General features: G+C 46.7%; 1 protein-coding gene and 1 long non-coding RNA gene across 3 annotated transcripts; both read left to right on the forward strand.

Moving 5' to 3' along the window:
- The first annotated feature begins 2,134 nt into the window (after positions 1 to 2,134).
- ZZEF1 (zinc finger ZZ-type and EF-hand domain containing 1) lies at positions 2,135 to 75,105 on the forward strand. 2 transcript variants are annotated; one of them, XM_081890097.1, is made up of 55 exons: positions 2,135 to 2,783; positions 9,845 to 9,989; positions 11,758 to 11,952; positions 12,851 to 13,022; positions 14,604 to 14,803; positions 17,963 to 18,173; positions 19,232 to 19,348; positions 20,367 to 20,545; positions 21,566 to 21,664; positions 22,618 to 22,709; positions 22,792 to 22,940; positions 23,498 to 23,609; positions 23,901 to 24,116; positions 24,622 to 24,722; positions 26,962 to 27,131; positions 27,352 to 27,482; positions 27,982 to 28,052; positions 29,226 to 29,340; positions 30,944 to 31,103; positions 31,263 to 31,384; positions 31,490 to 31,612; positions 32,440 to 32,606; positions 32,900 to 32,981; positions 34,048 to 34,249; positions 34,890 to 35,038; positions 37,109 to 37,349; positions 38,222 to 38,301; positions 38,554 to 38,647; positions 39,349 to 39,850; positions 40,839 to 41,003; positions 41,406 to 41,525; positions 42,264 to 42,425; positions 44,179 to 44,308; positions 45,940 to 46,078; positions 47,315 to 47,480; positions 48,399 to 48,664; positions 49,342 to 49,493; positions 50,423 to 50,597; positions 52,260 to 52,396; positions 53,293 to 53,567; positions 54,580 to 54,754; positions 54,948 to 55,080; positions 56,085 to 56,281; positions 56,999 to 57,118; positions 58,565 to 58,753; positions 59,580 to 59,680; positions 60,924 to 61,059; positions 61,552 to 61,929; positions 62,410 to 62,553; positions 64,066 to 64,234; positions 65,926 to 66,024; positions 67,520 to 67,685; positions 69,385 to 69,535; positions 70,182 to 70,253; positions 72,148 to 75,105. In XM_081890097.1, the coding sequence occupies exons 1-55, from the start codon at positions 2,226 to 2,228 to the stop codon at positions 72,220 to 72,222; spliced, it is 9,147 nt and encodes a 3,048-aa protein (XP_081746223.1). In that variant the 5' UTR covers positions 2,135 to 2,225; the 3' UTR covers positions 72,223 to 75,105. The 2 variants fall into 2 exon arrangements, with proteins under 2 accessions (XP_081746223.1, XP_081746224.1); XM_081890098.1 differs by having other exon boundaries at positions 2,137 to 2,783; positions 61,570 to 61,929.
- A 7,554-nt stretch (positions 75,106 to 82,659) lies between these two features.
- Positions 82,660 to 90,044, forward strand: LOC309358054. Its single transcript, XR_014163314.1, has 3 exons — positions 82,660 to 83,309; positions 84,916 to 85,063; positions 89,894 to 90,044. It is a non-coding gene; the product is annotated as an uncharacterized lncRNA (long non-coding RNA).
- The last annotated feature ends 13,929 nt before the right edge of the window (positions 90,045 to 103,973 follow it).

Consider the following 103,973-nt stretch of genomic DNA (forward strand, 5'->3'; position numbering starts at 1 on the left):
GTAGTACCAGCGCAGTCGCCACCAGGGGCGCTGTTCGCTAATGCTCATTGGTTGAAGCGGCTGTCGAGTGATCCAGAGTTCAGTCGCCCGGTCTACCCACGTTAAGAATAGGACGATGCGGAGCGCTAGAGTGGAAAGCCGTCAGGCTAGCGCTTCCTTATTTACGGAAGGCTTTTGGGAAGGTGACCCTCTAAAGGGACATCTCCAGGGCCGGGGGGGAGATGCGTGTACGTGTGAGTGTGGTGCTTGTGTAATACACGTGACAAATGTGTGTGGGGGGGTGATTTCCGGTGACAGGGTCGCACCACAGCCTCAGCAAGAATTGTGTGCCCCCCCCCCCGGACTTGGCTACCAGTCCCTGGCGGTCTGACAGAGTTTCCAAGCGCCCAACTTATTTAAAGGACTATGTTGTTGGACATGTATCACTGTTAGTCTAAGTATGTGAAATGTAACCGATATGCTTTTGTGCCTAATTGAACCATTACGTGTAGTGCTGTATATAAGGAAACCATTACGATTGTAACTAATGCCTTATCTCAGTGGGGAGGGATGTTATGTACTGAAGTTCTCACCCTGGGCCAGCAGGAGGATACTGTAGATAGTTATGCAAATGAAGGATCGAAAAGGGACGTTCAGTGATTGGATAGTTTTGTATGCAAATGTAGGATCAAAAAGTGATGTTCAGTGATTGGATAGTTTTAGAAAATGGCAACAGTTGCATTGTTCTGGAGCTCTATATAAGCAGGCTGACTGAGCTCCTCAGCCTAGTTCTGTTCTGGCATCTGAATAAAGAAGAGCTGTTTAAAGAATCGCTGTGTCGTCTGACATGTTCGCTCACAACTTAACACCTGCCACCTAGGATTCTGCTTGAGCAGCAAGGCCTAAGGGAGCTCTAGTGCTGGAGCAACGGGAGGCAGAGGTCATGCCATAAGCTCTGCCAAAAGACCACGTCCCCCAGGCACTTCTGGGGGTCAAGTTTGATTTCCACCCTATTATTCTATCCCTGTTTTTCTTGTGCTCTTCTTGTTTTATATTGTAAGCCTGTCTGACAGGGGTTGTGTGGTTTTCAACGGACTGTACTAAGCCACTCTGGGAGTCTTTTTGGATGGGCAGCGGCGTTACCAGATGCTCCATATAAGTAACATTTGTGGTCTTGCTCTTTGGTCCTGCTTGTTCTCTGACTCTGGCAGTCTTTGGGTTGTGCTTTGCACCCTTCTTGAGTCCTTTTGCCTGTCTGGAATGAGTCCTTGAAATGTGACACGGAATCATTTGCCTGGCTGGATAGAGGATTTCAGAACCCTTGTGTAACAGTTAAGAGGGGCAGGATAGAACCTGGGAGAGACCAGGATTCAAATCCACTACTTGGCCATAAGCTGGCTGGTGACCTTGGGGACCCCTCAGCCTGACCTACCTCGCAGGGTTGTTGTGGGGACTAAAATGGGGTGGACAACTATGTATGTTAACTTGACCTTGGAGAAAAAGGTGGGCTATAAATGCGATTAATAATAATAATCAAAGAGGCAAGTGTGTAGAAACTAGCCTATTGTACAAATGCAAAATTTGCATATGCTTCTCCCACTTTTGCTTTTGGTTCCGCTCTGAATGCATAGCTGTCAACGTTTCCCTTTTTTAAAGGGAAATTCCCTTATTCCGAATAAGATTCCTCGCAAGAAAAGGGAAAAGTTGACAGCTATGCCTGAATGGAATGTGGCCCTCTTAACGGAATGTGGCCTCCAGGCCCAAAATGGCTGGCCACTCCTGGTGCAGACAATACTGAGCTAGATAGACTAATTCTCTGACTTGGTACGTATAAGGTTGCTTCCTATGTTTTTAGTAAATATGCCTATTACAGCATAGAGGCTGGGTTTACGACACTGCCGTAAAGCGACACGGGGCCGTTCCCATTCTGTATTTACTGTAATTTTTGGCGGCGGCGCCACAACATTCCGAACCATAGAGGCAACGGTTCCTTCCCCTCCCTAGAAGGGCTGCGTACGCGACGCTGCCGCAAAGCTCCTTATTGGGCGACGCTGCCGCAAATCGAGCCCTTCGGAACGCGCGCTAGTGTCCTCGGCGCTGCTTTGCGGCCGGGTGACGCAAAACGGCCGCTAGGCGAGCCTGCGTTTGCGACGCCGCCTTGGCGGAAGTTCGGCGGCCTGAGGGAAGCCGCAGGGACGAGCTGAAGGAGGAGCGGTCGGCAGAAGGAAGCCGGGCTCGGGCGCTCCATGGGGAACGTGGGCAGCCACAGCGAGGCCGAGGAAGAGGAGGAGGAAACGGCGCCCTGCGCCGCCGCCACCGCAGGAGGCGCCCGGAATAGCGGCGCCGCCGCCAGGGAGGCCTCCTCGCCGGGCGCCATGGAGACGGCGGCGGCCTCCTCGTCCTCTTCCTCGCCGGCCGCCGCCCGGCCCTCGGCGCCTCCGTCGGCGGCCTCCCTGCCGTCCCCGTCCCCGCTGCTGCCGGCGGCGTCGGTGCTGCTCGGCCAGGCCCGCCTGAGGGAAGAGGCCGCGGCCCGCTTGCGCGAGGCTCCCTCGGCGGAACCGCTGCTGTCCCGCCACCACGCCGCCCTGGTGCGCTGGCTGGAGGAGCGCCTGGGCCGCGGGGAGCACGCCGTCAGCCTCGAGCAGCTCTGCGAGGCCCTCGAGGCCCGCGCCGGGCCGACGCCAGGAGGTGGAGGCGGAGGAGCAGCGGGAGCAGCCGCCGCCGGGGCAGCCGCCACAGGAGGAGGCGGGAGTGGAGGGGAAGCCGCTGCCGCCGCCGCCGAGGAGCGAGCCAGGAGCGAGGAGGTGAGCGGGAGACACCTCCCCACACACCATGGGGAAGGGGGTGGCAGCTCAGTCCGTGGAGCAGGTGCTTCGGAGGCCCCACTTTTCGCCCTTGGCATCTCCAGGCAGGGCTGGGGGGGGAAGACCTCCTCCAGGTGGACCCCGGAGGTCTACCTTGGTATAAGACAGCTTCTTAGGTTCCTGTTTGAAGCATCCTATGTTGAAATCACGAGGACTAGAGTCTTGCTTTATTTTTAGGGCAAAGTGCACAGAGCAGTGGTGGAGCATTATACTTGTGTGCAGGAGGTCCCACGTTCGGTCTCTTGCATATCCCGGCAGGGCTGGGGAAAGGCTCCCTGCCTGAGACCCTGGAGAGCCGCTACAAATAGTTGTAAAGGTACCCCTGACGGTTAGGTCCAGTCGCGGATGACTCTGGGGTTGAGAGAATACAAAGCTAGATGAACCTCTATGGGCTCAGTATAAGGCAGCTTGTTATGTTATTATTTAAACTAGACCTTTATTTAGAATAATGAGGACTAGAATCCCTAAAAATGGTAGAGCAACCTGTTAGTGCTATACAGATGTCATGTTTATCATCACCACTCACAAGTAAGGCATTTCCTTCTTGACATGTCACACATCCCCTCCAGCTGTTTAAGGAGAAAACTTTTCTGAATCTAGCTATCTCAGATCCTGGTCCAAACAGCACTTAAACCTGAAGCACTGTTACTGCTTTGCATGCAGAAGCTCCAAGATTCAATCCCTGGCATCTCTTGATACAGCTGGAGAAAGACTTCTGCCTGAAACACTGGAGAGCAGCTGCTAGTTAGTGTGCAGAATACTCAGCTGGATGGACCAACTGTCAGTATAAGGCAGCTTCGTACATTCCTCTTTAAATCAGCTCTTTTTTCAGAAAAATGAGGACTAGAATCTTGTTTTGCTTTTAAGCAAAGGATCACCTTTCCGTGGCAGAGCACCTGCTCCTAAATTCAATCCCCAATGTTGTCTCCAGATAGGGCTGGGAAAGAGACCCCCCCCAATCTGAAATCCAGGAGAGCCATTGCTCCTCATTGTAGAAAATATTGAGCCAAATGGGCCAGTGGTTTGATTCAACATGGCAGCTTCCTCTGTTGGAGGGGATTGCATCTACATAGTTTGAGCAGCATAGCCTATGCACCCAAACGGAAGGGTGAAGGGCCAATCTCTGCTCAGTAGGGTTTGCTGCCCTAGGCAAAGGTGCCCAAGGGCAGCAGCTTTGCAGTGCACACTTATGTAATACTTGCTCTGTTTGGTTCTGGTGCTTCCTCTTATGCAAAGTAGAGAGGGCAGCCTTGCAATGCACTCTTCTGTGGTGTTTACTCCCAAGTAAGTGTTTATTCTTAGGAAGCATGCAAAGTAGGATGGCAGGCTTGCTGTGCAGGCCTCTCTGTGCTGTTAGAGTTTATATCTTTGCCATCTTTCTGTCAAAAAAAGGTCTCCAAAGCAGCTCAGAGAAGTTCACAAACAAATTTAAGTTTTAAAAAACTTTGCAACTTTGAAAAATTGAAGATACAAACTTTTTTTTAAAAAAACCCTCTATCACTTATCCCCCTTCTCGTGTGTTCTACATCTTAATATATTGTGACTGGGTTCCATTTGTTTATTTGCATGTATACTTGGAACTGAACTACTCCCTACTCCATGTTTCTGGAGCCTTAACTCCCCAGGGAAGAGATGGCAGCTGCGGCCTTGCAGTCACTCCTGTGTCAAGTATTTACTCACTTGTAAACTCCAATGTGTTCAGTTTAGGGTTTCTCCTTTAGGAAATGCACTAGGCAGGACAGCAACCACCTCCTGCAGAGTGGGGCTCTACAGCAAACACTATTGTGTTCACTTCAGGGCTTCCTTTTAGGAAACGTACAGCATTGTAGGATTGTGCCTTGCGATTCAGCTCTGTGGAAACTTGGGAGTGAGATCCTGTGTGTTTATTGACAGTTTTGTATAGTTCTGTGGCTTGGTGAAATGCTTTATATTACTTTATCTGTGTTGTCTACTCAACAACCATCTTCTGTGGTGAGCTGCTGAATTTTCAGATATGCATCTTAGGGTAAGAGTATGACTTGTAAGCCCTGAACTGAGGGTGGAGAGGTGTGAACCTGGGTCTCCTTCCCGCAGCAGTGGCTCTGTGTGCCTATAGAAGCAGATTTAATATGCTGTTGTTGGCAGGGGCCACAGAGAATTTGGCCCCGAGTTCTGAGGCTCCCCAGCGATGGTTAAGAACAGGCATAGGCAAACTTGGCCCTCCAGATGTTTTGAGACTGAAACTCCCATCATCCCTGACCACTGGTCCTGTTAGATGGGGATGATGGGAGTTGTAGTCCCAAAACATCTGTAGGGCCGAGTTTGCCTATGCCTGGTTTAGAAGTTACCAAGATGAGAATCAGAATTTACAAATGCTTCAAATTATTGAAGTAGCATAATGGAATCTGTGGTAGGTTAGCATAAATATGGGGTTGAGAGGAGGGAATAAAATGATAAGGCTAGTGCACTGGTTGAATGTGTTTTGGAGACTTGCAATATTGACGTTACACGTTTTGGTCCAGTACTAAGTTTTGTTTCCAAGCAACCTTTTCCCCATATGACCCATGGCCATAAATAACCTGCAGTTCTGTTGAAAGCATGACCCAGAGGATATATTTTCCCATGCTGTTAAATGTAGTGCCCTCTTCCAATCCAAAGGAGTGTCTGTGGTTTTGAAGCATATATGCTGGAGCTTTTAACTCCTTAAAAGTCACCTTGCAATCTCTCACAGAAGCTGCTGCTCATGAAAGGAAGTTAGAAGTTACAGTATGTTATACTGGTAATTAGGGGAGTTTTTAAACTGAGGTTATTATTGCATAAGAACCCAGATTGAATTTTGTGTTTCTCCTCTGCTGTTTAGGACTTCACAAGCGTGTGATTGTCAAATGGGGTAATGCCTGTAGAATGGGACATTGGTTTCACAAACAGTTAATTATGGGAAGTATTAAATAAACCTTCTCCTTTCATTTTAACAGGGTTCATGACAATGTTTGCCTAAAAGGGAGAACATACGCTGGTTGTTTTTCATAAGTGATGCTAGGAGTTATGAGTTATTTTAGTTTGGAATATCTGTTTCCTCAGTGTGTTTAATATGAGGCAGAAAATGGAAGAGAATTGATTTAAAATTAATACACATCCAAGCAGTTGTTGTGGAAAATGCAAAAAGCAGTTTAAGTGCTGTTTGAAAAATGCCTGCTTTCAGCCTGCAAACGCCTGCATTGCCTTTAGAGTGGGTGTGGACAGTTTCACCTTTATGTAACATGTAATCCTGGTTGTATGAAGAGAAAGAGAACACTTCAGGGCAAAGGTTCAGGGGACAACACCCTGTTAAGAAACATGACCTGATGCTCAAGCAGGGAAGCTGTTTGATTTTGCTGGCCCTTAGGCTTTAGCAATGCACACAGCTCTCTGCCTTTTTGCAACACTTCCTTGTTCACTTGCAAATATGCTCCTGAGGACCACAAACAGCCTTCCAGGCCTCTCTGTTCAACCCTCAGAACTCTCTGCGGGTCAAGCCTCATACCCAGGCCACACTCCTCACTGCCCCTGCTCTGCACCCTCCTGAAGTGCTTTTGCCTGGCTGGGCCCTTGAACTGTGATTCCTCCTGCTTAAGTGAATGGAAAAAGGGGGGGTGTTGGCTCTGAAGCTTTGCCACTTGTAAGCCTGGGTCAAAGCTCCACTTGTTGTTGTTTTTGTCCCAGATGATTTGCTTGTGCATTTCAGATATATATTTAAAATTTTGAGCACAAGTAATATATGCGGAGATTTATTTTTTAAAGAAGAAAAAGCTTCACTTCTCAGGAGCCCAAGTTACTTTAGCAGAGTCTATAAACCTGTATGTGGTTGATGAGCACCACTTCAGAGTTGACCCTCAGCTCTGAAGAATTCTCCGTACAGCATTCTGTATACTTTGAGTCTCTGGCACTTGTTCATTGCCATGAATTGGAGTGTGTCATTTGACAATCTGGGTGGGGTGATTGGGGTTGGCTTGACTAGCCAACTCCAAGGATCAATGGAGAAGTTTCGGGGTGTTCCCACATGGCATCACAGATCCACCATCCCAGACACTGTGGAGAAAACATCTCTCTTCCTTTTCCCTCAGACCTTTCGTTCCGCGCACCTCTCCTGAGCCCATCTTCTTCCTCTTCCAACTCTTGTTTGTTTATTGTCTACTAAAAAATTATTTGGAACTTTTCTGCCACGTAAGAGCTCCAAATATGGTCCACACAGTATTAAGATGAATATAGTATTGACAGCGGGCATCAACCTTTTTCAGGCCTGTGAGCACATTTAGATTTTTTTATCAAATGCCATGGCTGCCAGCTCCTCTGCTCACCTCTTGCCTCTCTCCCCCTGGATCAACCCACACCCCACAGAGACAGTTGCTTTTTCAAGGGATTTGTGTAAACAGACATTTACAAGAGTACTCAAAAAGATTTGTACATATAATCAGAAATAATTTGGTGTCAGGTTTATTCAGGGGGCATTTCCCCCTTTGTTATTGGTGTTGTCAGGCAATAGACACACTGAGGAGCTCCGAGGCGAGTGAGGCTGGGCAGCCAGACTTTGCTCAGCCCATAATGCTGCCAAGGTGGCATGATGTAAGCTCCTAACCAACATGAAAGCATAAGGTTTGCACAGCCTTGCTTTCTATCCATTCAAACAACCAGTGGAAGCCTTCCCGACCTCGTACAGCACCTTTACCAATCAACCACTCATGCCCATAACAATTTTGCCTGACTTCTGATTGTGCTGTATAGGGGCACAATCTGAGACCGACGGTGAGAATTCAGATACTACAGTCTAACCTACTTTTATCATTTATCATTTTATTACATAAAATTCAGAATTAAAAACAGTTAAAACAGACTACATTCACTTGAATAGGGTGAGTCCTGCAACTCATATCTCAGGTATCAAAGGTCAGGGGGGAAAGCTGCATATTCAGCATTTACCAAAATGTGTATACTGAATAAACTGGACACAGTTCTGTGCAGAAGGAATTGCACAGTTTAGGGCCTTCCAGCAGAGAATGGCCTCTCCTGGGCCACCACTCCCCTCAAAAAACCTTCTGAGGGTGGTGGAACTTCCAAGGGGACCCTTCTAGTGAGCTTGACAGGTCTGTAGGAAGGATGCGGTCTTTCAGAAATTTGGGACCTAAATTGTTTAGGGTTTAGAACAGTTAATGTGAGCACCTTGAATCGGGCATGGAAACGAACTGTCAACCAATGTAGGACAGTAATTGGAAGATGCCTTCACCATGTTAAAATAAAACACCTGTCACTTCTGAGGTCTTTGGCACCCCAGAAATCAGCCAGCAAATCCACCCACACATGGCTTCAGCTCAGCAAATTTATATCAAGAGAGATTGTGGCTGAATTGAAGGGACAGGTGAACACACTTCCCCTAGCAACTGTTCCCTGCCTTTCACCCAGAGAGTGCATGTTCAGATAAGGCTATAGCCCAACTGCAGAGCAGGTAATATACATGCTTCCAGAGCTAAATGGCACTGACTTCCCTGTCTCTGCAGTTACAGCTAGCTACAAATCACAATAATTTTTCATGCAAACTAGGATTGGATGTACTTGTTGACAGTAGTACACTGCAAACAAATCACCTGGCCAGCTTTGTTTAAATGGTGCTACTTGGGAGGTCACTTAGCCAAACACCACTCTGGTTGCCAACACATAGTCTGTCCTCCCATGCTGTGGTTAAGCATGTGACAAGCATTTTCACTGCTGACCTTTGAAATGAGGATAATCCATATCCATTTACAAGCAGCATGTTCAGCAATGATGCACACGCAACAGTGTGTAGAACAAGTTACAGTCAGTTGTACAAAATGGGCTGGCATGGAAAGAAAGTATTTTGCCCTTTTTTCAAATGGCTGTTTTAGCTCAAACAAGTAGGCCTTGAGCCCTTATGCTGATGCCATGTGTATATCTAACCTTTGGCCATCACGGATTAGTTAAAGGAGCAGAAGGGAGACTAGCTTTAGTTGGTGAAAGCAAACAACCTTGTTGCTTACATAAGACACTTCAGGTATGTTTACAGACTGCCCTATCCTGTGTTTCATTACAACAATTTCAGTTGTGTCGATCACACTCCCTAAAAGGGGCTCGCAATCTAGTCCCTTCTGGGTTACATCTTGAGGGAAACTTAAAGTAGAACAAGCTAAAATTGATACCTTAAAAAAGTATGTCCTTTCTAAGGACATAAAAATAGCCTGCTGGATCAGTGGCTCATTCAGTCCAGCATCCGGTTCTTAGAGCGGCCAACCAGATGCCTGTAGTAAACCCCAAAGCAGGACCTTAGTGCAGTAGCAGCTTGGGAGAAAACTGGCTTATTACTACTTTTAATAGGTTTGCAGGAGTGTACTGACAATCCATCTGACTCAAGAAAACAGAACATCATGTCCAGTCTAAGATTTTGTTAAAGCAATAACTGTAATAAACAACCAGTGAGATTCTCTTACTAGTTTTGGGAATCATTTCAAATCTCTGCTGAAACCATGGTCTCGGAGGGCATCTCTGAACTACTTGCTGTTTCTGTGACTCAGCTACAGCTCCTATAGCCAATGGTCAAAAAGGCAACGCAAGTTAAAACAAGTTGTGTGCATGTGCGTGCGTTCACCCCCTTCAAAAGCCGATTATATATATAAACAGTTGAATACTGTATTCATAAAATCAATCCCACAGATACCAACAGAGCTAAAGGTCTCTGTTTAGATGCCAAAAAGACAATAACGAAAGTGCCTGAGATATAACGGAAGGGAGTTCAAAGGGTAAAGTTTCGCTACACTAAAGGTTAGCTGCATCTAGAGAGTATCAGATGAGTATTCACTGCAAGTGATTGATTACCTTCTAAATCAAGTTATACCCAGCACGCTATAACTTTGTGCCAATGGAGAAAATTGCTTTTTTCCATTTGAGATAGTTAAAGACCGTTGACAGTGGGCACAATAAAAGGGGTATCTCCCCTCTCTGCTCATCTAACCGCTGATCTTTTTCTTCCCCTTCAGGCTTTTGCTCAGTTTGATCCTGAGGGTGATGGCACAGTGGATGTGGAGAACATGCTGGAGGCTCTCAAGAACTCCAGCGGAGCCAATCTTCAAGGGGAGCTTAGTCACGTGATCAGGCAGCTGCAGGCTTGTTCACTTGTCCCAGGTAAGAAATGGGAAGGAAGAAGGGAGATGGCTTCTGTGGATTTATCTTAATGCAATGGGCCATGGACTTAAGATAGCATGACAGTAACCCCCTGGGAAGGAGCCTGGTGTTAGAGCAAATGGAGAAGGGGCATAGCTTGTTGGTAGAGCAAGCAGAAGGTCCCAAGTTCAACCTCTGGCATCTCCAGGTAGTGTTGGGAGAGACTTTGCAGTGGGACTTTCTCCCTAGGATGATTCTTCTGCCACTGTAAGGCAGCTTGACATTCTCCAGTTGATTTATAGCTATGTGAGTTGAAGTCCAAAACATCTGGATAAGACCAGGTTGGTGAAAACTAGCGTATCCAATAGCAGAATGAATCTTTGATTGGGCATCTCTCTTAGCTCAAGTGTGCAATTCTATTACCATTGCTAGCTTCACCCTGAACCATTCAAGGGGTTCATTTTTAATCACTTGTTTACTCAGGAGCTGTCATGTTGACTTGCTCGTGTTTTCCTGAGAAGTGCATGGTCATGACTCATGAGGCAGTGCCAAACCTTTGCAAGGTTTCTCATAGCTTTGTTTGGGCACACCCAAAACAAACAGTCAGGGTATAAAAGTACTCATAGCTAATAATAATGCTTGTTTTTCAAATATTCATAGTGCTTTCACAGTCTTGCTAAGGTAAGGCCAGTATTGACCCCATATTACAGATGGACGATCAATGTAGATAGAGGGAGATTGATGTTTACTGAAGGTCCACACTGAATTTCTATAAGAGGCAAGATTCAGAGTAGCAACTTTCTGCTTCGTGGCTCAAGCTTCTTAGCCACTGCACCACACCAATATCTAAAATATATGAAAATTGTTAAATCTGGAAAAAAAACCTCAGACACCCTGCAAAAGGGCTGTGAGTTCTGTGCTAGGAAAAGGTCTAAGAAGAGAACAGTATCTGCGGGTCTCCTCCCCACCCCCCATTGTGTTTCACTAGTTTGTTTGCATTATTTGAGCCCCATAGTTGAGTTGACGCAGGTCTTAGCAGTCTTTCACAGCTAGAAGAGATTAAGGATATGGTTCAAGGTACCAAGTAAGGAACAGATAGTCATATAGAGTGTGGCTACTCCCAGTTTCTGAACACTGGAGATTTTGGGAGATTCTGCACCCATGTTCATAAATATATCCCCCAAACCTAGGAATGGACTAGGATTTTTAAACAAGTGCCATGTCATATTTCCAGAAACTTCTAGGATCATACAACATGGAAAAACACGGCTACTAGCTCATACCACTCTGTAGGGATTATATCAAAACAGTTTCAGTGGTTTAGGATACAATGATTACTTGGTTCACACACAGTTGAGCCACCAGCCTGTTCCTTGGGGCCAAATGTACTTGCTCACACTGATTGAATATGCTTCTCCTCACACTCTGGTTTTAATTATCAGTAGCTTCATATGGTTTCTTTCTTAGGGGCACTGCTGCTTCTTTTCCCCCTTCCACTAGCGTAGTTTGGAAGCACCTAAGTGGTGACTTGAGTGGGGTTTATTTAACTAATCTCATGTTTAGCCCAGGGATTGGGAGTCAGTGGCCCTCTAGATGTTGTTGGACTACAATTCCCATCATGATGGGAGTTGTAGACCAACATCTGGAGAGGTGACAGATTCCTCTATTCCTGTTCTAGCCAGTCGAGTGATAGAATTAAGTGCCACTTAATTAACTGAAGCAGGAAATGTTCTGTCTCTACCAAAATATGTATACACCTTATTAAGTGCCTTTCCCTTTCATGCTCAAGGTTTTGTAGACATATTTTCAGAGTTGAATGAGCGCCTTAGTCTCCATGCTTTCATGATCCTGAGGTTCCTGCACCGGCACCGTATCGCCAGCACAGTCATCCCATATCCAGTCTTGGAGTACTTCAACAATATTTGCACCATGCGATCTTCCGTACTGAAGGATTCTTTAGACCGGCTCCTCCTAAAAGAAAAAGGTATTGGAAGTTGATTTGTCCTCTTCTCACCTAAAATGTTTATAATCAGGGCCAGCCACTGAGGTGCAATTATAATCTTAATTGTGTTTCCTCTCAATCTTCTGAATATCCATGTCAGGATAATTTCTTGAGCAGTTCAGTATCAAGACATCCTTGGAGGCAAAGCTCCTCTGCAGGTGGAGATGCCAATCTATGCCTCTCTTATTTGAACCATGTTTAAATTCTGATTTCACTAACGTGTGGTATTTTTGTCACTATGGGTGCGGTTCCCCCCCTTTTTTGTCTTCTCCAGATCACCCTTCACTAGGCACCTGTAATTGTTCTGCATAGGTTGTGATGTGGGTCATTCAGTCACTCAGAATACAGAGGCGTAGCAGAATTATCTACCTTCAGAGGAAGCTGCCTGTTGCATAGCTGTATGAGTGTCTGCTCTGGGCATCCCCCCATCCAATCATTCAGGTGTGCCCAGATTAGCAATTCATGCGGGAACACAGAGTGGGCTTTCCTAAGGGTTGGCAGCTCTATAAGTCCTTTAATAGTGAACCTGGGCAACTGAGCTCCTGACAAGAAAGGGTAAAGGACCTAAAGAAACCATAAGCCAGATCCACACAGTCTGCTTAACAGTTAAGTCTGTGGATGATACTTGTACTATTTGGATGACAGTTCAATACCTGCCCTTAAAAAAAAGAGAGAAAAGGCAAGAGAGGTTACTTGCCTTTCCTCTAGGCAAATTCTCAATGAATGTGTTGCAAGGAAATGAAAGAGAATCACTTCCTCAGAGGTCTCGTAGATTGCCATGAAGGTAGGGGGATAGAGGATGAGGAAAGCAGAAGTCAGTATGCTGGTATGAATGTTTTTACTTAACCTGTCTTTGCTGCTTCTTCCAATCTCTCTACAGAATGTCCGAGTGATTTAAATGGAAACCAGGAATTAGACAAGCTCAAATCAGTTTCAAAGTGCTACACTCACATAGAAACTTCCTCCAATTCAGCAGACATTGACAAAATGACAAATGGAGAGACCTCCTCCTTCTGGCAGTCTGATGGCAGTGCTCGGTCACACTGGATACGGTGAGCGACATGCTGAATTTCATTATTAACAAGGCTTCTGGGATTTCCAGAGCAGAACGTTCCTCTTCTTTGTTTGACTTGGATGGAAACTGCTTAACATAAGACTCTCAAGCTTGTAGAAGAGAGGTATTGTGGTTCTGTCCAGATGTTGGACTCCAACCACTATCCCTGGCTTGGACTTAATTCTGAGCCCAGGAACTGTGTTTTGTTTCATTTACTCATAAAATTCCTTAGCTGCCCTTCACCATAAGGTCCCCAGGATGGGTTACAGCTATATAAACATGTGGTTATAAAACCAAGTAAAACCATTTCAACCAAAACAAGCTTCTCTTGAACAGAAGGGGTGGGTCCCATAAAATGAAATACCTTAACTGTCAAAAGCTTGTATTGCTCCCACTAGGCTCACGGCATGGATAAACAACAGTAATGTGAAAGACTTTGTGCAGGAGGTTTTTCTACCACAATGTTTTCCTATTAGTCTTCTCCCTGTTTACCTATTTATAACAATATTTCTGTACCACTAATACATAAAGAAAATATCAGAGTGTTTCACAACAAGTACATATGACACCATACAATAAAAACCATATTAAAAAGTTAAAATCAGATAACTATTGTGGAAAGATGTATTCTTAACTGCCTTCATAAGCTTGAAGGAATAAAAAAGTTTTCAGCAGGCATTTAAAAGTTGAAACAGATGGTGTCTGCTGTATCTTTAGTGACAGAGGGTTCCACACAGCTGGGCAGATTACACAAAAGGCTTGGTTCCTTGTTGTCTCAAATGAACCTTGCCAACTTGGGGAATGACCAGCGACATTCATGCAGATGATCTCAGTGACCAACCTGGGATATTAAGCTTCTGGCAGTTCCTGAAGTACCCTGGGCTGAAGTTGTTCAGGGCTTTATAAATTAAGACGTGATCCTGGCCTGATAATAGATGGACAGCCAGTGTCAACTTGCTTGTGATTTTAACTGTTGATAAAGTTTTTAATGTGCTGCTTGTTTTATTACTAGGTTTAGGGTGATTTGGGTGAAGTTCTGCCGAGAAGACCTAATAGGCATGACTAATGCTGGATGCAAGCCTTTGGAGAGCCAGTGTGGTGTAGTGGTTAAGAGCGGTAGTCTGGTAATCTGGGGAACCGGGTTCTCGTCTCCGCTTCTCCACATGCAGCTGCTGGGTGACCTTGGGCTAGTCACACTTCTTTGAAGTCTCTCAGCCCCACTCACCCCACAGAGTGTTTGTTGTGGGGGAGGAAGGGAAAGGAGAATGTTAGCCGCTTTGAGACTCCTTAAAGGGAGTGAAAGGCGGGATATCAAATCCAAACTCTTCTTCTTCTTCTTCTGCCTTTAATTCTCTCATGATTTCTTTTTTAATTGTAAGCTGCCTTGAGTTTGATCTTTATCATGGACTGGCACAATATGTATGGCCCAGTAGATACATAAGCATGGCATCCTTTTATAAATGTGTTCTTTACCGAATAAGCGCAAGTCGGGCAATCTCAGTTGGCATAAGGCACCACAAGATCTTCTGTTCTCAACCCCCCCCCCCCGCATTCCCAATGAAATCTCTTTGCCTTCCAGTTTAAAGATGAAACCGGACGTCATTCTGAGGCACCTCTCGATTGCAGTTGCAGCCAACGACCAGAGTTACATGCCGCAGCAGGTTACGGTAGCTGTTGGAAGGACGGCCAGCAATCTCCAGGAGGTCCGCGATGTTCACATTCCCAGCAATGTTACCGGATATGTGACATTGTTGGAAAACGCTAACATTAGTCAGATGTGTGAGTCAATAACAATACAATTGGTGTTTCTTCTCTCTCTCTCTCTTTTTAATAAAACAAAATATATTTTAACTGACTGGCTTGAAAGGTAAAAGGGGGGGGGGAGCAGTTCCTTAGGGATGGGAAGTTTGGGTTACCCAGGTCAGCCCAAAGTCGCTTTATCTCGTCCAGGTTAACCCAAAGCGACTCACAATCAGTCCACCCAAACAGACAAGAAACCCCACATAGACACTTTTGCCTGCATCCCTAGACATTGAGCTCTCAATACTTGTGGATGACCATGCTCAGAGACAGTTTTCATGTGTTCTGGGGCCAAGCCTTTGAATCTGAGTGCAGGTTCTGGTGTTCAGCTAGAAAACTTATTTAAAAGAGTGCTGGAGTTCAGATTGGCAAGTTTTAATGCCCCAGATGTGTATAACTTTATAACTGTGCCACTAGAAATGTGAAGCTTAATACTTGGAAACCACTGAAATCGGATGTCTTGTGAATATCACTCTTCAGGCAAGATTCGGTGTCTGTATTATCCTCATTTCAATGCAAACCCATGAATGTCATGGTTGGCTTAAAATGCACAATGCTCCTCAGCAAGACACTTGGACATTTGACAGCCCCCCCCCCCAATTATTGTAATTTGCAGGATTGCAGGATTCTAGAATTGAATCTGGAATTCTGACTTGCTCAGGGAACTGGAGCATTGTTGTTTTTAAAGCTCATTAATTTCTGTTGAAGTAATCTTGGGGGCCTATAACCTGTACAAAAAGACCAGCATTAAGAGAAATGTTGCAGTTCTCAGAGAAGTCTTGTCTGCCTGGGACTGTGGCTTACTCTGTTGCCAGAACTACCCTCATATATAATACAGATCACACACTTAAGCTAGTTGGGTGTCAATCAGTTTTAATTATTGATTTATTACATTTATATCCCACCTCCCCCATTTTATCCTCACAATGACCCTGTGAGGTAGGCTCGGCAAAGAGGCAGTGACTGGCCCGAGATTGCCCAGTGAGCTTCATGCCAGGTGGCAATTTGAAGCCTTGTCTCTCCCAGGCCCTGGTCCAGCACTCAAAACCACTACACCACACTGGCTAGCATTTTGGAAGAGAGATGGGGCCACCTAAAAATAGGAGTGGCTTCTGGATATTTGTGGGACTCCCTAATACAGAAGTTTGTGTCTTTTTGTGGGGTGAGGGGAGAAATAAACAGAAAAGAAACGTGGCCTGATCCACAGACTTTTGAAGTTCCAGGATAAACAACATGCAGATAATTACATGCCAGCATTGTGCAATAGGGACGCGGGTGGCGCTGTGAGTTAAACCACAGAGCCTAGGACTTGCTGATCAGAAGGTCGGCAGTTCAAATCCCTGCGATGGGGTGAGCTCCTGTTGCTTGGTCGCTGCTCCTGCCAACCTAGCAGTTTGAAAGCACGTCAAAGTGCAAGTAGATAAATAGGTACCGCTCCGGCGGGAAGGTAAACGGCGTTTTCGTGCACTGCTCTGGTTCGCCAGAAGTGGCTTAGTCATGCTGGCCACATGACCCGGAAGCTGTACGCCAGCTCCCTCGGCCAATAAAGCGAGATGAGCGCCGCAACCCCAGAGTAGGCCATGACGACCTAATGGCCAGGGGTCCCTTTACCTTTACTGTTGTGCAATATGGCAGGGGGCGGGAAGGAAAATGGAGAGAGAAGTGCCCTAGCAACTTTGCAGTTAAGTTTCCTCGGTGAAAGCACCCCCACCAGGCATTATAAAGGGATATTTCAGGAAGAAAGGAAACCTTGGTTCTCGAACGCAATCAATTCCGGAAGACCACTTGAGTTCCGAAACGTTCGAAAACCAAGGCGCAAAGGGTTGGCTGCAAATGCAATTGAGAAAATTAAAAACATGCAGCGGAGGCTGTTAGACTTTGAAAATGGAAGCATTTACTTTTAGGTTCTGAAACATTTGACAACGGAGACGTTCTAGAACCGAGGTACTGTAGTTAATAGATACACTGGTTTGATGCATCAGATGAAGACTAGGGTAAAATAAAAAACATTACCTCTGTGGGGAGATTTGGACATAAGGATTCCCCACATGTCTGTCTTTTTTTTTGGTAAATAATTTTTATTTCATTTTATAATGTATATAAAACCAAGACAACAACAGATAGGGTGGGGGGAAATATCCAGATAGGCACATAGAGTAAGTACAGATACATACGGGTTAAGTAACAAAGTCAGGAAAGAAAAAATGAGAATAAAAATTGCCTTCATGTAGAAGAAATAATAATTGTGTTAACTGATCTTCACATATAGTTCCAGATTTGCCAGGCACGTGATGAGGGTTGTTTTGAAAATAATGTTTCTGCTGTATATGTAATAAAGGGATAACCAAATCATATTTAAAATATCTGGAAGTGCTAGACCTTGTTGAAATCTCAAATTATGCATAACTACATGTCTCTTTTGACTCTGAGTCTGGCATATGATTCCCAGCCAATAATTTAAGCTTGCCTGCCACTAGGTCTGCCTTCATTTTTGTGGCTTGGCAGTTGGCTATGCTTGGTTTACAGCTGCCCTGCTCTGGAGAACCCAAAAGAAGGTGCAGGATTTTTTCAGGCCTGGCATAGGAAGCTCGTTTGTTTCGTTCTCCACTCCCCAGTAAATAAACTTGGTTTGGCGGCAACATCCTCCATGATGAGCCTTCTTCCCCTCACTTGATATTTTCCTTTAATAGCTTGTAGAATCTACCGATTACCTAGACCTAGGAGTTTATTGTTTCATGGTATTGTACTCTGAATAAGCAGTCATGTTCTAGGCTGCAGGAGAGAATGCTTTTGGAATATAACTCAAAGGGGTTCGGGTGGTAATGTACAGCGAAGGATGTTCCGCTACACCAGGCATAGGCAAACTCTGCCCTCCAGATGTTTTGGGACTACAGTTCCCATCATCTCTGACCACTGGTCCTGTTAGCTAGGGATCATGGGAGTTGTTGTCCCAAAACATCTGGAGGGCCATGTTTGCCTATGCCTGCTATACACGTATAGCATGTTTTGTGATGTTAGCTGTTCTTAAACGTTATTGGACAATCAGCAGCTTCACTTTGAGCTATAGAACCTGATTAAAAACAAAAAACAAAATTGGCCCATGGCTGGAAGAAATTATTTGTTTGATGCTTTTGACAGATGTACAGATAAATATCAAGCGCTGCCTTAGTGATGGGTGCGACACCAGAATCCACGGGCTCAGAGCTATCGGCTACCAAAGAGTGAAGAAGGGAGGTGTCTCAGTCTGCGATGCTTCGGCGATCTGGTACTGGTCCCTTTTGACCTCTCTGATCACAGTGTCCATGGACACCAACCCTGCGATTGTTCATGCCATCCTGCAAAATACTCAGTGAGTTGTAGTTCTCCTTCCTTTTTCTGCTTAGCTACATTACCATCTGCATTTTTCCTTCTTATGAGTGTACACCAGTGCTTATATCTGGCCAGGGTGGGTTACTAAAATTTTAAAATTCAGAATTAAAAACAGCTAAACTACTGCATTCACAAGAACAAGGGTGGGGGGAGAGGACACACCAAATCAACCTTTCACGTTACAGGGTTGTATCCAACTGTGTTTAACTCAGAGTAGACTTAATTTGAATGGATGGACCCAAGTTAGTAATGTTCATTATTTTCAGTGGGTCTCCTCTGAGTTGGACTAGCATTGGATACAACTGATAATTTGTGTTTCTGCCTTGGAGGGGGATGAGTTTTGTTACTTTTTTTAAAAAAAAGAAACCTCCATTTTGTTGTATTTTTGTGTGTAAGAGTCTCTTATGCACAGCTTTAGAAACAGCAGCTTAAAAGTTGTTGTAAAACTAGGTAAATATCCTCCCTGTCCCCACTCCCATTTCCTTTTAGTCTCAGGAGCAAAGGGTGCGATTTCCCACTGTTCTCCCTTGGAGTAGGGTAAAAGGCTGCTGGCTACCTTAGGATGAGACCAGAATACTTCACACAAACATATACACACAGAGAGCACACACTTACGTGTGGATTTTAATTGTATGCTGCTTTGGGAGCTATTCTTCGCTGCAAAGCGCAATGTAAAAGTTTTTCCCTGTCCCTTCCATTTTTCTGTCTCTGAGAGAGGAGGGAGGGAGCCTTCTGGATTTTCCACAGGCAAAGCTCTGACAAGGGCAGGACTATTAAGGCATAGTCATTGATTTTATTTATATGTTTAGAATTCTGCATTGCTTTTCCTCTATTCAAGAGCCCATAACAGCAGTGGGCCATTGCTTTAAAAGTGTAACATGTAACTGAACCATGTAGAGGTGTAGCTGGGCTGCTCACGTTGGCCTCTTGTTCTCCGTGATGTGCTGTGTCACAACCTTGTCCACACTGGACTTCCAGCAGCACTTCCTGCTTGCCATTGTTTCTGATGGGATGCTCTCTTCCTTTTTCTTCCTCCAGGAAGGCCCTGCAACACATGCCCCCACTTTCTTTGTCACCAGGCTCCATAGACTTCTCAAGCTTCCTATCTCCCAACGTTTTGGAAGAAGTGGACAGTTTTCTTCTGGGAATTACCAGGTACAGCCATAATAGAGCATTGCAGTGGTACCTCTGGTTAAAAGCTTAATTCGTTCTGGAGGTCTGTTCTTAACCTGAAACTGTTCTTAACCTGAGGTACCACTTTAGCTAATAGTGCCTCCTGCTGCCACCGTGCGATTTCTTTTCTCATCCTGAAGCAAAGTTCTTAACCCGAGGTACTATTTCTGGGTTAGCGGAGTCTGTAATCTGAAGCGTCTGTAACCCGAGGTACCACTGTAATACAGCAAATAAGTGTTACACCAGGAGCAAATATCCATTCTTCAGCCTCATTCCTTCTGGAAGCTTGCATGCTAGTGGTGGGTGGGGTTAGAGGCAAAAGTGGGCGGAGCAACCCATGCAAATTTCACTTGTCTGCATGGCAGCCCCTTGTTACGTATGGTTGCCAAGCCCATGCTTCAACAAAAATCAAGTCTGTGTTAAATCCCTGGACTAGAGCATGGATGAGGAACTTTGGCCAGCCTGAGGGCCACATTGCCTTCTGGGGGCCACATCCCCGTGGTGGGCAGGACTAGAGGCAAAAGAGTGCAAAGCAACAAATGTAAATTTTACTTCTGTAGGCTGGTTTCTACACACACCGACAGACCTCTCTCCATCCTTCATCCTTACAAGCAAGAGGCATTGTCACAATTCAAACACACTTTCTAGCCAGGCAAAATCACTGGGTTGGTGGGAGGTGCGGTGGGCATGACCTGGAGAGAGCCCCAAGGGCCAGATGGCGAGGCTTGAAGGGCCATATTAACCCCCATGGCCTAGTTTCCCCCATTGTATTGTGATGCAGTGGAAACTGCAGCTTTTTAGTTCAGACCAGAAAGCACAGGACTAAGGGGAAAGGTTTTAGAAGCTGATACAATTCTGAGTAGTCTGGGAATTTTTCCTCCAGTCTCCTTATGTAGCTTGTGCTTCCTTCATATCCTGCATTACAGCATGTCGTGGTGGTTAGAGAACAATAGCCCAAGGCTACTTGTCTAATCCCTGTTTTCCTTCCATTTCTTCCCAGTCGTTGTGCCTCCCCAGAAGTAGAGCTTACCCTGCTGGCATTTTCCCTGGCCAGGGGCAGCATTGGCAAAGTGCTGAGTTCGCTTTGCACGATCGCCGACCACCTGGAAACGCCTTACAAGGCTGCCTCACTCATCGTCTCCATGGCCACGGTCAGGCAAAACTTGCTGTACAAATATGGTAAATAATGGCTGGGGAATGTGGGGAATAATGGCTGGAATGTTCATATAGTTGTTTCTAAACCTATGCACAGCATTGAAAAAGTGGTTACAGAAAGCTTAGAAACTCAAGACAGGTAAAAGAAGGTACTTCTTCACACTCCCACAAGAGGCAGGGATGGCCACCAACTTGGATGGCTTTCAAAGAGAACTGGACAAATTCATGAAGAATAAGCCTGTCTATAACCACTAGCTATGTCAGCTATTTTCCGCCTCGTATTTCGGAGGCAGTAATGCTTCTGAATATTGACTGCTGGCAGCCCCAAGAGGGGAGAGGGCTCTTGTGTTCTGGTCCAGCTTGTAGGTTTCCTATAGGTAGCTGGGTGGCCACTGTGAGAACAGGATGCTGGATGACCCTCGGGGCCCCTTCCAACTCTACAATTCTATGATTCCATGAACCTCTCTGCGCCATGGCATCAAGTCCCCAGAATGTCCCTGCCAACCTGTGCTAAGCCAGTAATCAGCGCCATCCTGCCAAAAGAAGTGGCTCAGATAATTCAGTCACCCAAGGCTCCCAATTCCTTCCATTATGGCTGGGGGCAGTGATGCTTCTGAACACCAGCCACAGAAGGGAAGAGGGCTCTTTCACGCAGATCCTGATTATCCAGTTGGCCACTTTGAGGATAGGATGCTAGACTAGATGGGCTATTGACCCGATCCAGCAGGCTCTTCTTAGGTTCTTAGGCTTGATAACAGGTTTGGTAACTGTTTCAAACTTCTAGCAGTTGTCCTCTGCTTTTCTTTGAAGCTAAGAAAACCAGAAACTGGGAATGTTTGCTTTCTTCAACTGAAACACGTTGAAGATTTTGTGTTTTAAAAGAATCACCTTTGTGGGGTTATTAGTGTGTTCCTTCTTTAAACTGTATATTCACAGCGGAGCACTATGTTTCCTAATCCCATCCTCAAATTGAAAAGTATAGGGGATGCCATGAGTGGGCTGCTTCTCTGTGTTGTTGACAGACTTGTCTGTTGCCGTCTCCAGGAACTCCCCTGAGGCTGACGCTGCAGGCCTGTGATGTCAAAGGAAAGGAAGACAAATCAGGTCCTGAAAATCTCCTTATAGAGCCATGGACAGGGGATGGTAAGAGCTCATGTTGATTCCAATCACGTATTTCTTACATTTTATCTTGCCTTTTGTACCTTCCATTTCTTCCTCAAATGGAGGTATGGAAGGTAGCTTACATAAGAAACTAGACAGTAACAATTTAAAACAAACTAACTTATGCATAGCAGGAGATAACAGATAGTATAAAGCAGCCTGGCAGCATGGAATTGGGCAGAAAAGCAGATGCACAGCATCTGAAGGGGGAGCAGGGCAAAATGTTTTACACTCTAGGTGCAAGAATATAGAAAACTCTAATAGCAAGTCATTTGCCAGTTGAATTCCTGATGGTGACAGGATTTACAACAGGGCGTCTCACAAGAACAGACAGGCTTGTGGTAGGACCTGTTCCTTTTTAGGCATCCCATGCCATTTGGGGCATTAATTGAGCCTGGAAATAAGCCGGAGGTCATTGCAGCAAGTAGAAAAGAGAAATCACCTGCTGCAAATCCCTGGGCCCAGTAAGCAATCTCACCATGGAGTTCTGAATGAGTGGAAGTAATCCAGTCTCAGTGTAATTGGGGCATGTGTAATCATGACCAGATGTGGCCCCTCCTGAAATGTGTACAACTGACACACTGGGCAAAGGCATGGCTACTACCTGGGCATTGAGGGATAAAACCGGGAGCTCACTTAAAATCCTCAGTTGGATAGTGTAGCAGGTACATGCAGGTTCTGTGAGCCTGTTTGAAAACCTTCATCCAGTGTGTGACATGATGAATTGGTAGAGACAGGTATCAACAGGGATAGACCACCACTACTTCAGGCAGGGGGATGGTTGGGCAGAAAGGTGCTTCCAGACACATCCCTTGTTGTAACCAAACAGTGCACCAGTGTTAGGCCGCCTCCCCTGGTTGGCCCAATCCAGAGCCCAAACATGCATCGTCCTGAACATTCTCCATAAATTTCAAGTCTTGCTGTTTTGTTCAAAGGTTTCCTTACTGAGACTGGAAAGAGACAGGCCAGTGTCATTCTTTCGACCGGAACTGAATCAGCCTTTCAGGTCACACAAATCAGAATAAAGGTAAGGGTGCTTCTGTTCAGCTTTCCGGGCATGAATGAAATTGCTTTCTCTATACATGGTTAGAGCTTCATTATTCTCCTAGGTGCGGAGGGGAGCGATTGGGGCCCGGTGTGGGTTGGTGTTTGCTTACAACTCCGCTTCAGAGAAATTTCACGCAGAGGAGCACTTCAAGAGATTTGAGAGCTATGACAGATGGAAGCTAGAAGATTTCCGGCACTTCTTAAAAGCCAGGTAAATACAACCTATCAGCTGCCACCTGATTCTTTTAACTGACGGTGCAAATGGTTGAACCTGAATTTTTCTGTGTATACTCCGATATTGGTCTATTACCCAACCTTGAAACTCAAACCGCAACAGCTTTCTTTGGCTTGATAATGCTCAGGATCCGAACCCACAACCCCAGTGGCCTGTTTCTTTTAAAATTCTTATTATAATTTTTCCAAATTATTACAAATTAATTTATTACAATTTTGTCACACACACACACACACACACACACACACACACACAGTGGTACCTCGGTTTCCGAATGTCTCTGTTGATGAAAGTTTCGGAACTCAATTGCCAAAAACCAGGAAGTTGATGCTTCCGTTTTCAAATGCGCCTTGGAAGTTGAACTTCCGAGTTGGCTTCCTGTTTGAGTTTTCTGTATGTTTTGAGGCTTTCGTATTGAGTTTTCAGTTTTCGAACGTTTCGGAAGTCGAACGGTCTTCTGGAACGGATGACATTTGAAAACCAAGGTACCACTGTATATATGTATGTAAAAAAATCAAATTAAACACTTGTAGGAGCAGCACTCCACGAGACGAACTGGGAGAGGAGGATCCCGTTGGCTGGTTTGAAATGGAAGAGGAATGGGATGAAATGGAAGTCAAAATGCAGCAGTGCAGAATTTCCAAGGTAAAACTTCAGCCCAGTTCCTCCAGTCATGACCATATAGCAGGGATGTGTGAGGGGGAACCTTTTCCAGCCCTCACAGGCCGCACTCCCTCATGGCTAGTCTTCTGGTGGGCAGGGGGTGAAGTGAGCACATGACAGTATGTCTGCATAATGGCAGCTGTCTACATTCATCTTGCAGTCCCAACTTTTGTATCTTTTAACTTCGGACACAAGGTGCATAGTCACCAGGGTTGGCACTTTTTAATTTTAAAAAAGAATGATTTGGTCATGATGTCCCTTCCCCGTTTTCAGTATCTGATGGTGAAGTTCTTGTGCACAAGGCAAGACAAAGCTGAGAGGCTCGGGGTGCAAGGCTTGAGCGTCTTCGGCTACCTCCGGTCCACGTCTTCAGAACCCAACAGAAGCAAGTGCTGCCTGGAGTGCGGCAAGCCCAGCGGTGACGTCGTTTGTGGGATGACACTCCTGCTGAAGACTCTGTGCTTCATCCAGCAGCTTGCACAGGATTTGGTAGGTTTTACGCTGCCTGCTGCTGCCTCTTCTCTCCATAGGCTGGACCGTATTCTAAAGGCTAAATTAGGTTATTCTCTAGGGCAAGCGTGGCCAGCAGTGCTCATATAGATGTCTGCCATGATGCCTGCAAGCAGTCTCCTTCCCCCATCAGATATGTGAAAAGCTAGGAAAACATGGAGAACATTTGGGAATCTCCTCTGAAAGCATTGCCAATTTCCCCCCAGACCTTCAAATTTCTATTCCCTCCCTCTGAAATTAGGCTTGAGATGCTGGCCGCAGCAGTCGCTCCAAGTTGCACTTGTGCTTGTTTGCCTCCCAAAAATGGGGATCTTTAAGGCATTAGAAAGATATCTGATGCAAACTGAAAATTATCCTGCTCCCCCCCCCCCGAAAGCTTTCCAGTACAGATTTTTTTGGGAGGAAATTCACATCGTTGTTCCTTATCCTCCATGAATTTATTTCTGTTTCCAGCTTAAAAAAAATATAATTATTTTTTTTCTAGGTTCAGAAGAAGGCAAGCGGTTTGCGCTACAGGTCATACCTCGACTTTGCGGGCCTGGATTTAAAGCTTTTCTGGAATTTCTATAGTAAACTTCACCAAAAGTAAGTCCCTCTCCCATCATTTACAACTAGTTGAAAGTACCGTATTTTTTGCTCTATAAGACTCACTTTTTCCCTCCTAAAAAGTAAGGGGAAATGTGTGAGCGAATGCAGGCTGCGCAGCTATCCCAGAAGCCAGAACAGCAAGTGGGATTGTTGCTTTTGCTGCACAGCGATCCCTCTTGCTGTTTTGGCTTCTGAGATTCAGAATATTTTTTTTTCTTGTTTTCCTCCTCCAAAAACTAGGTGCGTCTTATGGTCTGGTGCGTCTTATAGGGCGAAAAATACGGTAAATGAAGCTGGTTGAATGCTGAGTCTTTGATGCTGTGGCGTGTATTGGTGATGGGCAGAAGCTTCGGTCATTGTCTGCCTGTGTGGCTTGTACAACCAAACTCATTATTCCAGGCCCTGGTGCTTAGCATTAGGTCTCACCAGATGCATCCATATAGAAACTAGCAGGCATAGTGCTAGTTATGGTGAAGGAACAGAGTAATAGAGAGTAATAAGTTACCAACAGACTCAATGCTGCTTTTGAATAGAAGCCTGGTATGTACTGTAGTTTACACTGTACACACGTACTGATATGAGTCTTACGGAAACTGGCCAGTTCTGGGCACCGCAGCTGGAGTGTGTGCAGAGGCAGAAAGACCAAGATGATAAAGGGTCTGAAAATTTGGCCTTATGTGGAACAGTTGAGGGGGTTGTTTAGCCTGGAGAATTGGGGACTCGATAGAGGATGTGAGAGCCATCTTTAAATACCTGAGAGGCTTTCACATGGAAGATGGAGCAAGCTTGTTTTCTGCTGCTCCAGAGGAGAAGACCCGAACCAATGGATTCGAATGACAAGGAAGGGGATTCCAACTAAACATTTGGAGGAACTTTCATAGAATCGTAGAATTGTGGAGCTGGAAGGAACTTCCTTGACAGTAAGAGCTGCTCGACAGAAGGTGGAGCACTCTCTGTCCTTGGAGGTTTTTAAATAAATAAATAAAAATAAATAAACCTCCCCGGCTGAGACTGGATTCGGGGCGGCTAACATCAAATATATAGCATTGGTATGAAATCAGACAATAATTACCGTATTTTTTGCTCCATAACACTCACTTTTTTCCTCCTAGAAAGTAAGGGGAAATGTCTGTGCATGTTATGGAGCGAATGCCTACGGATGGCGGGGGATCTGCTGCAGTCGTGAGCAGAGGATCCATGGTTCCCCTTCCTTCCCTCCCCCGTGGCTCGCTTTGGTTGCTTTGAAACAGCAAAGCGGGAGAAGAGCCACTGAGTGGGGAGAAGAGAGGGACAGAGAGCCTGGTTACAAATCACGGATCCACATGGATCCTCAGGATTTTTGCACTGGGTCACCCCAAATTCACCATCAGATCACATAGCATGTCCATGGCTACAGCTTGCACCAAAAAAATCACGCACCCACTGTTGCCTGGGGCCGCAGTGGTGCAACAACGTGGTTACAAAGCATGGATCCACATGGATCCTCAGGATTTTTGCATTGGGCTACCCCAAACTCACCGTCAGATCACATGTCTGTGGCCACAGCATGAACCACAAAAATCATACATCCACTGTTTCGTTTAGAATATTTTTTTTTCTTGTTTTCCTCCTCTAAAAACTATGTGCGTGTTATGGTCGGGTGCGTGTTATAAAGCGGAAAATACGGTAAATTACCTCCTAAAAACAAGTCAGGATCAAGCAGAGGTTGGGTGGCCACCTGTTAGGTGTGGCTCCTGCATAGCAGAGGCTTGGACTAGATGGCCCTTGGGGTCCCTTCCAACTTTGCAGTTCTCTATGTATGGAGTGCAGGTGGGGAGCCTTTTGGTAGTCTTCTTCCGTCAATGGATTTAGTGATAGCACCTTCTGGAGGCATTTGACTCTCTTAGCAATGCAATATGGAGGCATTTGTTCAGCTTTAAACATCTTGATAGGCTCCTGGGGGAAGCTGTCCACAGACATCTGGAGGGCTAGGGAGAGTGCAAGCCGTAACTTTGCTGTCTAGGGGCTGATGGGAGTTGTTCAAAACATCTGAGACACGCCCACCCCAGCCCGGTTGGCGAAGTTTAGTGTAGAGCTTGCTTCTACCTATCTTGCTCCTGCATTGAAACCCACTCAGGATGGGATGAGAATCACATTATTTTGCTTGCCTCCAATTGGTCGTTCATGACAGTGTTGCACACGGGGTTATGAATGGATTTTTACTGCATCAGGGTTGTGACCTTTCCTCCCACCCTAGCTCAAGAGAAGAGTGCATTGATGCCCAAGCCATGTTGCTGCGGCTTCTCCAGAGCTGCTTTTCAGTGCTCACATCGGATAACAAAGCTGCGAAGACTCAGGAAGCTGCTCAGAGCAAAACGTCTGACAGCGCAGAAGCAGCAGAGGAACTCTACAAGCATCTGTGTGAAGGTGATCTCCTCACTTCAACCCACCACCCCGTTGCCTTAAAACCCATCTTTTCCATTAATAAAGGGGGGGGGTAGCATAGCCTGGTGGTAGAGCCCAGCCACTGTAAATTGCCGGGTGGCATTGGAATTTCATGCAAAAACTTAGGAATGCAGGTAAGGAAATGAGATTCAGGTTGCTCTCAGTTAAACAGAAATCTCTCTTTGCATTTTTTTACGAGCAGTTGTAGACAGCGACAGCGAGTCCCCATCACTGAAGACCTTGAAGCAGGAAGTGAATAACACATTGCTGAACGGAGCAGCCATCTTTTTCCCCCACAGACACACCCGGCGGGAGCAGCTTTTTGCAATGTTGGTATGTTGTGGACATAGAAATCTTAGTATCTTAGTACAGAGCCTTAGCTTTTGCTTTCTCTCTGCAAAACCCCTGTGGGCCACCTCTAGCAAGCTGACTACATTTTTATCCTCCCCACCCTGCAAGGATCTTAGTACATCACCTCCCCATTACTTTATATCCACACAACAATCTTGTGAGGTGGGTTAGGCCCAGAGTGCAGCACTGTCATTCAGAACTCTTGACATCTGCATAATCTGCTAAGAAGTAAGTCCTGCAGAGTTTAGTGGCACTTGTTTCAATGTTGTGGATATAGAAATGCAGCCTTGGAGAGCATCGTGGCTGGTTAGCATTTGAACTCATGTCTTCTCAGTTTACGTCGAACTCTCCGATCACTTTCTGATACAGGCTATCAAAATGTCATGCTGCCACAAACCTTACCCCACCCTTAACATATTTTACATGAGGGGGAAATGTGTGAGCTTTTTTTTTTTTGAATCAAGCTTTTTCTTTTTTCCAGAAAAACATAACAGAGCAGGAACACAAGGCATCTGTCCATCTTACTTTCAAATCCCTCTGTGCATATTTCAGGTAAGCAACTTTGGCTGCAATCTGATACACGCTTACCTGGGAGTAAGTCCCACTGAGGTCTTTAGAATCAATCCCTGCTTCAGAGATGATTGTAAAGTAATAGACAAAAAAAGGCCTTAGAATTGAGAACAAATGGCATGGGAGAAATTGAAAATTTTGCCAATACAGTGGTACCTTGGTTCCCGAATGCCATAGTGGTTGAACAATTCGGCTCCCGAACACTGCAAACCCGGAAGTAAGTGTTCTGGTTTGTGAACACTTTTTGGAAGCTGAACATCTGACACGCCTTCTGCTTGAGTGCAGGAAGCTCCTGCAGCCAATCAGAAGCTGTGCCTTGGTTTTTGAACAGTTTCGGACTCCCGGAATGGATTAAGTTCAAGAACCAAGGTAGCACTGTACTCATATTAGACAACAGTTATTTGATTTTAAGAAAACCATCTTAATAGTTGCAGGATAGGGAAAAAAGAGACTGGGTGATATCCAGTATCATACTCAGAGGAGGCTAACTGAAATCAGCGGTTAAGTAACTGAAGTGAATTTACTTATTTTAGTACATCAACTCTGAATACCCCCGCCCCCAATAGTTGTATTTTATTTTGAAATTTCAAATTCCACTGGTTAGGGTGTCAGATTATATGACCTGAGAGACCCAGGTTCAAGTCCCCCACCTGGCCATGAAGCTCTCTGGGTGTGACCTTGGAGGACATTCCCTGCCTCTCAGCCTAGCCTACCTCACAGGGTTGTTGTTGGGATTAAATGAGTTGAAGAACCATGTACACCCCCTTGAGCTTCTTTGAAAAAAGGTGGGATACTAATTTAACAAATGAATAATCAAACAATGTAAGCGGTGTCCATTTTAAAGATCTGTTTCCTTGAGTAGTTTCTGGAGAAACAAGTTAGTTTTACTAATAATGTAATGTTCCAGTTTTCTTTCTAAAGGAGGAGAGTGGAAGCAGTTAAATTAAGGGGCGCTAATTGCTGTGGATCTGTAGTGAGGAGAAGTTAGCTGGGTACGACCCCGATATCTTCAACCATAAGGAGTGTGGGTTAGGGAGATGACATTTGCTCTGCTTGAAGGTTGGGATATTGAAGCGGATGGATTCTGCAGTCTGGAATGGTTGCATCTGGGGTTCCTTTAAGAGCCATGCTGTGAAAATGTCTGTTCTTTGACAGTGACCAGGATCCAGGTGGGCTCCTCTTGTTGCCAGACAAAGGACCTTCTGCAGATGTTGATGTGGATAAAGTACTTGCGGTGACAGAAACGCTCCTGGCAGTGACATCGAGAGAGGTAGTGCTTCCAGTTGGTCTTTGGGGTAGTTCTTGCATGTGGAACGGCTAACCTTTTATTTATCAGCAAAGTCCTCAGGACTGGATAAATTACAGGCAAGGGTCGTAGCTGAGCGGTAGAGCACCTGCTTTGCATGCAGAATGTCACTGATTCATTCCCCAGCATCTCCAGGCAGAGTAGGGAATCTTCCTTGCTAGTCATTGTTGACAGTACTGAGTGAGATGGATCAATTTAGTATTGAATTGAAATACTTTATTGTCACTTGTACAACTTGTATACGGTGAGATTACATGAGCACCCCCCACTCAGCTCTCCTAGTCTTAATTCCCCTCATTTACTGACGCACACCCACCACCAAACCCGAAAGTCAGTTGCCCTGTTGTTACCTTTTCATTCAGCAGCCTAACAGCCCACAGATAGAAGCTGTTCTTTACCCTGTTGGTGCAACTAATCATGCTTCTATATATTCTGTCTGAGGGCAGGAGATCAAGAAAGTGCCGGCCAGGGTGTGAATCATCCCTGAGAATTTTCCTCACTCTCCTGAGGCAACATTCTTTCTCTATTTCATCTATTTACTATTTCATCTATTTCAACTATTTACCCAAGTTATTGGGTAACTTCTTAAGTCTGTAAGAACATTAGCTGCACCTTGACACTTACAGCCTAAACAGCTGTTAATGTTTTATTAAGATCATTCCTCACCTGTTAATTTATTATTTTTCTTATCTCCCCACCCCCACTCCGCCATATCCAGTGTCTTCCTTTTGGTTTCTACCTATTATGGCAATACAGTGGTAACTCGAGTTACATACACTTCAGGTTACATACGCTTGAGGTTACAGACTCCGCTAACCCAGAAATAGTGCTTCAGGTTAAGAACTTTGCTTCAGGATGAGAACAGAAATCATGCTCCGGCGGCGCGGCGGCAGCAGGAGGCCCCATTAGCTAAAGTGGAGCTTCAGGTTAAGAACAGACCTCCGGAACAAATTAAGTACTTAACCCGAGGTACCACTGTACATCACTGCTGTTCTTTTTCTTTATAAACTGCCTTTCCCCAGCCATAACAGCTACCAGGGCAGTTTGCTGAACACCCTCGTCCCCAGTTTACAACAGTTTGGGCAAGCCCAAGTCTTAAAAGAAAAGAAATCCAAAAACCAACAGGCAAACACCTAAACAAATAATAGAAAAGCAGGGTAATTAAAACAGTGTGTTAGGGAAGTGGGAAACCTTGGACACGGGGACCAAAATGCACCCATCTTCTCTCCCATCCCTGGTCATCAAGCCTCCCTATCTAGCCTTTGGGACACTTCCCAAGGCCCGCCACCCGCCTTGAGTGTTTGTGCCTGGCTGAAATATGTCTTTGAACTCTAAGAATGCCTCTTGTTTGCCTGAATGGAGGATAGAGAGCATCGAGGAAAGAGAGAGGTGTGTGTATGTGTAAACCAGCCTACTGTGCAAAGGTAAAAATGGTGTGGGTTGCTCTTACCCACCACTGACGTATGGCCCCCCAAAAGGCTGCCCAGTCTGCAAAAGCTTAACCACCCTGTTTTAAGTCACTTAAGGCCAGCATTTCTGACAACGTGAAACTTTTTGCATTCTGCAGTGCGAAATGTTGATGATGGGCGTTGCCCAGCAAGACACGGGTCCTGTGCTCTCGTCCTTATTCTGGTCTGTCCAGGGCAGCCTCCTTTCCTGGTGCTACTTGCAACTTAAGGGCAGTGATGCAGCACCCAAGAGCCTTGCCGTAGAAATCCTTACAAAATGTAAGTATCTGACCAGGAGCGGTCTCTTAATTTACCTTTTCTATAAAAAGCCCCAAACGTGCTGATGGGAATTGTGCTTCAAAACACCTGGAGAGCAACACGTTGGGGAAGGCTACTCCGCATCGTTTAGTAAGCCATCTTTTGCTCTTTCCTGTCTAGATGTGCAGCAGTTCCTGCGGAGCATCAGGACAATTTTGGAGTCGCTCCTGTCCCAACACAGTGGGAGAACAATAGTGGAAAAACTGAGCAACTCTGTCTTTTCCATGGTAGCCCGCCAGCTGGTGAGTGAACTTACGGGATGCTTACGACAGCTGTGGGTGGGTTTTCTTGATATATTTTAAAAAACAACCTGTAATTCTAACAGGGCACCTTTTGTTCTTCCCCAGATGACCTTCCTGCAGGACTTCTGCACTTTAGACATTCCACATCGTACCCTCCTGCAGGATGTCAGCATTTTGACAAAGCTACTGAATGACCTGTCTGCAGAGCCAGGAGATGGCCCGAATAAGGTAGCCTCGGGAAAGGTGCTAATGCTTTCAGTGCACAATATGAACTCTGCTGTTAACCACGTCGAGTGCGTTTTCTGTTTAAAGTAGGATAAGAATGAAATGAAAATGGACTCTTGCTCTGTTAAGTCATGCAAAAGATGGGTGTTGACAAAGGGGCCCAAGTCTGAGTAATGCTAACACTGCTGTAGAATCTGAGGCCTTCAAGTCCTGGCGCATGCAGATACCATGCTGAGAAATATCTAGATAGGCCTGCCTAGTGCTCCCAAGGGACCCAGTCATTCAGTCTTTTTCTTTTCTTAATTGACATTATTAACAGCCCCAAACTGCAGTAGGTAGGGTATTAGATCATGCCGTATACAAAGCAAACAAGCAGTGAACAGTGAGAAAGGGAAGTGGTAACACACCAGTACAAACCAAGACATCCATATTTCCCAAGCTGGTGTGGGTAGTGAATCTTGAGAAGTTAAACCCCACAAGATGGCATAGTAATATTTTGGATTCTCCTTCTCCCAGGAAACTCTCCAGTTTATGTGCGTAATTTTCCTCTGCAATAGCCAAAGTCCATAGTTTCTTACACCCCACAGGCAAATGCAGATTATTTTCAGTGTTCTTCCTTTCTAGGTTATTGAAATCCTAGCCAACAACCATGTCAAAAATGCTTTAGAGTTTTCATGTTGTCCGTTTACCTCTGGATTAAGCTTCCAGATGTGCACCAGACACCTGGTTATTTCAGGACTTCCTTTTCCTGGATTGGCATCTGGGGAGCCGAACCACCCTTGGCTCCTTTTATAATGGTTTATTATTATCATTATTATCATTTGTGCCAGGTGGGCATGGAGAGTTGGCAGCAGGAGCAGCCGGTGGTGCTGCGGACATGGGCTGCAGAATCCCCACATAACTACGAAAACAACTGCCACGATGTCACTGTCTTCCTTTGTCCGGGGGCAACTTACTTCGAGGTGGAGTTTGACGAAAGATGTGAAACGGAGAGGAGGTAACCTTGCAGCAGTTTTCATCTTGGGTGTGACTTCCATGTTAGCACCTCTCTTTTGGCCCCGTTGCTGAAGGCTCACTCATACATCTGTTAGCCCAGCCCCTTACATTCCTGGGAAGGTCTAGCTAGGCAGGGGCGCCCCCTCAATCTTACACCTTCAGGATTGTTCTGCACGTCTTTTCAGTGCCTAGCTGTGCATCTGAGCTGTCCCAGTCAGGCCCCCCAAAGGTTGCCAGAACTCACCGGTTAGAGAAATTCTGTTCTTTTAATGCTGCACAAACACATCTTCATAGGTACGATTACCTGGAATTTACTGACGCCAAAGGTGGAAAAACTCGCTACGATACCAAAGTTGGCACAGACAAGTGGCCCAAGGTGAGTGGCTTCCAAATACTGAGAGTGAGCAAGACTTCTGTGTGACGCAAAAACCCACCACGGTGGCACCACATCCAGTTTTTTTCTGGCTTTTCTCGCACCTGCACTGGAAGGTTTTTTATGGAGAACCACATACCTTGTTATTTAAGAACATTGCCTTTTGGGGACTCAGCATTGAATCTTGCTTCACAACATACCCCTAAAGTAGGGGTGGCCAATGTGTGGCCCACTAGATCAGCAATTGCCAAATTACTTCTTTGCCAACCCCCCACTTGGTTCCATAAACTCATCCCTTGTGCCCCCCCCAAAAAGAATAGCGGTTTGCATGACACACTAAGGAAGATAATAACACGGTCATTGCTCATTTATTCAAACTACTGTATTTAGTTTAATTAAGTCAACCAAATGGATGAACCTGATCCAGAGAAACCAGCTTTTCAAAGACTGATAGTCATTTGCACCTGCGCCACCACCCTGCCACCTTCTTGCCTCTTAGCGCCCCCTCCCCAAGCTATGATACCACCACTCCTCTAAATGTTGCTGGACTGCAACTCCCATCAGCTCCCACCAGCATTGTCAGTGAATGATAGGAATCGTAGTCCTCCAATGTCAGGAGAGCCACAAGTTGGTCATCCCTGTGCTGAAGACTTGTATGAATTCACAAATGCAAGAAAGTATTTCCTATCGCTTGAAGGGGGTTAAAGCTTTCATTCTGGCTGGGCAGTGTCATTTTCCTGACAGGCAGGGCTACGCAGGTTTCTGAACTGAAGTTTCACTATCCGATGGTATTTGCTTTATCCATTCCTTAGCATCAAACACACTGCCAGGCTTTTTGCAAAACTCTTGAAATAGGAAGTTTTGCATTGCATCCTTCCGTCAAAACTTCCCAAGGTTTCTTTCACCTAATAAAAAGACGATGAATTTCATTTGGCTGCGGAGATGTGTGTGTGTGTGTGTAAGAGCTGTAAGCACGATGGAGGAATGTTGGGTTATCATTCATAGCCCTGCTGTGACTTCCTGTCATGTGACACTTGGCAAAAACCTCACCTGTTTTGTTGCTCTGTAGAAAGTGACCTTTAAGGCTGGCCCTCGGCTGCAGTTTCTCTTTCACTCCGACAGCAGTAATAACGAGTGGGGCTACAAATTCTCTGTCACTGCATATGGCTTGCCAGATGTGGAAGTTTCGTGGGGCCTGGACCTGCACCTTCTCGTGGCCAGGCTCATGGGGCGCCTGGCTTCTCAGAGCATGGTGCTGAAATCCCAACGAGGTGCGTTGAGTTCAAGCATTACTTGAAATGTGTTCAGGGTGTGGAGCTGTGGCGAGGATCCTTTATGAGTTGTAAGGAAGGGGACGGTGGGGTTTGTTTTGCTATAAACTGAGGCAGCGTAGTTGTCTTCAGATTCCAATGCTTTCCTGGTGATTTATTTGTTCATTAGGTTTGTGTACGTACCATTCTTAACTTCAAAAAGCTCAGAGCAATTCACAGTTGTTCTTCCTCTAGCATGTGAAACTTTGATATTGGAACCCCAGGTTTAGATGACTTTTGACTGAATCCCTTTAGCCAATTTTACTTTCCTTCGTCTGGCTACCTACACAGTAAAATAAATTAAGTGTGTACCCTGTTTCTCCCCTTCCCTGTAGTTGAAGGTGACTTTTGAAAACGTGTGATCTAAAACAACCAAAAGCAATAACGTTATATGCATATTTTGAGCCCTAGAAAGAGCACCCACATCCAAGGTGCCTACATCATATTGTAAAATCCACAAGGCTGGCTTCTGTATTTTATTTCCTTTTCACTTTCCATTGATTTAAAGGCTACGGGGCTAGAAATTTAAGATGCATAATATAACAGATATATAGCCTTTACTTTTCTAATATCACTGCCTCTTTTTTTCCCCCTTCCCCAGAGGCAGGAAATGAAATAGAATTGCCTCCTGCAAAAGTGGTGTCTGTTCTTAACTCTCCTCTGTGGAAGCCGGTCTTCAGGCATCAGATGCGTTCTGAGCAAAAGCTGGGAGCTAGAGAGCGTAGCCAAATGCCGCAGGAAGATAAAGAGGTATTTCAGCCAACGCCCAAAATGTAGTCGCACTAATGCATGGAGCACTTCAGCCCTTCTGCTTCTCTTCAATGCTTCCTCAGCTGATATTGTACAGTAGTCAGATGACCACTTCCAGGTGCTAGCCCAACACAGGTAGCTATGGCCAGAGATCACAGTGGAAGGGTGACCAGGGCTAAGGATGGGATGGGGCAGAAACATGATGAGGATATATTTCACTTGATCTCTGGTCACCAAGCAGGTTTATTGCTGGCACAAGGTTTGTTGGGCTGCTGTGTGGTAACTGCAGGAGATTTTAGTGGAGCTGTAGAGGAGGGCATCCTGAGTAGCCTACCCCTTTTTTATCTTATTCTATTTATTTAACAATTTATTTCCTGTTTGCTTATAATAAAACCTCTAAGCGGTATGCACAAAATATTAAAATTAACAATAAAGGCAAATCAAACATTCTGAAATAATTATAATTAACAGGGTTGTGTTTTTTTAAAATATATATATATATATTAAAACATATCAACAATCTACATATCTGGGTACGCTTGCCTAAACTAAAATGTTTTCAGCAGGTACCAAAAAGAGTACAGTGAAGGCACCTGCCTGATGTCCATAGGCAGAGAGTTCCGAAATGTGGGTGTTGCCACAATAAAAGATTGATTTCTCACCACTGTGGCATGAGTATTATTTGGCACCTTTAACAGTGCCACTTCCACAGATCAAAGTGATTGGTTAAGCATACATGGTGTGAGTAAAGTGGTCCCAAGCTGTTCATGGCTTTATATACCAATAATAACACCTCGAACGTGGCTCAATAAGAAATCAGGAACCAATACAGACCTCTGAGCTGAGGAGTTGCATGCTGACGGGGTCTTGCTCCTATAAACAACTGTGCTGCAGCATTCTACATCAACTGCAGTTTCCAGGTCATATAAGGGAAGCCGCACAACAGAGTACTTTGCAGGAATCCAGTCTTGAAGCTACCAGTGCCTGAACTACCATGGTCAAGCCCTCCTGGCGCAGGAATGGTAAAAGCTGTTGTACCGAGTGCAGCTAGTAAAAGGTGCTTCAAGCCACTGAGACTCCCTGGGCCTCCAGTGACAAAGCTGGATCCAGAAGCACCTGATTGCACATCTGCTCCTTTAGGGATCTGTTTCTTTCGATTAAAGCGGAAAGCTAAACGATAGTTTGGCATTACTGAGAGCAGCCCTAGCTTTTCTCCAGGCTCACATCTTATCTTGCTTCTCCTCTAGTGCAACTGTGAGGACTTTAGTGTGGGGGAAGTCAGGACGTTCCTTTACTGTGGGTCAGTAATAGCAAGATGAAGAATTCAATAACGTTTATTGATTGCACGTGCAAGGTAGAACCTCCTATGTGGAAGTCTCTACCAAGGAATTAAACACAGTGTACACATAGGTGTAGAAGTGCAACATAGTCAAACCCTTCCCTTCATTACGTTAGTTTATTCGGTCATAAAGCATCATTAAAGCAACACTATTTGACATGTGCAATTAGACACTTTTGTTGTCGCCTTATTTCACACCATCATCTTTGCTGCACAAGTGCTTCATCTGCTTTTCTCTTTGAAGCTTCTACAGCATGATTTGTTGCATTTTCCAAGTTTCTCGATGTCTCCAAATGTTTTCTTACCTGTAACATAGCTTGCTTACTCCCTTCCAGTCACATCAAATACGGCCTTCCTTTCTTTCCACTTAGCAGTTTCTCTTCAATACAACTTAACTGAACGATTTAACTACATCTGGAAGCTTCTGATTAACCATGACTTGTTTTGTTGTCAGTCCCAGACAAAATGTGGTTAAGCTTAACTATGGTTAGTGGAAGCAAAGCCACCTCCAAACAATTTAATCGAAGCTGGCTTGTTCTCACTAATCACAGTTTAGGGGTCAGATGACACACTAAACTATGGTTAATATAAATTGGAAGTGGAAAATTCTTGTCTCTTTGTGACTGCCAGAGGGGGAAGGGAGTGTGTATGAGCCCAGACAAGACTCATTCTTGTAACACTAAACCACAGTGTATTGTTACCAACTAAATCTCTTCTAATCTTCTTTTCAGGCCACAAACTCTCATGCCAGCAACTGTCATAATTTTCTCCTTGACTTCGCAAAGTCAGACTCTGCCCAGGAGTTCTGTGGGCCAAATTCTGAGCTTTTCAAAGGACTCGTACAGGCATGTAAAAAACAGGCCCCAAAGACTGATATAGTTGCTGGTTCCACTATTGATCAAGCTGTCCAGTCTACATTTGCTGCTCTGGTCTATCTCTCTCCAGATTTGTATGGGAAGCTTCAGAAATATGGTAACTCCTACCTTAGTGAACATACATTCACAGTGAAGACGACTGCTCATATTTAGATGATTCAGTTGTAAAAGTGTGGCTTGTCCATTCTTTCTAAATAATATTTACAACTTTGTTTGCATCAATTTTATGTACATGTGAAAAACCTACAGCCCCTTAGTTTGAATAACACACGTGGAAAAAATCAGGGCGAGTTGAGTTTCCCTTTGTGTGTTCCAGAGGCCCGATTGGCCTCTGATGAAAGTTGGGCATTTAGTGTCACTGGCCCCGTGATGTGGAGCAGAGTTGGGGTAGGCACCCTTGCTTTTGACCTTCAGGCGTCTCTCAGAGACCTCTTTATGCTGCCAGGCCTTTGCAGCTGTTTAAATTGATTAGCCAGTCAATTGAATAATCATTTGTATTGCCCTAAATGGTGTTTTAGTTGTACACCACCCTGATATTTTATGACATTGTCTCTACGGAAGTATTTTTATACAAAAGTGAGCCTAGGGTGCCATTCTATACAGGCAGCAGAAACAAGTGGCAAGCCACTCCATTCTGTATGGGAGGTGGGGACCAATGTCCCCTGTGTATAGAAAAATGTTTCAGAGAGCTATTCTCTTTGTCAAAGTTTCTGTGAGCTGGGCAGATTGTTTCCCACTCCACCCCTACCCTCTGCAGCTATGCAGTCATCAGCAGTGATCTTCCACCTGCAGGCTGAAGTTGATCCAGTCCAGGGAGATTTTTGGCCCTCAGTTCCATTGTTCATATAAACTGGCCCTAAGACAACCACATTTCTTTTATTGATTTGAGCTGGTGGCAGAGGTCCACAGTTCTTTCGTTACACCTCCAAGTTGGCTTAGAAGTCTCTTCTTTTCTTCCTTTCCCCACAGTCAACAGTGGAGGCAAAACGCCTTTGGGCGAAGAGTTTGCACAAGTATATTCCCTGGCCGACGGGATCAGAATATGGATGGTAAGATTTCCTCTCTTTACCCTGGGGCCCAGGAAATGGCTACCATACAATTTCCCCCATTTGTTCCTTATTTCCTGAGTTGGTCTCAGCATTGCTGGGCAAAGGAATCCCTCTAAAAGATTATTTTAAGCATCTGAGTTCATTTAAGTAGCATCAAATGTGCTGTCCCCCTACCCCCTCCATCCACCAGGGACAACTTGTCAAATTTTGAAAGTACTTTAAACTCTTTTTAAAATATGTGTATTTCTACAGCTAGAAATGAAACAGAAGTTCCTCGTGAACCAGGGAAATGATGGGGAGGAGAAGCAGGCTGCTGAGGTGAGCGAGGTGAACCCGGAGAGCCTTGGTAAGTGTCATTGTGCTTCTGCCTCTCTTTGCTCCTCTTGCTTTTCCCATGGGTGGCAGACAGCCACATCGATCAATATCACCCCCTGGCATCCCAGGCAGGAAGTGATCACACTACATTGGCTCCCAGTACATTTCTGAGCACAATTCAAAGTGTTGGTGTTGACCTTTAAAGCCCTAAACACTCTCGGCCCAGTATACCTGAAGGAGCGTCTCCACCCCCATCGTTCAGCCCTGACACTGAGATCCAGCACCGAGGGCCTTCTGGCGGTTCCCTCATTGCAAGAAGCAAAGCTACAGGGAACCAGGCAGAGGGCCTTCTCGGTAGTGGCGCCTGCCCTGTGGAATGCCCTCCCACCAGATGTCAAAGAGATAAACAACTACCTGACATTCAGAAGACATCTTAAGGCAGCCTTGTTCAGGGAAGTTTTTAATGTGGGATATCTTAGTGTATTTTTGGTCTTTGTGGAAGCCGCCCAGAGTGGCTGGGGAAACCCAGCCAGATGGGCGGGGTACAAATAAATTATTATTATTATTATTATTATTATTATTATTATTATTATTATTATTACAGCGAGAGCTGTAAGGTAGGCCGTGCACTTATGAAATACTTAACATTTCATCTGTTGATACGAGATGCACAGAGCAGGAGGAGCCCAGTTGCACCGCTCTCATGATGCGCTTGTTGCCTTCCTATTGCAGCGCAACAGTGCATCCAGAAAAGTCACCTCTTGCTCAGTTTTCTGCCTGCACGGACCAAGGCAGAAGGCCATGACACGGATCACGCAGAGGACTTTGGGCGATGCCACAGAGACAGACGTCGGAGGACGAGCTCTGTCGTCGAAGCGGATTTCCAAGCATCAGATTCTTCCCCCGTCTCTGGAGTGACTGGTTTTGTTTTCCCGGAGGCAGGTCAGGCCACAGCCTCCAGCTCAAAGAGGAAGCAGGTGCCAGACTCGCCGCAGACAGAAGTGTCTCCTGCGTCCCAAAGCAAATCCCTTGACAGTAACTTGTCAGAGCAAGAAGATGCCTTGTCCCCTCCCTCCACTCCCACTCGGAAGCCTCCATTCAGCCGCGGGAGGCTCCGGCTCCTCTCCTTCCGCTCCATGGAGGAGTCCAAGCCTGTGCCCAGCATTAAGGAGAAATACCCCATCCTGAAACACACCTTGGACTTCATTAAGGACCAATCTCTTTCTCATGAAAGGTGAGCCAGATCCAATTTTGTGCCGGTAAGAAAAACCGGACATCTCATTAAATAGAGGCTCCAGAAAAACCTCAAGGGGCGTTTGAGATTTGCTTGTTCGGCTCCTTCCTCTTGGCTTGTGGTGCTAATTGCTGAACAATAGGATACAGTGAGAGCATAAGAAGAGCCCTGCTAGATCAGTCCAATGGCCAATCTAGTTGAGCATCCTGTTCTCACAGTGGCCAGTCAGATACGAGGAACCGCAGTATGGCACAAGGTGTGTTTTGCCCCAGAATATGTGCTCAACAGTGAATGTTTTGTGAGAAGTATTTGTTTTTGGTTCTAACACATTACATAAACTGCCTAGGGGTTACGTATATTAAACAGTGCATAAAAATATAGAAATGTATTCTTGAGTTGAGAATTCCATCCCGGTGGGCGAGTGTACGTGACAGCCTTTCTTGCTTTTGTGTATATATCAGGAAACCCTGTTATACGATTTATACGATATACGATATACCATATCTTTATTGTCTTTGTCCCATGCAGAACAATGAAATTGTAAAACTACATAAAACTACTACAAAACTACATAAAACTACTACAAAACTACATAAAACATTCAAAAACCCCTAAAAACTCTGAAACCCCATTTTAAAATACACTATACTATAGAGACCCCTTATGCCTCGTTTAGAACCAGATTTGCATTTGCGTAGAAACTGTTTCTCAGGCGGCTAGTCCTGGCCCTATACCTTCTTCCAGAAGGCAGAAGCTGAAAGAGATCATTTGTTATAACAAACCATAAAGCCATGTAGCGTGTTGTCATCCCGTTGCTGCCAAATTTTGTCCTGCTCAATAAATACCCACCACTTGCCACTTTGTTAGGCTTCTTGACATCACCAGTTCTCTGTTGACGGAGAAGCTCATCGGTGTGGGTTAATGCACCATCCCCTTGTGCCAATGCAGGAAAAGGTTTAATAGGAAAGTGTGTGTGTGTTTCTCCTAGCGTTCTGAAAGTCCTTGCTTTGAGGAAAGCTCAAGCCAAAAGCATCTTGGAAGTGCTGAAGATGATCCTCCAGTGCCTAGAATCCCTCAGCCAGCCTCACTGCTTCACCCCACCTTGCATCATCTTCCTGCTGGAACTCCTGGCTTGCCAAAAAGACTTCACAAAGTAAGACATGTGGGAAGCTGCACTTCAGGCATAGGCAGTTGTTCATTTTTAGCTCAGGTTAGCAGAGAGTGAAATGCGTCCAACCATTGGTCTATCATTCTTAGTATGGCCTACACCTTTGATGGGGGTACCCGAGGCCAGCATATTTAATAAAAAATATTTTTTAATACGGTTAACCTGTCATACACTTAGCACTGTCATATTTTAATGGATGATCTTGGGAGTAGCTCAAGTTATGTATTCCCCCACCCACATTCAATCCTTCGTTTTGGTTCTTCTCATTGCCCCTCTGCTCTGGTGTCAGTGCAATGGTAGATTGAAGTAGCTATGGTTGTTGGGGCATATTACACAATGGCAGGCTTATAAAATGCAATTCAGCAGCCTATATATCTTCTTTTCCAGCTATTTTGCACACTTGGAAGGCTGTGGGTCTGAGCTGCACCGGGAAATACGGGAATCTTACTACCAGCTTCTTCTCTTTTTGGTCAACGCTCTGAAAGGATTTAACGACCTCGATGAGAAGTATGGACCTCTTTCTTTCTTTCTTTCTTTCTTTCTTTCTTTCTCTTAAAGTATACAAGATCATTTATTTATTTTTGTAAGACTCCTTTACTCCAACCACCATGATAATTGTCCCTGGTGTTGTGTGAAGAGTACATCCTATTGTCCCATAACTTACTATCAATCAATTTTATTGCATCACTCTGAGTATCATTTATTACTTATTAAGGTATTTATATCCTGCCTTTCTCCCAAGTTGGGACTCAAGGCAGCTCAAAGCTGTTAAAAACTTTATAAAACACAAAGTTACAAAAGCAAACTAATAAAACACATTTAAAACCAGCAATTTAAATGCAGTTTGCCCTGACAGCAGCCCAGTGGTCAGTCTTCGTCTGCACCTTAGTATTCAAAGGCCTGTCTGAAGAGGAAGGTCTTGCTTAGCCTGCTGGCAGAAGGATAACAAGGGGAAGGAGGAGTCAGTCTGATCTCTCTTGGGAAGGAATTCCGCAGTAGGGCAGCTGCCACAGAAAAGGCTCTGTATTATGAACAAGGGAGAAAAATCAGGTTGTTTCCAATGTTGCTTCCCTCCACACTATGTGCAAATTCCATCATGTTGTCTCCTTTGGTCATAGCCCCCTTTACCCCCCCAAATGAAATTAAGGTCGTTTGTCCCTTCTCCTTCGCTTTTGCCACCTGCAACCTTGCAGCTCCTCTGTGTTTTAATTGCGCTGCCCTGGTTTGTCTTCCCTGTTCGTTTAGATCGTTGCTCCCTGCCTTGTCCTGCGTGCAGACGTCTCTCCTTCACCTCTTGGACATGGGTTGGGAGCCAAGTGACCTTTCCTTCTTTGTTGATATACAGCTGCCACACCTCCTTATCAACATGTCACGAGAGAACATAAGTACACATGACAGCATAGTTTGGTAAGTTGGGACAAGTACCTGGGTTTGTTTTGCTTTGACACTCCTATCGGTGCTGCAACAAAATGACTAGCACATTTGCAAAGCTAAGCAGGGTCTGGTATGGTTTCAAATTGGATGGGGGACCACCTGTTGAGAGTCCTGCAATGCAGGGGGTTGGACTACGTCACCCTTGGGATCCCTTCCAACTCTGATTCTTTGAAAGCCTGTGAGATAATTTTGGCTGGGAAGTCGCGTGTGCATTTGTAGGAATTGCCCAGAACTGCCTCGAGGGGATTTTGGCTGAAAGGTGGGATAGAAATCTGACGAGTGAATAAATAATGCAAAATAAAGATATTTCTCAAAGCAGTTACTGTTTCTTACAAGAGCTGGCTTTCTCTAAAAAAAAAAAAATACAGTTGCCTTGTTTTTCTTTTTTCCCTAAGTGGGAGAGCCTCGTGTTTGAAGTGTTTTGAGACTGAGATGTTTGTTGTTTGGATTAATATATCAACTGCCTGCATTGCAGGATTCCACATTTGTTCCTATGGCTCGTAGGGGTTGTGAGTTTCTGGTAGGGCTAGGCATTTGAGTAGCCCACTTTTTAAAACTTCGTTTATTAATGGCATTTGTATGCTGTTCCAGTACAGCATAAAGTTCTCTTTGTGGTTTAACAGGAAATAATTCTAAACTCATTGGAAATGCAAATTAGGTCATAAAACCATGAAATCAAAACCTGCATCCTTGCTCCTCCAAAGTTAGAACACAGATTTAAAAACATAGAAGGTCATACAGCACCAGCTATTTAAAAGACCTGGGTATTTCTGGAAATATCACAAAGCTGGCATTGGGTAAACCCTGGGGAGGCTGTTCCATAAGTATGGTGCTAGCACTGAAAAAACCCCTTACTGGCCTCAGATAATTCAGTGGGGGACACTTAGAGCAGGCACTCCAAGGAGATTATTTGGAAGAAGACCAAATTATTTTTAAAGCATTAATTTTAATAGGCAACCTAAAGAGGGTTAAATTGATAGGCTTAGTCCTTGTGCTAATTATGAAAACAAATGGGAGTACAACAAGTTTTTCTGTGCCACCCATTAACAAATGTGCTCATGTGAAAGTGTGAAAAATAGTTGACTTGACTTTTAAAAATAGAACATAGGGATAAAACCTTGAATAGCAAAACAACAACAGAAAACAGTTTTTAAAAATGCTGGAACGTGGGGAAATGAAAAGGTCTTCCCTTGGTGCTGAAAGGTTGACAGCAGAGCACTGAGTAAGCCTGTCTGGTGAGGGCACCCCACAAACCAGGGCATTAAAGGACTCCCTCAGTGGTGCAGTGTTCTCAGGGCCCTTGCATTCTCCCTAAGTTGCAGGATCTTGTCCCTGACCACGCATTGACCTATGCTTGTTGCGTTTCTGAGATGGAGACCCTCAAAAGAGCAGCGGGACTGTAGAAGAGAGATCCCTGCCCCACCCCCTCCAAGCTTCCAGGCTTGCCACTTTCTCCAGATTGAAGGGGCAGGGGCAATCCTGTGCATTAATGAAATTAATTTGCATAATTGTGGTTGACTCATGGAACAATTCTTCTCTTCGGCTTTTAATCTGGAACACCAGGGTCAGGCTGCAGTTAAGATATTGGAAGCATATTAACCTGAGGCCTCTTTTTACTTGAATCAAATGGCTTTTAATCCATTAAACATTGCAGCCCCTCTTCCCCCATTGTTTTGGTCCTGCCGTTCTAAGTAGAAAGCATTTAATTTTGTGCCTTTGTTCCTAGCCAGTGGAGCGAGGAAGAGGAACTCGCAGACTACAAGCAGAACTCCGAGTGGATGGACGAGTGTCAAGAAGGAGTCTTTGAAAGCTGGTGCGACAAGATAAGCCAGGCTGATCCAGAGAAGCAGAGGAAGGCCAGTAGAATGAAAACTTTTGGTCTGGGTTTGGTGGAAGGGCTCAAGAGGTAGAGCAGGTGGAGGCAGAGCTGGTGGAGTGGGCAGGCATGGATGGGCATATTGTAGCCAGCAGGGGTTGGGGCGGTACGTACGAGAGGCCCAAGGACCCTACTCCGAGAACTGGAGATGACATTGTGGGATGGGGTAAAGGGAGGATGTATCCTGAACACAAGAAGGCAGATGGCTGACATTGGCTTTGAAAGATGCTCCTTCAAACCTGCTGAGCTATGAAGTCCACCCTGTGGCTCTGGGAGCGTGCAGTCTCTCCCCCCCCCCCCCATTTGGGATTCAGAAGGCATTTTTATGTTTCATTTTCCCGTGACTTTTTAGCTAGCTGTCAATTTTTGATTTGCCTTCTATTTTATCTATGCATTTAAATATTTATAGGATGCCTTTTGGGGTCAAATCCACCCAAGCCAGCAAATTAAAAACAACCATATAACAACATTAGTATATCATTATCATTGTGAAACTTTCAAAATGGGGGCCAGGGGGCAGGGCGGAGGAGAATACCAGAAATGCATTAAAATATGTGATTCAGCTGGTTTAAAACCCTTTCACAGAGCTACTTTAATGAACCAGCAGCATGACTAAAAAACCACATTTTAGTCATTGGCTGAAAACACCGATAGGCGGATGGAGTTGGGAACTCAGAATGTGCATGCTAGGTACTTCTAAGTTCCAAAATATTGCTCACTCACAGAATAGCTTTGAATCTGGGGGTGCGGGGAGTGTGTAACCAGCTTTGTTTGTAGCTGGAAGAGTTGTATATGCTCATGATACTACTTCAAAATATTACTGTAGGCTGCACCTGAATTGGCTCTTAGAAACAGAAGCCTCCTTGGGGCTGAAACCAAGTTCTCTCTTGGCATTAATTGAGAGCGCTGTTTGTGCAGAGAGAGTGAGCAAAACTCTGAGAAGCAATTCTGCATCCATCTGCTTTTCCCCTCAAAGCCCTCCAGGCTTTGCAAAACTCAAGTTCTTCCCACCTGATGATTCCCTGTGATGGGCTTTCTTCCCAGTTCCTGTTCCATTATCTAGAGCAGGCATGTCCAACTCCCAGGAGACAGCGATCTACTCCCACTATAAAATAACTGGCAGTGATCTACCCATTGGATTTTTGGGGAGGAAGACCCAAAGGTTGTTGTGTTTCTTTGGGCAAGGAGACCCAAAGCTTTTTTAGCTTTTTTGGGGGGAGGGAATGATCGACCAAGGGTGCCCCGCGATCGAGCTGTTGGACATGCCTGATCTAGAGGCATTGTAGCTTGCATGGAATTAATTTTCTGATAGTATATTCTGATATGGACTGACCTGATGCTGCACCTCCTGAAGTTAATTGTGGCTTGGAACACAATTACCTCTCGGATTTTGCACTTCTCTGGATTTTGCAGTACTGGTCAAAGCTCAAAGACAAAGCAAAATGTTCATTAAAAATATTTAAGAATAACTCTACAATTCAGTGGTTTCTATCAGAAATATATTGATCTGCCCATGCTACAGATGATGGCAGAGTCAAGATGGTGGCATTTTATTGTTTAAAGTTTTCTGCAAAGCAAGCCCGTGAAAAGCGTTTCCATGTCTCGTTCCAGATGCACATGTTCATTGCCCGCTACTGCGACCTGTTACACGTGGACATATCCTGTGACGGGTGTGATGAGATCGCTCCTTGGCATCGTTACCGCTGCTTGCAGTGCAACGACATGGATCTTTGCAAAACGTGCTTTTTGGGTAAGCCGGCTGGCCAGAAATGGCATCATTTCTTCTTCAAAGGGGGTGCTCAGTTTTTTGTAGTTTAACATCTTTCTTTTCCTTTTTTTTAAAAAAGTAGACATCAAAGGAGATCCTTTTGCATTAACTTTTTAAAAAAATGGCTCCACATTTTCTGAATTTTGAAACAGGCAATATTGTCCACACAAGAAAAAGGAGGGGTATGGTGTAAAACATGGAAATACTATAATTTGCAAGTAGTGGTGTGTATGTGTATAGATGGATTGATGTTATGTGGATTCCCAGCACATTCAACAACTACTACTGGCCTGTTTTCCCAGCAGAGAAAAGGGACTTCAAGTTATCTACTGCCTTCTTTTCCCTTCACACTCTCTCTCTCCTCATTCTATTTTTGGGGGCAAGAATGGGGAACCTGCAGCCCTCTAGCTATTCTCTAAACTCCCAACTCGCATCAACCCAAGCTTATTTGTGGTTTTGGGCAGTGACGAGGAAGCTGTGGCCCTCCAGATGTTGCTGGACTACAACTCCCATCATCCCTGACCCTTGGCCATACAGGCTGGGGCTGATGGAAGCTGCATTCTAGCGATATCTGGAGGGCCACCAGCTCCCCATTTCTCTGCTCCAAGGGGACCCAGAAGTGTCAAAGACAGGCTTTGAACTGGAGCCTTGGCCTCTTCAGGTGATAAGTCGTGATACTTAAATGGAACCTCCATGGCCCAAAGCAGTAAACTTCAGAATACCAGACGCAGTGGAGAAGAAGTGCTGCTTTTTCATCTCTCACAAGTTCCCCAGAGACTCCCAATGGGCTGCTGATGGAACCTAAATGTGTCTTTGGTCACATCCAGCAAGGCATTTTCCATGCAAGCAAAACATCTCAATTTTTTGCCATTCAAAAGTCTTACCAGCAAGGACTTTGAACCTTCTGGCTCTTGGCCCATGCAAAGACACTGAGTGTGCACCCCAAAGGGTCATTTTTAAGCCTGTTTAAGAAAGAGAAATCGGAACATATCAGCCTTTGCCAACCTGGTGCCCTCCAGATGTTTGGCATTACAGCTTACACCCCCATGTGCTGGCTGAGGCTGATGGGAGCTGTAGTCCAAAACATCTGGAAGGTACTAGGCAGCAGAGGCTGAGGAAACGGCTTTATTCAACAGTTCTGCTGCAAGAGTGGTGTAGAGATTGAATGAACGGTGGCTGCTTTGAACACCCGTTGCTGTCCCTTTGCATCCCATGTAGGCGGAGTGAGACCCGAAGGCCACGAGGCGAACCACGACATGGTCAACATGGAATATGCTTGCGACCACTGCCAGGGCATTATCGTTGGGCAGCGCATGAACTGCAACGTGTGCGAAGATTTTGACCTTTGCTTTGGATGTTACTCCGCCAAGAAGTACTCTGAGAGGTACTGTGCCTTCACAACCTTCTGAATCTTAACGGGATCACGCTTGGGAATTGGGCACCCCTACTTTGGGACGTGGGTGGCGCTGTGGGTTAAACCACAGAGCCTAGGACTTGCAGATCAGAAGGTCGGCGGTTTGAATCCCTGCGACAGGGTGAGCTCCTGTTGCTCGGTCCCTGCTCCTGCCAACCTAGCAGTTCGAAAGCACTTCAAAGTGCAAGTAGATAAATAGGTACCACTTCAGCGGGAAGGTAAACGGCATTTCCGTGCGCTGCTCTGATTCGCCAGAAGCGGCTTAGTCATGCTGGCCACATGTACGCCGGCTCCCTTAGCCAAGAAAGCGAGATGAGCGCCGCAGCCCCAGAGTTGGCCAGAACTGAACCCAATGGTCCGGGGTCCCTTTACCTTTACCTTTACTTTTTGGCATTATCAGGTGGAGGGGTGGGGGCAAATCCTGGCTAATCCGCAGGTGCAATTTGCTCAGCACTTCTCCCAATCTAGCTTGAGTCAGGGGTGGGGAGCCCACACGCTTGCCGGATGTACCTGGTTTCTTTTATGAACACCCTGCCCCTGAACCTACTAATCTGACACATTAGGAATAGGGTACCTCTACATCCTTGCCCTATGAATTTGTTTCCAGTGCCAGGAACTGTGCAGATCCCAAATGGATTTAGCAGTACTTTTGAGGGGGTTGGGAGCATACTTGTATGTTGTAAGCATTTTCAGAAAATAAGCAAGAAAGAAGATGACAGTCCAGGTTGCAGAGACTTGTATTGTGCCCGTGTGCCCCGCAGAGCACAACCCCGCTTTGCGCCTAAAGGCAGTCACATGCATCCTGTCGACATTTTTCTAGTAGCAGTGCCAGCCATCCCATCGTAACGAGAAGTTCTGCTTTTTCTTCCTCCCTCCCCTCCATTTTAGCCACCTGCCCACCCACAGCGTCACAGCGCACCCAATGATGACCATCCGGATCAGTGACCGCCATCGGCTCATCCAGCCCTACCTTCACAACTACTCTTGGTTGCTGTTCTCTGCTCTGGCTCTCTACAGCGCCGACTTGTCGAGCGGCAAGCAAGGGGATGGCGAGGAGGCGCTTGACCCCCAGGTCGTCGCCCACGCCAGGGCCCTGCAGCAGCAGTGCATCCAGCTGATTGGGGACTGCCTGGTGAAAGTGCAGCATGGGAAAGGTGAAGGACGTGGGGATGGCTGCTCAGACCCAGGGCAGAGCATCGGTGGGAGTGGGGGACGACACATTGCTTATCCCAGGCATAGTTTCTGCCCACGCACTAAGGCCTGTTGCTTCGATATAAAGCTGTAAGGTAGGAGTGGGGAGCCTTGTCCCTTTGCTTGTTACTGAACTACAACTCCCCTCATCCGTGGCCACTGTTCATGCCTGCTGAGGCTGATGGGAAGTGTAGTTCAGCAGCGTATGGAGATCCTTGCGCCCTGCCATAAGGTCTGCATCTGAATTCCATTTTGGGATGGAGATTGCAGAGGTTAACTTTTTGCATCGGTGGGATGCTTTATCGTAGGAGTGTTGGTTTTTTGCCGGTGTATGTGTTCAGTCCATAAGGCTGCCTTTCCCCATCCCTGGTGGCTAGGGAATAGAATAATTTGGAAGGGAGGCTTTCAGCAGTGGCAGTAAACCCCATATGAGCTGGTCTGGATTCTTGAACACTGCTGAGGGGTGAGGGAGGCACAGAGTTCATTTTCCTAATCCTCAGGTTCCAGAACTTGCTCTAATTATGATGAGAGTTGGATTTATTTCCTGCTTTTCCTCTACCCTCATCCCAGTACACATTTAGGATCTGGTCCATTCATGTTCCGCTTTTGGATCATCTTATCTTCCTTCCCCCACACCCAGGTTTGAAAAGCCTCGCTCTGCTCTGCATGTTGCCAGAAAGCGAATCTTTACCCGAAAAGGGGATACTATCAGTTGAAAATTCCACAGACGGCACTAGTGAGAGAGCCATGGAAACCGATAAGGCAACATCTGCATCTTTCGCCCACTGCAACGTAAATATATATATTTAAAAATGCTTCAATGTAAACGAAAGAGGCTTCAAACTGGTCCCTCTTTTGGTGTCGTTTTTTATGATTCTCTGCAGCTGTAATGACTGCCTGTACCAACTTCTGTGTAGATGGTACCTTCCAGATGTTTTGGACTCCAACTCTCTTCAGCCCCAGCATCCTGTGGCCATGCTGGCTTGGTCTGCTGTGAGTTATAAACCAAAACAGCTGTAGGATATACCGGGTAGGCAAAAGCTGCCCTGCCCTGCAGATTCTTGCAGCTTATAAGCAGATAAGGCAGAACAGGAGGGTGTTGACTCCTGTTTTCTAGAAGGTGGGAGTGAGCTCCACATTCACAGCAAACGATTAACAGTGGTATACCTTCACATGTGAATATTGTTATTGATGAAGAATCCTATTTTAGTTAACAAAGAGAAATGAGAGGTGGGTGGAACGAATGATGGCTTCCCAGGGCCTGAATCTGACTTCACCTTGGTTTTGTGTATTTGTGGTAATTTCAGGCTGATAGCTAATAGTTCAAAAGTGTAGAAATCAAAGGTCTCATCTCATGAGGAACATGGCAAGCGCACCCATTCATTGAGCGCACACGTCATCTTTCCCGCACACCTACACTGCCAATCACCACCACCCACTCCCTTCGCTTTTCAGCTGGGGAGTTTCCTCCATCCCAGGAAGGATGGAGTACAGCCTTATCAAATTCCTTATGCTCTGGAAGTTAGGGACCCATCTGGATCAGGACTCAGTGGAAACAAATCCCTCTGGCTGAGGGGGGAGAACCTTCTTAAGGCAGCCCAGTTTGGTGAAGTTGAAACCTGCAGGTTCTCCACCCTGCTATTTGTTTTAGCTTTTGACAAGTCAGGCTTGCCAACTGCATAAGAGCACTGTTGCAATTTTCACCTCTCCTTTATTCGTAGGGGAATGGAAACGCTGGTGAAACCCAGGCCTCTGCAGATACCGAAGAAGCGCAGAAAGTGAAAACGGAGGGCAAGCCCTCCAACGGCCTTCCACTGAAAAAGGAGGTGGTAACACAAGAGAGAGAGAAGCTTGACCTTAATTCAGATTTTCAAGCGAAGGAATCTATATCTGCAGGTAAAGATCACTTCCTTTTTGGTTCCTGGAATTACAAGTCACTACTCTGTTTTTAAATGTCTTTCTCCTTTATCATTTGAACATGTATCTTCTAAGTTGGTGGCTCTGTCATTGTTTGGCATCAAAATTACTTTGCGCCTGCAGCTGGTAATAACATGTAGTCGATAGTAATCATTTTTAAATTGCCTAAAATGTACCAAGTGCCTTTCAAGACACCCTAGCCAGCAGCCTTACAAACTATATTTATCTTAAATGTGGAGAAATGAGTTGGTGGAAGGAGAGGGAATAATTTCTGAGCAGAAGTTTATGCATGTTCAGAGAACTTAATAGAGGAAAGGTAAGTGCTAGTCATAGTTTACCAATATGAACATTGCAGTAAGCCTTGATTAGCACTAAACTGCAAATAGGAAGCGATGCTGTGCTTGGGAGTGCAGGTGGCTTGGAGGACTGGCTAAAGTGAGGCTAGATGCTTCGAAGATGTGCTGCTTCACACCATGCATTGCACCAACTTAGAGGACTTTTAAAGGGGTTATTATTATTATTATTTATTATTTATTAAATTTGTAGCCCGCCTTGCATCCGAAGATCACAACATAAACATACAAAACAACAACACAAAACACATAATAAGAACAAGAACAAATAAAAAACCAACACCACCCTCCTACAAACACGTTTAGAAGGACATAGAATGTTAATCAGACAAAGGCTTAGTTATAAGAAACAACCACTTTTGCCTGGTGCCTAAAGCTGTATAATGAAGATGCCAGGTGAAGTTCCATGGGGAGAGCAGTCCATAAGTGGGGAGCCACACTCTGGGCCTCTTGTGGGGGAGACACAAGAAGGCTCTCAGGTGATGATCACAGGGTCTGGGTTGGTTCATATGGGGAGAGGTGGTATAATGCGTGGCAGTAATCTGGCTTACGAGGTTACCAGAGCATAGGCAACAGAAGTTAGGCTATCCCTGTCCAGATAGTGGCACCACGGGACTACCAGCCGAAGCTGATGCCACCTGAGCTTCCAGCGACAGCAAAGGAGTATCCCTAAGCTATGTACCTGCTCCTTCAGATGGAATGTAAGCCCATCAAGGGCAGGCCACCTCTCATCCATTCTTTCTAGGGAACCACCCACTAACAGTGGCCCAGTCTTACTTGGACTGAGCTTCGGTTTGTTGGCTCCGATCCAGTCTATTGCCAAGGCAAGAGAACGGTCTAGCACATCCATTGCCTCACCTGCAGATATAAAGGAGAAGTAGAGCTGTGTGACACCAGCATATTGCTGACAGGGTACTCAAATATCAATCCATGGCTGTATCCTCAGTGATCTGAGACATGCCTCTCAATACCATCTGTTGGTGATTAACCATGATCTACTCATTTCCTGTGAGGGGCTTCCCAGGGGCATCTGGTTGGTTGCTGTAGGAAACAGGACTCTTGGTCCTCTGGTCTGATCTTGCAGGGCATAAGGAAATATAAGGAAATATAAGGAAAGTTAAAGCTAACCACGGTTATCGCATTGCAGATGCAATGCTGCACCATGGTCAGTGCCAAAAGCGAGAGAAAGTCAAGCACGCGGAGGGAGCGCACTGTGAACCAGCTACCTCAACAGCAATGACAATTCTGCAATTTGGAGAAATTTATGTTGCTTTCTTTTGTTTTGCAGATGCTGAAGTTGCCGACATTTTGACTCCATGCCGAGCTGAAGCGAAAGCAATGCCTAGCCAAGAGGAGATATTTGCCGAGTGCTCCCAGAAGAGGATTCTTGGGTTGCTGGCTGCCATGTTGCCTCGCTTGAAATCAGTAAGAATCTGCACAAACTGGGTGAAGGGAAGCCAGGGAGTTTCTGGGTGGCAAGAAGATGGAAGTGGGTAAAGCAGCTGGAGGAGAAGAGGGCAGAGGCTTGACAAAGAAGTCGGCGGTGGGGGTGTCCTTTTCCCATCCTTGGGACCCCATCAAACCACCTGAACCTGCAACTGGGTGTGGAGAGTGCAGCTGACTGCTGAATGGGACAGCCTGAGGCTGATCCATCCACCTTGGGCCTGCTCGTAAAAAGCAGAGGTGAATAAATAGCTGGATAGACAGCCCACCTTGGATGAAGGCAGGAAACAGACTGAGTGAGGACAGGAAAGAGCTATGTGCTCTTGACTCAGAACATTTCTTGCCTTGAAGGCCAGGTGTTGACTTGTCACCCATTACAAACACATTTGTTTTGGGACACGGGTGGTGCTGTGGGTTAAACCACAGAGCCTAGGACTTGCCGATCAGAAGGTCGGCGGTTCGAATCCCCGCAACGGGGTGAGCTCCCGTTGCTCGGTCCCTGCTCCTGCCAACCTAGCAGTTTGAAAGCACGTCAAAGTGCAAGTAGATAAATAGGTACCGCTCTGGTGGGAAGGTAAACGGTGTTTCCGTGCGCTGCTCTGGTTCGCCAGAAGCGGCTTAGTCATGCTGGCCACGTGACCCGGAAGCTGTACGCCAGCTCCCTCGGCCAATAAAACGAGATGAGCACCATAACCCCAGAGTTGGCCACGACTTGACCTAATGGTCAGGGGTCCCTTTACCTTTACCTTACAAACACATTTCAGGTGAGACCAGCAGTCCATTCCCAGCTGGAAGTAGGCAAAAACTGGAAGCGGAGAACAGGAGTGAAGCACATCCCCAGTCCTCTGATTTCCTGCCCCCTTCTCCCCTCTCTGCAGGATTCGACGATGTCTCTGATGAACCTGGACCAGATCCTCCCGCTCATGTTTCAAGTTGTGATCTCGAATGCTGGCCATTTGAATGAAACCTACCACTTAACCCTGGGGCTCCTAGGCCAGTTGATTCGGAGGCTGATGCCTGCAGAAGTAGACGCTGCCGTGACCACGGTCCTCTCGGCCAAGCACGGCCTCGTTGCTGCCGATGGGTCCTCTGTGCCAGAAGGATGGAAGACGACCCATCTCCTCTTCAGCTTGGGAGCGGTTTGCCTGGACAGGTACATAGAAAAAAGTTTTCCTCTGCCTAATCCTGGAATAGGGAACCGTAGGTGGACAGAAGTTATTGCAGGCGGTCTCCCCGCCTGCAAGAGCCAGTGCAAGACACCCCCATGGACTGGGGCACTGGGCAAGCACAGGATCCACTGAGCCCCTAGCTGGCCCTGCTGTTGCCGTATCACTACAGTAGGCCTGATCCAGGCCTCTTTGCTGCACCAGCCTGGACTCTGGCATAGTGAGGGGGCATTTACCCGTCCCCATTCTATCCTGGCAACATGAGCTGGTTAGTGGAAGCTGTTATGGTTTGTGGTTCAGCTTTGTAGGTCTTCAGAAGGTGACGGTTTTACCCTGCAGCAGTGAGCAGTACCCCCTCACCCCAGGGGTGGTGGAATTGGCAAGGTGGTGGCAGAGAGGGCATTGGAGGTGGGGCTAGAGGCTGAAGTGTAACACCTTCTACTGCTCTTGATTGCTTTCAAAGCTATAGTCACATTTCTTTGTATTTGTGGTTCTGAGTTTTCACAAGATATCTCATTATCGGTAATAGCTGGGTCTAGTTCATCAGTTTTGTTGAATTAATTAAATAGTTTTGATTGGATTTTGAATGAATGTGCAGTTTATCATTACTGTTTTGAATTTTTTGGTGTTATTATCATTCTTAGCGGGCCGTGTAAACGACTACAGTATCCTGAATAATGCTTTTTATTGGGCAGGGGGCAGGGGGGATGAGTTTGTGGACCCATGGAGGGGGCAGTAGCCCAAAAAGATTTGGGGACCACTGCCCTAGAGTGTACCAAGCATGCTGTTTCTATGGGGGGAGGCCAGCTGTCATTTCCAAGAAAGCTTGTCCACCCTTGATTAAGGTATCTGCTAAGCATCAGAGGGAAGTGTGCCTTTGCTTGATCATTGGAGTCATTTGTCATTTTGGCAACCTCACTGGTGCATGAATAGCGCACACAGACACACAGCTAAATGGGCTGCTCAGCCTAAGAAAACCCCAAACTTTTTGTTTTGCAGCCGGGTAGGCCTCGACTGGGCATGCACTATGGCCGACATCCTCCGAGCCCTGAACGCCTCTGCACAATGGCACAATGTGATTGCTGCGTTCACAGACCACTGCATCAAGCAGCTGCCCTTCCAGCTGAAACACACCAACATCTTTACCTTGCTGGTACTTGTAGGCTTTCCAGAGGTGAGTGCGTTGAGCTTTAGAGCACTGCCGCTGCGGAACCATTTCCCAGGGAGCGCTGCCACAATTGCAACAACGACAACAACAAAAATGCATTTTGCTAGGGCAGGGGAGGATGAATAAAAGTTAGTTGTGGTCAATCCTTGCCTGGAGTTTGATCTCCTCTCTGCTCTCTTTCTCTCTCCGCTGCCTACAGGTCTTGTGCATGGGGACCCGGTCTGTGTATATGGACAACGCAAATGAGGCCCACAACGTGATCATCCTCAAGCACTTCACAGAGAAGAACAGGGCGGTGGTTGTGGACATGAAAACACGGAAGAGAAAAGCAGGTTCTACACCTCTTCCTTTCAACTTAATCTCAGCATGATCCTCCTTTCCTGCACCACTTGGTTTTGCTCTTAGCTGCCTTCACAGTCACAAGGGCTAGAACACTTCCTTTTTTTTTCTTTTTTAAAGAAGTGGCTCGTGTTAGTTGGTTAACAAATGAATGAATTGTTTTACTTCCTTCACACAGAACTTTCTGCCTTGCCCTTCTGGTGTCCTTTTGCCATTCAGGGCAACAGTTTAAAATCACAACACCACAACAGCGTATTAAAATGCAAACAGTAAAAACAAATGCAACACCCAGGTTGGTGTTCAACTTAAGCTTTACTCAGAATAGACTTGTTGAAATTAATGGCTGTAATGAGGTCATGTTCATTAATTTCAATGGGTCTGCTGTGAATGGAACTTAGCTGCATACCACCACCCCGCAAATAAAATGCACATCATTACAAATCCATATAAAGGCATAGATCACAAGTAAAAATGACCTTGGCAGGCAGAAGGAATCAAAATGTTTGAATGAATGAATGAGAGTGATGGCCACACAACACGAAGACTGTTGTGGAACCCCATGAATCCTATTTTCTTTTATTATTTCTAAGGCAGTTCATTTTTCACCGTTGCAGGAAATTAATGGGATGGGATTTGAGAATGGGTTTCAGGTGTTTGGTTCTTTGCACGCATCGCCATTTTTATGCATTACTTTTCTAGACAGAAGCTCAGAGGTGGCTGCTTAAACAGGGCACGTTTGGCAAAATAAATGCTGAGGCACCACAAAATCTCTATATTCTACCTTGCTGCCAGCATTGGGGTTATTTTGATGCACGATCAGCGTCCCACTTTTATGTATACCTGATTTTGTTTATTTTTTAAGCGAATAGAATTGATGTTTGGGTTGATGCTCTCCGTGGAACACTTGGGGTGTTAGGTCAAGGTTGGCCCCAGTACTGAACCGGGCCACGATCCCCAGCAGATACCTGCACAGTTACCTCCTTCCTCTGCTTTCTAGTGAAAGACCTCCAGCTGGTTCAGCCGTGCGGAGAAGCCGATGACGAGTCTCGGTGCCAGTTGCGGCAGTACCTCCAGCACTTTGTGTTCATCACCAGCCATCTCCTCCAGACCAGCATCAACAGCAGCTTTGCAGAGGCTGTGGAAGCAACCTGGGTCTTATCTCTTGCCCTGAAGGGGCTATACAGGACGCTTAAGGTACAGTATAGCGTGGCAGGTACTATATGCGGTGGATATAGGCGGCCAAGCCAGTGGTCTTCACTACACCTTATTAGAGCAGGGTTTTGGCAGCTGTTGTTGGACTACAACTCCCATCATCCCCGACCACTGGTCCTGCCAGCTAGGGATGGTGGGAGTTGTAGTCCAGCAAAGGTTGGAGACCCAAGTTTGGGAAACCCTGGTTTAGAGCATTAGGATCCCGCACTCTTCAGCTGAAAAGGCTCCCAGAGTGGCTTACAGACAAGCCATTAAAACTAAATGCCCCCTGCCCTCTGGCTTACAGTCTAAAAAGAGAGAACATATCACACAAGGGGAAAGGAATAGGGAGGGAAGAGGGGGAAACAAACGTGAAATCTGTTTGACTTTGGAAGTGGCCTGTAGAAGAAAGCAGGGAGGTGCCAATCTCAGTCCAAAGAAACAAGGGGGCAAACCTCAGAAAAAGGTGCTGGAAGAAGATTTGCATTATTCCTGGTCGCTCCCTATTTCTTCGTGCGCCCAATGCCTTTTGAATATGATATTGTTGTTCAGAGGCAGGAATAAAAAGCGGTTCAGAGAGTATAATTCAAGCAGCCAAGTATAAGGTTTAAGATGTAAAGATTACACGAAAGCCACATCATGCAAGCAGTTTTCCATCTGGGCTGCGATACATCTGGCTTCAACAGGTTTTTCTTCTCTTTTCTCCCCTGTCTTTGGCAGATGCATCCCTTTGAAGAAATTCGCACCGCCTTCCTTCAGACGGGTCTGCTTAAATTGCTGGTGAAGAAGTGCAGCAAAGGAACAGGCTTCAGTAAGACCTGGCTTCTCCGAGACTTGGAGGTAATGCAAGGGCTTCTCCAATTTGGCGGGGCTGCTGATCCCCTGCGTCTGAAACGATTCCTTTTGCTCATCTGCGGTAGCTCTTTCCAGTCCTCCAAAGAGAACACACGAGGGCTCAAGCTATGCAGGGGTGCAGAGGAGATCCTTGCACCAACCTTGTCTTCTTCCTCTTGTGACCATTCATGCATCAGTTATGGAGTCTGGAGGGGAGACTCTTAACTGTGTTCCTTTTGAGCCTTATTTTGAACACCTAAACAGGACTAATTCCTCTTGAGCCTCCTGCCAGTCATTTTTTTAAAAAATACATTTTTATTTCCCATTTTCCCATTTTACATTATTCAACAATAAATATAAATCACACACAAATCCTGTAATGTTTTCTGCGACTTCCCTCCCTCCTCTTCTGCAGTTTCTTATTTTTCTGTCAGATTCTCTTACTGCATATCTTAATTTATCCTTTTTAGCCATTTATCTGTTTTTAATTCCCTTAAAATTCTTACTGCTCATGTTTATATCAATCCTGCTAATGTTTTTAATTGTTTACAGTCTGTTTTCATATAGTCAATAAATTTTCCCCATTCTGCTACAGTTTATCATCCTGATCTCTTAATCTTCTGCTAAGTTTTGCCATCCCTGCTTATTCCATCAATTCATCTCTTTTGGGGGTCAGTTCCTCTTTCCAGTTTTGTGCATATATCATTTGGGCAGCCATGGTAGCATAGATAAATAGTTCTTTCTGATCTTAGTTATTTTAAGCTCCCTCCCCCCGACCCAGTTCATTATAAATCATTTCCCAGAAGGCCTTTGCAACCTTACAGGACCACCACATGTGAAAAAAGTACCCTCTTCCAACATTTATTGGATTTAGACTTACACATTTCTGCCAGTTTGCTAGGCATCAAATACCATCTATACATCAGCTTCATGTGGTTTTCTTTTAATGCGTAAGCATGCTGTAAATTTTAAATCTCCTTTCCAAAGACTTTCCCACGCTGCCATATCAACATAATAACCTATATCTCCTGCCAGTCCTTTCAGACAGTGCTAAGATGGGTGGGCCTAACTCTGTACAGGGCAGCCACATATGTTGCATTGATTCAAATATTGACTGCAATTGCAGTCAGGCATTTACACCCCCATCCTTAGCCAAAAAGGCTCTGTAGCACCCTTCACCAGGCTGGTGCCTTCCATATTTTTTGAACCACGACTCCGATCAGATATGGCTACGCTGGCTGGGATGTATCAGAAAGTTTTAATGTTTGACATTCCCCCCCCCCCCCAATTTGCTGGAAACCACCTAGAGTGGAAAGGTTTAAAATTTGTTGTTGTTGTTGGAGCTGAAGTCCCAAACATCTGGAAGGTACCAGGTTGACGAAGGTCAGCCTACAGGTTGTGTGGCCTGGTTGGTCTGCCACCGACATTCTAGTTGCATTTTGTCTCTTTCAGATCTTGTCAATCATGCTTTACTCATCAAAAAAGGAGATAAGCTCCCTGGCGGAGCACAAGAGCCCAGACCTTGGTGAAAGGGACCAGGATCAAGCATTGGATCAGTCTGCTGTCACTCCCACGGATGCTGACCAGAACAGGCTCGATCCACTGGAGGGCTTGGATGAAACCACCAAAATATGCTTCCTGGTACGCTTTTGACATTTATCTAGCAACAGGCAAGAATCTCAGAATTGTAGAGTCGGAAGGGGCCACAAGGGTCATCTAGTCTGACCCCCCAGCAATGCAGAAATCTTTTGCCCAATGTGGGGCTCAAACGCACAACCCTCAGATTAAGAGTCACGTGCTCTCCCAACTGAGCTAGCCCAGGCCCCCAAGCAGCACAGTATGTTAGCTCACATTGCACAGATCGGGTCTTATTTCGAGGGTGGGGAACCCTTTTCAGTCTGTGGGGTCACATTCCCTTCTAAGGAACCTTTGGGGGGTGGAACACATGCGAGTGGTGGGCAGGGCCAGAGGCAAAAGTGGGCGGAGCAAGAAGTGTAAGATTTACCTTTGTGCAGTTGGCTAGCTTCCAAACATATCCAGACCTAGGGACTGGAGCCCACTTCATCAGATGTGTGAAGTGTCTTTCTCTGAAATGAACTCTAGTCCATAGGAGGAAACCTCTTAGTCTTTGAGGTACTACTGGACCACAGTTGCTGATGCTGTTTTTACATCTTTGTTCAGCAGCTTTGGGTGAAGTTCTGATGGTTCTCAGGATGAACTGATAGATTAGGCAGCAGGAACTTCCCTTTCTGTGGCCCCACAAGATACTAACAAAGAAAGCTTAATGAATGCATTGCTTAAATGTGCTCATGAAACCCGATTTCAAATTTGGGACTTCCAAAGGCTGACTCACACATACAACACATGCAATTCCCACACCCATTGTTGAATCATAGTCCCCCAGAAGCAAAGAGTAAAAGCATTGACCATTTCCCTCACTTTTTACCCCTGCTGAACTTTATTCCAGATGACCCACGATGCCCTTGACGCCCCTCTGCATATTCTGCGGGCCATGTACGAATTGCAAATGAAAAGGACCGATTCTTTCTTCCTGGAGGTCCAGAAGAGGTAAAGGAGTTCCCAAGGCTAGCTGGAAATGAGGAGCTGGGTGGGTGCATGCACCGGCTTGACCGATCAATGTTGGAACAAAAGGACATGTTTTGAAGGCGTATGAGGCCGCCACCTTGCTGGAGCTGAGCACATCTGGGGTCTTGGCCAGTGCTTTGGGTGGGTGACTGCCTAGGAAGCACATGTCTGCCTTCTTGGGTTCCATGATGGAAGAAAGGTGAGATAACAACATAAAAGGACAAATAAATAAAAGAGGAAAAGAGCATTATGGATACTACCTTTCCAGGAGTGGGATGGGGAAGAAGGGGTTGCTTGTGTGTGTTTTAATGAACTGATATGAGGAAGAGTTGAGTACCTTTCTAAAGAACAGTATTCACCCAATGTGGTGGTGGTGTTGTTTAGTCGTGTCCGACTCTTCGTGACCCCATGGACCCCATGCGCCCAATGTAGTGCAGGGAATTACATTGTGCAGAGGAGCATTCCTCCTCTGAAGTGAGTCAGCCAATGAAGGCAGTCCAGGCACAGGCCTTGGTGTTAGGTTCTTCCACTATAACAAGAGCAGCCAATGTAACCCACTGTAGATGTGTGTCGGACACCAACTTGGGAGCAACTTGGGAGCAGGGCTTTTAGCATGGCTGCCCTGTTTCTGCCCTGTTTCTTCTGGAAACAAGTGAAGATAATTTTGTTCCAACAGGTTTTCCCAGTGGGATAAAGGGGTCTTTACCATGAGTGCTCACTCGTTAGAGTTTTAGTTTTCATATAAGTGCATTTGCCATTTTCGTGCTTTTAAGCTGTTTTTGAATTACCTTGTTTGTAGATGATCTTGAGACAGTGGTTTAGAAGGCGATTAATAAACTAAGTAGAATAATGATAATCCTGACCATTGGCCATGTTGGTAGCTGGGGATGCTGGGAGTTGGAGTCCATCATCATTTAGCGGGCAGCCTCTAGGCTTTCCCTGTGCTGTATACTCCTTCCCCTTGGAGAGCAGCTAAGTGATAGGTTGGCTTCTTGCTGTCAGCCAACTCAGCTCTCCACGCCATTTGCATCTTGCAAATTAGAGCTAGGAGGCATTAAATACTTAACTGCTTTGCAATCAGCGTATTCAAGATTTCAGCAAACAAAAGCCTTCCAGGGGAAGTAGCATCGGGGATGTAAATGGAGAAGGCTTTTCATGCAAAGATCCTGTTTTTTATTTATGTTTCTGGAATTTGACTGCAAAATGCTTGGGTGTGCCCTTAAAGGTTTGACGGTGATGTGGTGACAACGGATGAGAGGATCCGGACATTGGCTCAGAAATGGCAGCCCAGCAAGTGCTTGCGGTCGGAGGAGCAGATTTCCAAAGCGCTCGATACGGACATGATTATTGTGCCATGTCTGGTGAGTCTTCCACGTACGTCAGTGTACTAGGAGCACCTAATGCACATACAATAAAACATTTGGAAGTATTCAGGTGGGCAAATAGCAATGAATCCAGCATGTCCAAACTGCAGAATCCCAAGAATTGGGAGTATACAGAAGAAGGAAGAAGCAATACATAAATACTCAGTTTAGAAAGGTTCATAATGTCTACTCCAAGAGTCACACTAGTCTCCAGTGGCAAATGAGTGTGGCTGATTCGGTGAAGTGTAGTGGTTAGACTAGGACACGGGAAGCCTCAATTTAAACCTCCCCACTCAGCCAGGATGCTCAGTTGAGCTAAGAACTGCTACCCCTCATCCTCAGCTGCCTCACAGTAATGTAAGTTTCCAGTCCATAGTAGCTATGGAAAACAGCTGCCCCAAACTATGTGGACTGCATCTGCCTAGGAAAGCCCCAGAGTGGTAAGTGGTGTTGGATTTTGAAGTGAAATATAACCCCGAATCTCTGCAGCCTGCTCCTGTTTTACAGTCCAAGCCTGCCCCCTGCAACAAGGCCACAGAAGAATCCAACCCCATCACCCAGAAGCTCATCACCAACACGGAAAGCGACCTCCAGCTCAGCTACGCCAAGCAACGTCGCACCAAGAGCTCCGTTCTCCTGCACAAGGAGCTGGACTCCAGGAGCAAGAAGGCCGTGCGCGGCTACCTCTACCGGGTCAACGATGCCACCGCCGTCCTTTACGCGAGGCACGCCTTGGCTTTGCTGTTAGCCAAGTGGCCCGACGACGTGGCGATCAGTGAAGAGATGCTGGAGCTCAGCGGTCCGGCTCACATGACGTACATCCTGGATATGCTTTTGCAGCTGGAGGAGAAACAGCTGTGCGAGAAGGTAGCAGTTTTTTCTGAGAGAAACACACACACACACCCTCCTCCCCGGCATATTGAAAGATTGTGGCTTTGGAAAGGGCTCTTTAAAACCTGCCAGAGAATACATTCAATCAATTAAAGTCCCTGCCCCACAAGCTTACACCCATGGCACACAATGGAAAAGGGACAGGGAGGGAAATCAAGCTGAGGAACCAGTTCTGAAAGGGCTGTTCTCATATTGACCAGCTGACACCGTTTAAGGGTGGGAGGTGCCTGATGGAGCTGGTCTTGCAGCAAAGCTGATGGAATGAGCCTTTTGCTCCCCATTTCCCACAGAGGCATCTTGAGGGAATGGCTGCCCCCAGGTGCCAGTCGAGGTGAGAAGTCTGATGGGGGCTGGCCTGTCTCAGCAGAGCTGATGGAGTGATGATGATACCAACTGTGCTGCATTTGCAAACCCGCCTTCGCCTTCTGAAGCCGGTTTAACTTGTGCTCTCTGCAGATTCTCCTGAAAGTGCTCCGCGGCTGCAACGAAAGCATGTTGGCGACGATGGCGTTGACGGCCTGTCAGTTCATGGAGGAGCCCGGGATGGCCGTCCAAGTGCGGGAGTCCAAGCACCCCTATAACAACAACACAAATTTTGAGGTACTTCCCCCCCCCTCCAGCAGTCTGACATCACCTGTATGAAATTACGGTGACGGCCCCCCAAGAGCTGGGACGTGGGCAGGAGAGAGAAAATGGCCTTAATGGCTTTACTGACGAAGGCAGGTTTCCAAGTAAAGCAGGCACAGGGAACCTTTTTTCGGCCACGTGCTCTTCTGGGCAAACTTCTGGACAGGGGGTGGGGCTACATGCCAGTGGTGGGCATGGCCAGAGGCAAGAGTGAGCAGGGCAGCCAATGTCAGCTAGTGACTACATGCCCTCACACAACCCTCTCTGCCTCCACCCTTGCAAGAGAGAGACTTCATCCAAGTACAAGGACACATTCCATCCAGGCAAAAACCCTTAAGATGAGCAACACGGTCTTGGCTTTAGTTTCCCCATGTGCAAAACGGGGTGTAGCAATTCTTGCCTACCTTCTGAGGTGGGTTGGATGACTGGGATAATTTATGTGTAGGGAATTTTGCAAGTGGGTGCTACAACCTGTGGCTCCTTTGTGGGACGTGGGAAGGAGCCACACCGGGGCAGCTCCAAAGAGCAGCGCTGGGAGGCAGAAGAGGTTTTGTTGAATAGAAACTGCCTCCCCCTCTTTGGGCAAAGTGTGCTCCTACTAGCTATCAGCTGAGAGACGGGTCTGAGTGTGCTTTGCTCCAGTGAAGAAACCAGGAGCCCACCTTAACCTCCTGATTGTTCCTTTGAAGCCTTCCCCTTATCCACACCTGACATATTGTGTGAAGACATTGTGGAGCAGGAGGTATGACTTCCCCAGAATGGCCCAGCGGGCCAAATGAGGAAGCCAAAGTTTGCCCCACAGGCCACAGGAGCCTCCCACCCCTGGAGCCCACCTTTTTTCTCCGCGTGAGTCACTCTTACCTGTCTCAGCTCTCTTAATAATGCACAATGGAGACCTCCAGAGGAGTGAATCATGCCTGGGCAGAACAAGCAGAGTCCTCTTTAGAACATGGGTCGTTCTGGTGCATCTCAGCCGTGGGATGATTCAGCCACCCGCAGCGCAGAAATCCATATGGAGGAGAAGCTGGAGGAGTGAATTGTTCTGAAGAGCTGCAGAGAGCAGCCACCTCTTAGCGTTCCAGGCTCATTGGAGCCTTTCATTTTTAGCTTGTTTGCTGCGAGAACTAAACTAAGCTGGTTCATAGCCTGCAGATTCAGGATATGAAACTTGAATCCATAGAATAGCATTTCCCTTTCGGTGTTTACCTTTCAACCAAGGTTCTTCTGTGCCCTCGGGTTTGCCACTCCAAACACCCACCCTGGCCGCCATTATAATTTTGAGTCAGCCAGCGTTCCCTCTTGTTGGATTCCTTCCCGTTTTTGGTTAACAGCAGTGGTTAGGAACCTTTCCCTCTCACCTTGGGCAGCTTTCTGGGGCCCTCACCTCCAGTGATGGGCTGTGGCCCCAATTCCCCACATGCGCTCAGCTGTCTTTGTGGTGTGCATTGGTCCTCTGTTAAGCTCGGCACCTGCTTTCTCCCGCAGGATAAGGTTCACATCCCTGGTGCTATATACCTCTCCGTCAAGTTTGATTCTCAGTGTAACACGGAAGAGGGCTGTGATGAGCTAGTTGTAGCCAGCAGCTGCGACTTCATCCACGATCGGCACACCTTCAGCGGGCCTCCGCACAAGTGGACAGACTTCGAGCTTCCAGGTAAAGTTTTGCAGCATTGTTGAGGAGAGGGGAGACCCTTAGATAAGCTAGCAAACATAGCGCTGACACTCTCTGGTGACACTGAGAAGCCAGAAACATTGATACAGCTTAAGAAGCAAAAGTCGCCTAGGTACTAAATGAAACCGGGCGTACATGAACTGTGATGCTCAGATGAAGGGGCTCCTTCCACAGGGCGGGAGCAAGTCTCTCTAGAGCATAGTTTGAGACACTGGCAGTTTAATAGGAGCATCTTTTTCTCCAGTTGACAAATATTGTCAGTGGCCATTATATAAAAAAGAGAGTTGGTTCTTGTCACCTCCCTACACAGTCTGTTCCACTGCATTAACTTCTATGACAGCATCAGACCCCACACTTCTCCCTCCCCAACCGTCCATCGTGAATGCAGAACACTCTCCAGTGGCGAGGCACCTCCAGTTTTGTAGCTGCCAGAAGAAAAGGAACTAGCCTCACTGGTCACTTGTTGGGTGTCCTCAGGGAATGGAGCCAGCAAGTGGGTTCAGTGATATTATTTGAGAGACTAGCTGAAACCTCCTGAAGGATGAATTGTATATTTTTATATGATTTTATTACCTACTCTTCGCTCCAAGAGTATGTTACGACATCAAAACAACATTAAAACAGTTTCTTATTTATTTGTTTGTTTATTTTAATGAAGGTAAAATAAATAATAAACAAACAAATATACACTTGAGGTGTATATTTTTAGGGCCCACCATATTTGTATTGGAGTACCAAGTCATTCAAATACCTGAAAGGCTGCCTCCTTCCCTACAGACCCTCTCGGGTGCTCTTAGCAGTTCCTCTGCTCTCATTGTTGCCTCCAGCTGTGGAGGCAGAGCATAGCCCTCATGGCTGGCAACCATCAATAGCCCTCTTCTCCTCCATGAATGTGTCCATCCTCTTTTAAAGCCATCCAAATTGGTGGCCATCACTTCCTCCTGCTGGAGCGAGTTCCACAGTTTAAATTCCTCCCTTTCCCCTTTCTGGAGTGGGCTCAGTTTTGACCTAATTTCTTCTCCCCACCACCCCTTAGCTCTCATGTGTTTCGTTCTTTTAGCTTGGCAGAGAACAAAAAACACCATATGTCTTCTCCTGCGCTGTGAGTCATCGCTTCCTTAGCATCGTTGGGGAGAGGTTTATTAATGTAGAGAGAGTTCCATAAAATCCTGCCTTTGTTCAGAACATGTTGCCTGTCAAAAATATTTTTAAAAGATGCAGAAAACATGGCAACGTATTAGCGATTTGCTAATAGCAGACGTTTCAGCATCTGGGATCAGAATCCTGTTTTGTCTTGCAAATTACCTTTGAAAAAACAAACCGCTCCTCAGTGCAGAAATTTTTGAGCAATTTCCTTTGCAGCGCTGAATTCTGAAAAGTCGAGATGGTTTTAGGGTTGTGTTTGAGGTGTGTTCAGGAGACAGTACTTCCTCAGTAATAAAGCCCTTTAGGCCATGACATTTTTCTTATTCTAACTTCTTTTGAAAAATGAGATCATGCTTCTCCATGTAACACACCGGATACTGCCAGGAATCCGAAAAACAGCAAAACACAGACATGCAGCTTGGCCTGATCCTCAGAACTGCCCCTGCCCCTTTGCTTATAGTCTGCGTTTTGAGCGAGATTGTCTGTGTCCCTGCTTAAGAGAACGCTTTCCTTCGCTCTTGTAACAGGGGATACCCTCTACTATCGATTCACCACGGACATGAGCAACACAGAATGGGGTTATAAGTTTACAGTGACGGCAGGTCACCTGGGGAGGTTCCAGACAGGTAAGTGCTTTTCAGAGCCACGAGTCAAAGATCGTCGTAGTCTCGCTTTTCTTGTGACGGGTCGGGGATCTCAGGGAGCAAAGCCTGTTGTTTTTTCTTTCTCAAGATAACACTGGGCAGTGGAAGAGAGGGGGCAATAACCCAAGAATGTGTTAACGCAGCATGGGTGTCGCTTCTGTGCAGAGCGCAAAAGGTGTTTGAAATAAAACATTACGATTCATGCAAACGGGAGCATGCATTGATAAGAACCTAAGAAGATCATGCTTGATCAGGCTAGTGGCTCACCTTGCCCAGCATCCTGTTCTTGCATCAGCCAGCCAGATGCCTCAATGGGAAACTCAGAAGCAGGACCCGAGCACAAGAGTGTTCTCCCCTCCTGCGGTTTCCTGCAACCAGTATTCAGAAGCTATGGAGGGAGAGCATAGACGTTGTAGCTAGTAGGCAGCGGTAGCCTTCTCTGCCATGAATTCCATAAGAGTTCACTGTCCTATGTGCCACCTGGGGCAAAAACTTGAGGGCGGGCAGTTTACAATATCTTAACTCAGGGCTGGGAAACCTATGACCCTCCTGATGTTCCTGGGTTCCAGCTGCCATTAGTCCCAACCAGCATGGCTAAAGGTCAGGGAAGATGATGGGTCCAGCATCATCCACAAGCTACATGTCCCCCCTCATTGCCCTTGATAAATCAACTGTTATTTACTAGCTGCCTTTGCTTATTGGTCTGCTCTTTCGATTTCCGCCTTTTTAATTGCTGGTTGGTTTTACATCGTTCTATGCACGGGCGTGGTTGAAAACATTGAGGCCAGCCTTTGCCTCCCTGGCTTGTTCCAGATGTTTTTGGGATACAGCTCCCATCTGCACCCAGCTTCGTATAGCCAAGCTGGCTAGGACTGATGGGAGTTGTAGCCCAAAACATCTGGAGAGAAGGCTGGTTTAGACAAACAAGTACCTGCGTCAGGGTTAAGAGTAAGAAGTTTCTTCTATTAGGGGACAAGTGATACAACCTGTTCTGAGGCTAGCTTTACTAAATATGTTTATAGAGGACTTTCTGTTTCAGGAACTACTAAAGCCTTTCCATATCTGCAGCTAGAAATCTCTTGACGCAATACTGTATTGGGAAGCAGCTTCTAACTCAACTCTAGCGACACAGTAGAGTTAGGCTATACAGTAGGGACATCGCTCTTGCAGAAAAGCATAGGAAGCTCTAAGAAACACAAAGACTTAACCACCCCCCCAAAAAAAACCACCACCTGATTTTGAAACTGTAAGGTCCATGTTTATTCAGTTCACTGGAAATGTTTGTTTGGTCTCCTCGTTATCCATGGCTCGCTTCAGGACAGTCTGTTAAGACAAGAGACTAAAAGGCACCTTCTCTAAACAACTGTACGACCTGCTTAGCATTTCACTGTCATTTACACTGAGGAGAAGGAACACATCTTATCGGACAAGCAGAATGGCATTACGGAGTATGCAATGTACGTATTTTGAATTCCAGGCTTCGAGATCCTGAAGCAGATGCTGTCGGAGGAAAGGGTCATCCCCCACATCCCATTGGCCAAAATCTGGGAGTGGCAGGTGGGCGTGGCCTGCAGGCAAACTGGCCACCAGCGACTGAAGGCCATCCACCTGCTCCTTAGGATAGTCCAGTGCTGCAGCGAGAGGTATGCCTGCCAGTCTCAGCTTTGCTTTTCCCCACTAAGCTTCCAGTCCTTGTGAAAAGCAATAAAATAAAATAAAAAACATAACCCCCCCATCCCCACCACAAAGATAGCAATGTTTTCGTGTCTCGTGATTTCTTTTGAAATATTATTTCATGATTCTGAAGGCTGCTCTTTTAATCTGAGATCTGCTTCCCCTGCCTGATGTGCAGAAAGATGGGCTTGGCTAGTGATAAAGGCAAAAGAAATGTCATTTGAAATGGGTTTGAGCCACAAATGTCTGTGTTGGTGCTCCTTCTCTCCCTAAGCTCTGGCCCATTTGCCACAGAACTTGGCCATTGGAGGCCTGGTCTACCCACTGTGTTCAGGAAATCTAATACTGTGCAAGGAAGTGGTGGGATGTGGTTTATCATGCAAATGCCTCTGCTTTTAAAATCAGCGGCCAGAAGAGTCATTCTGTAAGCCAGATAATACTGGGATATATTCAAGGTCCTCATACAAAGCACCTGCTTTTATTATTTGCTTATATAGAGCACTTGTTTCCCCCGCACTTCAGCCAGAAAAGCTCCCAGAGTGGCTTACATACGATCAATGCAGTCCCTGCCCTGCAGGCCCACAGTCTAAAAAATACAAATAAGTTCCTTCCCAGCTCTCCCACTTGAACTAAGACAGGATGTAACTTACAAATCTAGCTCAGTGCCATCTACCTGTCCCAGCAGATGCTCACCAAGGTTTTTCTCAGTCCTGCTGTATGGAATCCTTTAATTCGCAGCTGGTCCACTTGTGGCTCTGGAACAGTTTATAAAACTTCATTTTATGTGACCTCCTGAAGCTGCCCCACTCTTCCACCTCATCAGACTTCCACCCTTACTGTCTAATTACTCCCCTTTCCCACCTCTGGATTTGTGTGTGCGTGTGTTGCACCAAAGTCAGAAAGGAATTGCTCTCATTAGATTTCTAGAACATCTGAGTCAACCTGCTTAGGGAACTCAAATCAGAGGTGCCCATGTTGAAAATTGGAAGTAGAGCAGCCTTTGTTTTGGACTTGTTAAATCTCCAGCTCTGCCCACCACCAGCTTACGTTATACCATGAAGAACTGGTTTCAAATCCATACTCGGCCATAAAGCATACTGGGTGACCTCGTGCCAGTTTCTACCTAACCTATCCCACAGGATTGTTCTGAAGGTTAAACCTGGGGTGGGTGTGGGAACATGAAACCACCTACCCTCCCCTGAGCTCCTTGGTAGAAAGGCAAAGTAAAACAAAATAAAAATACATGAATATATTCCAATCAGGAGCTTCAGAAATCGCACCTAGGGAAGCTCCTATTTAAACTATGGAACTCCCTCCCACAGGAGGCAGCGATGGCCACTCACTTGGATGGCTTTAAAGAGGATTGGACAATTTCATGGCTGCCGATGGCTGTCAGCCATGATGTCTCTGCTCTGCCTCCACAGTTGCAGGCAGCAGTGCTTCTGAATACCAGCTGCTGGAAACCATGGGGCCTCTTGTTTTCGAATCCCACAGGCCACTGTGAGAGCAGGATGCTGGACTAGATGGGCTTCTGGCCTGATCCAGCGGGCACTTACGTTATGTAGTTAGGAAGTGAAGAGGGCTTTTGCAATCAGACTGGGACTGAGGACAGCTGTTCTTCAGAGTGGCAGCCCTTTTGTGTTAACTCAACCCTCCTCTTTCTTTCAGGGACTGTGACCTCACTCTGCTGAAGCCGCTCTGGCACCTCTTCAGCCGCATGGAGAACAGCATGCGGCAGGATGTGACCAAGTCGGGGATCCTCCTCCCGCTGCACCGGGCGCTGACCGAGCTTTTCTTTGTCACCGAGAGCAGAGTTGCCGTAAGCACTTCTGCCTTCTCCCTTGTGCTGGGAACAGCTGCTGAGCCATCGGGTTAGACCAGGGATGGCCAAACTTGGCCTTCCAGCTGCTTTGGAACTACAATTCCCATCATCCCTGATCACTGGTCCTGTTAGCTAGGGATGTTGGGAGTTGTAGTCCCAAAACAGCTGGAGGGCCAAGTTTGGCCATCACTGGATTAGACTGTTCTTCCTCTTTCCTCTTCCTCCCTCCCCTTCACTTTTGTTTTACTTAAGAAAAACCAGGGCTTTATCGGGTATAGATCGCTATCAGACTGAAATTAGTCATGCTCTTTCCCCACCAGTTGTAATGGAACGATGACTTTGCTTGTAGGGGTCTCCTGTTTTAACGCTGTTCTCAAAGCGTGTTTGAAAAGGGCACTCTGGTCCTGTTGTTGCATCTTGCAATTCAGGATCAGTTTGTAGTCCCTCCCTCCCTCCCCTCCCTCCCAAACCCCCCCCCCCAAGCGTACCTTTGAAATGAAGTTACAAAACTTGTTCTGTATGTTGGGATCCCTGGGTGAGTTAGTTTATTTCCCTCATGCAATGCCGTTATGAAAACACACTCGCTGCGAAAGCTTGTTCCTGGATTTTGCTCCTAGCTCTCATTCACACTCTCTGCTTTTAGGAACTTGGATCTCTGCAGGATTACTTGCTTGCCTTAAATACGGAAGACCATCTCCACCGCTGTACAGCGCAGGTAAAACCTCCAGGAGCCCCTGCTGATCTCCCCTCCTGTCCCCAAAATTCTTCTTCAGCAGAGGCTGCTTTTCTGACAGGTTTGCCTTAATTGCTGTGCCCTGGAGACTCTTGAGACAAAAGAGCAGAGCTTTGGGTTTGGGCAAGGGAGAGACATTCCACAGGGAGACAGAAAGTATTAGGAATGGGGAGGGGTGAAGCTCTTGGGAGCATTTTAATTGGGCATCGTTCTCATAAGACACAGGAGGCTCTTGTCTCCTCTGAGATAACTCACATTATTTTACCAAAAGAAGACAAATTTAGAAACTCAAAAGTCAGCTGCAGCATGAGAATAAACAGTTGGACACGTGACGTGACTTCTCAATCTGAAACAGATTTAGTTTGAGTCCGACTGGACAGGGGTCGGGGTGGGGCTGTTCTCCCAGTCCCAGATGACGTTGGGCTCCCAACTCCCATCAGCCCCAGTTGGCATGGCCACAGTGGGCCCTGGGGGTGATGGGAGTTGTAGGCCAGCAACATCTGCAGGGTCCCCCTGTCCCTGATATAAGTGGAAGCCTGTTGGGATGTGCCCATCTGGTCCAGCATCTGATTTCCTATAGTTCCCAGAATCCTCTGGGAGGTTCATAAAAAGGGCACAAAGTCAATCTCCTTTTCTTCTTGTTTGCCTCACTCTCCCACCTGCTATTTTGGGGGTATGCTCCCCAAACCTTCTGCTTCCATTCAGCTTGAGGTGTGAATTACCTCAGTATTTTGTGCCCTGTGCCCAGATGAAACATATGATGGCCCTCTCTTGGCACACTGCTGTCCCTTCGTGAACAAAGTTATGACTTCCCAGGCAAAAATCTTTTTTTTTTAGAACAGGTGCCATGAAATTGGAGAGAGGGCATGGTAGGGAAGTGCTCTCTCTCCCACTGTCCTCGCAAGACTACAGTGGTATCTCGGGTTACAGACGCTTCAGGTTACAGACTCTGTTAACCCAGAAATAGTGCCTCAGGTTAAGAACTTTACCTCAGGATGAGAACAAAAATTGCACGCCATTGGGAGGCCCCATTAGCTAAAGTGGTATCTCAGGTTAAGAACAGTTTCAGATTTAGAACGGACCTCCAGAACGAATTAAGTTCTTAACCCGAGGTACCACTGTATTTTGCGTGCTTGGCGATTCCCTTGAGCTTTGCACCTGCCATTGCCCTTGAGGCCCTGTGATTGGTGGTGGGCACAGTCAGAGCGCCCCTGTATTGCTCGCAAAGCAGAAAAGTGCTATTCAAGCAGAATGGCTGTGTTGTGCCTCCATGGCCGGAGGCAGTAACTGCTTCTGAATACCAGTTGCCAGAAGCCACAGGTTGGGAGAGGGCTGCTCTTGTGCTCCCGTCCCAATTGCAAGCTTCCATTTGGGGCATCTGGTTGGCCACTGTGAGAACAGGGTGCTGGGCTAGATGGCCCATTGGTCTGAACCAGCAGGGCTTTTCTTACACTCTTAGGATCATAAAACAGTAGAACAGTAGACTCCAAGGATCATGTGATGCAGGAATCACAGGTAAAGAATCCCTAACAGGTGGCCATCCAACCTCTGTTTAAAAACCTCCAATGAAGGAGAGTCTACCGTATTCTGGGGGAGCCCACTCCAATCTCAAATAGCTCATACCATTAGAAAGTTCTTCCTAATGTTTAGTTAGAATCTCCTTTCTTGTATTTGAATCCATCGGTTCAGATCCTGCCTTCCAGAGCACCAAAAGGCAAGCTGGCTCCCTCTTCCACGTAAACAGCCCTTCAGGTATCTGAAAACGGCTCTCATATCATATTCCAGTCTCCTCTTCTCCGGAGAAATCTCTTTGAATGGGAATATGCTGAACCTCAGCAAGCCTTGATGCTCAACTCTCCCTTTCTTTCCCAAACAGGCCCTGAAAAACATTGCTGCTCTTAGCCTTGCCATTAACTACCCCAACAAATCGACGAGCCCCTGGAACGTTTAACCACAGGCTCTTTTCCGGCTCGGAGCGGGGATGGTCCTTGCCTGTAGGAACCGTGGGGGCGAGCGTCCTTCGCCCGGTGCGAGTACCAGAGAAAGGAAAAGGGGGGTCCCTTCTGCTTCCGTTTATGTGCACTCCGCGGGCAGCCAGCCAGTCAGTCAACTTTCCGCCCCGATGTAGAATCTGTAAAAGCAAAAAGCGCACTCCCAAGGAAAAAAGGGGCACACTCTCTCTCTGGAGCACCTTTGCGCGTCACCTCGAGTTATGTATGCACTTCTATTGTAGCATGTCTGTGGAACAGTATTTACTTTCTCTGAATTTCGGAAGAATGATACGCGGGGAGCAAGAGGGAACGAAGACCTCCCCCAAAGAAAGAGATGCCAGGCCTTCTTCTGGCTACCACCCCACCCTCTTGCCATCTCCCCACCGCCACCGCTCGCCCCTCCTTACATAAGCTGAACAAGGAACTGAAATTGACTGGTCGAAGCATCATTTCAAACTCAAAAGCTGGTCTGGCCCATGATAACAGGATTGGCCAAAGAAGCAATGGAGGAATCTGGAAGTACAGGAAGGCTGAAAGAATCCTCAAGGCTGCTGCTTTGGGGTTTTTTCCCCCTCCTCTCTGAAAAGCTGGCTGCAACCCCAGCCGAGGAAAGAGGAGGAGGAGGAATCTGGAGGAGACCCTTGGTGAGAGAAGGTGACACTCCTGCTTTTCCGCTAGATGCTCTCATGCTGCTGGCAGCCACGGCTTCTTGCCTGTGATGTAGAAGTTGTGGCCTGGATGTTGTCCCGGTTGCTCTGTGAGGAGCCACGATTAAAGGGACAGGCGCTTCTTCCAAGATGGCATCTGGAAGGGGGACGGAGGCGGACGGTGGGGATTCTCTTCCCCTCCACTCTGAATGCTGGCAGTGCAGGATGTGTCCAGCTCTTGAGCGATGAGCGAATTAACCCGTCTGGCTTCACACAGCAATAACCACACCGTTCCTCCTGAATGTGGAATGCGCAGGGAAAACCCCTTGGGTGAAATAAATGGGCTTTAATCTCTTGTCCTGGGAGGGGGAGCCGGGGTGAAGGAGTTGCTTCTCCCCTCCAAGGGCAAACTTGCATGAAAAGCAAGGTGCTTGTGTGTGGCAGGAAGAAAAGGGTGTTCCACATTTGCCTCCACGTCGCTAGCTTTATTTTTAAAATTTCCTTTGCCCTCTGCCATGCTGGCGAGAGACCTCTCTCCTCTGCTTTGATGTCTCTTTCTGGAGTTTCTGAGGAACAGTGCAGCTGGGTGAGCAGGAATAGCAAGGTAGCCGCCCTGTTTGTCAAGGGGACTCTCTGCCCAAAAAGCATTGCCTCTCCCCAAGGGCAGAAAGCGCACCACGGGGTGGAAAACCCATGCTGTAGTTTTCGTGACAATATTTTAAGGCGGCGGCAGGTTTCTCCTTGACTTTGAGTGAAAGGAAGGTGATTGCAGCAGTGGCTGGAGAGGCGATGAGAAGGAAAGGATTGTTCTGGGAGTAGCCTGTATTGAAAGGCTGGCGGAATGTGGCTAGGAAAAGGGGCAAGAAGAACCTGGCTGGCTTGAGATGCCGCAAAAGATGTTGCTTGTGCAGGACACGCTCCCTGAGAGTGGGAAGACACAGCTGCAGGAAGTCTTCCCTTCGACAGCGGGAGCCCTGCTTCGGGGTCCTCCAGGTGTTTTTCGACTACAACTCCCATCATCCTGGACCATCCACCTTGCTGGGTTGGGGCCGAGTCCAACGATACGTGTTGGGCCACAGCTTTCTCCCATTCCAGGGTGGATCGTCTTGCTAAGCATATCAGGGGTGCATCAGGATCAGCTACCGCAAAATGGCAGGGATCTTGTGGAGCTCACCCTGGCTGCATCCAAAGAGATTCACAGGGATCACTTTTCGTGAAACGATTTTGACCTCTGAGGGTGTCAGTTGCAGGAGGAGCAACTTGTTGGAAAGGTACTGGGACTCGTCAGAGACACAACGGCTGGAATTTCCGCTCCTTTTTTCTTTTTAATTCTCTCTCCACCTGCTCCCTTTCAACAACAACCCCCCCAAAGACACATTCTGCAGAGTCATGGTATGTACAAAAGGCTTCTCATTGTCTCTGTCATTGCTGCTGTCCTCACTTCCATTTCTGATTGGCTGATAGGTTTCCATGTGGCCTATAAAAAGCAAATGGATTGGATGGGACTGGCCCATGTGCAGTCCTTGTTCCCTACATCCAATGAGGGGTTTTTGAGCCAGTAAAGAGCACCTTGCATTTCAACCCTGCTTCTTTCTGGAACTTCCTATTCCAGTGATGAAGATGACTTCTGCCATTGCCTTACATTGGCTGCTCTTCACATTTTTCTGCCCCACACCTCAAAGATTAAAAAAAATAAAATTAAAAGATATTTATGAGCTTCCTTTTTACTAGAACAGCAGTGTGAAGAGGCAGGTTATGAATTGAACTAAAGTATTTTAACATCCCAGTTCCTCAGAAATCCTTAGGAAAATGCAAAATCCCAGATTTGAGTGAGGGAGGGGGAAGAGAATAAATTGTGCCTATAACAATTATTGTGTGTGTCGAATTGCATCTTGTTAAGAAACCACCAACATTCAAACATAGCTCTCTCTTTTTTTTTTTTTTTGACATAAACATTTGACATGGGTGGTTGTTAATTTTCCTTTGTTTTGTTTTATTTTGGCGTCATGAAATCTAATCACTTATGGAGGGGGGCACCTCCGGTTTTGGTTTAACATTATTAAAAGCAACCCCTTAGATTTATTCTTGTTTGGTTTAATGTGTATTTTAAGGAAAAGAAGATATAGATGCAGTGGATATATGCAAATGGAGAGATATATTGTAAAAAAAAATCTATTAAAAATGGAAGTACAAGGATATGCCTATTTATGTGTGTGGTTATTTTGCTGGGTGAGTGGGAGCCTGTTCTGCAAAGTTGGATGGATTTGTAGCAGTTTGGATTTTAGAGCTTTGATTGCAACTCCTGCAGAGACCGGGAAGGGAGGGGGGAGCGCAGAAATCACATAATATTATAGGATGGCAAGGGATACCAAGGGACACATAGCCCAACCCTCCTGCTGCAGTCCAGGAATCACAGCTAAGGAATCCCTGACAGTTGATCACCCAACCTCTGTTTAAACACCTCCAACAAAGGAGAGCTCACCACCTTCTTAGGACATCCCTTCCACTGTCTAACAGCTCTTAGCACCAGAAAGTTATTCCTAACCATATCTATCTATCCCACTAAGAGCTCCCCGGAGATCTTCTTCCTCGGGCTCTCCTAACCCTAGCTTAGAAACCTTTCCAACCTACTAGATCCCTGCCTGGGGCCAACCAATCCTCTGGCCAGGCCAGCACCCCCACTTGGCCCATGACTAATTCCTGATCCAGCGCTGCGGCTGAAAAAGTTTCCCCACCCCAGTCCCTTCTGAGTGGCGAAACATCACCCTCAAGAGGGTGATCTGCATCTCCGACAACCTGATCCTTATTAAGTGGAAATGTCATGTATGGAAAAACTGGTCAGGGGATCTTTGCAGGGGATCATTGATGTTCTTTCATGTGTTTTTAATGTGCACTGCCTCAGGATCTTCCAATAAAGAGTAGTATATAAATTTAATAATGATAAAATTATACACACACACACACACACACATATATATATGTGCGCATATGTGCTTTAGGTTATGGCCTTTCGTGGGCTCCTGTTTGCCAGTGAGCCGCTTCTGCTGATTCAACTCTCCTCCACCGGGTTTCAAAGCAGCAGACTCCCCTCTCTCAGAAACTGCACCTGTTCTTGCCGTCCCTTAAATCCCCTCTCTCTGCCCACAACCCTCACCTTATGCTGCCTTCTATAAAATGACTCCAGACTACAGTTCTTTTGAATATAGAACCTGGGGTGGTATTCAACGCTAATCCTACAGAGAGTTACAGATAGAGTGTGAGAGAATCGATGGATAGACTGTTAGCTACCTTATACTGAGATCATTGAGCTCAGTATTGTGTACACTGGCTGGCAGCAGCTCTGCAGCATTTCAGACCAGGATCTGGCCTCGTCCTGCCTGGAAATGCTGAGAATTGAACCTTGGAAGACCTCCTGCATGCACGGCAGATATTAACATGACCTTACAGGTTTGGCAATTTCAATGGATTGACTTGAGTAGGAATTGGTTGAATGTGACAGCCTGTGGCTGTCCATCAACCCCAAATCTTGTACTGCGCTTTTCATTCTCTCCATGGAGTCAATGTGGCGCTTGGTTTTCAAATTCAGAGCCACTGAATCATAGAATTGTAGAGTTGGAAGTTTCTACAAGGGACATCCAGTCCAACCTCCTGCAATGCAGGGATCTTTTGCTCAGCGCGGGGCACAAACCCACAACCCTGGGGCTCAGAGTCTCATGCTCTACTGGCTTGGTCTCTGTCCAGACTGGCTAAGCCTTTCCCTTCTCTGTGGTCTCTCCCCCTCGTAGCTAAGACACCAAGCCTGGTTGCTGAAAGGCTGCTATCGGTGTTAGCATAGCAACCAGCTCTCACGAATCTGGCAGCAGCCCACTGCTGCTGGTACATTTTGGAGCCAGCTTCTCCAAACCACCTGTGGTACTTGACCCTCCACGCCATCCAGGTGCGGATCTACCCTTCTCCATCGTCTGCATTTGCCCACAGGTGGGGCTGCCCCAGTTCTGGGTGGGGTTTCAAAGGCATGAATGGAACTTCACTTAACTCTCTTGCTGAGCCTGTGTGTGTGTGTGTGTGTGTGTGATGTGAAACTTTAATATTTGTTTGCATTTATACCCCACCTTTTCCTCCAAGGAGCTCAAGGAGGCATGCATGGTTCTCCCCACACCTCTCTTCTCCCAAAACATTGAATCCTCATCTAAGGCTCATGGGGAAGAAAGCTACTGATGGCTACTTGCCGTGATGGCTCTGCTTTGCCTCTACAATTGAAGGCAGGGATGCTTCTGAATTCCAGTTGCTGGAAGCCACAGGAAGGGGAGCCAGGGTGGTGTAGTGGTTAAGAGCGGTAGTCTCGTAATCTGGGGAACCGGGTTCGCGTCTCCGCTCCTCCACATGCAGCTGCTGGGTGACCTTGGGACAGTCACACTTCTCTGAAGTCTCTCAGTCTCACTCACCTCACAGAGTGTTTGTTGTGGGGGAGGAATGTTAGCCGCTTTGAGACTCCTTAAAGGGAGTGAAAGGCGGGATATCAAATCCAAACTCCTCTTCTTCATATATATATATAAATTTTTATTAGTTTTTAAACATACCATTTTCAACAGTGATTAAACATACTTTTACATCTTATTCATTTTTTTTTACTTCCATCAGTCCTGTCTGAAAATTTTCCGATCTAATCTCTTAGTATGCATTTCTTATTTTCCCTGTTACATTTCAAACTCCTAACCAATATCTCTTACCTTTTTCTACTTTGGAACACTTCGTATATTTCAACTTACAAAACTTCTTGTAGTCCTACTAGCGTAATTTGTTGACTACAGTTGCTCTTCAAATAATTCATATACTTCTTCCAATCTTCTGTAAATCTCTGGGGCCCCCCAGGTTTCAAATCCTTCCTGTTATTTTGTCCAATTCTGCACAGTCCATTAATTTCATCTGCCATTCTTCTTTCGTCGGAATTCCTGTGCTTGGGTCCTTCTGGTGGGTTTCCCACTGGGGCAGCTGGTTGGCCACTGTGAGAACAGGATGCTGGCCTAGATGGGGCCATTGGCCTGATCCTGCAGACTCTTCTTAGGTTAACAACCCTGTGAGGTAGGCCAGTCTGAGAGGCAATTACTGCCCGAAGGTCACCCATTGAGCTCCATGGCCTGGGGGGGGGGTTGAACCCAGGTCTCTGAGCTCTTTGACAGAAGGATCAGGCCAGTGGCTCATCTAGTCCAGCAGCCTGATCTCCCCAGCCCCCTTTAATGCATCCCTACTCATCAGTCTGTTTTTTTGAGGCAGAGAAAGGCGAAGGATGCTCCTGCCTGTTCCCTGCTGAACTCCTGCGATCTGAACATGAGGTCTGGTGCAGCCATTCCCCCATCTGCAGGGCTGCTGTCCTGGGTGAAGGTCCCCAGCTGCAGAATACAAGCAGCTGTTCTCTCCTGAGCCCCTTCTGCATTTCGTGGAGCAATAGTGGCTTTTGCGAACGCCGTTTCTTTAAAAGCCATTTTTAGATTAGCCTCCCTCAGCTTGAAGTGCCTGAGCTGAAACTATCTGTGTTTGTAAAACCAGGAGGCAGCGAGTGACCGGTTGCTTTTTTGATCCTGCAGAAAAAGAATGACTTCTTTCATAGGTTTATAGGGGAACCAGCTCAGGAGCATCCCAGACCCAGAGATTGCAGGGCCCAAACCTGAGACTTGATGCTTCTTCATCTCTGCTCCCTCCCATCACTGAGCCCTGGAGAACGAGGTTAACTGGAAGAGGAAAGGCAGGAGCAGAGGAGGACCGACCTGGATAGCTCAACTGGTTAGAGTTTGGTGTTGATAATGCCAAGGTTGCAGGTTCGATCCCTGGGTGGGACAACTGCATATTCCTGGATGACCCCAGGGTCCCTTCCAACTCTACAATTCTATTATTCTATGACAGGCATAGGCGAACTCTGCCCTCCAGGTGTTCAGGAACTACAATTCCCATCATCCCTGACCACTGGTCCTGTTAGCTAGGTACCATGGGAGGTGTGGTCCCAAAACATCTGGAGGGCCGAGTTTGCCTATGACCTCCCCAGAGATTCTGTGTAGTTATTTGCAGCTGGCTCCTGCCAGGCAGAAAGTTGCAAGTTGCACATGCAATAACAACAACAGACATTCTCAGCCACTTGGTGATTCAAGCCTCTCTCTGCCACCTGGAGTGGCCAAGTAAACCTGAAGACTTCAGACCAGCCCTGGAGGTCTGGCAACCCTGCACAGGACAGATTTCTCTGATTTCTGTTCTAATCTGATTGACTCCAGCTCCCATAGTCCATTAGCTGCCGAGAGCTTGAGAGTCCAACAACATCTGGAGGGCTCCCTGTGTGTGATGCAAATGCAAATAAGGAGAGGCTGTGTGGTGTAGTGGTTAGAGTGTTGGACTAGAACCTGGGAGACCAGGGTTCAAATCCCCACTCAGCCATGAAGCTCACTGGGAGACCTTGGAATCAGTCACTGCCTCAGCTTAGTCCAGCATGCTGTTCTCACAGGGACCAACCAGATGAAGTCCTTGGACGTAAAGGAGGGATATGAATGCAAGAAATAATCATTAAAAAGGGACATTCGTGTTCCTGGTGCTTCCCATTCCCCTGCCAAAAATGGAATGAACTTGGTTGACAAAAGCAAAGTCAAGTCCCCTCCAACCTTTGCTGCCAGATGATTCCGATGTCTTCAAATAATTGATTTGACCTAAACGCTCCTTGTTTCGTTTTTTGGGCTAGTTGCCAGGTTCCTAAAGGAAGTACTACTTGGAAAGGGAAGATATCTGAGAAGCAGATTCAGATGGGCTCAATGCGGAAGTCCTGCTAAGCCAAGTATTCCATATGTGCCGCTCTCACCTCTCCAGCATTTGCACAGGGGAGGGAAAGGAAAAGGGATACACTCCCCACTTTGCATGGGAAGGGGTGGGGAATTCTCAAACTGGGCCAACACCAAGACTTGTGTGCTTTCAAAAGAAACATCTTGACCACTGTGGTCCGTGTGTTGGTAACCTTCAGCTATTATGCAGCCATTGCACTGATGAAGCAGGATTTTTCTTGGGTTCTTAGGCTCACTGCAGAGCTCAGCCAACTATCCACAATCGGTGAGATTGCAGATAGTTGAACCAGTGGCTTTGGATGTGTGTGTGTGTGTGTGTGTGTGTGTGTGTGTGTGTCAGGCAACCTTTTCAGAACAGCTTTTTTAAATCAAGGACTCGGGACTTCCTGCTCAAAGAGACTTGTCTGGGAAAGCCCTAGTGTCCAAGGCAAGCTTGCTTGTGCTCTTTTCGGCTCAGCAAGACTTCAAACAATGCCACATTGTTTTTGCGAGGCCACCGAGAATAAAGCACGAGCCGTCCCGCCGGACCTGCCTAGTTCCTGTGGAAACTGCGAGGTCAGACTGATTTACGATTTGTTCAAGTGGTCCTTGAGTTGTTTTGTCGGCGGGGGAGGGAATTGTACCAAAGTGGAACATTTATGACGGGCAACAATATCCTGTAGGAATAATGTCCAGCATTATGATTTCCAAGCAGAGTCTCATCTGCCACGATAAACAGTTTAAATTCAATAATTAAAGTCCAAACTACTTGGAGGACGAGGCTTCATGCTGTGTCTCTGTATGAATCCCTGCTCTGAATAAGCCTTTTCCTAATCTGAAGGGACATGCACAGCAGTGACTCATTCAGAAACACAGGAAGTAGACCCTAGATAGGGTCGCCCCAGAATTGTATACTTGGAAGTGATTACCGAGGGTAATTTAGCTGAACCCCCGGCAATGCAGGAATCCCTGACAGGTGGCCAACCAGCCTCTGTGTTATGTACTGAGTTGAATAGGATCCAAAATGCAGCAGTCTGATTGGTCCTAGAACAATAGGATCCAAAATGCAGCAGTCTGATTGGTCCTAGAACAATAGGACCCAGAATGCAGCAGTCTGATTGGTCCTAGAACATTAGGACCCAGAATGCAGCAGTCTGATTGGTCCTAGAACAATAGGACCCAGAATGCAGCAGTCTGATTGGTCCACAGAAGCTACCCAATCCAGCTCCAGGTGGAAGTGAATCCACAACCTGATTGGCCCACAGGAGAATCCCGGAATTAGCCAGTCACGTGGGGCCCATTGTGTAAATAATGTACATAAAGCAGACATTCTGGGGGAACTTCCATTCCTCCTCACCACTATGAGCTGAATAAAGAGCATGAAATCCACTCTCGACTCCAAGTATATTTCCCTCTGCTTATGTCAACCTGGTCAGCTTCCTCCGAATGTTGCCATTTTAATACAGGGGGAAGGGGTTAGGCAGCTATCAGCACGTTGTGAAATGCCAGTCGAGGGCAGGGATAGAGAGTCTATAGCACTGGAGAAAACACCAGGGAGGTGGGTACTTCGGCACCCACAATAATATATTTGTGGAGGCTGGGCAAAGTTGAAGCCCTTTGTTGTGGGTACCCGCAATCTTCAGCACAAGATGGCACCTATGAGTAGCCACCCTCTAGAGATGTTGCTGGGGTCAACCCCCCATCAGACCCAGCCAGTAGGGCCATCACAGAGGGATACTGGGAGCTGGAGTCCACCAGCACCTCCTTAATCATTGGTCTAGGACAGGGGTCAGCAAACATTTTCAGCCGTGGGCCGGTCCACTGTCCCTCAGACCTTTGAGGTGGGGCTGGACTATATTTTGAGGGGGAAAAATAAATGAATGAATTCCTATGCCCCACAAACAACCCAGAGATGTGTTTTAAATAAAAGGACACATTCTACTCATGTAAAAACACACTGATTTCCGGACTGTCACACGGGCCGGATTTAGAAGGCGATTGGGCTGGATCTGGCCCCTGGGCCTTCATTTGCCTACCCATCATCCAGCTAGGATGATGATGAACCACTTAAGGTCCCTGAATCCCTCCCTTACACAGTGGAACCTCAGTTGTCAAACACTACAGGAGTCAAACGTTTCGGCTTTCGAACACCGGCAACCCAGAAATGAATGCTTCTGTTTCTCCGTTTTTTCCAATGGATTTTGCCAACCATCCATTGAGCCTCGGTTGTCAAATGTTTCAGAAGTCTAACGGTCTTCTGGAACGGAGTATGTTCGACAACCAAGGTTCCAATGTATTTGAACTTACTTTGGCTTAGACAGCCCTGCAAATGGCGGACCACAGAGGACAGCCCTCAGACAGCTTTTTCTCCCTCCTCTTCCTGCCACCCCAGTAGTCAACAGAGCCAAGGAAACTGGCACCACTCTTGAGTTACATAAGAACATACGTAGAGCCCTGCTAGTTCAAACAAATGGCTGGTCTGGTCCAACATCCTGTTCCCACAGGGGCTAACAAGTGGCCTGTGGAATACCTGCAAAAAGCACCAGAACCCCTCCTGCACCTTCATTTTAGATCGTATTATGTTTTATGTGGAAATAGTTCAGTTTGGTTGTGTACTTTTAAAATGTTTTACTTACCTTTTATGACTACTTTTTTAAAGTTCGTAATAGTGTGGGTTTTCAATTTTGTTGGAAGCTGCCCAGTGTGGCTGGGGCAACCCAGCCAGGTGAGCAGGAGAAAGGAAATAAATAAATAATCATCATGATGTTCGCATGATTTTAGCCAGTGCTATTTTTCTAGAAAGGGACGCAGGTGGCGCTGTGGGTTAAACCACAGAGCCTAGGACTTGCCGATCAGAAGGTCAGTGCTTCGAATCCCTGCAACGGGGTGAGCTCCCTTTGCTTGGTTCCTGCTCCTGCCAACCTAGCAGTCTGAAAGCATGCCAGTGCAAGTAGCTAAATAGGTACCACTCCGGCGGGAAGGTAAACGGCGTTTCCGTGCTCTGCTCTGGTTCACCAGAAGCGGCTTAGTCATGCTGGCCACATGATCCGGAAGCTGTACGCCGGCTCCCTCGGCCAATAAAGCGAGATGAGTGCCACAACCCTAGAGCCAGCCACGACTGGACCTAATGGTCAGGGGTCCCTTTATCTTTACCTATTTTTCTAGAAAAAGAGATGCCAGGGCTCTCCACAAACTTCACCCTTGTTCTCTTAGAATGGCAATGGCGTCCACCTGAGAGTTCTGGCAAGTTCTGGCTGGGGGGAAAAGCCCTGGTTTTAGCAGCAGTATAGAAATAAAACGATGTATGTTTATATGTGTGTAAAGGGAGTCCATCTCAATTAATTTATTTATAGTTTATTAATTAAATTTAAACCCCGCCCTTCCTCCCGGAGGAGTCCAGCACACAGCGAGTCTGAGTTCTCCATCTCAGCGATTGTTATGCATTGGAAAATTGGCAGCCGCCTTTTCCATTGTGAGGGACCATCTTACATGAAAGGACTTCTGAAGCAGTGGCCTTATCAAGGCCAACATATTCTCCAACAGCCTCCTCCTGCCAACTGTGGCAAGGTCTTATGTAAGCCTGACTGAAGCCCTCCTGAGGAGGTAAGGGTGCCAGGAATTGGAGCCCACTTACAGGACGGTCAGGTCACAAGGCAAGGTCAAGTTTGGGGCTGGGGGAGTCGCTGAGAGAATGAAAGCCTAGTTAGACGCCCAGGCCAGGGACACACAGGAAAGTTTGCCAAAAGGGGCTCAGTCTGTGGCCCTCTAGCCTCGTGCTATTCCCTGCCCCCCATTTATGCATTTTTCACCTGTGGCCCCCTTGGAATATCCTGGGGCTCCCAGGGCACCATATATTCCCTACATCAGGGAAACATGGATGTAGATAACTTTGTTGAAATATGGCATCCTTTTATAAAATCCTTTACAAATAACCCTGAAGAATGGCAACGACCTAAATCACAGATTGGACTTTGGCAAACTTAGATTGATCCATCCTCATCGGGGGAGGGGGGGAGGGGGGATTTTGTTTTTGTACTTTCCCCCTCTCTTTTTTTGTAATTGTTATATATTGCAAATTAAGAAAACTATATTTAAAATGACAGTGGTCCAGCAGGTGTCTGTGGGAAAGCCACGAGCAAGATCTAAACACGAGAGTACTCTTCCCACCTGCAGTTCCTAATATCTGGTGTTCAGAAGCAAACTACTTCTGACCGTGGAGGTATGGATGATGGGATTTGTAGTCTAGTAGCAGCTAGAGAGGGCCTTATGTTTCCCCAGCCCTGGACCCTATAGGGAGGTCCACTTCACAGATCCACTCGATGAGGTGGAGTGGGCAATAGACAAAAATGTATGCCATCAAAAATTGTACCACAAGACCCTTTGCTGTTTAAGAATGTAAGATGAGCCTGCTGATATTGAGCCAGGAGTCAGCAAACTTGTTCAGCAGGGGGCCAGTCCACTGTCCCTCAGACCTTGTGGGGGGCCGGACTATATTTTGGGGGGGAGAGGTGGGGAATGAACAAATTCCTATGCCCCACAAATAACCCAGAGATGCATTTTAAATAAAAGCACACATCTACTCATGTCAAAACACCAGGCAGGCCCCACAAATAACCCAGAGATGCATCTTAAATAAAAGGACACATTCTACTCATGTAAAAACACCTGATTCCCAGACCGTCTGTGGGCCGGATTTAGTAGGCGATTGGGCCGGATTTGGCCCCCCCCGGGCCTTAGTTTGCCTACCCATGCACTAGCCCATCCAGTCCACTCAACCACCCCCTATCACCTGCCACCCAAGGCAAGCCCTGACCCCACTGACTGCGCCGACACCTCATTGGGTAACCTCTTCCTTTGTCCACCTGTTCATTTGGCTGCTCCCCCAGCCCCAGCTTTCAGCATCTGTCTCCACCGGCACGTTGCCCTAATGTGACAAAGATGGTTGCCAAGGCAACAATTTCATTAAAGAAAATGGCAGGGTTTTAAGCCCGTCTAATTTCTCCAAGCAAAGTACAAAAAAAGAAAAGAAAAGAAAAGAAAGGATGCTCTGGGGCTGCAGATTCCAGTGTTTCCGCACCCCCTGGCGGAGTCCCATATGTCTCTTTTGAACCCCAAACCCTCTGATCAATCCAGGATTTAATCCCTCCCTCCTCCTCCTCCTCCTCCTCCTCCTCCTCCTCCTCCTCCTCCTCCTCCTCCCCTTTCCCAGGCTGATTCCCCATGGAGCCAATTCCCTTCCTCTCATTTCCTGGGAAACTTTGTGATTGCTTAAAAAAACGCAGAAGCCTGAACATCTTCTCATGGAACCACGTGACTGGGTCAAGGCCTTTTATCAGGCGGAGATGCTGGAAATTAGGGTAAGGGCTTCACAGTCAAAACGTGAGCATGGTAATTAAAAAACAAAAAAGGGTAAGAAATGTATACGCTACCAGGGAACCACTCCTACTAAATTCCTACTACATGACGGCTGTCGCTAATTATTAAAGGTTCATCCAATATTATTTAGGTGCGGGTTCAGGTCTAGTCTTGGGTCTGAGTCTCCCTTGGTCACCCTGATGGATGACGTTTGTATGTGGGGCAAGGGGGGTGTAGCTTTGCTCCTGTTTCTTAATGTCTTGTTGGCTTTTGACAGCTGGACATCTTTTGACATCTTGGGGACACCGTGTTCCAGTGGTTCCAGTCCTACCTATGGGACTGAGCCCAGACAGTGCTTTTCAGCCTTCTGGTGGGTAGGTTATGGGGTGCCACAGGGCACGACCTTATCTCCAATGTTGTTTAATGTTCACATGAAGCCACTGTAAGTGGCCACTAGAAGTTTGGGGGCAAGGCTGATAGCTTTGCATCGTATGGTCCAGCTCAACATGATGCAGCCCATATCTAGGATGCCATATTCTGGGTCTGCACTCCTGTGTGACTCGCATGACCAGCACAAGATCACTGCCCCCCCAATGCTTTTTTGGAGGCAGCACCCAAAAACATTGCAGCCTCGAAGAGTGCTTTCTTCAGGGCAGCGATTTTGCTTGGCACCTGAAAATGTGTGTTTTCACACGCCGTGCATGAAAAAAGTGCAGCCCACATTTGTGCAAGATTGCAGCGGCCGTTTGGCTGCTATCCTCTCGTGAGAAGAACCGGGATGTCCTGGGGTTTTTGGGGGGGGGGCAGTTGAAGGGTCTGCAAACCCCATCATCTCCAGGTAGGACTGGGAATATCCCTCCCTTCCTAAAACCCTGAAGAGCTGCTGCCCATCTGTGCAGGCAATATTGATCTCTATGGACCAAGGTTCTGACTGGGCGGAAGGCAGTTTCCTCTGTTCCCACCCACATCTCAACTCCTTTGCAAATCTGTCTCGGCGCAGCTGCTGTGAGTGGGCTGCACATTTCCGCGAGGCCACCCTGGACTTGGGAGATAAGAGATGAGAGGAGGAAGTTGCTTGAGGTTAGCCGGGGGAATGTCAACAGTCAGCTCTAGGGTCCGTCCTACCAAGCCGTATCAGACGTGGGCATTGCCCTTGTCTAGGGAATAATTAGCTGTTTGGAGGTTTCTGCTATTTATTTCCACTAAGTCAAGGGGCAAAGCAGAAGATAAGCATGTTCTTAAAAAAGAAAAGGTGGGGGGACGGCCATATATATTTTTATGAGAGACATGACGTTAAGAAGCTAAGAACAGCCTGGCTGCTCAATGGCCCATCTATCCCAGCATCCTGTTCTCACAGTGGCCAAACATGCCTGGGGGAAACCCGCAAGCAGGATTTGAACACAAGATCCCTCTCCCCTCCTGGGGTTTCCAGCGGTTGGTAAACTTGAGCCAGCAGTGCTGAAGATTGGGGCACTTCCCTAGGCAGCCAGGAACAGGGACCTTGTGGCACCAAGAGAGCCACAGATTCCATACCTCTGAATGAGTCTTTCTTGGCTGACGGTGCATGCTCTACCTCTTTCTCATGAGTTGCTACATTTTCCCCCTAAAAAACAACAATAAAAAACCTTGGGGCATAAGTGGATGAAATTTGCAGGCAAGTTAACTCCATCTTAAGACATGATTCCTGCCAAATTTCAGGAGGATAACAGCATTGGTTTTTCCACATGGGCAGTTCAGAGTGAGTAAAATGGGAATTTCTTGATTTCCCCATGTGTATAAAAGCAGTAAGTCAACCAGGTACCTGTGGGAAACCCATAAGCAGGACCCGAACACAAGAGTGCTCTCTTTCTGTGGCTTCCAACAACTTGTATTCAGCAGCATTACAGTGGTACCTCAGGTTAAGTACTTAATTCGTTCCAGAGGTCCCTTCTTAACCTGAAACTGTTCTCAACCTGAAGCACCACTTTAGCTAATGGGGCCTCCTGCTGCTGCCGCACGATTTCTGCTCCCATCCTGAGGTAAAGTTCTTAACCTGAAGCACTATTTTTGGGTTAGTGGAGTCTGTAACCTGAACCGTATGTAACCTGAAGCGTATGTAACCTGAGGTACCACTGTATTGCTTCGGACCATGGAGGCAACACATGGCCATTATGGCTAGTAGCCATCGATAGCCCTCTCCTCCTCTATGAATGTGTACAATCCTCTTTAAGTTGGTGGTCATCACTGCCTCCTGTGGGAGAGAGTTCCACAGTTCAACTATGTGCAGTGCAAAGAAGGACTTTCTTTTATTCCCAGGATAGCTCAGTCAGTAAAGCATGAGACTCTTGATCTCAGGTTCGTGGGTTCGAGACCCCTTCCCCATTGGGCAAAAGATTTCTGCATTTTAAGGGGGTTGGACTTAGATGATCCTTGTGGTCCCTTCCAACTCTACAGTTTCTAATCTTCCAATACAGTGGTACCTCGGGTTAAGTACTTAATTCGTTCTGGGGGTCCGTTCTTAACCTGAAACTGTTCTTAACCTGATGCACCACTTTAGCTAATGGGGCCTCCCGCTGCCACCGCGCCGCCACAACGCGATTTCTGTTCTCATCCTGAAGCAAAGTTCTTAACCTGAGGTAATATTTCTGGGTTAGCGGAGTCTATAACCTGAAGCGTATGTAACCTGAAGCATATGTAACCCGAGGTACCACTGTACTCAGTTTGATTGGATCTCCACAAGTTCTGATTTACTGGCTACAATCTTCCCTGTGCTCTAGCGTCCACAGCTGTTAAGCTGCTACTTGTGATCTCAGGATTTATTCCACATGCTTCTGTTTAGTTCAGTGTTCTCTGAGCTATGGAAAGTACATCCAAATCTTCCTTCTTTTTTATTATTCCTAGACCTCAGCAGGGACGGACTTAAACCCCCCCCCCCAGCCAAAAAAGTGGAACAGTCCAGGACTTTCCCAAGGCTAGGTTGGTCTATGTTGGTAGCCATCAAAGCACTTTTCATGGGGGCGTTTACAAAGGAAGCGAGGGGGGGGGGAGAGATCCACCAGTAGGAAAAAGCTTCCAATTGCACCACACTCAGTTCCACAGGTCATTTCCGAAACAAAAAATGAGGGCAGTTCTTTACCTGGTTACAGGTACCAGTAATCAAGAACAGGTGAGGCTGGTATACACACTTTTGGGCTTACACTGTAAATCACTTTGGGATGCTTCATGGGAAGCAACTCTAATAATAATAATAATAATAATAATAATAATAATAATAATAATAATAATAATAATAATAATATCCTACCTCACAGGACTGTTGTAAGAGGGAAAGTGGAGGAATCATGCATGCTGGCAAAAATTTCTTGGGCAAAAAGTTGGAATATATATATAATAAGATCATTATGAAAAGCTGGTTATTTGTGTTAATGCTGAGTCATGGAATGTGCAAAGTAAATTTCTTTCCGTTGGCACTGAGGAAAGTTCCCTTGGCACTGTGTGTCAAGTAAGGGTGGCATCTGGCTGGCTCAACATCCCCGAAGCAATACAGATTATGGAAGCCTATTGAATCAACGCCCGGGCACCAAAGTTACATTTTTGTGCAGCCTTTAAACTGAAATGACCCCAATTATTTTGCGTTCTCTTAGCTTGTGCCTTGGTTTTTTTAAAAAATGAGTCTACTCGAGCCCAAGTTCTCTGAGGGCTTCCAAAGAGTTTGCAGGTGGAAGTCAGGGCAGAAATGCGGACAAGAAGGTAAGCCTAGTTCTGAACGAACTCAGCTTGAACAAGTCCAGTCGAGCCAGAGTTGGACTGGGCCTGAACACTGGCTGCAATTTGGATCAGGTCCTTCCCCCATCACTTGGAAGTTTCTGCAGTCCTGAGTCCCTCCACCCTTTCCACTCGCTGTCCACCTGCTTTTTTTAAAAAAAAACCTAACTACTATTGTGGGACGCGGGTGGCACTGTGGGTTAAACCACAGAGCCTAGGACTTGCCGATCAGAAGGTCAGCGGTTCAAATCCCCACGACGGGGTGAGCTCCCGTTGCTCGGTCCCTGCTCCTGCCAACCTAGCAGTTCGAAAGCACGTAAAAGTGCAAGTAGATAAATAGGCACAGCTCCAGCGGGAAGGTAAACAGCGTTTCTGTGCGCTGCACTGGTTGGCCAGAAGCGGCTTAGTCATGCTGGCTCCCTCGGTCAATAAAGCGAGATGAGCGCCGAAACCCCAGTCGGTCACGACTGGACCTAATGGTCAGGGGTCCCTTTACCTTTACTATTGTAAATGTAAAAAGCTGCAGCTTTACCCAGCCCCAATTTTAACCTCTCAATCCTTCCTGACTGCAAGCAAAGAAATCAGAAAGATAAAAATCAGAATTGTACAACCCAGAGCTACAGCAGTCAGAGTGGCTTAACAATACAGCTCTCTTCCCATGGAATTCTGGGAACTATTAGGGGGTTTCCTAACAACTTCCAGGACCCTTATTGAACTACAACTCCCATAAATCTTTGGGGAAGCCGTGACTGATTAAAATGGTATCATAGTGCTTTAAATGCAGGATGTGAACATGGTGGCTGAGGTGGATGGTTGGTGTTGAGATCCCTAATGTATACACACGTAATAAAGTTAAACCATACTTTAATAAATTTCTCGGGCTTTGAAATGCTGCGCAAGTCGCTGAACTTATGTATCCACTTTTCCATAAATGTCCCAAACGTATTCCATAAACAGAACAAACCTTTGGGTGACAGTAGGTTAAGGGAGCTCCTTGCAGGTTTTCCCAATGTTTAGCTATAGAAAGGTGAGTTTCCATTAAAAGATGGCCTATTATTCTTTGCTGTTTTCCTCTTGTTGCTAAACAGGTGACAGTGAAGGGAGAGCATTGGAAACAGGATATTACCCTGATAGTGGATCCGAGGGGATAAAATAACCCTTCACTTAATATGTGGTCATGCCCTCTTCTGAATACCAGTTTCTGGAGACCACAGGAGGAGAAAGTACTCTTGAACCCAAATCCTGGGGCATCTGGTTGGCCACTGAGAACAGGATGCTGGGGTAGATGGACCACTGGCCTGATCCAGCCAGGATCTTCTTAGGTTCTCTTCTGGTCTTGTGGAGGAGCCCACAGGACAAGGCAGCACCATGGAGAGCTCCTCAAGGGCAACATGATCCTATGAGGGCTGGAAGGAAACTCAGGCCTTTTCAGCCCTTGTCTTCAGCCCTGACATCAGCCCGCCTCTCCTAACCTCCACCTCTTTCAGAAGACTATTAAAGGCTCAGCCCTCTGGCCAGAAAATGGACACTTCTCCTGCTCTCCAGTCTTTCACCTGGAGCAAGCGCTGCAGCACCATAGGCGCCGACTCCATGGGGCTTGAGGGGGCCCGAGCCCCCTCAAAAATTCGTTTGGGGGGGCTCCGCCCCCCCAATAATCTCCGGCGCCCCTCCAGCAGAGCGCCATCGCCGCCCCTCCCCCAGCCCAAAATGCACAGGGAGGGGCGGGCTGCATGCCTCCTGCCCTCCCTCCCGAGCAAAAGCTCCACCCAATTTCCTTTGGAGCTGATTAATAGGCGCAGCACGCTCTCCCCTATTCGCTCACGAGGAGGCGGCGCCACTTTATTTGCATATTCATGAGCTTATTTATTATTCATGAGCTTTCCCGGGCCCCCCCAATATTTTTTATAAGTCCGCGTCCCTGTGCAGCACTAATCACTGTGCAAGGTCCACCATTCCTTGGGTCCAAGAGAGGCACCCATGAGGGCCCAGCTCTCATCCTATGGGTGCTGTGGGATCCAGTTCAAAGGCCACCCACCTGCCAGCTGGTGACACCGTAGCCCAGGCATCCCCAAACTCGGTCCTCCAGCTTTTTTGGGACTACGACTCCCATCGTCCCTGACCCCTGGTCCTGTTAGCAAGGGATGATGGGAGCTGTAGTCCCAAAACAGCCGAAGGGCCGAGTTTGGGGATGCCTGCTGTAGCCTCTGTCTCAGTGTCCTGACCACTGGCCAATTGTGGGGGTCATGACAAGCCTTGAAGTTACCTTTCTTGTTTTTCCTTAAATAATTAGTGTAGGGGGGCCCATGAGTCTTACTGGGAAGGCAATGCCCAGAGAGAGGAGACTGGTTTGCTCACTCTCCCACTGTGCCCACTAAGAGTCTTTGGATGGGAAGGAACTCACTCTCAGCACTAATGCAGGATTTTTCCTAAAGTCTGCTCCAATCACAGGGTAGGTGGGAGAAGAGATCAGCTCCCCCTCCCTGAGTACTTCCCAGTAAGAATCACGCCTCCCTCCTTATAGTTGTTTAAAGGTAAAGGGACCCCTGACCATTAGGTCCAGTCGTGACAGACTCTGGGGTTGTGGCGCTCATCTCGCTTTATTGGCTGAGGGAGCTGGCTTACAGCTTCCGGGTCATGTGGCCAGCATTACTAAGCCGCTTCTGGCGAACCAGAGCAGCGCACGGAAACACCATTTACCTTCCCACCAGAGTGGTACCTATTTATCTACTTGTACTTTGACATGCTTTCGAACTGCTAGGTTGGCAGGAGCAGGGACCGAGCAATGGAAGCTCTTCCCGTCATGGGGATTTGAACTGCCAACCTTCTGATCGGCAAGTCCTATGCTCTGTGGTTTAACCCACAGCACCACCTGTGTCCCTATAGTTATTTAGGGGAAGTCTTCTTCTTCTTCTTCTTCTTCTTCTTCTTCTTCTTCTTCTTCTTCTTCTTCTTCTTCTTCCATTCAAAGAGCTCAAGGTGGAGTCTATGAGTATCTCCCTCCCTACTTAATCCTTACCACAACCCTGTGAGGTAGGTGAGTGCTGAGAGAGAGCGACTGGCCCACAAGGTCGCCCAGTGAGATTTGGCCGACTGGGGATTTGAACTCTGATCTCTCCCAGGTCCAACACTCTAACCCAGCGTTTCCCAAACTCGGGTCTCCAGCTGTTTTGGGGACTACAATTCCCATCACCCCTGGCCACTGGTCTTGCTAGCTAGGGAGGATGGTAGTTGTAGCTCCAAAAAGAGCTGGAGACCTGAGTTTGGGAAACACTGCTCTAACCACTGGCTCTGATGACTGTCCTGTGGCTCCTGGGAGGTTGCCCACATGAGAGTGTAGCTCCTGAGTTACAAAAGGCTTCAAACCCCTCAGGTAGACACTGCTAAGATGGCCAGTAGTCTGACTCTGTATAGAGCAACCTCTTAATATTCCTTCATCCACCTCTTTCGCTCAGGCACAGAACTGTTTCCTTTGGACCTGGGACTTGCCTCAGTCGTTCCAACCAGAGTCTGAGTACAGGCCTAACTGAGAAAATCCAGCTTCCAGCCTCCTCCAGATTATGCAGCTAGATGGACCGTTGCCGGCTGGCTGAGCTCGCGACAATTGTCCCTTCACGTGAGCACCCATAACCACTTTGGGGGGATGCTGGCACCTGGGCTCCTGGCTGTCTCTAGCGAGTGACTCAGTCCCCTTCAAAAACCTCCTAAATGGATAAATGACTCTGACAGCCAAGGAAATAAGAGGACGATTCTTGGTCCAAACACTCATTTAATCAGGATGGTCTTTGAGAAAGAAGCTCCTGAGCCAGTTGATCCCTCAAACCAAATGCCAGGAATCACTAGTAGGCTGTGAGGAAGGAATTAAAATCAATCAAATTTGAGCAAGCGCCACAAGAAGGTTGCCCAAGGCATATTCTTTGTCATCATTTATTGGTTGGTTGCATTTCTCTTCCACTTTTCTGCCAATTAGTTCAACTGCTTAGATGGTCCCTCTTCCCCTCTCCATTTTATCCTCACAAAAGCCCTGTGAGGTAGATTAGGCTGAGAGCCGGTGACTGGGCCAAGGCTGCACTTGGTCTGTTTTTGGACGCCATTTTGAATCAAGATGGTGGACTGGATCTTTCAAAATTCTGCTGCTCTTCATAAAATTTTGCATAATGGTTCCTGCTGGTCAATAAGCAGGCTTTTCCTCTATGTTTAGATACAACCAGGTGCCATTTTGAATCAAGATGGTGGACTGAAACTGATTTCAAGACTGCTCTTATTTTTCGGCTTCTATGCATCTCCAAGCAACACTTGGTCCTAGGCTGCTAGCATTGAATGAAGCTTGGTGCTGGCACATGACCCAGAAAAACTGTCTGCGGACAAACGCCAGCTCCCTTGGCCAGTAAAGCGAGATGAGCGCTGCAACCTCAGAGTCGTTCGCGACTGGACTTAACTGTCAGGGGTCCTTTACCTTTATTCCTCCAAGGAGCTCAGTGTGGTATACATGATTTTCTTCCTCTCTATTTTATCCTCACAACAACCCTGTGAGGTAGGTCAGGCTCACCCAAGTGAGCTTCATGGCTCAAGTGGAGATTTGAACCCAGGTCTGAATCCAACATTCTAACCACTACACCACTGGCTCACTGGCTGTATTTTCTAAATAAACAGAGAGTGCATAAAGTAAGGGAAACAAACTTCAGCAAAATGCACAATAAAAGCCAAACTTCACCATTTTTGGGTGGGCGAGAGCTTTGTACGTATATCTGAATTTGACACATAAGAAACAAAATTGCACTCAACGGCCTAGAAATGTTCCTTACTCTGAGAAACGCACGAGTTATTTCCTCTACGATAGCCAGAGACCACAAATTCTGGTACCACAACGTTTAAGTCCTGCAGCATCTTCTGTTCCTGGGCCAAAGAAGACCTCACCTCAACCAGTGCAATTGACGTATGCGATAGGTGGATTACGTGTGAAAAGTTGTAAACAAAGCGTGTGAAAGGATATTGTTAGGAGAATCTACTTTCTCAAAAGACTGTCTAAAGAACATGTGAAGAATGTTTGTGCAGGAAAAACGCGGCCTTGAGCGAGCCTGATAGAGAGTTGGTGCCCTGTCCTTCCCACGGTAGCGGGCATCTGATAATACAGACATGCTTTCCCTCTGAGAACGTGTCTTCATTTCTACACATGCGTAAAGCTAAAGCGAGGGGATGCCTGTGTGATTGACAGGCCTGGGGACTTTTGGTGGGTTCCCCAGCAGCCACTGTGGTTCTGACCAAGTAAAACTGCCTTAAACATCACAACTGTTGTTAATTGAAGAAAACCACCAGCATCTGTGTAAGAAGTTCCTCTGATCGGAGGGGTTTGGATCAGAAAGTTAGCTTCTGAGCAATTTCACATCAACCCCTCCTCCTGTGTGTCCCTTAGGTTTTTTTTTTTGCCTGTGTGTCCCACAGTTTGCAACCTGTTTTGGAAAAGGATTGTGCTGCCCTTCCATGTTCCAGATGTGTTTTTTCTTTGGGTGCATGCTCCATGTGGCTTAGGATCATAGAGTTGTCGCGTTGGAGGGGACCCCAAAGGTCATCCATTCCAACCCTCCCGCAGTACAGGAACCGCAGCGATTGGCTTATGCCTTGTGAAAGCAAAACGACTCTATGGTTGCAAAAAAGAAGAGAATTTAAAAAGCAGAGACGTGAAGTGAGAGGTAAGTCTTAAGTGGAAATATTTAAAAAAACACACACACACAACCCCTGCCCAAATCCCACTTTCAGTCCTTCAGTTGTTTTGTTGAAATGGTTGCTTGAGCTGGTTCCAAAGCTGTCATTTTGCTTTCCTGGCCAAGTAGTTAAAATGAAAAAAGAAAAAAGTGATGTCATATTGTTGAGAACTGGAGGGTGGGGGGACTGATGCGCAGGAAGAGGGAGAGTGGAGAAAGGAGATGGGCATATTGCTGATTTGCATATTTGTGAAAGAAGGTTGACTCAAGTGCTCAGAGGAATGGCACACCCTCCAACAGTTCTCTGATGAAAATAGGGACACCCTATTCTACATCAGGAGAAGCTTCTCCCACGTTTGATCTCGCCACACGTACAGAGAATGATATACAAATCGGTCACCCTGAGCCAGCGACAACCTCTCTGCCAAACCGACTTTGCAGGATTGTTGTAAAGTAAAAAAGGTGTGAGGGAAGGGAATGTATGAAATAGGATTTCAAGGGTAAGCTGCCTTGAGTTCCTGTCAGGGGAAAAGATGGGATATTATTATTATTGTTGTTGTTGTTGTTAGAAATTGAAACTGTGAGAATGATAGGAACATACCAGAGAGTAAATCCTATTGAACTCATTGGGACTTAATTCTGAGTTAAAAAAATGTTTAGGATTAAAGTGTAAGGCTGCCCAGTCTTTACCTAGTTACCTGGGAACAAGCTGCATTGAATACAGTGGGATTCCTGAGTAGACAGCGTAAGGCTCCCTTTACAACAAAGGATTAAACACTCCATGTGTTTCCTAAGAAATGGCTGGCTGCCTAAGCAGGGCAATGAAAGGATTTAAAGCAGTCTGGTGACCTTTTCCTTCAAAATTATAGGAAGGGCTTCCTTTGGTGCAGGTATTTTATTTTCAGTATAAGAAGGACTCTGGTTTTGCACCCACCCACCACGTTTAATTGTTCTCTGAGATGTGGAGGGGAGGGGAAAAGGAAAAAAAAACATCAGAATATTTTGGGATCAAATCAGAAACCGGGACGGCTTCTGTAATTCCGGGACTGTGCCTGGAAAATCAGGACACTTGGAGGGTATGTGATGATTAGAAAGACTGTGCTTTTCTTGAGCACCATTAAGTAAAAACTGTGCCATCTTAAGCCCAGTTTAAGGGGGTGACCTGGGAAGATAGGGCATGGCTGCAGAGGGTCGGTGGTGTGGGCCAAAATAGAGAGAATTGGAGGGCCACATTGGGCCTTCTTTGGTTCTATATTCTTTAGTTGTGATGTTGTATTGCAGGGGGTTGGACTAGATCAGTGTTTCCCAACCTTGGGCCTCCAGCTGTTTTGGGACTACAACTCCCATCATTCCTAGCTAGCAAGACTAGTGGTCAGGGATGATGGGAACTGTAGTCTGAAAACAGCTGGAGACCCAAGGTTGGGAAACACTGGACTAGATGACCCTTGGCGGCCCCTTACAGCTTTTCGGTTCTGTGATTCTATGATTCATGCTGCCCTGCAGTTCCATGCTAGCACACTGACACTACTTCTTTACCTTAACTGAAAAGAGGGAGGCGCAAGTTGTCCTAAGCCCCTTAGCGATGATCCCCTCAACTCGACAGTAAGACGCCTCTTCTATTTCTGGCGTCAGGCTCTGCTTTCTAGCAAAGCCCTCTCAGCGCTGCCTGATTCAGTGGCTGGAGATGGGCAATTTTGCAGAGAGGGAGGGAGCCTGGTGGAATCAATGTAAACAGTTTTTTTTTCAAAGAAAAAAGAGGGGAGGGGAAATTAATTTTAACACGGCGAGTGGGAGGCTCAGATGGCCTCGGTAACGAATTTGCAACGCTCGCTTGAGGCGTGTGTCATCGTTTCTGCTAGTCCTGGAAAAAAACCCAACACAAATATAGAAGAGAACACGGCTGTTGCTAGGTTCGCCATCGTCTGCAAGGACAGAAGCCATTTTGGTGACACTGAAGGGCCCGGCCTTCAGGGAATGAGCAGACTGTAGAACTGGGAGAGACCCAAAGGCCCATCTAGTCTAACGCAGGAGACAAGGCAGAGATGTATCACATTCTGCATCGAGAGAAGTTTCCTCCCTCTCATATAAGGCCGAAAGGGGTCCGCCAGTGTGGTGTAGTGGTTAAGAGCGGTAGACTCATAATCTGGTGAACCGGGTTCGCTTCCCCGCTCCTCCACATGCAGCTGCTGGGTGACCTTGGGTTAGTCACACTTCTCTGAAGTCTCTCAGCCCCACTCACCTCACAGAGTGTTTGTTGTGGGGGAGGAAGGGAAAGGAGAATGTTAGCCACTTTGGGACTCCTTCGGGTAGTGATAAAGCAGGATATCAAATCCAAACTCCTCTTCTTCTTCCAATGAACCTGAATGCTGGGGACTTCAAACATGTCTGCGTTCCTAAAGAAGGAGATGGTTGTCAACGGCTACCAAGCATGCTGGCTGTGTTCTGCCTCCACATTCAGAGGCAGCAGTGTTTCTGAATGCCAGTTGCTGGAAGCCACAGGAGGGAAGAATAATAATAATATAATAATAATTTATTATTTATACCCTGCCCATCTGGCTGGGTTTCCCCAGCCACTCTGGGCGGCTTCCAACAGAATATTAAAATACAATAACCTATTAAACATTAAAAGCTTCCTTAAACAAGGCTGCCTTCAGATGTCTTCTAAAAGTCTGGTAGTAGTTTTTCTCTTTGACATCTGGTGGGAGGGCGTTCCACAGGGCGGGTGCCACTACCGAGAAGACCCTCTGCTTGGGTGCTCAAATTCTGCTTGCGGGTTTCGCACTGGCATCTGGTTGGCCACTGTGAGAACAGGCGGGATGCTGGACTAGGTGGGCCATTGGCCTGATCCAGCAGCCCCTTCTTTCGTTCTTATGTTAATGCTTAACTTTGAAGCATGCAGAACTTTGAAGCACACACTCTGTGGTGTTCTCCCCGTGTGGCTGCTGCAGGAGCCCATCCTCAGAGGCTGACCTCCCTCCTTTCAACCTGGTTGGCTCCCAACAGCACAGAAAGGGCGAGAAAACCTCTTCTCAGCTACCTTTCATGCCAATGGGGTGGCTATAGGATGCTGAAGACAAGGACCCGGCTACAGATATGGTACACGGGTCTTGACCCCCACGACCCTGGACCACGACAACTCTGATTATATGGTGGTGTGGTGTGGGGTCTTTTCTGTGGTGACCCCCTGTTGGTGGAACTCCTGACTGTCCCCCCCCCCACAGCTGGTTTTCAGAACACAGCTTCAGACACATTTGTTCACACAGGTTTTAGGGGAGGTCCGAGTCTCATAGTTACATGAGACCGCTGCTGCTGAAATACATTATTGGGTCAATGCAGTGTTTTGATTAATATTTCACTGCCCCGGGAGCCTGTGGGATGAAGGATGGTCTATCGAAGGAAGGAAGGAAGGAAGGAAGGAAGGAAGGAAGGAAGGAAAGTTCTTAGAGTGGTTCAACAACACAGGGAACTCTAGGAATTGTAGCTTTTTGCAGTGAATAGAGGGGTCTCCTAACAACTCTCAACCACCCTTAACGAACTATAGCTCCCAGAATTCTCTAAGGGAAGCCATGACTGTTTAATGTGGCATCATAACGCTTTAAATATTGAACGCAGCCTCGGCACAAGTTACTCAAACAAACCCAAAGCCTGTTCCCAGGGTTGGTCGAGGCCTTCTCAGTTCAACCCCATTCTCTCCCCTTTTTCATTCCCCAAATCCTTTAATTTAAGCAGAGACCAGCCCCTCCCACCTTTCCACAAACCGGGGGAGCTATTTTTTTGCAGGCTCAATTTGTTTTCAGGGAAGCCTCTTTTAATTGACAATCTGTTTTGGGAAGTCTGCGGCTATTCTTGCAAGTTGAACACACACCAACAATCTTTCCAGCAGGGCCTGCCTTTTTATATCCTCGGTGCTGCGGCAGACACCAGGAGAGGACCCTCCGCCTGGACTCGGGTGCCAAGGCTGAGTCAACTCTTTTTTATATGGGGCGGGTGTGGGGGAAATGCTCCCCGCTCTTCCTCTAAGCCATCCATCATCCTTTCAACAACATCCTTGCCAAGTCCTTTTCCATGACAGCGTGCGGCCAGAGGCTTCCCTGCCTTCGAAACCGCAGCCTCAAAGTGGTGCCGTCACTCGCAGATCGCAGACCCTTTAATTCACGGCTGGAAGCTGTGTGTGGGTTGGCAGCGAGGTGAAGGAAAGGGCAGCATCTTCTTCTTGTCTTCTCTGCCCCCCGTCAATGCCAGCCGGGGCTTGAGCCTTCTGGTCTGAATCCCAAGTCAGAAGAAGTATTGGGAGGCAGTGTAGTGTAGTGGTTAGAGTGCTGGAAAAGGACCTGGCAGACCAGGGTTCAAATCTGCCCCCCTCAGCCATGAAGCCCATTGGGTGACCTTGCAACTCAGTCGCTGCCTCTCAGCCTGACCTACCTCACAGGGTTGTTGTGTGATAACATATGTATGCCGCCCTAAGCTCTTCGGAGAAAATGTATAAATGTAACAACCACCAGTACAATAGATCCTTCCTGTATCTGGATTGTGGTGGGGAACTTTTTTCATTCTAGGGGCCGCATTCCTGGCTGGGAAACATTTCAGGGGGCCACATGCCATTCGCAGGTGGGACCAGAGGCCAAAGGAGTCCGAGCAAGGAATGCAAATCTTACCTTGCGACAGTGAGGGGTGTGGCCTGTAGAGGAGGGGCGTGGCCTGGGAGAGAGGCCTGGAAGGCTGCATGGTGTTACTCCAGATGTTGGACTACAACTCCCATCATCCTTCACCATTGGCCATTCTGGCTGAGGCTGATGGGAGATATAGAGGGCTTCATGTCGGAGACTCTTAAACTATAGAACTTTGCGTTGGCAAACTCACTCAAGTAACATTGGAGTGAGCAAACTGGGAAAATACAGCCTGCGTCTAATTTGAGGAGGATGGAACACAGAGGTTTTGTCTTCCTTCATTCGGGCCTTGTACGTAGCAGGAAGGCATTCAACCACACATACAGAAGGGGGGGAATCCCTCAGAGATTCACAGTCTATCTGAACAAGGGAAGATCATGCCCCTCCGCCTGGTTGCTAAGCAACACCTCCACCCACTCCTCCCCTCTTGGCTAGCTGACTTCAACACTAACGGAATTAACCATTAAGTTGCAAACTGGATGATCCCTGCTGTTGCACTTCCAACGCTTTGCATGACACAATGCAAATGTGTGGCCTTCTCTCTCCACACCCCACGTAGGCATCTATCCTCTGAAGGCTCTCAAACTCTAGGATTTGCTGCCACCCCTCTGAAGGGGACGGAAGACTCCAGCCTACCCAGCTCTTAAAAGGAGCAGGGTGTGCATGAGAGAGAAATGACTTCACGACTGCCTTGCAAGCGTTGCACGCTTTTCTCTGGGATTCTTTTTAGCAACCGCCCCTTCCTTCCTCTACTTCCTCAGAAGCAACTGGCAGTTGTGGTTGCCAATCTCTCTGGTTTGAAACCAGCATCCTTTCCTGCTTTGTTGTGCGCTTGCTCTTCCAAAAGATCACAGAATCATAGAATAGCAGAATTGGGAGGGACTCCCAAAGGTCATCCATTCCAACCCCCTGGAACACAAGGAATCACTGCTAAGAAATCTCTGACAGTTGGCCAATCGGACTCTGCTTAAACATATCCTATGAAGGTTGGCCGTATCAGAAAGGGGAAGTTAAAATTTTGTCGCTTGAAGCGAAGGTCCTTAGGCTGGCACAATCACCATTCCTGATGGGTTCTTAAGGCTTTCCCCCAGGATCCAGTTCTGCACTCTTGTCGATTTCCTCCTCCTCACGTGTTGAGATTCCTGCATTGCAGGGGGTTGGACTCGATGACCCTTGGGGGGGGTCCCTCCCAACTCTAAATTTCTATGACTTTATACGATACGATAATCTTTTTTTAAAAAAAAATATTAGGGAATTCAACACAACAATTTATCAAAAATACATCATCCACATTCCCCCCCATTTTCCCCCTCCCCCCTAAAAAAGAAAAAAAAACCACCCTCCCACCCCTCCCAGAGACTTCCCTCAGCTCCTCTCTCTGGTTTCTCAGCAGCTGTTATTCTCTGCATGTTATAAATTTGTAAAGAGCCTCAATTTATCTATCTGTATGTTACCAATAAGAATTTGTGAGTGTTTATTCAAAACCTGCCAAGGAGTCCAGTTCATTTTGTTGTTTCTTTAAATACTTCGTAAAAGGTTCCCATTCTTCTTTAAAGTCACAGTTATCCTTGTCACGTAGTTTATGTGTCAGTTTCGCCAGTTCCGCGTAGTCCATCACATCAATTTCTCTTGCCCAGTTCTTTAGTCGTGATACGATAATCTTTATTGTCATTGTCCCACACAGAACAACAAAATTGAAAATGAAATAAAATATCTACATAAGACATTCAAAACCAACAAGCATGCTGTCCCAGCTATCCCAACCTGGTTAGCCCCCTAAAAACTCTGATACCCCATTTTAAAAATACAGTACACTCCCATAGAGACTCCTTACACTATAACCTCTGACCAGCCCTGCCAAGACGCCTCTGTGGGGCTCATGACAGTGGGGTGGAGGGACAAAGAGGAACCACCATGTGGCACAGGCGCTCTGGCAGTTCGGGGTCCCAGGGTGGCAGCAGTACCAGCCCAGCAAGGGGTGGCTGGCGCCATGCAGGGTCTTCCCACAATGCCACACTGAGGTCCCACTGAAGCCCGGTGCCAGCTGTGAAAACAGCACTGTTGAAAGTGGTAGCGAAGGCGAAGATAATCGTATGGGTGGAGCGATTACAGTGTCAGCTCAGGGCATGTTAAGTAAGAGAAACCCATCCAGAGTATTACTTTGTTTAATCCTAAAGATGCTAGCCAGGAAATAAGCCTCATTTTGCTCCTAGCAGGACTGATGGAATGATCATGCATTGTTTATTTTTATTTAACAAGCTTTACATCCTGCTTAATAATAATATTAATAAGAAGCCTCTGCATGTGGGGGGAGCAGGGGACCTCCAAACAACCCTCAGCCCCATTAACAATCTGCAGCTCCCAGAATGCAAATGGACATTACAGTGCCTTGAATATTCTGTGCGAATGTAGCCTAGGAGAAATGCACACTAAATTTCTGGAGAATTCTTGTGAGGATTCTGTCTTTTTTAAAACACACACACACCGCAGAATGGTACAGAAACAGATGTGCTGAATTTAACTTAGGAAAAATGAGAAACTGGAGAAAAGCAAAAACTGACTAATTTATCTGTTCCTGAGTTTAAATCAGGCATAGGCAAACTCCGGCCCTCCAGATGACTGGGACCACAATTCCCATCATCCCTATCAAACAGGACCAGTGGTCAGGGATGATGGGAACTGTAGTCCCAAACATCTGGAGGGCCGGAGTTTGCCTATGTCGGGATTAAATCAAATTGCCAAATTCCATTTCTGTGCCTGCCTCTATCAAGTGAGGTCCTCTCCTTCTTTAGGAAAACTTACCCCCAATTGTCTCGATGCTCAGCTCTTTCGCCGTTCTACCCACCATCCTTCTGTGGTCCCATAATCTCTTGGCAGCATTTAACCTGCATTGCAGAGTATTTACATGTGAGTTAGCTGGGGCAGCTCTTAAGTCTGGGTTAAAGAGCGGCTGCCCAGCCATCTGGCCGGGTTAGGAGGTTAATCCACCTTCCCTTTCCGGCTGTCATTCTTCTGCCTTCCCAGATGATGGTATCAGTGTAAGCCCGGTTCCTTAGTGCAGGATGTGAGCTTAGTTTCGCCTCCTTGCAAGTGTTTGGCTATAACTGTTTTTCATGGGCCTGGAAACTGGTGATACAGAGTCATTGAATCCTTCATTCATTCATTCATTCATTCATTGAATTGTATCCCACCTTCCCTGCAAGGAGCTTGAGGGGGCATCCATAGTTCTGCTGCTCCCTATTTAATCCCCCAAACAAGCCTGCATTAAGCAGGGAGGCAGTGACTGGCCCAAGGTCACCCAGTGAGCTTAATGGCTGAGAGGAGGATTTGAACCCTGGTCTCCCAGATCATAAGGAGTGTCTTGTGCCATTGGAATTTGTCCCAGTATTTTATTTTTGTGAGCGGTGATGTGCAGTGGAGATGGGAGGTGTCATTCAAAAATGCCTCTTGAGAGCCAGCCCTGGTCTGATGCATCTCAGAGGGTTGCCCTATATGCCCCTTTGGGTCCCATCCCATTCTACGACATCTGGACCACCTAGCCACCCAGCTCCCAGCTCCCAAAACTCCTCCTCCTCCTCCCTTGTGGATCCACTTGTCCGCCGCACACCCCCGGCTTGGTTCCAGCCTCTCTGCTGAGTCAGCCGAGGGAGGCAGGCCAAGTCTTTCACGGATCCGTTCACAGGTTCCCCAGCTGCCCATTAATTCTGACTTCAATGTCCCCACCGTTTTAATTAGGCAGGCCTGAACTGGCTCTCGATGAGTCAAGCTTTGGACAGAGGAGGTTTTCCTGGGGCCTGCTATGATTTTGCAGGAAAAAATATGCGCTACAGGGAGAGATCTCCCCTTCAGCTCCTTGTGACTCGTAGGGAGGATCCGAGAAGATTTGCAAGGCTTTGGCTACCCTAATTTACCCTCTGTCTGGGTGGCTTCGCTGCCCCCAATGGCTCATGAATCCACAAAGCTGCGGGTGGTTTTTATTCCCCCTCTGCCAGCCTTTACTAAGCACCAGTCACATCTCTCGCAACTAATGCTGCTGCCTTCTTAAACTTAGATTTGGAGTGGGAGGAAGATCTGGGTTCAGGGTGCGTTTAAAGAGGAACCAACCTAATTCTCACAGCTTACATGTGAGATCGCCTTCCCCCATATAAGCCCACTCAACCGCTTCAATCTGCGGAGCTGCATTTGGAAGAAATCAATCTTTTAGGGTAGCGGCACCCGCACTGTGGAACTCCCTGCCTCTTGACACCCAGCAGCTGTGCTTTCGCTGCACTCTTTCTCGAGCCTGCTCAAAATGTCTTTTGTCCAGGCAAGCCTACCCAGATGTGTATATAATGTTGGCATGCGTTTTAAACTGGCTTTATCTTATCATTCATTTTAATTGCGTGTGTTTCAAATAGCTGGTTTAACTGCTTTTGCTGCACATTTTGTTGCTTTATCCCTTTTGCATATGCTGTTAATACCAAGCGGTAGATAAATCTGATGAAATAAATAAACCTTACCTCCCAAAAGAGAAAAAAAAATCCTTCCAGTAGCACCTTAAAGACCAACTAAGTTAGTTCTTGGTATGAGCTTTCGTGTGCATGCACACTTCTTCAGATGTGTATCTGAAGAAGTGTGCATGCACACGAAAGCTCATACCAAGAACTAACTTAGTTGGTCTTTAAGGTGCTACTGGAAGGAATTTTTTTGTTTTGACTATGGCAGACCAACACGGCTACCTATCTGTAACTCCCAAAAGAGGTCATTCTTCAAAATTCACACTTTCCAAATATTGCCGTGCAGTCCTCCAACCAGAAGAACAA

Source organism: Podarcis melisellensis (genome assembly GCF_964234715.1).
Source record: "Podarcis melisellensis genome assembly, chromosome: 15".
NCBI classification, from domain to species: domain Eukaryota; kingdom Metazoa; phylum Chordata; class Lepidosauria; order Squamata; family Lacertidae; genus Podarcis; species Podarcis melisellensis.

Coding starts and splice junctions, on each gene's coding strand:
- ZZEF1 (XM_081890097.1), top strand. CDS start 2,226: ATGGGGAACGTGGGCAGCCACAGCGAGGCCGAGGAAGAGGAGGAGGAA. Junction 29,341..30,943: donor TGGCAGTGACATCGAGAGAG/GTAGTGCTTCCA, acceptor TGCATTCTGCAG/TGCGAAATGTTGATGATGGG. Junction 49,494..50,422: donor CATCTTTCGCCCACTGCAAC/GTAAATATATAT, acceptor CTTTATTCGTAG/GGGAATGGAAACGCTGGTGA.